Source organism: Danio rerio, chromosome 3 (genome assembly GCF_049306965.1).
Source record: "Danio rerio strain Tuebingen ecotype United States chromosome 3, GRCz12tu, whole genome shotgun sequence".
Taxonomy (NCBI): Eukaryota; Metazoa; Chordata; class Actinopteri; order Cypriniformes; family Danionidae; genus Danio; species Danio rerio.
The window spans coordinates 41,655,986-41,800,164 of NC_133178.1; the positions used below are offsets into that span (position 1 = coordinate 41,655,986).

The 144,179-nt window shown below is 36.7% G+C and overlaps 1 protein-coding gene and 1 long non-coding RNA gene across 3 annotated transcripts in view; both read right to left on the minus strand.

Annotated features, from left to right (window-relative positions):
* Positions 1-12,146, minus strand: part of elfn1a (extracellular leucine-rich repeat and fibronectin type III domain containing 1a) — a 191,628-nt gene extending 179,482 nt beyond the window's left edge. For both annotated transcript variants that reach the window (XM_005164194.6, XM_005164193.6), the window contains exon 1: positions 11,946-12,146. The gene's annotated coding sequence lies outside the window, so the exon portion shown is untranslated. The remainder of the gene's footprint in view (positions 1-11,945) is intronic.
* Positions 12,147-44,483: 32,337 nt separating this feature from the next.
* Positions 44,484-104,816, minus strand: LOC141381265 (uncharacterized). The gene is made up of 3 exons (XR_012401174.1): positions 102,313-104,816; positions 101,854-102,250; positions 44,484-44,824 (listed from the first exon to the last, which is right to left on the minus strand). It is a non-coding gene; the product is annotated as an uncharacterized lncRNA (long non-coding RNA).
* Between the last annotated feature and the right edge of the window lie 39,363 nt (positions 104,817-144,179).

Consider the following 144,179-nt stretch of genomic DNA (forward strand, 5'->3'; position numbering starts at 1 on the left):
ATCGGTAGGTTAATCAGAATTTGTTTCCACAAATAATTTACGAATGATTCTGCATCAACTACATTAAAGAGAATTGCTTTATTTACTTACTGGAATTTAATATTAACTGAGCTGCGGCAGCACCCCTGACTCGTTTATGTAGAGTACGTGAGATGAACTGGGAAAGCAAGCAGTGGGCCAAACCATTATGAGGAAAGGAAGGGGGAACTCAACTGCTTCTAAATGCATTTGTTGCGTATTATTTTTACTACTTACACAATTATGTTAGGTAGACATACATATATTTTTCACAATAGTTCTCTCCAATTGTTCACTACAATTATGATCACCAGGAAGAGTGCATTATCAGGTAACACTTTAAAATAATGATCCATTAGTTAAAGCTAGTTAATGTGTTTACTGACATGAACAAACCATAAACATTACATGTATTCAAGTGTTTACTGATTTTTTAACATTAGTTAATGAAAATAAAGATGCTCATTGTTCATGATAACTCACAGTTCACCAATTGTGATTACAAACTTTGTTATATGTTGAACTATGATTAATAAATTTTGTAGAAGATTGGTTATACTTAGATCACATTATTAAATAACTAAAATTAACAACATTTATGAATGGACTATTATTTTACAGTTACCAATTGTTATTATTATTATTATTATTATTATTATTATTATTATTATTGTTGACTTATTATTACCTACAGCTCCTTGAACAACACTCTTTTATCACCTATTAAACATATTTAAGATTTTGCATTATTAAAATGATTAATTTAATAAACATTTTATATTAAATTACTAATCCTAAAGCCAAGATTACTTGTAGACTTTTTTTTTATTATTTATCAAAGTCCAGGGTTTTAATCGAAAGCAAATCCAATGTTTTACAAGAAATTAAAAGTCACCTACATCTTGGCTTTTCATTTTTCAGTGAACTGCCCCTGTAAAAACCAACTTGTTATTGAAAATTACAAATTATATTATTACTTCTTAAAATCAACAAAATCACTGTCAAATAATCATTCCTTATGATTATAATTCATATATTCAGCTTGTTTTAAACCATTCATCTGAGTACTGGGTTTGAAGTTGATGTCTTTTCTAGCGGATATTAAAAAAACACTATTCGCAAGCAGAAAACCAGCATGTAGTTCGTTCAAAGAACGATTTGAGTCAAAGCAGAAAGCACTGATCTCGATGTGAGTATTAATGTCCTTGTATGACTCAGCGAGGGACCAGCTGAGGACAGAAGGCTTTCCTTCCAGCCAAAAGTCTTATTAAGAACTGCACACTACAAGACTTGAGCTTTTTATTAAGAAGCCACCCACAAATACACTGTTGCTTTGTATTTGGACTGCTGCACAACAAGTATTATATTGGCTTTGGAATAGAGTCATAGCACAGGCCTTGTGTCCCATGCAAACTAATTACAGTGATTGCAATATGGACATTTCATTCAATGAGAAGCAATTTTTACAGTGTGTGTGAAGCATATGCAAGCGTCAGCTGTTGCTTGACAAGCAGAGTGATCAAGAATATCGATCCTGTTAAATACAGTGACACTACCGACTGAATGTTAGCCATTATTCTAATCGTATCTTGGAACATTTCAGATTGTTATGATGTCATAATTATTTAATGATTCGGAGGGTGGAAATACTCCAGTTATTTGAATTGAGCAGATTTTTTGGCATTTGTGCTTTTGTGAGTATATGTTTATTTAAGTACAAATAAAGCTAGGTATTCTACTCCACCTTTTTTTTTTTAAATCAAAGCTTGTTAGTGAGTCTGCCCATGCTTTAAACTGAAAGTAAAACTTTTGACCTGAGTTTCAGACTAAAGATATCTGAGTGTAAACAGGCCAATACAAGCTTTGATATCTGAACCAGTAAAAGTCTTTAGAAGCTTTACAGAGCAGAATATTGTACATTAAAAAGTAACTAGTACTCTGAGTAATCACTTTTTTTTTTCACTTTTACTCAAGTACTTTATTTTACATAATACTTTCAATTATACAGTAAGTGGGTATTTGATTTCAGATTGTGTGTTTAATTCTAAACAAATTGATAATTAAAATAACTATATATATATATATATATATATATATATATATATATATATATATATATATATATATATATATATATATGTATATATATATATGTATATATATATATGTGTATATATATATATATATATATATATATATATATATATATATATATATATATATTATTTTGATATTCTTTCCTTAATACTGTGCAACAAAAGAAAAAAAGATCCAGCTTTCGTATTACAATAAAAATGTAAATAAACCTTTGTTAAAATCTATTTAGTACAACAGACTGTTTTACACATCAGTTAGTTTGATCAAGTCTAAAACATAATAATTATGTTATGTATTAAAATAATTCAATAAAATCAATCCTTGTTAAAGTTACAAATGGTACAATTTCATATGCCTAAGTGCAGTTTTAAAGTGACAGGCATCAAAAACACATGCAAATGGTAAATTATAATACAAACTCAACATTAAATATTCCGCATTGTGACTATTGCATATGATCACACTGCGATATCAATGCTGAAATGATATATTCAGCAGCCGTAGTAATTACTATTGTCAATTTGTGTGCACCAATAACTACTGAAACTGAATGAGCTCAGCAAATAAAAATAATTGTGGAGTACATATACAAATATACAATATGTTATATTAGAAAACGGTTATTTTAAACATTTTTTGTGAATTGAAGTCTTCTTTTATGATTTGTAAGTTGTATTGGATAAAAGTAAATAAATGTAAAATATTATTACATATCATTACTGTTTGGACTTTGTGCAGCTTTATATACTTAAATAAATACAAAATCAAGCAAACAAACACATGCATACCTACCTAGTGCAAATATTTATACACCTATTCATACACCTTCATTTTGTTCAAACAACATCTTGAAATAAGCACAGCTTGTCTTTTTTACGTCACACAAATGTCACATTTTATTGATGTACCAATAGTTTATGATTATGCTGACCTCATAACCCCTAAATGCACCACAGTCTGATTGATATCTGCACTGCATGCATATCCAACAAAAAAAAGAGAGAGAATTTAATTGAACTGAGAGTGAGAGAGCAGGAGAAAGAGAGAGAGAGAGAGAGAGGGAGTCACTGGCCGCACAAAAACTCAATCAATAAAAGCAGCAGTGAAGTGAGCATTGACAAACCTGTTATGTATCACCAGCTTTAATGGATTCTCATGCATAGGATATTCATCTTGTCCGGCTCCAGGCCAGCAGGTATACAGTCATTCTACTCTGTATCTCGACCTCTAATTACTTCACAGGGAGGATGAAGAAGACGAGGTAATGTTGCATAGCCCTGATACCTTGCAGTGTGGAGACTGATCACTGCTGGAGCTGCCCATACAGTAGTAATAGCCGGCAGTAAACTGCATGGCCATTTCTGGCAATGGATAATCATGCACTCTAAAAAATGAACAATATGCATTTAAAGATGTATCTTAACTTGGGCTTTGTGTGTGGATCAATGACTTGTATGGGATAAAGGCTTCAGATGTAATGTGTGGGGAAAAATCTGGTAAAAAGAATGTAACAATGAATGTGTTTTGCATATTTGTATGCATGTAGGACAGCACGATGGCGCAGTGAAGGACATAATCATCTCACAGCAAAAAGGTCACTGGTTCGAGCCCTGGCTGGGTCAGTTGGAATTTCTGTGAGGAGTTTGCATGTTCTCCCCGTGTTCGCATAGGTAACCTTTAGCTGGTCTGGTTTCCCCCATAAGTCCAAAGACATGCGCTATAGGGGAATTGGGTGAGCTAAATTGACCATAGAGTACAGTATGTGTGTGAATGAGAGTGTATGGGTGTTTACCAGTGATGTGTTGCAGCTGGAAGGGCATTTGCAGTGTAAAAACATATGCTGGATAAGTCTGCAGTTCATTCCACTGTGGCAACCCCTGATTTATAAAGTGACCAAGCTGAAAAGAAAATGGATAAAATTAAAATAAATTAAATTAAATTAAATTAAATTTAATTTAATTTAATTTAATTTAATTTAATTTAATTTAATTTAATTTAATTTAATTTAATTTAATTTAATTTAATTTAATTAAATTTAATTAAATTTAATTAAATTTAATTAAATTTAATTTATTTTAATTTTTCATAAGCCGTTTAGTATGCACTAATTTACATGTTTGTAAACAATAAATAATAAATAAACCATATTTAAGCTGTTTTTGAGAGGGTATTTAATAATGTGCTAGTGTAGATGCTTGTTTGGGTGTAATAGTATAATTTGCTGTTGTTTACTATCCCCTAAAACATATTTATAACATATTTATCAAATATATTATTTCTTTCATGTACTTTATTTAAGCTGGTTTTTACCAGCTTAAATTTTTGGACACCCTGTGAAGTTTTTAAATACTTTTTCTAATGTGTTCCAAGTTATATTGAACAGAGTAGAAAAATGTCACTGTATTTGCTCTTGTATATTTTATATATATATATATATATATATATATATATATATATATATATATATATATATATATATATATATATATATATATATATATATATATATATATATATATATATATATATATATATTTATTTTTATTTTTTATTTTTTTTTTTTTTTAAGTTAGGTCAATATCATTAGCCGCCTTAATAAATTATTATTTATTTTTAATATTTATTTATTTACAGTGGCTGCATCCAAAACCGCCTATTACTCAGTAGGTACTGCATACTACTCAACTTTTAGAAAAAGTATGTTCTATACAGAATGAATGTGAGCAAGTTGCGTTGCTTCACTTCCGTTCATGAATTGTCTCTTATTATATGGTATGGAAGTATTCAGTTTCGGATGCAGTCAGTATACCAAACAAACTACTTTTGTCAAATAATTTGTATAATTTACCTTCTAACATTTTCTTATTGCATTTAAAACTGAATAGCATTTGGTAAAATAACTAGTAAATTTGTATGTACATAACATATTATCATCACGGCAAAGACAAAAGACAAACTAGATTTTTAAACTATCATAATTATTACAAAACAATTACAAAATTATTTTCATTGAACAGCATTTAGGCACTTAAAAAATATATGAAAAACAGTTACAGTTTTTTAGAGGGATAATAATTTTGCCTTTAATCGTATATATTTTGCCTTCAACTGCACAAACAAATATATTTTTTAAGTTGTTCCACATAAAAACTATGCATAAATCCAATTGCACATAACTTTCAGTATCTAACTGTACCACCAACTAACTCTTGTGCTTCTCAGCCACTTTCCTGGAGGACCACCAGCTCTGCACATGTACATGTCTCCTTAGCCAAACACACCTGATTTAAATTATCACCTCATTTGTAGATATTAATTGACCTGCAATGGGTGTGAAAGATAAATGAAACATCTAAAACATGCAGTGTTGATGGTCCTCCAGGACTGTGGTTAAGAAACACTGAACTACCAAACTAACTAACTAACTAACTATAAGCTCAGTTCAGACACTGTACCACCAGATGCAAAACACTGGATCCTCTAAATCAACTTGTTCTTACTGTACTAGCTTTAAGGGTATTGCATTGAACACATCTGCAGCTGACAGTGACACCGTTGGCGTTAGATCTGCAGTCTCCAAAAGTAAACTGAGGCCCCTGCAGTGTTGCTGGTGAGGTTAGAATGGGCCACGACACTCGCTAATCGTCAGCCACGCGCTTAATGACTCACACAAGCTGCTGATTCAAGGTGAAGCTGTTAATGCCATTTGTGTGCTTTCCGAGAGATACAATCGCCACAACTGTGCAATCTTTGCTTTGCTAAATTGAAATAAAACAGCACTCAAGGGCAAAGGCTGTAAGGACATCGGCTTTGTAATTCTAACCTTATCTGCAAGTTCCAGTCACTTATTTAACACGCCGTTGAGGCCCGCCAGATGCTCACCGAAACCTCCATTTTCTCCTTTTCTGAGAACTCGCTTTAGATTTTAATTACTTGTCAATTTCAAGCCGTCCCAAGGCTGTCAGTCAATCTCTCCCAGCGCGTACCAGTGCATTGCTGCCAAGAGGTATTATGTTCGGGATACAATAAAACTTTAAGGAAGACACTGCTGGCAAAAACATAGGTTTTTTTTTTTTTTTTTTTTTTTTTTTTGGGGCCTTTTTTTGGGGGGCCTTTTTTTTCATGCAGTGATCAGTTAGGAGCTTTTGGTCTTTTAGGATTTCATAAAGCATTTCATCAAGTATGTTTTTTTCTTTCAGTGTATTGGAAAGAAAATATTCAAAATACACTCTTAAGTTTGTTGTTGTTGTTGTTATTTTTGTTTTGTTTTGTTCTTTCTCTTAATGCCTGATGTTCCTACTGGAGCATCAGTAAGGGTTTGATGGATCTCAAAATCATGCAGTCACTGCTAAAAAGGGTTCAAATATGCAAAAGATGCAAGAAACCCTAGAATCTGCAAGATTGTTTTAAAACAACAGGCAGTTTACTGTTCAGAACAAACAAGGGACTCATGAACAACCATCACAAAGCAAAAAATAAGTTGTAGACCATCAATAAGCCACAAATAGTATTAGAAACAAAGGGTTCACAAACTTTTTAATTGAGTTATTTTGGGTAATTTTTTAGCTAGATGTTTGTGTCTTGTGGGCTATATGTCATTTTTAAACATAAAATATATTATGAAAATCCTTCCCATTTTAACAGATTCTTTAAGGGTTTCATAAACTTTAACATAACACTATACTATTATATATAATTTATCTAATTATATACATTATATTCTACAAAAACTGAAAAAGTATTATTAATATTATTATTATTATTATTATTATTATTATTATTATTATTATTATTATTATTATTATTGTCATTATTATTATTTTTATTAGTATTATTTTTATTATTTTTTGTGTCTGTTTATGGTATTTCTATATATTATTTTTGTTATATATTATGGAAAAATAAACCCTCTGCAAGAACATTTGACTGATGTCAAAAAATACTGAACCTGGCTTTATCCAATGTGTAAATGTATACGCTAGATATGTATGCAAATCAATGCATATTTAATGCATTGAATATAACCTAATTTGCATATTTATACATATCATTTTACAAAATGTGTAATAAAAAAACTGCTATTTAATCATAAAATTGCAAATCCATCAGAAGGGTAATCATTATTATTATTATTATTATTATTATTATTTATAATAATTATTAAATAATACACAATTAAATCTATATTTTTTGAGCAATCACTTTGGATTTTAATTACTTACAGGGATAAATCATTGTGTTCAACAGAAGATAGAAGCTCAAACAGGTTTGGAACAGGTAAAGGTTGAGTAAATGATAACAGAATTTTCAGGTTTAGGTAAACTAACCCTTTAACATTTCAAACCATCCTTAAACTCACAGTCTAACCATGCCAACATGCATCGGTACATTGCTGCCAAGAGGTATTATGTTCAGGATACAAAAACCAACCTAGTCTCAAATCTTCATGCCACTATCTATCGAAGCCTCTGGAGCATTCAGGTATAGTAAAAAGCTTTGTTTGCTGCAAGACATATCCAGCTGCTAATGTGTGTTGAAGCGCAAGGGACATGGCCACAGGCTTACAACATCTCCATCAATTTAAAATCAAAAGGATGCCGTCTCGGTGTGTAAACAAGCAACATCCATCAAAAGTACATCCTTCATATGGCAGTGAATCAAAGGCCAGTGAGGCACTCAAGTCCAGCAGCCTGTTGAAGAGTTCAGGACCACGGACAGATCCTGCTTCCCCATTCAGACTCAGCTCTAAGAGACTGATGGAGGAATAGAGAAATAGGGCTCTTATTGTCTCACCTAGTTGGGTAAAGTTCCAGCATGATGCCGATGTGGGGTTATTGTAAGAAATTCATTTTATCTGTAATTTAAAATGTCTAAAGCAAACTGTGGCCCATGCAGCTTAAATAAAAATGGTGCTTTTGAATGAAGATAAGAGTTTGATCAAAGGTGTACAAGACCTAAAAGGCTTCAATGCTTCATGTTTTCTTTGTAAATTTCTGACTAAAAACTGGATAAAAGGTGGATTGGATTATTTGTTGGCAAAAATTGATCGCACTGGATCAGCATGTCATCTGGCAGAGAGTTTCGTCCACACACTGCCTGTACTGTTGAAAATATCACCACTGTCGAAGACATGGTACTAAGCCAAGAGAACGCACCATGCACCCATCACTGTCCGACAGATTGCACAATAGTCTACTAATTAATGACTCTGATATGTAAATGTTGCTTTATTTTTGTGCATGCTAATTTAGTTCGCAAGCAATACAATTTAAGCATTTTTTCAATAGTTGGGTTATTATTGTTGAATGAAATAAATACTAAACTTATTTAATTGACAGTGTAATCTTTTTTTTTCAAAACATTAGTTCTTATCTATATTGCTTACAATATTTACTTTTCCTTTATCAATTCTATCATTTTACAAAATTTCGATAATATTTTGGTATAAAAACAACAATAAATTTACAGATTTTATTAAAATTTGCTTCATTTTTGTAATAATGAAGCCATGGCAAGTAAAAAACTAAGCAAATACAAAAATAGTGAAGCTGTATGTGTGCGCATGTGCTTGCATATATTCATGTGCATGTCTGCTTGTGTGTATGTGCACATGTGTGTGCATGCGTGCAAGTGTGTGTGTTAACAGCTAATATATAACAAATATAACTCCTAATCAAATGTATCATATATGTATCATTTATTATGCATAATATAATAACATATTTAAATATCTACTAAAATACATCTGCCTTGCTCTGGTTGGATACTTTTTATCATACTACAAAACATATATGGATATATCCACAAGACAACTCTTATATTCCACAATGATAAATCAATAATCGCAAACATCTCATAGCTTTGATTGCATCCAATGTCTATGTAAATATTGTCTTTAATTTCCCCCCTTTATGACGGTACTCATCTCTCCGACTGATGGCTTCACAGCTGTCCTTCTCCATTACCAGCACACACTACACTGATGACTACTGCTGTAAAAGCCTTGCGCCTCACATAACACCAACAACTGCACTTGTGTTTTATGACTCCATGTATTAACTGAACACATTGGGCGGCCACATAATTCATCATTCGTTACGCTTTATGTGAGCCCTGCAGGCACAAATGCTTTTCATAACGCCAGATAATATGATATTATAATAAGCATTGTTTTTCCAACACTGCACATATACATATGGTCTGTCCATCCATCCATCCATCCATCTATACATCTCTCTCACTTTCTCTGTCTTTCTCTGTATCCGCTGCACGACTGCTCTCTCCTCCACAAAGAGCCTGGCTCAGACACCTTGCATACAAAACAGCTGACTCAATCTTCAAGCTGCATAATCAAGATAAGAGAGATGGAGAGAGAGAAGAGAGATGCACGCATCTAACAAATGATGGTTTAGTTTTGTGAAACACTCTTCTCTTAAAAGTGCGTTATGGTTAGGCACAAGACGAAAGTCGAGAATGATTTAGGTTCGCTGTTTAACAACTGATTAAGTGATTTTCAGTCCATCAGAAGTTTAAGGAGTGCAATTTGCCTGTATGCTATATATGTTCAGGCTGTAAAGCAACGGTATGCTTTTTAATGAATGATTTTAGCAATATAAACATGCACTAAGATCCTAATTAAGAGAGTTCGGGCTTATTAGGATTCTGGATTTAACTCAGGAGTGCCTTAATGTCCCCAATAAGATTTTTATTTATTATTATTTTTTAAATATTGTATAATGTAGTTTGTTTGATTTTTTCATGTTTTTTACTTATAGTACCAAGTTGTTAAAATAGTATTTATTTATTTATTTATTTAAGGGTTTCCCTGTTTTAGCTTCACACACACACACACACACACACACACACACACACACATATATATATATATATATATATATATATATATATATATATATATATATATATATATATATATATATATATATATATATATTGCTTTTTACTGACAGTAATGCATTTTTAAAATAGTATTTGTTATTATTTTTTTATTTATTTATTTAGTATTTTTATAGGACCCTGTTTTACTTTAAAAAAAATATGTCGTCAATTTAACATTTACAACTATGATGATATTTTAAAAACAGGCAACATAAACTCTCATGATGAAAAGAATATACAAAAGCTGTCACTGTGGGAAAAGTTAGCTTTTCTAAATAAAACCCCTTTCTACCCCTATTACCATTAATTGGTGAATGTTTATATCTTACAGGTACATATCAGCATCTAATGCGTAGCAAATAATATCTAAGTGTTATTACCACAGTGATGGCTCTTTTGTACTTTTTCTGATAATACGTTCTAGTCAAAACAAAACATCTCTTTAGGACGCTGCTATTTACATTCCTCCTGGATATCTTTTAAAATCCTAAAAAAAAATCCATTCAAGAGAACTTTGATTGTCATTTATGTCATAAAATAAAGAAAACAAACAAAAAAGATTGTCCTGCCAAGTGTATTTGAATCTTTTGAGGAGCATGGGTGCTTTAGTTACAAGCTGAGACAGCGTCGCTCTGTTTGCTGATCCAGTTCTTACTGGAATACACTGCTTTGACAGTAACACAACGAGCTGAGCTCTTTTCTTGAATCGTGTCGCTCGGATGACCTACTATGCTGAGGATCATTCTGAGGGTGAGTCTCAAACTTTAACTGTACAGTTTTGTCAAGTCAAGAAATCAATTGTGTTTACTGTACACACATTCCCCAGTTTAAAGCATACAACACATACAACAACCATTTACACTGACACCAAGTGATTTTTTCCCATGTGTTCTCTATATTTAAACTCCCTTTTGTGAACTGTTGATTTAAAGAAAAAGTTTTTCTAAAGCATAAATGCTGGTTCACATATTCCTGAATCCCATGGAATTATTCCTCCGTCATGCATTCAATCTTAACTCAATTATGATGTCTCTGAATAATTTATAAGTCTTCTAGCTTCAAATGATTTCTTAATTTAGCAATCTGAACGTGAACTCCACATAGGGACAGCCATGCACCGCTTTTATCCAACACTACACATAACGGGTAAAAACAAATAGTCTTTGTGAAAATAGCCTTCAGTAAGCAACACACTTTCAGTGGACACCACTTTGGAAATGAACACAGGTTTCGGATGGGAAAACTTTCCCAGCTTTGTTTTTGTAATCGCACACACGATCTGCTAAGATAAGCTTATTTGACGTGCACATATCGCACAAATGGCTACTCGGTAAAATCTAGTGACTGAAGACTGAAAGAGGCTATCAGCTGTCAGTTTTATGGCTGAAGGCGAACTCTAGCGGCAAACCAACCCAGGCTGCTGTCCAGGGTCCTGAAACCTTTGGCGATATTCTGGAGATAAGCGAATAAAAACATAAGATTGTCAAACATCAACATCGCTAAGTGAGACGCTTCAGAGTTCAGCAAACCTAAACTAGCGCGTTTACTTGGTTAATGTAGCTTATGAATCCCCATAATATCGCAGAAATGCATCGCGTGTCAAATTACCCCATGAATAATGTCAAATGATTCCAAAAGAACGCGCTCACAAGTCGCGTACACATTAAAGCGTCGATACAATTCAGCATTAATGTAAAACGAAGCGAATTAACGCTCGTTCTTACGAGCGCAGTCAAACTCTACCCATAGACGATGCATTTCTAAGTTCGACAAGTCGCAACGAGGCATTTGTTGCAATTTCGCGAATGTACAAGAGCTACATGGATAACTTACATTTCTCAGAATACACTTGCGCTCATTCCGTTTCTCGTCCGACAAACCCAACATTTGAAGCGACGTAGATGCGACATTCCAAAGCATTTCTCACTTACCTCTTTCGCAGAGCGAAGCAAGAGTCTCTCCGTAACCAAACCGGGGTCCCTATGTCACCATGTACCCCCTTGACATTTTCTAAGAGGCAGTAGATACCGGACGGGGGCAAAAAAAGCACAAGGTTCCTCTTGGCCTCGGAATACAAAGAGCTGCAGCTCCTCACTGCGTCAAGCGCGATCCTCAAAGATCCATTAAAGAGCGAGTGATTAATTCAAGGCAGAGCCTTTATGTATTCCGCACAGACAGAGACATGGCAGAGTAGTTTTGTCTGTCATAACGCGAGCGACAGCGCCTTATAACTATTTCCAGTCATTTATTAGTTGAGTTGAGGAGCGGGACTAGAGCACTGCTCATCCACAAGTCCAGTTAGGGCAAAGTTAAATCTCATAATAAGATTGTAGGTTACTGCGAGGCTATAAATGGTGTGGGTTCGACACTGAAGGCAAGAGGGATGTGTGCCACGTGAGAGAACTGTACAGTGCAAAATGTGACATGTTAACACATCACTTTTACACAGCAAGCAACTAAACTCGGAGTTACTTGCGAATTTTAATTCGACTTGAAGAAGCACAGGAAAACAATGACGCCGCTGGTCGACGGAGGAATATGTGGATTATTTAATTATATGCGAAGTTAGAGCTATCGCAATACCTGTTGTGCGTGCTATTGCTTTTTTATAACGTGGTTTAGTTAAGGGTTACAGCTGACAATGTATAGAACCGGAATTTAAATATGCTACAGCTATTTCAACATCGCTAATGTTGTATCGAATGACTGATCATGCTTGATTATTTAATACAACGCAGTGCAATAGCCAACTGAATAGTGGATTAAAAGTAGTTTAACCTTTGTAGGACACAAATTAAACAAATGACTGTTAGAGGACGTTGTAATGCATAATAAAACAATACGATCAGTGCAGATTGATTATTGATGAAAATGAAAACACAGCATTATAATACTATTCTCCAATGAACGACTCGGTTGAGCTGATTCTTTTAGTGAATCAAAAACGCCCAAAAACAGTTAGAGGGTTCGGGTGTTCCCCTAAATCGTAAGCCAGTGGAGTTAAACTCTGTTAATAACGACGGAGTTTACAATTAAGGAAACGATCCCTGTAGCAGAATATGAGCAAAAACTATTTTATTTCCGACATGAACTGTTATTGTATTCCGTTTGGTGACATCAATTATGCTGCCTTGAAACGTCCTTAATCACACTTAATTTTGATGGTCCGTTTGTTGAATTTAAGTTACAATGCATCTCTATGCCTCATTAGATTTTAAGTAGACTGTTAGGTTGGGGTTAGGGTTAGTTTAAGTTGATATGTACTTGCAAAGTTTCTTATAATCAGTAAAATGTCAGTTGAAGGAGCAGTATCAGCAGAAAATAAGAAGGCAGTCTACTAATACTCAAATGGACCATCAAAATAATTTGTTTCCCATGGTTTTATTAGTAAGTGCATCAGCCAAGTTTTTTGGAGACATTGATTACCATTTGTGCAACTACAGCTTTGCTACAAATATTTTGATATAGTCAGCGTAGCAATATCATGGCAATTTTTTGTTTACCATACAAAACATTTGCTTGATAATTTTTTTTGATTGATTGATCGATTGATTGTGTTTTTACACTGTAAAACCCAACAGTCAGGGTTAATTAATGAAATTAAATGAGTGTAGTTAACTCAACATTGACTGAAAGTTAATTCTACTAATTTCAAAAGAGTTTTGAACTCAGTGTTGTAGGTAATGAGTTATTTAATGGCTCATTACTTCAACATAAATAAAGTAAGTTCACAGAACTCATATAGAGTAACTTGAATGGTTTGTAGTAATTGGTTTCCTCAAACAGTTTGTTGCCTTAACTTACTGCATTTTACAGTACTCAATGTGTTTATGTTCTCTTCATTTAAAGGGTTTTACTGTGCTCTAAATTGCTTCATTTACTCAAAATGTATTAAGTTCACAGCACCCATTAGAATTAGTTTTTGAACTTAAACGGTTTGTTGCAATAGGTTTCCTCAAATCGTTTGAGTTAACTAATTGGTTTTTACATTGTAATAAAACCATTGTTAGTTTTTATACAGGCTTTCTACTCATAACAAACACAATTACAACTTTGCCATGTTCAAGTGATTAGTTGTTCAAAAGGCAGCATGTTTGTTCTTGCCATAATTGTGCTAATGATTCTGGTTTTGATGCAAAGAGATTATGCTTTTAGTGAATAAAATACATACAACATATTATAAATTTCGATTCATTGGTGTTTTCCAATTATTTACACTTACAAACTACATTATAGGATGATAATTTCTGCTCTGACAACTTTAAGGTTGAAAAGGTAAATAACATGGCTTTTATTGGCATTTTTAGTAGTTGCTAATTCAGAAAACAGTAAATTTAGGTTCATTTATAAACATTTTGGATACAAGTCATAAGAACGTTCTTGAGTCCTGTCTGGCTCGAACTGCATTAGCTGAAAATATTTAAAACACTGAAATCTTACAACTGTGAAATCATGACATTTAGGTAATAAGTCAAGGCAAGGTTTAACCTTCTAGATATTATTTTGGCATGGATTGTTCCATAAAAAAAAAAAAAAAACTATTAACATTCCTCCATTACACTGTAAAAGAAATCGTAATTTTAAAACGTAAAAAAAAAAAAAAAAAAAAAAAAAACTACTTTAAATTACAGAAATTTACCAGAAATTTTAATTAAAGGATTTTTTTACAATCTAAAGTCCATTATTTAACTGTAAATTTCTGTAACTTATCACCAATTGTTTTACTTTTATTCCAGTACCCTAGATGCTGGGGGGCAAAAAAATAATAATAATAATTACAGATTTTTTTACAGTGTACACAAACAGTTCTTTATAGTAAACAAAATTATATTTAGATCATTAAAATATTTAAATGATGTTCTTTTGAAGAATTTTTTATTAAAATGTGCAGTAACCAATAACCAATAAATGTGTAGTGTATGAAGAATCAAAGAATAAATACATTCCTTAATCCAATTCCCATTCTTTATCCACACATTCCGCACCACCAGAACTCCTAAAATACATGAATCATACAGAGAAGAAATGGAAAAAAAGAAAGAAAGTGAAACAAGGCTGGCATCATTCCGTATTGACTTTCTGCACTCTTGAGAACAGCACCTATCCGCCACATCCTCAGAATGCACTCAGTCACAATTTAAGCCTGGTAAACCTTTTGAGGCACGACTGACAGCCATTCTTCATACTTTGTAACCCTGGCTCTCTGGAGGCTGTGCTTAAAGAAGGAGCGCAGACAGGAGCTGCTGTGGGCTCTGCTGCCTGAGTGTCTGGCGCAGGATGGATGCATTGTGGAGGCTGAAGTTCCCCGGCTCTCTGCAGCACTCATAAAGAAGCACGCAGGCACTGAGTGGGCATCCATCTGTAGAGAGGCGCTGGTGATCTGGTGCATTACCCATAGAGTGGCCAGGCTGCTATGTGTGTGTGTGCGTGTGTGTGAGGATCAGCGGTCTGCACAGCTGCAGGTCTGGGGCTGTCAGCACTGACTGCTCATTAGAGTGGGCAGGCTGATGTGACGTGGCCAGGTTAAATGCTCGCTATTCCTGCTATAGGTAGCAGTCAGTCGTGCCCAATCAACGGGGGTGAGACAAGGGGTGAAAGCTGATCCCTTTGTAAGTTTTATGCAGCACTGCACTGTAAATGCTGCAAAGAGTCTGTCTTTATTACAAATTAGACTGCATTTCTTGACAAACACATTTTCTTTTCCTATTTAAACATACACCATAGCCATATTTATATTTGGAGGGTTGACAATTCTGTAATTTGCATCTTTTCTAATGAATTCCAGGTAATTATTGAAGATAACGTGAGTTGGTAAACACCTTCTGCTTGATTTGCTAGTATATTGTGGGTTAATTTGATACCATTACTGTATACTATACTGTTTTTGTGTAGGCCTATTGAACTTGTCAAGTGCAGCTCAATGACATGAAGAAAAAGACTGTACAGCTTAAAAAATAATAAGAATCATAAGTGTAAATGAGTGATGAATATATTAAATTGTTGTAAGATTTAATTAGATCATGGAGAGCTGATATGTAAACAAATGTAATGCCCAAGCAGCTTAGTGAGTGTGGATGGCATTTTTTATATTAGCAATTGAAATAGCTTAAACAAGCATAAATAATTGTAAGCAGAAGTGATTAATAATTGTAATAAATAAATAGGATTTAATAAAAAGAAATGTCTTTAAGAAATTTAACATCTTTTGTTTGATTTATGAATACTATAAACATTATAAACAAAACTTTTTTTTTTCTTCAACTGTAAAATTTTACAATTTCCAGTAACATGTATTAGATTATATTACTGGGTCACACTTTATTTTGTTGGTCCATTTGTTGAATTTGAGTAACATTGCATCTAGATGCCAACTAATTCTCAAATAGATTATAAGTAGACTGTTAAGCTGGGGTTAGAGTTACGGTTAGTGTAAGTTGAAATCTACCTGCAAAGTTTCTTATAGTCAGTTGAATGTCTGTTGAAGGAGCAGTATCAACAGATATTAATCAGACAGTCTACTAATACTCAAATGGACCATCAAAATAAAGTGTTTCCTATTGCTGTTTTTTAGATGAACAAGTAATCTGTGGAGGTTGGGAATTAATATCTCATCTCAGCCCTTAAAATAAAAAAAGTCTTGAAACACAACTGCTCACACTGAAAACGTTCCTCTATATACATTTCTGGAGAGTGGCAAATATGTCCCAGGAGATTCATTTTTGCAGTTTTTGTTTTTGCGAATCAACCAGAGGCCGTTGTGCGCTTTTAAAAGTTTCTCTGGCGAGGGCCATTTGCACCTGCTGTTCTCGCGTAAATCCACCAGAGGCTGCTGTCGACTGACTTACTAAATGACTGACTGACTGACTGACTGACTGCCTGACCCACCCTCTTCCTTCCCTAAACCCAACCAATAGGGAAATTACCAACCTACGTCACACATCACGTCACACAGGTTCAACCGAACACAGTTGCAAAAAAAAAAAAGGACTGGTAGCAATAGCAAGCATGTCGTGATGTGCAGTGGTGATGTTCCATACTGTCCATATGAAAGTATCGACATCTTACCGCCCCGTAGCATTCGTTTTAAAGATGAAATGAAGCCATACATACTTCTGGCTAATAATTTGTGATCTCCAGTAATGTATGTAGGGCTATATTTTCAGAATGAGATGTTGCAACCAACAGTGTCAGATCTGTACATTAGGTCTTAAAGTGACTTCATAGTCTCTTTCAAGAGCCATACCTTTAGTTTTCAAATTTAGTGTAAAAATAATTTTTAAAAAATTATGTAGGAAGAAAGGTAAAATAAAGTTTACTCTGACATTGCGCACATTCACGTTATAGCTGGAGCCAGACCTGATATGTATGCACATTATGTGAAAAATATCATGAATATTTAATTGCCTCCTTATTTTCCTAGGTCATTGTAAATACGGATTAATCTATATCCAAAATTAAAACAAAATGCATTTATTTTGGTACATTAATGCAATATATAAATATATCATACCTCTTATTGTTAGTTATAGAATGTTTGTAATTCAGTGGCTTCATTCTATAATCAGTCAGCACTGATACACTGCACTTTACATTGTAGATTCAATTTAGATACTGATTAAAATAGTGTGGCAATCTATGGCAGAATGTGTAAGACAATGTTTCATCACAATTAGCAGAAGAATGTAGGAGATCTATAAAGGGAACCAATATTTCTGGCATTATGTGAGAGACTGAAACGAAGAAATGCTGGAAATCTTAATCAATACTTATTAAATTTACGTGACCCTGGATTATAAAACTATATCATAATCATAAAGGTCAATTTTCATAATTAATTTTCCTTCAGCTCAGTCCCTTATTTATCAAGGGTCTATACAGCAGAATAAACAGCCAACTTATCCAGCATATGTTTTACACAGCGGATGGCCTTCAAGATGCAAACCTAGTACTGGGAAACAGCCAAGCACTCTTGCAATTACACACTCATACACTCTGACCAATTTAGCTTATCCTATTCACTTATAGCCCATGCATTTGGACTTTGGGGGAAACTAGAGCACCAAAGTGAACACGGGAGAACATGCAAAGTCCACTCAGAAATGCCATCTGGTCCAGTCGGGACTTGAACCTGCAACCTTCTTTGAGTGAAAAATGATTACCCCCCCTGAATTATTAGCCCCTTTTTTATTCTTTTCCCCAATTTTTGTTTTTGTTTTTTTTTTATTTATTTTTTATTTGACATTGATCACTAACAAAACAAATACACTTAAAGGCCTTCTTCTACAATTCAATCCCTCCACCCATTTTTAAAATCATTAGTAGTATTGATATCATCATTCATTAACCAAATTTCAAGCTGGAATAACACTCATGCACTGTAATTTTTTTTATTTATTTTTTTTATTTTTTTAAGTAAATTTAATAGTTTTTTTTTTTTTTTTTTTTTTTTTTTTTTTACAAATTTAATTGTACCTTCATTTCAGTTTTAACAACATATGCTCATTCTGAAAATGTAGTCATTTCTGTATTCGTAGTCATTACATATTTCAAATTATGTAGCCAGAAGTACATATGGCTGCATTTCATTTTTAAAACAAATGCTGCAGGGCGGTATGACGCCGTTACTTTTTGTTCTAACCAGCTGACCGATTACCTCTGTATGAACGGCTTTCTCGCTGTTACCAGTTTGTCCAGTAGCTCGCCATGTATGTCAGCAGACTAGAGATGCAGAGAGGATTTGATTTAGAGTCCAGCAAAGAACAGTTCCAGAAAGCAAGTATAACAAAAACAGAATCCAAAAAATAAAATAAACAAGTAAATAACAGGGTTAGAATGTTTTCTAATCTCAAAATGTGGTAAAAATCAGACAAGGGCTTTTCTTTTTCTGGATTGCTTTTTAAAACTTTTCGGTTGGGTTTAGGGAACTGTGCAGGCGGGTCAATCGATGGATTTTTAAAACATTATTGGTTGAGTTTAGGGAAGAAGGAAGGTGGGTCAGTTAATCAGTAAGTCAGTCAGTCATTCTGTCAGTCATTCTGTCAGTCATTTAGTCAGTCAGTCTACTGCAGCCTCTGGTGGATTTAGGCAAAAAGAGCAGGAGCAAATAGCAGTCGCAAGAGAAATCGAAAAAGCGTACACAGCGGCCTCTGTTGGATTTGAGAAAACAAAAACTGCAATAAATCTTTGCTCCTTGGACATATTTGTCACTCTCCAGAAATGTATATAGGGGTACGTTTTCCGAATGAACCTGGATTGAATTTTGAACAATGTCATGTTTATGCTACATAAACATTTGCATCCCATATCTATCACAATTTTAAAACAATTTAATCAAAATAACTGTGTAAACATTGGGATAGTTGACAAAAAAAATAAAAATTAATAAATAATAATAATAATAATAATAATAATTGTAATCTTATTGAATTTATTCTTCTTCAATTAAACTCAAAAGAAGATATTTTGATTCTTTTTTAGATTAGATTTAGATATAGATTTTTTTTTTTTCCTATTTTGGAAGTCAATTATTACTGTTTTCAACTTTCTTTAAAATATTTTCTTTAGTGTTCAACTGAAGAAAAAAACTAAAAGATTTGAAACCACCCGAGGCTGAGAAAATCGTGAGTAAATTTTCATTTTTTGGGTTCTTACTGGTATTCATCAAAGATTCTCAGCAACTCTTCAGCTTGAATCTCAGAAATTTCACTGTGATTATTTTTTAAGGCAAAATGTCTGAACAGATGAATCCGACTGATTAAACGTGATCCCGATGCGTTGGGAAGAAGATGCGTCTGGACACTCTGCAAATTGCCCATTCACCTACAATCAGTCTACATAGCATGAATATGGGGTTTTATTATATTTGCGCTGAGCTGTCTAAACTGAGGCTAAATATTTTAAGTAGCTGTCAATATTATGGAGAGCGGACTCTAATATACGTAAATGGGTTTTGGGGGAGAGGAGAAGACAGGCTGTGAGGTGAGTTATTGGTTGTGATTTATTCAAATCCTCCATTTATTTGCTAAGCCTATTAGATAGCGAGGAGAAAGAGGAGGCTAGTTATAATTCTGAAGAGGAAACGTTTAGTGGCAGTCGATATAATGGAGCATCTGCCACCCCTGAACATGGCAGATTCATCTTAACATCTGGACGGTGGGACAGATGCCTGCAGCACTACTCCATTTGGACGGGCAATGTCAAGAAGATGAGACACTATTATGTCCAGGTTTTTTTTAGATGCATGATTTAAGTGCTGTAGTAGCATTTGTTTAAGTGGCTCGACATTTTTCCTTCACAGCAGATGTGGATGACTGCCGTTAGGGGCGTGAAGTACTCATTGATTACAGATTTTCATGCCATATGGACTCTCCGTGATGCTTCTTTTTTTGTAGGGCAATTGCTTTCCATGCGTCAGTACTGAAAAATGGGATGTTCAGTTTGAATGATATTAAGAAATTAAATTATTATTATTATGAAATCACATTCCTTTTTTTATTATTATGTGGCTTTAAAATTTGGATTATACAAATGCATGTGCAGAGGATTACTGTGTTTAAAATATGAGAAAGTATATCAGATGATTTATGAGGAAAATTTATTTTGTAAGGAAACAAATCTCACAATTTAGAGAAAAAATATACTATTTAAAGTTTCAAAGTTCATAACTTGAACTAAATTAGCCATAGTGTATGAGTGCATGTGTAAATTTAAGTGTGTATAGGTGTTTCCCAGTACTGGGTTGCAGTTGGAAGGGCATCTGCAACAAAAAAACAAACCAACGTTGGAATAGTTGGTGGTGCATTCCACTGTGGCGACCACTTAAAAATAATTGACTAAGCCGAAGGAAAATGAATAAAGATCATAACAATAAACATTTACAATTCATAATTCTGATGTTTTTTCTTCTCCAGTTGGAATTTTATGTGTCATTTCCAACTTTCCAAAGAACTGTGAAAAGAAAGTCATAATAGTTTTATATAATGTCGAGTTTCAAACTTCTGTTTTTCTTTTTTTTTAAACAGTTTTACAATAACATTACTAACAACTTTGTCAGATAGTTTGTTTTCCCCACAGTTGCAAGTTTATATCTTATTTTAAATATTTTTGCAAGTAATTAATTGTTAATAAAAACATGTCATATCTGAAATTATATTGTAAATATCTCAGATTTTTTTCCCTGTTTGAATGTAAAGTTTATATGTCATTTTTAGTGTTATCCATCATTTGGTAATGATCTCATAAAATTTTAACCAAAGACATTGGCCTCGGGCAATGCAGTGATGCAGTAGGTAGTGCAAGAAGGTTGCTGGGTCGCTGGTTCGAGCTTTGCCGTTTCTGTGTGGAGTTTTCATGTTCTCCTTGCATTTGCATGGGTTTTCTCCGGGTGCTCCGGTTTCCCTAAATTGCCCGTAGTGTATGAGTGTGTGTGTGTGTGGATGGATGTTTCCCAGAGATGGGTTGCGGTTGGAAGGGCATCAGATGCGTAAAAAACGTGCTGGATAAATTGGCGGTTTATTCCGCTGTGGCGACCCCGGATAAATAAGGGACTAAAATGAATGAACGAATGAATGAATGACATTGGGCTCTATTTTAATGATCTAGGCGCAAAGTTTAAAGAGCATGGCACAAAAGCATGTGTGTCTGAATCCATTTTTGCTTTTTTAGGGACATAAAATACAGTTTTTGCCTTGGTGTATGATCTAATAGAGTTGTGGTTTTTATCCTAATGAGTTCTGGGTGTGCATTAAACCAATTAGAGTCTCGTCTCCCATTCCCCTTATAAGTCAGTTGCATTGCGTCATGGTGCATTTGCTATTTACATGACGACTTTGTAAGTGGAAAGACTGAACGCTTCACTAGCAAGAAAACAGTTAAACAAACCACCCGCAGCGCAAGGATACAGAACAAGCCTCCTCCATTCAGCCTCTTTACTTTCTATTTACTGTTCTTTTACTCTTTCTTTTACTCCTTTAATTTTCTGGATAAGAAAACAATGGAAACTCACTCCACTGAAGACATCCGTTACCCTACATATAAAATTTAGTTTGTTAAGTGCAAAGATTTGTTTCAAAGCAATGTGTAAGCATTTTGGACCTGCATAGGCACATAACTAGTGTGCTCTGCGCTAGACTTTAGACCAGCTTTCAGTGGGTCAATGGCGTGGTCTATTTCAGTTTCTCAAATAGCAACTCACCAATGATGCGCCTTAAAACCCCTCTATTTTAGACCAGCATGCCCATGAGTCCACAAAGTGATGTAAAAATAGATTTGCTATTTAAACAACATGGTGCAAAACATGAAAATTAGGTTTGCGTTGGTCTGAAAATAGCAACAAATTGCGTCAAAAACGTGTTGCTCCTTATTGCGCCGGGTGTATAATAGGCCTATCATTTTTTTGTCTTTTCCATCACTGGGAAAGTACCTCATAAACTTTTAGCTAAAGACATAAACTCTGATAGAATTTGCATTTAAGATCAAGCACATCTTGCAATTTATGACCTTTAAGATATTTTTTTTTTATCCAAGCAAAAGGTAAATAGCATAATATAGCATACATTCTGAGATTTTAACCAATAATTATGAACTAAATCAGTATAAATTATATAAATAAATGTTTGAATTTATAATTCTGAGTTCATTACAATTCAGAATGTTCTCAAGCTTGAAAAAGTTAGAGAGATTACAAAATCACAGTAAATAGTCAACTTTTTCTTTCATTCATTCATTCATTCATTCATTCATTCATTCATTCATTCATTCATTCATTCATTCACTTACTTATTCATTCAAACATACATCCTATGTAGAAAACCAGTTTCCACAGGACACAGCAGGAGTGTCACTTCCTCCACCATCTAAATTGGTCCATGCATGTGAAGAAAGGTGAACAGTTTGATAAGTGTTTTGTCTTGCTCCTCCCTCCAGATTTTAATGTCTCATGAATAATGCAACAATATGACAGTCTGCATAAATGTTAAGCGGTAATGCAACTTGGTGAATATGTAACGTTTCACTCATCCAGCATTCCTCGACATCAGCAGAATTGTAAAAGCACAGCAAGAACGATGTAACAGCCTTAAAGTTTTTTTTTTTTAATATCACAGCTTTTACTAACAAGTACAAGCACAAGCCAGTGGAAAGAATAACTCTGGGTGATCATGACTGCGAAACCTTGAAGTGACAGCTTGATCTTTGAGAGCTCCATTTTGATCTAACAATAGGAAAGAAAGCTTAGCAGCCTTTCGAGGTGTGCGATGTGCCGTCATTTACATAAACATGCTGTATTCACTGGCTGAGGTAACAGCAGTTCATTACGTAGGTGTTAGATTTGCATAGACGTGAATATGCAGTGACATTGGACGAGGCTGAACAGTCTGTGCCTCCTTTGAGACGGTTAAGTACACATCTTTTCGCTAAATTGGTGAAGTGTATTTTTGCAGCTTGCAACTGATTCATTTCTATCTTTAATAAAAATCAATAAGTCAGAAGTGCAACTTTTTTTGTGTTTTTCTTTTGTGTGTGTGGTAGAAAAAAAAAGGTAGTTTCTAGAAGCTGGTTACTGGAAATGGGAGCTGGTTGATCATTTAAAGGAATACAGTAGTTAAAAATGATGTCATGTCACTCTTGACCAGAGTTAGGTGTTTCACAGTATAGTGTTACTGTATTATAATTACATTTTTGGGCAAGCAGTAATGTAACAAATTAAATAAAAAAAAATTGTGTAATCTGATAACACTGTGAAAAAAAAAAAATTTTTTTTTTTAGGGGTGGGGGGGTTTGGGGGGGTGGGATTGGGAGATTCTCGGCAGCTGGGGTGCCGGAAAAAATGTAAAATAATGGCTGTTAAATTACAGACATTTACCATAAAATAATGAATGTTTAACTATAAAAAATTTCCTTAAATAAAAATTGTAAATTACCATTTGTTATTTTATTTTATGTTTTTTATGGCACCCTACAATGTAAAAAGATCCAGATTTTCACCTCATGTTTCTGTAATTTTTGCAGTAAATTACATTAGTATCACTTTACATGATTTAGGTGTAAAAATTCACAGTAATGTTTTTTTTAGTTTTTTTTTTTTTTTTTGTAAAATTAATCAAATTAGCATGATCACAGCAAATTACTGTAAAAAGACCTATATTTTTTGCATGTTAGTTACAGGAATTCAAACTCTTTATGTCACTCAACAGACATTAAAAATTACTTTTATGCTAGTATTGGAACTTATTTTTGATATTTAGAAATAACAGAATGTTATTTGCTGTTAATTGTTATCTTAGCCAGAAACGTAATAAACTGGAACAAAAGAGCAATTGATTCATAAAACCAAACACTGTTAAACACATAAAATGATGTTGAAAATGATTTCAAAGTCAGGGTAAATGGCAGAATGACTAGCCAACGAGAAAAAAAAGCCTGCTTTATGGTAAAATATAGCTAATTTTACAAGATAATACTGTGAAATCGCAGTCAGTAATGAACTTTACAATCTACTGTAAAGTTACACTATTTGGCTGTAGTTTCACAGTGATGTAATGCAACAGAATCACAGTAACCTACTGTGAACTACCTCACAGTAATTTGCTGTGAATTTACATACAGTGTTTTACTGTGAAAGTAATGCAAATATCAGCCAGTAATTTACTGCGAATTTAAGGTCACATTTTTACAGTGTAGTTGCCTGGGGAAAAAAACGTAAAAACAATATTTCCTTTATTTTTAAATCAAGTTTTTCTGCAACTTCAGTTAATAAGCATTCACTTTTACATTTCTGGAGAAGGCAAGCTGAAATTGTGCTGAAATAGCTGCTGACAAGAGCGGCTACTTCTTCAAGAGGAAATACAAAAAATTATTTCACTGAGCATAAAAAAAATATTACTGTAAAAGTCGGTCTCTAAAGAACTTTTTACTGCTTTTTAATTCGACTAGCAACTTGTTAAAGCACTTGAACAAAAACCATTCTACGACAATCGCCAAGGCAGTCACCGACACATAAAAACACGGCTGCAGCCTGACTCACCATAAACAGGCTAAATTGGATTGTTTTGTGCAGAATCGGGACTGAAAGTAAATTCTGAAAATGTGAAGAGAAGCGTAGCTGTTTATAGGGCTGCTCACAAATAGTGTCTTAGTGCGCAAGCTCGCTATTTCCTTCAGGAGGCGCTGCTTCACGACATGCTCACATATTCCAGATTTCAGGTATTCCACATTTGAGCACAGGTCTCCACAACCGCAGACATAGCATGTGTTTTTACTTTTATGAATGTCCATTGTTACAGGCATTTAAGTTTCAAAAGGAGAACAACAACAACAAAAAGACAACCAGATCTGGAACAAGTAAATTCAGTAAATGATGAAAGAATTTTAAGTTTTGGGCAAACTATCTCTTTAAATCTTTTGAAATTGTCAAGCTGCTGTGTTAAACACATTGTAATGTTTTTCAGTGAATATTAAATTACTGGAAGAGTTGCAGTTTTTGTATTTTTTTATGTATTTATATGTTTAAAAGTAACTTGCCAGTAATGTAATTAGTAATCTGATTACTCTTTTACATGAAGTAATTAATAATGTAATCACATTACAATTTCCCAGTAGTAATCAGTAATTTGTAATCGATAACTTTTTTAAAGTAATTTACCCAACACTGCTCTTGACTATTTGTAAATATTTTTGAGTTTTTAATGTTGAAAACAAAAGAAGAAGAAAGTTGGAAACCTGTAACCATTGATTTCCATTAGTTCCTTCTACTATGGATGTCAGTTGTTATATGTATTCAACTTTCTTCAAAATATATATTATTTTTTCTTCAACAGAAGAAAGAAACTCATAAAGGTTTGGAATCACTTGAGGGTGAACAACTTTTTACTATATTTAAATTTTTGGGTGAACCATTCCTTTATGTGTAGACACTACAGGCAAAATGGATGTTTTTCCATGCATGTCATGGTAACATTTTAGGCTTTCTGACTTTACATAAAGAGTATTTTTAGTTTAATGGAAAGAAAACATTCAAAATATGCTTTTATCTGTTTATTGTATCACATTTTATCAGCTTGTATCTGTAGATTTTAATTACAGTATTTTATATGTAGTTTTCTTTTATTCATATTTATCCATAAGTTCATTAGTTTGATTGGTTATATATTGGGGTCACCACACCGCCAACTACTCTGGCATAAGTTTTACCCCTCAGATGCCCTTGCAGGTGCAACCCAGTTGGAAATATCATTCATTCATTCATTCATTCATTCATTCATTCATTTATTCATTCATTTTCTTTTCAGCTTAGTCCCTTTGGCTTAAGGTCGCCACAGCAGAATGAACCACCAACTTATCCAGCATACTTATCCTGCAGTTTTCTGCAGCGTATGCCCTTGTAGCTGCAACCCATCACTGGGAAACACCCTTACACTACTTCTCACACATATTCAAATACAGACAATTTAGCTTACATAATTCACCTGTACCGAAGGTCTTTGGGCTTGTGGGGGAAACACCTGGAGAAAACCCATGCAAACACGGGGAAAACATGCAAACTCCACACAGAATTCATACATATTTAAAAAAAATTCAAGTTTATAAATAAAACTGAAAATACTTTCTGCCGATTTTTTTAAATAATGGGGAAAAGGAGACAAAAAAAAAAAAATCATACAAACAATTTAGTTCAATGTTCAAAATTTTGCACAAGAAATATATCCAAAAGCAAGAATTGAGTTAAAGAAAATTTATACCTGCTTATATAAACCTCATTTTACAAAGCATTTAATGTATAAAATAAAAGATTCATTTAAAATAGTTTAATTAAAAATTAAAAGTTAATAAACTGGGGCAGGATAGTTATATAGTGATTTGGATTAGTAATATGCTAATAAATGAATTGGCACAAATTTAAAGGTAATTTTCTTGGTATTCATTTTTATAATTTCTGTAATTTTTTATTTGTTTATAATTTTTATTTGTTTAAAGTTTTAATTTATGTCTTTAAACCTTCAGATTTTAAAATAGTTTAATCTCGACAAAATACTGTTGTATTCCTTTTTTTTTTTTTTCAAATATTTCCCAGATGATGTTTAACAGAGAAATACATTTTTCACACTATTTGCTATATTTTTTTCTTCTGGAGAATGTCTTGTTTGCTTTATTTATATTTCTTTAATTAAAAAATATATTTTAATGTTAATATTATTAGCCTTCCTAAGCTATATATATATATATATATATATATATATATATATATATATATATATATATATATATATATATATATATATATATATATATATATATATATATATATATATATATATATATAAGCTTTTGTATTTGCTTATACAATGACTTGCTTAAATACTTGAACTTGCCCAATTAACCTAATTAACCTTGTTAAGCCTGTAAATTGCCCTTTAAGCTGAATATGAATGTCTTGAAAAATATCTAGTAAAATATTATGTACTGGCAAAGATAAAAGAAACCAACTATTAGAAATTAGTTAATAAAACTATTATGTTTAGAAATATGCTGGAAAAAATAGTATTGGTGGGGTATATGTCTTGCATTAAACCTTTGAGAAATAATATCTCTTCTGCAAGCACTACAGCACTTTACCTAAAGCTATTTCCAATCATGCACACTTTTATAAATAAAAAATAAAAGCTTTTGTATTTTCTATATGTTTCCCTTTTCTGCTCTTTCACTCCTGCTCTGCACTTGGCTATGTAGGTCTACAAGTATTCCTGGCTCTTGTATGATAAATTGCTTGTGATAGTCCTCATTTGTAAGTCGCTTTGGATAAAAGCATCTGCTAAATGACTTAATGTAAACGTAATGTAAATGTAATGAGTTTAAATCCCTAGTCCTAAGTATGAGCAATTGTATTAAAGCTGTATGCTGTAGCAAGCTCTTGCATTTATTTATCGTGAACTGACTGTATAAGCGATGCAATTTAAAGATGGCATAATTATTTTTATTGTAAATGTCATTTTAAGTAAAAACAATTCACAATGCAAAACACAACAAAATTAATAATAATAGTAATAATAATAATGGTAATAATAATAATGGTGTGACGCGGTGGCGCAGTGGGTAGTACTGTCGCCTCACAGAAAGAAGGTCACTGGTTCGAGCCTCGGCTGGGTCAGTTGGCGTTTCTGTGTAAAGTTTGCATGTTCTCCCCGCTTTCGCGTGGGTTTCCTCTGGGTACTTCGGTTTCCCCACAGTCCAAAGACATGAGGTACCGCTGAATTGGGTAGGCTAAATTGTCTATAGTTTTTGAGTGTGAGTGAGTGTGTATAGATGTTTCCCATAGATGGGTTGCAGCTGGAAGGGCATCCACTGCATAGAACATGTGCTGGATAGGTTGGTGGTTCATTCCGCTGTGGCGACCCCGGATTAATCAAGGGACTAAGCCGAAAAGAAGTTTGTTTGTCTGTTTGTTTGTTTGTTTGTTTGTTTGTTTGTTTGTTTGTTTTCTTTAAGAAACTCTCTGTCATAATCCAGGATTCAACCAATCTGTGGGGGTTCCTCTCGAAAAGAGTACTTTGTGAAGTATGTCTGCATTATCACAAAACACAATCTTCTGCACTTCAAAGGCACTTGACTTCCCTGGGATCTGCTCCAGATATCAATGGAAATCTTTTTTCGTGAATCCCAGAGCTTCTATGTTTTTTTTTTTTTTTTTTTTTTTTTGCATTCCAGGATCTACTGATGTTGATTCCCAGGCTATTGTAGTTGGTTAGCTTGTCGTTTTCCTTCTCCACTGAATTGGAGTCCACTGGGATTGCAACATCAAGCAACCACATCTTGTCCTTTTTGTTTTGGACAGTAATGCCTTGTCGGACACTTCAACACTAAGTTCCTTGCAAATTGTCCAGTTGATTCAATTGGAAAGCTTGTTATGTCTCTCCTTATATAGTCTGAAAGAAATTGCCAGAAATTGTTGAACAGCCAGAAATTCTGACTGATTGTGTTTTCTCAAAACACATGCTCCACATATTCTACTTGTTGAGGATCTTGCATTGGTGCTGCCACCTGTTGCAGTAAGTAATTGAAAATGGGCAGCAGTATCCAGGCTTTCCATCTCTCTTTCAGAACAAAACTACGGTACCAACCTTTTCTGGTTTTCATGTCTACATATGACTCATTGCAATATTCAAGGAACTTGCTGTGTAAAGCCTTCTTCTTCAAAGAATTGATCCAAGCTCATTTGATATTCTCTTTCAGTGTTCGACCTTCATGCAGAGAATTCCCACTTGGCTTCCCACCCATGATTTCAATGCTCTCTGGATGATCCTCATGTCTGGGAAGGATAGTGTTTGTGAATCTCATTTGCTGTCTTCATCAGGGAGTACTTGTTGTTATACTGTCTTCATACTTCTTTAATATCTTCAAAGGGTTTTCATTTTCTTGCTCAATGATGACTGTGAAGACCATAGTGCAACAAGCTTTTGGACACCATTGCTTTTCTTTATATTGACCTAAATTTAAAGCCAGCCATGTTTTGCATGTCCAAGGTGGACCAATCAGGGAGATGGTGTGTCACCTTGGAAGAGTCCTCGCTTGATGTCAATTGATTCCGTCCTGATTCTGCCATTCTGGTGGAAAAGGTGCATCTCTGTCTTCCATTGCTTTATTGACAACGCTTCAGCAAACTGATTGATGGTTTGACTCACTCAATAGCTCATCGGGGTTCTCAGGGTCCATGAGTAAGTGACACTCTCAAATACCTTTTTGTAGTCAATCCGGGCCATATTCAAGTTCTTCTTGCATTTTCTGGCACTGTCTTTAAGGCGGCACACAAGACTTGGGCCAGATGTCAAATTAAGTATTTGGCCAAGATATTATAAAATGTATATGTGGGCCACATAAGTTTGGCCTGTTTTGACCCACATTTAAAATACATATAAATTATTTTTGAGTAAAGGAAAAAAATTCTACCAATCATGTCACTTCGAGAAAAAGCATGACCAAAGTGCACCTAAAGCGCAATCCTTCGTGGGTTTTTCAATTTCAATGCTGTCATGACACACCAACATACCTGGCCCAGTTCTGGTCCAGTTATGGTTTATAAACTTGGCTGACACTTGGCCTAGATATGGTCCTTGTTTGGCCTTTGTCTGGAAGCCAGACTTGGTCCAGTCATGTACCGCAATTCACTGCAGCATGTGGGCCAAGCAAAAGCTAATTTTGTGGGCCAGAGCTGGGCCAGAAAAATTTTGCTATGTGGGATCCCACAACGCAAAATGACACTCAGCTCTAAACGTCTTTGAAATCTTTGTCCTTGTACAAAAGGGAAGTGCTAAATTGGATATTGGGTCTCACAGAACTTCATCAATTTCCCTTGTGGAATGTTAGTTTAGGGCATTGAAACTCTTAAGTTAGAAGTTTTGCATCTTTTCTGGATTGTGAGATTTCTATTTCTGAAAGGAACAATTATTAAGAACTGAAAGGATAGTGAGGAACCATCAGCTTTGTGGAGGAAATGTGGTTGAAAAAATCTTAAAGGGCATCCATCATGCATAATCAACTTTGAAAGCTATTTATAGAGAGATGTGTGTGGGTTTAATGCGTCCACAGTCATATTAGAGTGATATAAACTAATGATAATATTTTAATACCTGATAGTATATCAAATAGGATAGAATTCCCAGCAATTCTGAGACCCACCACACCATGATGTAGCAATGCAGTTTCCCTCTCCAGTCAATATTGATTGACAGGCGCGTATTACAACATCTCATTATTAACACATATAAACATGTACACAAGACAGGATTTGCAAAGAAACTGGGATTAAAAGAGATGTTACAACTCTATGTGATAAAACTGCACAAGAAGTAGTAAGTGGTACACTTTGTTTTGTAAAGCATTTTGAACTATAGTTTTTGAGCTACATAATTTCTAACCGCAGGAATCATAGCAGCTATATTAAGTACACAATTATAAACAAGCATGCTCCAATCACACAATAAAAGTCCAAGTTTGTTGATCTAACACCTCATTCACATGGGGCTTCAGCGTCAACGCTTGACCGAGGGCTTGTCTAAAGTTGGGGCTGACGCGATCGTCATAGCAGTGCTAGCCAATGTTATTGGTCAGCAATAGACCACTGTCTGAGCTAATGTATTTGAATACAGCGATCTGATTAGCTGACACTTCCTTCCCTGCTTGAAAAGTTGAGAAAGTCCCTACTTCTGCAGCGTGCAATGCCACAGAAGCGGCAACGATGGATCCACTATGCAGTTGTGACATCACCCATTCAAAGTGAATGTTAAGCGTTGAAGGTGTGGATGGGGCGTTAAATCAGGCTTATTTTGGAAATTAACTTTATTACTATTAGTTATAATGGATTGCTATTCAGCAGCATGTTTACCAGTTTGGTTGGCGATTTGGCAAATTTGCTGCGAATAGATGAGCACAACGTGTTGAAAATACGCATTTGTAACAACATTTGTATATGGCTCATTTATTATTGTAGCTAGGAAGGATGAATAAAATCAACAACAACTACATCGAATATCCATTGGGCAACTTCCTGGTTCAGTCTTAGGGCGTACTCACTATACAGTTGCCTTGAACCGGGCCAAATAATGCCTGTCCCCTCTCCCGTCTTCCCCAATGGCCCGCACTCACATTACATTCGGGCCTGGGTATGCCTACGTCATCGATGATGCACTGTTCAGTAGAGAAGCACTGTTGCTTAGCACAGTGAACATTTCTTTACTTATATCGCTTTAGTCATTTGAAATGCAGTGACAAGCAGTCAAATATTTTGCCGAACAGATCCTCCACTTTTGATGCCCATAAACAATCATAAAGTCCTCATGCTGCAGGTATTAGGAGGTTTGCTGAAGGTGCATCTGTTGTGCAGCAAGGAGTTTGCGTCTTTAATCATCTACGACAGTTTGCGTTCATTGAACAATAAGAATGATCAATAAATCCATATGAAACAGTCTCGTAGTCTGAAGTCACGTCTCGCCTTCAGTTTCGGGCTCAATCACGCTTTGGTCTCACACTACAAGTATATCGTGCCAAAGCCCAAGTGATTCGCGCTCTGGCACATCTCTTCCAACTGGGCCAGGGCCGGCCAAGTGAACTGTGCCTGAGCTTAATTCAGAGCCCTCACACTCTTCAAACGATACAGAAAACGGGCCTGGGCATGGTTCGGTAGCATAGTGTGAGTACACCCTTACTGTAGCATTTGTAACAGGCTCTCAGCTCTTCTGGTGATTCTTTCATGAGGCTAAAGGTCTGAAGAGTGATTGGGGAGAACCAGCTAATTTTCATTTAAAAGAACATCCGCAAATCTGCTACATGCCCCTCAAAAATGACATTTTCATCTGTGTATAATAAATAATCTGATGGATATTTTGACCTGATAGTGAACTTCATCCATTGCCCTTGTGGGACATTGGTTTAAGGCATTGAAACTTTTTTATAACCAGTTTTAACAAATTATTATGTGTTTTAATGTTTTTAATTAATTGTATTATTTGTTGTTGTTTTTATTTTCTTATTCTTATTTTTTCTTTTTCTTTTTTTTATTCCTGTTTATGTAAAGCAATTTGTATTGCCATTGAGTATGAAATGTGCTATATAAATAAACGTGCCTTGCCTTGCCTACAGACACATTTTGGAGACACAAAGGACTTATCTAAAATCTTGTAAAAAGGCCAAAATTGGAGCTCTTTAAATTATTGATATTGTCAGTCTCTTAAATGTCTGATGAAATCAAATCATGAAAAAAAAAAAAAAAATAGTAGAACTCACAGCCATGTTTAATAGTGAACGTAAGAGCATTTCCACATGCACAATCTAAAGCAGGTGTGTCCAAACTTGGTCCTGGAGGGCCGGGGTCCTTGAGAGTTTATCTCAAACTTGCTTCAACACACCTGCCAGGACATTTCTAGTATATCTAGTAAGAGCTTGATAGCTGGTTTAGGTGTGTTTGAGTAGGGTTGGAGAAAAAAACTCCAGGACACCAGTCCTCCAAGTTTGGACACCCCTGATCTAAAGGGAACTCAATGGATTGGGACTAAACATATGTATAAAGATTGGAAACTGGAGCAAAGGTAGAAGGTCATTTGGTCTGATCAATTTAAAACCTCACCAATCAGGCGGAAACTTCATCCTATGCTGTTTCTTTAACCTGCAAGTCTTTATTTTAGAAAGTATATAGATCATACAGTACTGTATGCTTCTCATGCTCTATGAGAAGTCATTCATGTCTGGTGCACTCAGAAGACAATCGCCTGTGACATGTCATTTGGATTTTGATTGTCAGGATGTTTTAGGGTTAGTTAGTTAGTTAATAATATTTATACAATATAGTTATAATGATATTTATACATCATCAAACTAGTGTTACTTTCTCTGCTTCAGTAATGTCCAGCGGCAGAGCAACAGCTCGTAAGGATGAGACGGACAAAAGTAATTAATGCATGCCCTTCTTTTACTTATTTTCATCTTGTCAGGTTCACAGTGCAAACAGCTCCCGGTAGGAATAACTTGAGTGAACATAAAACAAAGCCGAATAAAACTTTCTTCCTCTGCTTCAGCTGCACAGCACACACCGAGCTCACATCATCCAGCATGCGTGTCGAACTACACAACCCACAATACACTTCGCTATGGACTACAACTCCCCTAAATATTCTATTTCCCCTCCCCTGAAACACTAGCGTGCAACTTAAGCAAAACGGATACTAAAATTATTTTACATTTGGTTTTGTAGTTCAGGCCTAAATAAATGTTTGTTGCAGTTTTTAATCGTTTAAGTTAATTTGATCGACTTTATATAAGCCAGTAGATATTATTAACGTGTTTATTGGGTAAAATTGCTACTTTTTTTGTTACTTTTGTTATTCATTGTGTTTAGGTCATTATCAATGCACTATCACTTTAATTGAGCTTAAGCAGCGCGGCAAAAATAGACCCAACGACAAAACTATTGCGACACTAATGCTGCAGTGATGCTCACGCCTCGCGCTGATGCGCTGCTGCTGCGCTGCTGCTGCGTGCGAAATGAAAGCTCTTATGTGTTAACATGGTTTCACCCACAGTCCGAAGACATACGGTACAGGTGAATCAAATAAGCCAAATTTGCCGTAGTGTATGTGTGTGAATGTAAAAATGTGGGGGTGTTTCCTGGTGTTGGGTTGCAGCTGGAAGGGCATCTGCTGCGTAAAACATATGATGGATAAGTTGTTGGTTCATTCTTCTGTGGCTACCCCTGATTAATAAGGGAATAAGCCGAAAAAAAGAAAAGAAAAAAGAAACTACATCTGTGTAGGAAAAATTATTGTAACAATGCAGAACCTTGTTTAAACAATGCTGTGCCAAATGCATACTATAATTCAAGCTAATAACAATCAATCAGTTAAGAGTGTGTAATTTTTTTGTTTGTTTGTTTTTTTGTTTGTTTTAGATGTGAAATACTGAATATAATATCTTAATTAACCAATATCAACTTAATAGATTAAACAAATATTGATGAAAAAATACTGTTCATTGCTTGTTCATAATACCTAACACATTATTATAGTCTTATTTTAAATTGTTATCATGAATGATAAACGTTTTCTTGCCTCACAACAATGGTTAGGAGTGCTCCCACGACGGTGCAAACAGTTGAATTTCTAACTTCACATTTTTATGTATTTCTGAAATGGCACAACCCCAAAGGAATAAATTCATCATCCAACCACCACTATTCCAGCGAGAAATCACTTCTATAAACATATAAAACATCCTCTGATTTTAAGTTTACCAGTAGTCCCATCCAGAAGGCCAAGCAACTTTCAGGCATCTAGTTGAGTCATGCAACACAACATTCAAAAAGCTCCAAAACCGGCTCTGATGCAGACTAGCCACAGTATTGTCTTCTCTTGTATACACACACACACACACACACACACGCTGTCTTGAAAACAGATCTACAGACTCGCAATACGCACTGTGACCCCGCAGTGGACGCTGTGGCCCTGACTGCTGGGATAAACACACCACCTACTCTAAAAGCTTTACAAAAGAGTTACATCTTCTCCGGCAGCAGTGACATGTCTGTTTTCTCTACAGACTCCTGAATAGAGGGCTCTTATTTGACGCAGAGTGCGATGGCTGACGTCTGTACTTTCTCTGGTTACTCTATCCATCCGCTTCCCAATCCGGGGAGTCGGTCCCTAAGGGCCGCGCACTACTCCACTGCTGTAAATAGTGTTTGCCTTAGATTGATACACTTACAAGGAACAAGCGTACAGGGTTATTTGGACAGCGGACGCATGGCATGCATAATTAAAATTGGCTAAGTGCCTGTGCGCTGGGTTTGGGTCAATCCTGCCAGCTTGTTCCTCGTCCATCAGCTAAAGAAAGAAATAAGAAATTTCCGGCTTCCCTTTATATCTTTGAAAATTTGAGTACAAACATAGCCTGCTGGATGTAAGTTTGGAGTTATTTGCGTCTTTTATGTAACTTAAAATCAATGTTTTTTTTATTTGAATACGCCGTTCAATATATTTAAAAAGGAATGTATAGTCATGACCATGATCATATTCATTCAGAAATATGATAATTCACTGAACAAAAGGCATTTGCTTTTATCACAAGTGTTGAGAAACATGAAGCTGATTATTAATCTCATAAATACTGCAAAAGTTTAGAGTAAGAACTTTTTTCAGTTATTATTATAATTTTTTTACATTTATCATTTATGTAAGCATTAAATAAACGTATTATTATAAAACATTAAACCATGCAGTAAATCAGAAATCTATTTAAAAAAGTTAAATATTAAAAAAAAATGTAATATATAATTATATATTTTTATATAATAAAATATAGTATATATATATATATATATATATATATATATATATATATATATATATATATATATATATGCACATATACTGCTATGCAAATTTCTAATCAGCCAATCACATGGTCATGACAATCTGTTGCAGTTCAAGCCGAGCATCAGAATGGGGAAGAAAGGTGATTTAAATGTCGTTAAATGTTGTATGGTTGTTGGTGCCAGACTGGCTGTTCTGAGTATTTCAGAAACTGCTGATCTACTGTGATTTTCACACACAACCATCTCTAGGGTTTACAGAGAATGGCCCAAAAAACAACAGCAACATGAAAGCATGAATCTATCCTGCCTTAAATCAACAGTTCAGGCTGGTGATAGTGTAAAGGTGTGGGGGATATTTTATTGGCACACTTTGGGCCCATTAGTAACAATTGAGAGCATTGTGTCAGCATCACAGCCTACCTGAGTATTGCTGCCGAGCATGTTCATTCCTTTATGACCACACTGTACCCATCTTCTGATGGCTATTTCCAATGTCTAATTTCCAAGCTATGTCCGAAACCGTATCAGTAAGGTGTACCTAATAAAGTGGCCAGTGTGTGTGTGTGCGTGTGTGTGTGTGTGTATATATATATATATATATATATATATATATATATATATATATATAAAAATTAGAATGGTTTCTGACAGATCATGTTACATTTAAGTTTGATTTAAAGAACCTGTAAAACATGAATTCAGATAAAAATGTTGTTTTTTTAAAAAGTGTTATTTTTAATTGTAATAATGTATTAAAGTATTAAAATTTCTACGTTACTTTTGACACAGACAAAAAAAGAATCATAAATTGAGCCAAAAAATGACCCTTTTTCCAACTTTTTACCCCTAATATCAGATGTACTTCTCTTACTCATTTATATTCACAGCCAGATGAAAAGCTTTTCTTTCTTTTTTTTTAATCATCTCCCTGATTGTGAGTCTCCATTCTCTGCATTGTCACTTTTGTGTCCACTGACGCCCCTGGGGAATGATTTGACGACTGGCTACTCTTAGCTGAATAGCTTATCAGGTTGTGATAGCATTTTCTGGAATCACTCCGTCTGTCTGGTCAGCAGTCGCCAGCATTATTCTCCGCACAATGGAGCATTAGAGGCCTCCAGAAGACAGGACGCACTCTGAAAGAAGGGTCTGGACTCTGTTTCGGGGTATATGCGAGGCTCAAATGCATTTAAATTCAATGCATGCGAGGGAATAAGGCATTCATTTGCCAGGCTGGCAGCAGGCCTGCTAAACCACAGGCGCCTTTGACTTCATGCCAGAGCGCTCACTTATGCAGTCAACAATCCTTTCACCTCTCCACTGGCATTCATCTACCTGCAGAGGAAAGATGCCCATCTATCTGAAGCTGTGGCTTGCTGTAATTTACTATCGCTGCCATCCTAAGACTAATTTATCAATCAGTATGGATAATATAAGCATTCAGGGCAATAAGGCCTCCTCTATATCATGGCTGTATTGTGATGACCTGATTTCATTGTTCATTAAACTTCCCCCATGCTGTTGTGCTGTTCAATTAGGCTGAAGAAATCAAGCTGGAATGGGCTGAGTGTTTGAGAGTAAGCGCAGCACATGCTTGGGTGCCTGTGCGTATGTGTTTACCAGTTCAGGAGAGCAACAATCTAAACAGTGGTGCTCACTTTTTGATTCTTTTTGTCTAAATGTCTAAATGCATCAATAAGATTCATTTTTTTAACAGAAAAATTTCTTGCTCAACCTTTTTATTGGTTGTATATGGAAGTCCATTTCCATCATGGGATGAAAAAAAAAAAACGTTTTTAAGTTTTTAAATAAGTTTATTTTTGTTTTGTTTTGTTTATCAAATTATAGAGTGCAATATTCACAGCCTTTGCAATGTTGCAGAGTTGACAGTGCATGTCAAAGCACAAACCAAGCATGAAGACAAAGGAATTGTTTGTGGACCTCCGAGACAGGGTTGTCTCAAGGCACAAGGCAGGGGAAGGATACAGAAAAACATACTGCTGCTCTGAAAGTTAAAATGAGCACAGTGACCTCCATGATCCCTAGGAGGAAGATGTTTGAAACCTGCAAGACTCTTCCTAGAGCTGCTCGGCTATCTAAGCTGAGTGATTGTGGGAGAAGCGCCTTAGTCAGGGAGGTGATCAATAATCCGATGGTCACTCTGTCTGAGCTCCAGCGCTCTTCTGTTAGGAAAGGACTTTACTGAAGGACAACTATCTGTGCAACAACCCACCAATCAGGCCTGTATGGTAGAGTGGCCAGACGGAAGCCACTCCTCGCTTGGAATTTGCCAAAAGGTATCTGAAGGTCTCTCAGACCATAAGTAACAAAATTCTCTGGTCTGATGAGACAAAAAATTAACTCTTTGGAGTGAATGCCAGGTGTTACGTTTGGAGAAAACCTGGCACCGCTCATCACCAGGCTAATGTAATCCCTATAGTAAAGCATGGTGGTGGCAGCATCATGCTGTGGGAATGTTTTTCAGCAGCAGGAACTGGAAGACTAGTCAGGATAGACCAATGTACAGAGAGACCCAGAATGAAGATCTGCTTCAGAGTGGTCTTGAGCTCAGACTGGAAAACTGGTTCAACGACCCAAAGCACGCAGCCAAAATGTCAATGGAGTGGCTTCACAACAACTCAGTGAATGTCCTTGAGTGGCCCAGCTAGAGCCCAGACCTAAATCTTATTGAACATCTCTAGAGAGATCTGAAAATAGCTGTACACCGTCGCTTCACTTCCAACCTAATAGAGCTTAAGAGGTACTGCAAAGAGGAATGGGCAAAAATTCCCAAAGACAGGTGTGCCAAACATGTGGCATCATATTCAAACTTGAGGCTGTAATTGCTGCCAAAGGTGCATCAACAAAGTATTGAGCAAAGGCTGTGAATACTTATATACATGGGAATTTTCAGGAGTTTTTTATTTTTTTTAAATAATTTGCAACAATTTCAAAAAATCTTTTTCACATTGTCATTATGGGCTTTTTTGTGTAGGAAATAAATGTATTTAATCCATTTTGGAATAAGGCTGTAACATATAACGTGGAAAAACTGAAGCGCTATATAAATACTTTCAGTATGCACTGCATTCGTTTTAACAGTAACTTTACACAAAACTGCTTATAAATTGGCATTTACACGTGGATAATAAATGTGACAATGTGAATAAATGTGAAAAATGCAAGAAAAAAAGTCAAAGAATTGAGGCATAGCATAGCCCATAAAGTTACAGTTGCAAACAATGAAATTACGATTGAAAGAAAAAAGCCACAATTATGACGAATGGAGACATAATTAAATAACCACACAGCAGAATTGCAAGAAATAAAGTAAAAAAAAAAAAAGTCAAGGTAGCCTAAAACTCTAGACAGGAATACAGCCAAATTTGTGAGAAATAAACTCTGAATGGCAAATAATAAATTCAGAATTGCAGAATAAACATAAACTCACAGCTGAATAAAATCAATAAAACTTTTATTTTAGCCATTTAAGAGTTGTAAGAGTTGCAGGTACTTTTTGTTTATGGTTACTGTGTAGCATATATAGTGAAACATGTCAATGGTTGGGTTTAAATGCAGCCAAATCTAAGGTTTTGAAAGTACAAATGATTAATTATTATATGATTTACCTTAATTAATCATTTAAATGCATATCTCACAACATCACATATTTTATATAAATAATTCTGTGTTACAATTAATCTTATGTGCTTCATGTTTATTGGATTACTTTAGTATAACCTATGTTACCCCATTGGTACTTTGTTTTGGTGTTTCTGACTCTATGCAAAGTCTGTTCACACATTCAGCATGTTTTATTGATGCCAACTTACACTCTGTTGAATTTCTTTATTTTATTACCTGTCAAAATGTTGAATTGAGAGAGAAAGCACCATGTTATACTGTATATACATAACCCATAGCATTATTAAAGCCTTCGATATAGTTTCTTAAAGTGTGTATATCAATTCAATATATCAATATGTTGATCATTTGTTATGAAATTCTTATTGATTTAGCTGTAAAAAATGCGTTAGCATTATAGGTTACATGGTTAGTCTCAGCTAGACGATGAAGCCTTTTTTAGTTTGTTTTTTGTTTTGTTTTTTTGTATTTATCAATTTTGTGAGTGAATTTAACATTAGCAATCCAGAATTTTCCTAGGGTGCTATTTTGCTTGTGTTTCACACATACATACATGCAAACAGTACATTCATTACATTACAGGTATAAATAAAAAGTAGTTTGCAAAATTTAATTATGAACCTAAACGGGACAAGTGGAAAGAGATTGAAAAATAATACTTGGTCAATTAATGTTTAGCACAATCAGTATATTTGTCGTTTTGAATTTATTAATTAGTCGGCTGATTTAATGTTGGTGCCTTTTTTAAATATGTCAGTCTGTGTATCTCAACTGGAGATCTGCTGGCACTGTAAATCAAGGGCCCAAAGTATTACTTGTGTTTACTCCAACACAGGCTCATTGGGGAGACTTGCCCAGGGCTACGTTTTTAGGAACCGTGAAATACGTGCTTTGGCATATGCCCGGCTGCATTTTGTTTGTAAAACAAACACTTTTCTGGCATGATAAGTTTGTTCAATAGCTTGATGCTGTAAAGTGTCGGACTTGGGATCCAGAATATCACAAACATATTTTAGATTGTCAAAAACATAGACAGTAGCCTCTATTAATTACAAAATAAATAATTAAATAAATAAATAAATTAATTAATTAATTAATTAATTAATTTTAATTAATTAAAAATTAATTAATTAAAATTTAATTAATTAATTAAATAGCAGACTGTGACTGTTTACATGGACATTAGTAATAAATATATTTGCCTTCATCTGAATAAGACAATAAGATGAATAAGGGTTAATTATTATAATTATTAAGAGTTTGTTTTTGAATGTTCTTTCATTATCTCATTTTGCATGTTTTAGCACATAATTTGAATAATATATATATATATATATATATATATATATATATATATATATATATATATATATATATATATATATATATATATATATATATATAGCCAAAAAAAAAAAAGACTTTCTCCGGAAGAAAAAAAAAATTATTAGACATACTGTGAAAATTTCTTGCTCTATAAAACATAATTTGGGAAATATTTAAAAAGAAAAAAAATCAAAGGGGGGCTAATAATTCTGACTTCAACTTTATAGTATTTATATTTATATTTAAAGTGTTTCCTCGCACCCCCAAAACACAACAAAGTGGCTCAATAATATTAAGTTCAGGTGACTGTACAGGCCATGGGAACTTTCTAATTCAAAAATATAAATAACTGTCATCAATCTTGCTGTGTGCATTGCTGCATTATCATCCAATACAATTTTTGATGCACTGCATGTGCATCCTCCAAAATGGTTTGATAGACCTTAGCAGTAAATGATATTGCAGCCCAAACCATTACTGATCCACCCCCATGCTTTACTCTGGGCATAAAACAGTATGGGTGGTAAACTCCTTTGGGGCTTCTCCACACTGTAACTCTTCCAGATGTGGGAAAGACAGTGAAGGTGGACTCATCAGAGAACAATACATGTTTCATATTGTCCACATCCCAAGATTTTCTGAATCCAACACTTGGCATTGGCAGGATTGACAAAAGATGTGGCTATAGCAGCCCTGCCATGTATATTGACCCTGTGGAGCTCCTGAGAAACAGTTTTGGTTGCAACAGGACAGTTAAGGTGCACATTTAATTCTAAAGTGAGCTGGGCAGCTGTGGTTTTATGTTTTTTGCATACAATTCGAGTTAGCTTGCAAGCACTTCCTCTTGCATCCACAGTTACTCCTGTCAGATGTGATTTTTCACATCTGGTGGTATGCTGACATTACCCTGGATACCATGGCTCTTGATACATCACAAAGACTTGCTGTCTTGGTCACAGATACGCACCATCAATTTATCATGTTGAACTCTAATATGTCACCATTAATGTTGTGTGTATTGCAGAATTTTATGTAAAACTGTGCTATTACTCTCGTAATTAAACATTCACGCTCTGCTCTAACTGGTGGAATGTGCAATCACTAAAGATTGGCAACCGAGCTTGTCAAATTCATCCATGAAATCTCCAACCCTAAATTGGCCAGTGTTTTAATTTTATTGTCCAACCCCTGTATATATATTCAGAGGGTTTTTTTTTTTTTTTTTTTGTAATTGGAAAAATACTTCAATATGTATGTTTTATCATGTGTGGAAGTGTGCATCTGTGCATAGAACAGTTTTCCTCTGCTTCACACTGCCTGCTTTTTTCTTTCTTCCGTTGGCATAGGTTTAGGACACTCTCACCGGGTCGCCCACTAGTCTGCAGCTGTCTGTGAAGAGCTTGCCAGCATGTTTTCCTCCGTCTCTCTCTCTCTTTTTCTCGCTCTCTAATTCTCCATCTTTCCAGCCCTCCCCAGCGCTGAGGCGGTTTCCAAAACCTCCGTGACACCACGCAGACTCTGTGAGCACAAACACAGACACATCCACCCACATCCCGCCGTCAAAGTGATCCCCTGCTCACGACGCTGAGGGGAAAACAGATTGAAAACTGAGTGTGTGTGTGTGTGTGTGTGGAGGGAGGAGCAAAAAGAGTGAAAAATACCTGACTCATTCCCTCCTCTGCCTTTTTTTCCTATCAATTAAATATGCCTTGCAGCCAGAGATGGAGCAGATAATGGACTCCTCTGATGATACTAACTCGGCTGCTTTCTAAAGTCAAGGCAGAATTGTTGGCCTCTCTGTGTTTGACTAGTGGGATGTTTCAGAAGTGTTGCATAACTTTTTGCATCGAGGATGGAGTTTTTTCTTGTAGTGCTTCTGTGACATCTTTGTAAAACTGTATCTGGACATGAAAAGCATTTCAAAAGAGTAGTTCGGGCATTTTACTCACCTTCGTGTTGTTGAAACTTGTATGCTTCTGTGTTGCTTTCAATGCAACAAGAGCCATTTACTGTAGGTCTACGAAGATGGTAAAAATAAATAAATAACAAGTAAGAGTTTTGAAAAGCTCATTCACTATTCAAAGTGCTCTGAAGTTGTACAGTAGTTTGTGTGAAGAATAGTCAAATATTCACTAACAGAGCACATTCCTTCGGTTATGCACTTGGAATTCTGACTAACAGGCTATGAGTATCCAGCAGTTGGCAGACCGAACCAAGCTCCTGCAGCACAGATAGAATACATGCAATTTGTGCATGTATTTATAAACGTAACAATCTGTAGTGTATTTATTTATGGTAGCTTGAGAAAGCCAACATACTGTTATACTACATAAACTTATTATTATGTTGGATTGAGAAAGCCAACATTCTGTTGTTACTTAAACTTACTATTCAAGAGTTAACACTTAGCTGATGATTGACTATTAAGCTTGTTTGGCATGCTATCCCAGGAGAGAGCCCTGCACTCATGAGATCCTCAAGCCTGAGGCTTCCTCCCATTTGACGGGGGAGAGGGGAGTTTGAGCTCAGGTAGGTCTCGAGAACTACCCTGCTTGATAATGGTAAATGCAAGTTATGAATAACTATGGTGAGGAATATTGCTGATTAATCGCTTGTCTATGGTGTTGATTTTGTTCGGTCAATTTACTTATATTACATGTTTTTTGGTCTGTAGGAGGAAACCAGAGAGTTCGGAGAAGACCCACTCAAACACAGGGAAAACATGTAAATGCCACACAGAAATGTCAACTTGGCCAGGTAAAGATTTGAGCTGGTGACATACTTGCTGTGAGGCAACGGTCCTAACTACTAGGCCTCCGTGCTGCCCTGTCAAGGAAAGTGGAGGAGCAGGGGTGGAAGGAGGGCTTTTTTTAAAACAAAGTCGGCTAAGGTTTGATACTCTGGTTATTTATAATGATTTAGTTCTCGTTCTCGCGCGAATAGCCGCCGGATAAAAAAAAAAAAAAAAAAAGCAAAAGCCCCCGTCTTCGATTTCGACCACGTTTTCGGATCCCGCCGCGTTCTCGCCCTTATTTTCCGGATTCCGTTTTTCGTCTTACCTGATTTCCGGAACCCGCCGTTCCCTGGACTAGATCCTGGTCGTCGTCCACCGTGGCCGGCTCCGGCTCATCCTCCTCCTCCGGGGCCTCCGCTCCGCCAACGCAACGCTGTGAAAGCCCTCCACTCGGAGGCGAGCCGTCGGCCGGCGAGCGGGAAGAGGAGGGGCGGAAATCTCAAAAAAAAAAAATTTAAAATCCCATTGACTTAACATTAAACCAAACTTTGACACATCAAAACTTTGAGAAAGAAATTCTTAGAAACATGTGATATTCCACCGCCTATGTGCTTCCTGCCAACTACCTCTGAGTCCCAGCACAGTTGACGTTGGCTTTCTCAAGCCAACATCAAAGTTTGTCAACGAACTTTAGGTTCTAGTTCTTCTTCCATCTTCTTCTGAGACTGAGTTCTATATGCATCTCCTCCTAAAATATTCAAGCTACAAAAACCAAACTAACTCCAAACCTCCAATCTGCTCTGAATTACGGTTTTCCGAAAAACTGACCTGAAAATTTCAGAAAAGTCCCATTGACTTAACATTGGTCCAACATTTGTGACCTCATAACTTTGCGCCAGACCATCATACAGACTTAAGCCTGGTTTATACTTCTGCGTCAAGTGACCGGCGTAACCCACGGCGCATGCAACGCCCGTAGCTGTGCATTTATACTTCTGCGCGCTGTCTCTGTTGGTCTGCATTAACACTTCCGAAACGCTAGTTGGTAGTGAGGTGTAAATGTTCCTCTGTGTCGAGTTTCTTCGCTGCTGTTTAGCTTTTCCTGAACACTTCCTGGATGTACAAGTGGCTCAAACTCGCTCATTTTGAGGCAGGAACCGGCAGACATGCAACAACTTTAATGATAAGGTAAACACAAAACAAAACTTTTCATCCGGAGCTCCTTCACAGGACTCCACACTTGTAAACAATCGCTCCATTGTTTTCACAACATTCGCTCGGCTCTCGGTCCCGCCCAGACTCGTCAGCGCTACCAAGCCGACCAATCACAGAGCTTGCGCTACGCATTGTTGCGACGTGTAGTTACATTTTTTGAGAGGTGCACGTCAGTGACGCCGACGGCCACGGCGAAGGGCTATGGGTCAACACCGTAGCATACGCCGGTGTTTGACACAGAAGTATAAATCAGTCTTTAAGGTTGGGCTCATTAAACTCAGACTACCAGTCTTCCAATGCCTGTTGACCTGTCAAATTGCTAGCCACACTCTACACACTTATAGCATCCTAGCAACTGTCCCATAAATTTTCATAGTAAAAAACAGCCATTGACTACATTGGACATACTGACAACATACTAATTCATACTAGCAATATAATAATTCACACTAGAACTATGCTCATTCAAACTTGACCAATGCTTATATATGTTAGCAACTGCTTAGTAACATGCTTACATGTACTTAACTATATATGCCAGCTGTTTCAAACTTCTCAAAATCTACTTCAGTTATTTAAACTTTAAACCTACTTTAAACTTTTAGATTATGCTTTCTCAAGCCACCATAACGTTTGTCTACAAACATTTCTAGTTGTTGTTTAAGACCATTTGGTGATTTCAGTCACTATACAGCAGGCATCCTCTCATTTATGACATGCAGTCTAAACAGCTTCTTAGTCATTGCATGAAACAATATTCTTCACTTTCAGAAAAAAAGCTACTCAAGCTGTCTCTGGGGTGGTACCTTTTCGAAAGGTACAAATGTGTACCTAAAAGGTCCATATTAATACATCAAGGGTACATATTAGTACCTAAAAAGTACAAAAGTGTTCCTTCTAAAATTTTTAGGTACTAATATATACTTTTGAAGCAGCAATATGGACCCTTTAATTACAAATGTGTACCTTTTGAAAAGGAACCACCCCAGTTACAGCCTGTGTGCCTTTATTTCTGAGATTGTTGGATACTTTTAGTCCTTCTACACTGTACATATTGGCTGCATTCATAATGTGCCGTGTCTTGAGGTCAGTTTGTCTGGTATGATTTTTCTATGTGTGATTTGATTTAACAGAAATAGCAGAACTGATAGCTAATTGCCATAGACAAGAAAAAACAACACAAAAAGTAGTGATGGCAGGTTGAAGAAAATTAAAAGAGTAACAGAATTAAATTGTACTCATTTAAAAGTAAAGAAAGAAGTAGGCTATGTTTCCGTTCTGTTAAACATCTTCACCTTTCTTTGGTCTATGAGATAAATAAACTTATACCAGCTTTAAATGAAAAAAAATAAATAAATAGATAAAGTTTGGTAAAATTGTTCTTTCGATTTCCATCTGCAGAACAGAGCAATTATTTTAAGTAACTTTACCAAATCCCTGAAGGTTAAAGTGATAGTTTTAAGGTCGGAAACCAGGTACCTACTAAGCAGACAACTAATGCTAAGGTGTGATCATCTGTTCCTCTTGACTACACCTACGGAGGCAATTGCCTGACCACTAGCACTATAATTATACTGTATGTTCCCCTCTGTGAACACTGCACTACCTCCATTTCCTCAGCACAGCCATTAAGCAATCTGTACATACACCTACGCACGCACCGATGAGTGTGAAGACACATCTCATACAATGCTCTTGAAGCACACTGAATAGAGTGCAATAATTTTGTTTTAGACCGTTAATTATTTGAGAAAAGCTACTGTACGACTGACTGCGGCAAAAGTTTAATCAAAACCAAATGTGGTTGCCTATATTGTGTGTCTTCTTGAAGTGATTACTCTGGTGTGTAACCACTCTTTAATAAACCAAAAGTAAATTAACTTTTTTTTTTTTTTTTGGAAAAATCAAATCTTGATTTCTTGTTTAGTAAAAACCTATTTTGTTTATTGTTACATAAAGAATACTATAGTAATGTACACTACCTATGGAGACCTGAAAGGGACATGATAGGAAAAAAAAAGAGAGTGATACTGTAAGTAAGCATATTTTTGAAAGTTTTTGCATTTTGCATCTCGCAAATATGTTTTTCATTCACTGATTTAGAGGTTGCATATGAGGGATGCTGATCGACGCACAGCTTTAATAAAAAGAATTTGAATTCAGAATTTTTTTTTTTATTTCATCATGCTTTTAAGATTAAAAATATGCGAGAAATATGGGAAAATACCTATGAATAGGATATAATGGTAAAATACGGGACAATCCCGGCAAAAACAGGAGGGTTTTCATGTATGAAGTGAAGGGTTTGTCAAACAACAGTTTTGCGAGGGAATGCAAAAGATCTTTGCAAGGGAACACAAAAACTTTCCAAATTATGTTTACCTATCACTCGTTTTTTTTGTTTGTTTTTTTTCACCCATTTTTTTTTTCTCCACCATCACGTCCCTTCTGGGTCTCCTTAACTAGCTGAAAAAACTCTTGTCGCCTATTAAAGTTTTAGGAACAACAAATAATAACGACTTCTAATGAAACATTTGGTATCACAAGTGGCTTATTTGAAAGGCAAAGACCTCTTGATTATGATTATTTTATCAAAATAAAACACGATCTTGCTTTGATTTGTAATTATTTAATTAGGACAGTAAGGTTTGCCTTTGCTTAGACAAAAATCTTGTCACTTAACAGAAATAATGTATAGAATATAAAGTCATAGTGCAGTGGAAAAGGGATTAATATTGTGAATGATTCCCATGAGCTTGCAGGACTGCATCCATACATCTCTGCAATGACTCAAATCACTTAATAAAGTCATCTGGAATGGCAAAGAAAGCCTTCTTGCAGGACTCCAGAGTTCATCAAGATTCTTTGAATTCATCTTTAAGGCCTCCTCCATCTTACAACAGACACGCTCAATATTGTTCATGTCTGATGACTGTGCTGGCCAATGCTGGGTCACCTTGACCTTCTTTGCTTTCAGGAACTTTGATGTGGAGGCTAAAATATGAAAAGGAGCACTATCCTGCTGAAGAATTTGAGTCAACAAAAAGTCAAGTTGCTACTGGTATCAACAACAAGACTTTTGTCAGGTAGTGTATAACAAATACTACAGTGTTTTGAAACCATACTATATAGAGTACTTTAAATTAGTCTGTTGCACTAGTTCTGCAAGTATTGTTGTAATACAACAACAATATTCGTACAAACTAATTCATTTTGCGTTGTGTTTTCTTTTTAATGTGTGAATAAGTAGCTCTTTAATCACTCCTTATGTAAACATAAGCACCGTTTTTACAGTGTTTTCGCCCTTTTAGCTTTTCTGTGTTAAAGGGAAAGTGCAATGCATTTAGCATTCATATCCTTCCATTAGACAAAAAAATAAATAAATAAATAAATAAAAATGAAATCATCAATTTAAGTGAAAACAAAAAATTAAACAAATGTGAAAAATGAAAATATAAATATTATCTCAACATAAAAACCAACTTCAATTGTGATTTTTAAAGTTAGGATGATTTAAGAATAATTAGAGCTTAGCAGACACTCACCTCTTGTATGTGCATAGAAAGGGAAGAGGAGAGTGCAAAACAGGAAATTAAAAAATGTACGCTTTCTTGGAATTTCAAAGGAGAAGACGCACACAATACTAACACCTCAGGTATACTTAATTAACACTTTAGGTAAAAAAACACATTATCTGTAATTCTATACATGAAGTGAACAATAATTTCCATACCTGTTACGTTTAGGGTATACAGTATATTACAATACACCACAGTTTACTGTAGAAAAAAAAACGAAATTAGCCTACACTACAGTATTTATTGCTGTTTATCAGCTCACTATAATTAAAACTACAGTATACTGTAGCACACAGTGGTGAACTGGCCATCTGGCAATTCTGGCAAATGGCAGAAAGGCTGGACCATTTTTTTTAAATGTGGGGCGGTCAGTTTATTTTGTATTTATTTATTTATTTTTAATATTTATTGTTTTTGAACTCTGAATACATAGCTAGTCCTTAAAGTAAAACTGAATGTATAAATTTGTTATAAACAGTTTTTTTTTTTTTTTTTTTTTGTTCCAGTCACATAAATTGAAATTTTTAAATATCTCTTACATATGGTACTGCTTAAATTATTTCATCATCTTTACACCAATGTAAGTGGTAATTGTGCATGTCCATGGGTGGGGCTGTGTCAGTGTTGTAATGTGGGCTGGTGTGGCTATCGTGCCAGAGCTGAATTTTTGTCCCAGTCCGCCTCTGGTAGCATACATTACCTAAGAGTTGTAAACACTATAAAAAACACAGTATAATACCAACATAGGCTCATTCTGAAAACGTACCCCTATATACATTTCTGAAGATCACAAATTATGTAGCCAGAGCTACGTATGGCTGCGTTTCATCTATAAAACAAACGCTATGGTGCGGAATGACCTGTTCCTTTTCTTGCTTACCAGCTGACTGCTTATCTCTTTGAGATGCAGAGCGGAGTTAATAAAAATAACAGGGTTTGAGTTCGGTGAAGAACGGTTCCAGAACGGTTGTGGCTGGAAGGGCATCCACTGCATAAAAATATATGATGGATAAATTGGCAGTTGATTCCACTGTAGAGACCCAGGATTAATAAAGGGACTAAGCCGAGAAAAAAAAAAATGAATGAATGAATGAAACGCAGCCCCTCTGAAATGTGCATTTATTAACTTAAATTGTTCATTTTTTAATAAAATCATTTTGACATTAATGAGAGTGAACCCTTCCCTTACAGAAGATTAAAGATTTTATTATTATTTTTTTTATTATTATTTATTAATCTGTAAACCTAGTGCGTTTTAAAATGTTTTTCACTTTGCTTTTTTCATCAAGATAATAATCATTTTACATTTTAATCTATTATGGCCTTTGGTTTTCATGTAGACTGAGAATCACAATAAAAGTCTATGAAAGGGGTGCATTTTACGGCAGGGGTGCGTTTCTCGGCACAACACCTGTTGCACAACCTGTTTTTTGTTTTTTTACTACTTTGTTTACAACCGGGATTCATACTGTGAGCGGGAACCTGAGCAGCGCATCATCGTCAAGCAGGAGCGATGCAAGAGGTGCACGGGTATGTTTTCTGCACGCATGCGTCAGTTTGTTTTTGACTACATTGCTTTCACCAGCGTTGGATTGGTTGCACATATGGAGAATAACAATTTATAAAACAATAACAGTCTTTAAAACCATCTTTATTTTGACAAAAAAAAAAAAATTTAGGGGCAGGATTTTTATGTGTGAGAAAATGGATGTGTGTCATGAGAGGGTGAGAATACTGTCAGTTGTGTGACTGTCATGCCAAATTTGAGCTTTTTTAACACATAACGAGCATTATTCTGGCATGATTTTACATGTTACAACATGTTTAGGCTCTTCTAAGGATGAACATGTATCAGCTTATTTTAACAGACTAATATCTGTAAATATTTTACCAGAAAGGTACCAACTTCTAGATTCTTGAAGATGAGTTATAAATCATTAGGAGGTAAATTTGGTGTTCACCCAAACAAACTCTGACTAGCCTATACACAGAGAAAAGTAAAAGCTTTACGCCTTAGCTTTACCTAAATTCTCTTAGCTTTAAGATCCAACTGAATTCTTCAGATCTGGAGTGTCAGAGAATCGCCTCATGGTTTTCTTCCACATCCTCCCACTCTCTCTCTCTCTCTCCATCTCCGAGTCAGTCTCCATCTTTCTCAAGACTCCATGAAAATCTTCTCCCTCAGCCAGAACCTCATCAGCTCTGAGGCTCTCTTATGGACACGGCACTTGGCACGTCTTTCACAGCCACACAGGCAGCGCAGGACCAGTGAATTCACCCCTTTCGAATCTCTGCGTCCTTTCAGAGGGAATTGAGCCCCTGCTTGACGTCTTTGAGAGATGTGAAGTCGCATAAATGCTTCAGTAGTCTCAGCCAAGTGCTCTCAGGAATGCATGAGTTATTTCCAGCCCAGTCAGCCTCACACATCTTAATGCATTTGCAGACCCTATACATGCATATATTTCATTAAAACAGGAGGCACTTTGCTGGATCTCCTTAGATTCTGACCCGCACTGGGCTCACTATTCATGTGGCTCACGGTCAGATCACATGATTGCAAGGTATGCTGGGCAAAAGGATTGTTCCAACCCCATACACTATAATGTCTCTTTTACAAGAGGTCTTTTTTAGGTGAAAGGGGGCTGATGGTGTATACAGATGAGCTTGGCTTCACATTTCCACTCCTTATCTGCATCACTTGACATTTTGGTGTTTGCCCACCTGGAATTTAAGCCATCGGTGGTGTGAAATTATTTGTGGACACTGTGTTGTACATTAGAGGCGAGACCTGTCAAGAAGCTAAAGGTGTTTGAAACTTTTTGAAATATCTGCTGTCGGATGAATAACTGAATCTGTGATTCGTGAGGCGGACATTTTGACTGTTTTTATGTATATGTTAAAACAGTGTGCTTATATGTCAGTGTGTGTATATTTAATTCTAAATTAATTTTATTAAAATTACAAATCATGAGTATTTCTATCTTGAATGGCCATGTCAAATTGCCCACATTAACTTTAGCTACTTTTCCATGCTTTTGAATGACTTTGCTGTATAGCATTTTTTTCTGCTAACAAAAACATCACTTGTTTGATAACAAGAACAAACCTTTACTTCAAAATATGTCTTTCAAACTTTCAAAAACAACATTTTCACTGTGGTGAAAATAAACTGCTATCTGGGAGAGTCTAGTACAGGGGTGGGCAAACTCGGTCCTGGAGGGCCAGTATCCTGAATAGTTTAGCTTCAACACTAATCAAACACACCTGAGCATGCTAATCAGTGTATTCAAGATCACTAGAAATCTATAAGCAGGTGTGTTGGATTAGAGTTGGAGCTAAACTGTGCAGGACACCGGCCCTCCAGGACCGAGTTTGCCCACCCCTGGTCTAGTAACTCGTACACAATCATAGGCTATAGTTGAAAAAAAAAAAGATGGTCTTTTAATCAGGTCATAAAATGTAATAACAGACAGTTAAAGCTTAATTCAAAAATCTCAATAGAAACATAGAATGTAAATATGAAGGGACAAAAAAATAATTCAGTACAGTCTTAAATGAATGGTCAGTATAACCATTGGCATGGCAAGTCTAGTAGTTACAGAATTCTGTTAGTTCCAGAGATAATGAAGGTTAACAATTGATGTTGGGAGGAGACTGAAGTCATTGCATTAAGGTATAGAGATGTGGTTCTCAAAGTGAATGTGTATCTTGGCTCTAAGGGATAACAAAAAATAAGGTCAAGAGTCTTGGTGTGATTCTGGATTCAGATCTGAGTTTCAGTAGTCATCTTAAAGCAGTAGGTAAATCAGCATCCTATCATCTCATACATTGCAAGAATTAGAGGCTTTGTTTCCAGTAAGCACTTAGAGAAACTCGCTCATGCTTTTGTCAGCAGCAGGGTGGATTACTGTAATAGACTCCTTACTGGCCTCCCCAAAAAGACAGTCAGACAGTTGCAGCTCATCCAGAACGCTGCGTCCAGGATTGCGACCAGACCCAGAAAATCAGAGCACATCACACCTGTCCTCAATTTTTTACACTAGCTCTCAGTTACATTGAGAATGGATTTTAAAGTGTTATTACTTGTCTATAAATCACTAAATGGCTTATACCTCAATGCATTACATACATGCTCACTGAATACAAACCTAACAGATCCCTCAGATCTTCAGGATCAAGTAAACTAGAAATTCCAAGAGTTCAGACAAAGCAGGGTGAATCCACCTTCAACTACTATGCCCTGCGCTGCTGGAATCAGCTTCCAGAAATGATCAGATGTGCTCCAACATTAGGCATGTTCAAATCTAGACTGGAAACACATCTGTTTAGCTGTGCCTTTACTGAATGAGCACTGTGCTACGTCCGACAGATCGCACTATTATGTCTTTCTTTTCTTTTTCATTCTTTTATGACCTGTTTTAACACATTTTAATCTGTTTTAATCATTTTTATTCTTTGTTGTTTTTATTTTCTTGTTTCTTTTATTCTTGTTTATGTAAAGCACTTTGAATTGCCATTGTGTATGAAACTTGCCTTGCCTTGTTGTTGGACTGCCTTGCTTTATTTTGGGACATGCCCTTCCAGCTACAACCCATTACTGGGAAACACCCATGCACACTCTTTCACACACATACACTACGGACAATCTAGCTTAATCAATTCACCTGTACCGCATGTATTTGGACTGTGGGGGAAACCAGAGCACCCGGAGAAAACTGGCACCAACATGGAGAGTACATCCAACTGGCCCTGCTGGGGCTTGAACAACCTTCTTGCTGTGAAGCGACACTGCTAACCACTGAGCCACCATGCTACCACTAAACAAACCTATTTAAAGAAAAAAAAAAAGCTTCAATTATACTGGAAATGCACTTTACTATTTTTTTATTTTTTATTATTATTATTATTTAGCTTGTATTCAGCACAGACCCAAAAAGGAATTGTATTATGTATATTATTGCTACTAATGTCACAGCAGAGATTTTGAAGAAAATTTACACCAGGTAATTTTGATTAAACACTATAAAAATGTGTTGAATGACTATGATTTGTCCTTTATTCTTTTTCAGCTATACAGTTGAAGTCAGAATTATTAGCCCCCTTTGAATATTTTTTTTTCCTTTTTAAATATTTCCCAAATTTTCACAGTATGTCTGATAATATTTTTTCTTCCGGAGAAAGTCTTAGTTGTTTTATTTCGGCTAGAATAAAAGCAATTTTTTATTAGTTTTAAATCATTTTAAGGTCAAAATTATTAGCCCCTTCAAGCAATTTTTTTGTTTTACAGAACAAACAACTATCTTTAGAAATGTGTTGAAAAAAATACTCTCTTTGTTAAATAGAACTTGGGGGAAAAATAAACAGGGGGGCTAAAAATTCTGACTTCAACTGTATATTCATAATACTAGCATATACGCTGTAAAACAAATTACCTTGAGACTTGTAGTCTTTGTTTAAAATTGTTTTATTTTCATAAGCTTTTTCAGGAAACACTAATGCTGTTAAAGCTTGCTCATGATCTTAATTTTTTACCAATCTATAACTACACTATTTTTAACTACCTTACCCTTATTGCAAATTCTTTGTTTCTATGTTTATTCTGTATTATACATTAAAATTTAACAAGTTATATGAGCATAGTTTTAAGATACAGTAAGTTTATTCAAATCAGCATCTACTCTTCTACTTATAAAAAAAAATAAAAAATACACATCATCTTGACCCAGATAACAGAGTTTGCTGTACTTAATATATTACTAGGCTACATGGCTTTTAAAGGGCTGAGTGATTGGATTGCAACATTTCTGTGAAGGAGTCCTGCAGCGCAAACAACAAAACAAAGCCAAGAAACCTCTGCTAAGTTTTCTCCTGGTAGCCTACATTCGAAAACTTCTTTGATGTTTATGCTAACAGTTAACAGAGATTTCATGTGGCGTGTTTAATACAGTATGATGCACAAATCAAAGGTAGTTTATTTGTCTCCTGCAAGGAGAAGAAACAGAATACCGGTTTCATGAAGAATGACTCGTAAGTCACTCAAACATGGGCGAAATACAAACAATTAACTGTAAATAATGACAAAACGGCAAGTGTTTGCTGTGCAAGATAATGAGGTATCTTGCGGTGTAAAATTAGCAAGAAAAGGTCATTCTCTGCATGTGGTGTTTCTTTTCCATCCAAATGGAAAATCAATTCATATCATACTACATCTAAAACTTGGACTGATACTGCTCCCAACAGGACTATATTTTCTTAGATTGTTTTTTATACTTCACTATGATTCAGTTTAAGATTGATATTTATACAAATGTTTATGTTAAACACTTTTTTGATTAAATGTCAAAAGTAAATCTGTATTTACATAAATGTAGTCACAGTCACTACTGGCTTGCTTGGTGGAGCTGCGCATTGATTGATTTGCGTTTCAGTGTTTGGACTTCCAGCAGTGAAATTTAAACCACACTGAACGGAACTAAACTGAATTTCAACTCTGAAAACTGAACTTCAATTTACTAAAACTAAAAAATCTACATAGTAAAAGTGCGATAGAAATAAAGATTAATTGAACTGAACTTTTCAGAGAAGTTATGTTCCCATTCTTATGGGTACTATTTGTTAATTTATCTGACTATGTGAGAACTCACTGGCATACTGCAGAATCAGAGTCCAATACTGAATCTAATGCCTCGTTTCCACTGACTGGTACAGTACGGTACGGGTCGGGTCGGTACGGGTCACCTTTATCAGGCTTGCATTTCCACCACAAAGGGTACCCTTTTAGTGGGCGTGGTGTGTCATGCTCGCTCGGATAAATGTCTACAGTAAAGCTGTACGGGTCGTTCACATATCATAATGAGCAGCACTTCTCACAAAACAGATGCTTTATACACATAAATACTTGTTTATAAATGTTTAGTACTAACTTTTCTATGAACATGATTTGATTATAACTGCAGTTCAATGACAGTGCGAAATAAGCTGCTGTATTGTCTGTAATTATATAAAATAAATACATAAATGCAACATGTATGAACACATACAGCCTCTTACAGACTATATTATTAATTACATAAACAGTACACACAGCAAACATTTAGTACTTATTTGAGTTCAAAAACACACACAATATAGCCCACAGTCAGCGCAAACCTCTCATCTGTGTCCGTAATCTTCACCAGCACTTGTAAGCTCTATTAGAGAGTCATTTTGTCATTCCCAGTTCATAATAATCCAAAGAAGATAAACATGGCAGTTTGTTCATGATTCAGGTTGCTAAAACAATTTTGCTCCTCTGTTTTGCTCCTGTGCTTCTTTTTTTTCCACGTTTCACTCCAATAATCACACACACGTTATTATCATCAGCTCAAGAAGTTCGTTATTACAAATATAGAAGTGATCGCAAGCTCCCGGAAGAAAGCAAATACCGTTCGCACTTTTAGACGGGCTTGTAAAAAAACAACAAGACAAGGCAGATTTTTCTTCTTGCCTGTGTGTCTGTTCATAGAGATGACGACAAGGTTTGTTTGAGCCCGGGTCATCCCATTATTATATGCATACAATATTTTCAAGTAATGTCTCGGCTTGGCGATTCCTTTGTTTACATTTTGTGTAGCTCCACGAGCTCGTGACGTATCTCTGTAACCAATCAGCGTTCAGCTGCACGTGTAGCTCCACCTTTTGGTACCCTTTCTCCCGTTTGGTACCCTTTCGAAAGGGTGCCGAAAAAGTGGTACGGTGCGGTTTGGTTTGGTACGCTTTTGACAGTGGAAACGGCCATAAAAGCGTACCAAACTGTACCGTACCGTACCGTACCGTACCGTACCACTTAGTGAAAATGGGCCATAAAATCTTGGGCAGGTGTCACATTGTCAGGTCTTAGTCATTTAGTACTACCTTTAGGGGTTATACCATAGAAGATCCCATCACAGATAACAGAGAAAACTGATTTAACTCTTTCTGCTAAAACTTCCTCAGCACATTGCAATCAAACAACAATGGTGCTTTAAAAGCCTTCCAAAGTAAACCTAACATATTGCTTTGAGCTAGATTTTGTTACCTTGCTATAATTTAACCCAATTCGGGTATAATGTTATTATCGTTGGCCATGGAAATAATATAAACAAGATTGGTAAAATACAATGTCTTCTACTAGCAGGACAAATGGTAGATACTAAGTGCGTTCAACTTCATGTTCGACCGATCAAAATCTGTCTATAAGCGGTGCATGCCTTCAAGAAATGTTGTCCAAATTGACGCTGCATTGATGTCACACCATATGTGGCATCAAAATACCGTGACAACGCTCTAGAGCCGCCTTTCAACTGCACAAGACATTCAGACATGACTGTCTGAATGCGCCCCCTTTGTGGCAGTTGCGCAGAATTTCAGTTTTGTTGTGCACCATGTGAAGCTGATTCTCGCAGTGGTGTCCGAAATAAAGAAATGCAAAAACAAGAGCCCTTATTTTCTGTGCGTTTACCATGAATGAATGAATGAATGAGTTTTTACCAAAGTGGTTCGAACTGTAGTTCTGCCAAGTGACTAAAAAGTTATCAGCATAATAGTAAAAAACTGTACATTAGTCAAACCCTTCTTCTGCAATATTATACCAAAAACAGAAATATGGCCAGCATTAATAGCTAAAAATGTGGCAGAGCATTGAATATTATGTGATTGTGTTGTATTATGATGTGGAGCAATAAAGTGTTGATGTTAAATCAAAAGTAATTCACAAATACTTGATAATGAAATGGTTTCATGACAAAACTTGCTATGGTTCCAACTGAATTTGTTACAAATAACTGTCTAAAATGATAAAATATGAAATGATAAAAACGTATGATCTTAATTGTACCCCGCTTAAAAGTAAAAATAAAATTACCAGAGGTAGAAGGAGAGATAGGAGGAGGGGAAGACAAAGAGAGTAAGTAGGCCTCAAAGAGGCAGAGAGGATAGTCTTCAGAGTAGGAGAGGAGCAGAGCAGGAAAGCGATCACTATTTTGTCTCTTTCTTGACTATGTGGCCAAAGCCCAAATACTGAGACATTTAAATTGAGCAATCAACATGTGACCACATCGTAAAAACCCCAAAGTCCACATACCAGGCCCTGATCTAATTTAGTATTTGCCTTTGGAATCAGTATGGACCTTCTTTGGAGAAAAAGACATGTTTGCCATGTAAACTAATGCTTATGATAATTTAGACTCTTACAAATTAATACTAAAAACTCATCATATACAGCTAAAAACTGCTTCTCGACTGGAGGAGCTGCGATGATGACACAGATATTACAAGATTAGCTACATTTACCACTTGACAACAACCATGTGAGTTTCATGCTTATTATTAGACAAATTCCATCTCAAAAATTTCAAAACAAGCAATTAATTTTTAAACCTTCTCTATCTTGTACACATCATACTTAATAAAAGACTACAAATATTTATGCATCTTTTGTTTATAAAGGCTAGATTGTTTGCATACGTTTATTTTCATCCTTTTTTATAGTCTGTTCGCTGCATTTAGCTCCATGAACGCTTTAAATTGTATATTTTAGGAAATACCCTAAATATTAACTTAAATAAGTCTTACAGACTTGTAATAAAACAGTTATCATAATTGATCCTGCCACCCTATAAAGGCTTCTTAATAAATTATGTTAAATAACTATTATTGAACTTCAGTGAACTTTTATTAAATAATTTAAAAACTATTTATATAATTATAAAATATTTTATTTCCTGTTTATTAAGTTGTTTATGCACAATTGTTTTTAAAAAGTGACATTGATGTACCTTGCTCTTTCTGGGAAATTTCAAGATAAAGTGTAGCTCACTTATTTTGGGAACGTTCTTTTGTTCAGTCTTCTTGGATCAAAGTGCGTTTGTTTAAAATTCTTTCATCATCCAAAATAATCTTAATCATTGTTTAAGATTTAATCAAAACACCTTTTTTGAGGTTTACACTAGTATTGTAACATGATGTGGACACTGACAACAGGGTTGTGGATCCAAATGTAGGGTTTAAGAGAGGTCGGGTAAGCAATGGTCAACACAGGGGCAAACAGATGTACACGGCAATCCAGATTCATAGTAAAAATAACAGGCAGATGGTCAAAAGGCAGGCAGCATAACAGGAATAAACAAACAAAACAAGGGTCAAACATGGCAAGGCAAAACAAAGAAAACGCATCGTAATGTTCACAGCTCAGTTCAACAAGACCTTAGCAACCTCTGTGTGTTTGTGTGTATGGACTTTATAGTCCATATAATCAGTTCATGAGCGGCTTCAGCTGTGTGTGTTTGCAATCAGACAGGATCTAGGCCAGGTGTGTGAGCAGTGTATGACTGGATATTGTAGTTCTTTTGCTGGCAGATTTGTAGTTCACTGCATGAGCTAGATTACTGGAGACTGTGACAAATATATATTGGAAAGTTTTATATCTATAAATGTAAATAAATGTAAACCCTTCTTAGCATATTCAAATGAGAACAGCTAGTGTATTAGGCTAAATAGTAATGTTTAGTAGCCTAAAGAGAGATGTTTCAACTCCTAGAATTTGTGCTTATTGCTTTGTATTTAGTAGGCTTATTCGTTGATATTTATTTCCTTTTAATGTTTATATTACCATTTTGTTTTCCCCTTATTTCTCTCATGTGTTTTTATATAGGCTACTTGAGATTAATTCATAATTCCCTCATTTAAAAAAAAAAAAAAGGAAATTAGTTAGTTTGTTGATCACACCATGTGATCGGTCATCATGACTGCCGCAACTATGAGCCCTGAAGTGTCTGGCTTGACAGCTCCATTTTCTATTCCACCCTGCCTGCGCTCGGCTAATCTCGTTCATCACCAGCTGCACCCGTGATGCAAGTTGAACACAGCTGAATAGACAGCTTTTAATCTGATTCAGTCTAATTCAAATGAGTCGATTTTAATGAATTGACTGTTCAAGATTTGATTCATTGAAAGTAGTTAATAAATCCCTGATTGATCTTTTAATGTAGGTTGATCCCCTACAACTAATATATTAATTTTAGATGAGCTTTTTCGTTAAGTCTCTTGTGAATTAAGCACATTTGTGTACATTTGTATGTTGGTTCTTTATATTTACAGCATTTATTTACAAAGTTTACTGTACCATTGTTTGATTTCTTGACATTTTAACATCTTAAAATGTCTAAAATTTCTAAATATTTTAGCTGATGGTGTAAAAGTTAAAACAATAAATGCATAAGCATGTTATCTGAAGTAAACTCCATAGAAATATACTCTAGATATTGCATACGGACCCTGAGCATACGTCAAAAGCCCTGCCACATTTGTACAGTGCTCCCAGGACAAATGTCATTCAACCGCACTATAAGTTAGTGTTACTACGTGAAAATGCTGGACTTTAGCACTATCTACGGGTGTGGTAACGAGCAAACAAAGAAAACAAAGCACAAAGGCAGAACATTTCATAGGTAAGATTTAGTTTTTTACGTTTTTGTAATGCTATGAATTTTTGTGCTAAACAGGTAATGATATTGATGATAATAAAGTCATTTACTGCATTCAACATAAGGCAAAGTAGCACCAACTCGCACTAAATACTCAGCTTAAGCTAGTTTTGTTAAATAAATCAGCAAACAATGCAAAAGAAATATGATAACGAGATGTTGCTGTGCCAGAAATTTGTATTATTGTTGGCTAAGTGGAGTCATTCATAACGGAGATTCATTCACAAACAAATTGCTCCCTCTCAGCGTCAGTATGAGTAGTGAAAGCAGGAGAGGAGGTGTATTTCAGGACACGGATTAGATCAAATTTAACAGGAAGGGGGATAGTACATTTCCATACACACAAACACAAGCTTTTTTGTCAGGAATACCCCATGCGACCACTTATCTATCAATGTAGAAAAGTGAGGTAAAATTGTGATTTTCGTAATAAAAAAATTGCATATTGACTTTCGGGAAAACTCCCGATCATAGATATACTGTATGTGTATATCTCTGGCTCTGGATGGCCACAATCCTCCACTGCAGCTTGGTCCCACATTCATTTCAAAAGAGCGCTACCCTGTACTAAAATGGCAGCTCTACTGACGCATTTCTTCCAATAGACAACAACAGGGTAGGCAACATCTAATGTATATATCCACAGGTAAACTCCTGAAAATTACAGTTACACAGAATACCTGCTTTCTGCTTTAACCTTAAAGCTCATGTCATACATTTTCACTGGTTTGTTCTTCTATTATAAGCAAAGTTTTGAAATTGAGTGGCACTTTTTCTCAGTGCATTAGCAGATGAAATCCAGAATTCTGCTACTTTCTGAACAGTAAACACATCCTTCTCATGATGCAATGCTAATACAATCGTATCCAAACAACCCTTTCCATTGAATGTTGACAATGCACTGCATAGAGACCCAGTAAGTGACCCAGGTGATGTTCTAACCTCAGACAGCATTAGACATTTCTGTAGGAGTTTGTTGAGTGGTATTTTTTAAGCATCCTAGATATGCCGACTGTTTCAGGCCACACACCAATTGTTTCCAGCACAAAAGCAAAGCAGACATGGTTGTGTGTTTCAGGTGCAGTTACTCAATCTTTGGCTGTTTTCTGTCTGGAAAATGGTGTAATTCGGTGACACAGTGAATCACTTATTAAGATCAGCTTGTCAATCAGAAAATCTTGGAATGCAACAACTTTATTACTTGCCAGACATATACTGTATTATCCAACAAAATCATGTTGATTATATGTAAATGCAAATAATTCAAATAATGTTTTAAACTTTCTTATGCATTTACTAACATGAAGCATCGTCACTGTTTAATATCAACATTGAAAATAATATTAAATGTTGTTTAAGCATTAAATCAAAATATCAGATGTCTGCAACCCAGCATCATTATGATTTGTACCCCTATATACATTTCTGAAGATTGTGAAATACGTCCAAGGAGTTTTTTTTTTTTTTTTTTTTTTTCTGCGAATCCACCAGAGGAAATTGTGTACGCTTTTTCATTCATTCATTCATTCATTCATTCATTCATTCATTCATTCATTCATTCATTCATTCATTCATTCATTTTCTTTTCGGCTTTGTCCCTTTATTATTCTGGGGTTGCCACAGTGGAGTGAGCTGCGAACTTATCCAGCATATGTTTTACGCAGCGGACAATTTTAGCATACCCAATTCACCTTTACCACATCTTTGGACATTGTTTACAGTGAATGGAAACCGGAGCACCCGGAGAAAACCCATGCAAACTTCACACAGAAATGCCAACTGAGCCAGCGACCTTCGTTCCTGTGAGGCGATTGTGCTACCCACTGCACCAGTGTCGTCTAACGCTTTTTCAGATCTCAATTTTTTCTCACGAGTGACATTTATGCCCGCTCTTCTCACATAAATCCACAAGAGGCCGCTGTCGACTGATTGACTGACCGACCAATTAATCCACCACTCATCCCCTTCCTTGACCAACCATTTTTTACCACATTCTCATCCTGTTATTTACTTCATTATTTTTATATTTTGCTTTTGGTTTTACCTGCTTTCTGGAACCAGTCTTTGCTGGACTCAAACCATGTTATCATGTTCAACTCATCTCTAGGGTTCTCACTCCTAGCTCGTCATATATTGACGCTTGGTCAGGAACCCTAAGTGTCAGGATTTTGATGAACAGGGTACCCCTTCAGCTTTATATTTAGACATGCAGGGATTCCCTATAGAATCTCAGACGTCTTTTCTGCTATTAGCAGTTTGCCCAGTAGCTCGCTGCTACTGGGCAAACTGGTAATAGCAGAAAAGCCGTCCACACGGAGGTAAGCGGTCAGCTGGTAGTGCGGAAAAAAAAAATTTGGCAGCATTGTACCGGCCAAGCGCGTTCATTTAAAAGATGAATGTCATCCATACGTAGCTCTGGCTACATAATTTGCGCTCTCCAAAAATGTAAAAAGGAGTATGATTTCACAGTGAGCCAGTGTTGGCTTTCTGAAGGATCGCTTTCCAGTGTTAAGCTTGTTAACATTAGTTGATAAAATTAATGCGGTCTCACAATTGCCGCATTTCCACTGTCGGACCAGTACAAGCCAGGGTTTTTATTGGGCCGGGCCTGGCCAATACCCCGAGAGCATAAGAAGTGAGGCCGAAATCATGAACGTCCCCCGAATCAAATGTCACACAACCCACCTAGTTCAGCTAAAATCAGGCAGATAAAGCACACCATTGCATCATCACGAAACCATTAAAATGAAGACAACTGACACACTGTCTATACGCATTACGCACATGCAGGCCTTTGTATTTTCATTCAATATATTTGTTAAAATTACCGACTGACTGTTGGCATCGCACATTGAGTGGACTCGCCAAAATCAGAAGGATTAACCAGCATACCATCCATAATAAAAAACCACAGAAATGTTCCAGTAATAACTCAGTGTAACATGTACTTTATAACATCCTCGTTTTGATAAACGTCACCAACATTCAGCTCAAATGCTCCGGAGACCTATAACATAGTCTATTAATTTTTCCCTAGGCTATATGCACGTAATAGTTAATTCCCCTTTATTTAAGAGAATAAATTAAGGATTTTGCACATTATTCGGTTATCTTGAGTAAAGGAAACCAGAAAAGCTTATTATTTTATGCAACACTCTTACTTTTAAAAGAAAAACATAAGGGCGATCTTAAGCAAAAAGACCCCTAGTCTATAAGGTGGTTTATAGAATAGCCTTTCTTAAACTGACTAGCAAAATGTTTTTATTTCCATTATTTTTCTTTCTTTCATTTTTTTTTGCCACATGTACTTGTGTGGAATCGGAAAACTAGTGTAATGGTGGCACGCCATCTTTACCAGACTCTGGCAAACGCTGCCACTCCTTCTACTCTGCCTGGAAGCCCCAGCTGGACCTCTTTTGGCCCAAGGTATTCGGTCGGACCGAAAAAGGCGATCCGCTGGTCCAGAGGAAGCCTAGCTTTGGCCTGATCAGGCCCCGGAAGTGACATTGTAAGTGGAACTGACCCTGGCTCGCCCTGGCACGCTTGCTTTAAGCGGCAAAATTGGAAACGAGGCTAACAAACGTTCATTCATTCATTAATTAATTTTCTTTTTGGCTTAGTTCCTTTATTAATCTGGGGTCGCCACTGCAGAATGAACCGGCAACTTATCCAGCATATGTTTTACACAGCGGATGGCCTTCCAGCTGCAACCCATCACTATGAAACATCCATACACACTCATTCACACTCATACACTATGGTCAACTTTAGCATACCCAATTCACCTGTACCGCATGTCTTTGGACTTGTAGGGTAAAGCGGAGCACCCTATGTGGATACCTACGTCAACATGGGGAGAACATGCAAACTCCGCACAAAAATGCCAACTGACCCAGCCAAGGCTCAAACCTTGCTGTGAGGTGAATGTGCTACCCACTGTGCCACCGCATTGCCCACTAATTAATATTATTTTCCTTAATTATAATTCCCATAACAAAGACAAATAAATGTAATGCTGTCAAATGTAATTCTGTCATTGTTTGTTTATGTTAATAAATAAACCAATTGACAACTAAAGTAATCTTATTACCATTTAAAAGTTTATTGAAATTGCAATAATATCTAAATAAAAAGGTACTATGTTTTCAGACCTGTTTATTTTCCGTTTCAGTAAAACATCGGCATTTCACAATGCCAATGTTTTAAGAGTTATGAAACCAGTAATTGGTGTGCGTTTAATTTTCTAATGACAAGGAATGAAAACATTTGTTATTCAAACTCTGTGTATTTTAAGAGTTCACACTTAGCTGAAGATTCATTATAAAGCTTGTTTGGCATGCTATCCCAGGAGAGAGCCCTGAGCTCATGAGATCCTTGAGCCCGGGGCTCCCTCCCATTTTAAGGCGGGAGAGGAGTTTGAGCTCAGGTAGATCTCGAGAACTCCCCTGCTGTAGTAACCAAAGAACAGTAAGTGATTGCTCTTGGAGATAACTATATACTAGGAGCATGTCTATGGTGCTGATTTGGATTAGTCAATTAACTTAATTTGCATGTTTTTGGACGGTGGGAGGAAACCGGGGAACCCAGGGGAAACCCAAGTGAGCACGGGATGAAAGTGCAAACTCCACACAGAAATGTCTGCTGGTTTGGTAAAGCCTGAAACTAGAGACATTCTTGCTGTGAGGCAACAGTGCTACACACTGGGCCACCGTGTCACCCATCTAGGAAGAAGGAGTAGGGGTGGAAGGGGGGACTCTTCAAAACAAAGTAGTTTAGGAGTCGTCTGATTTGAGCATTGTGAATTGGATAATGCAGATCCGTCCACTAGCAATCATAAGCACGTGATTCTCTCGAAATTAGTTTATACATAAACTTCACAAAAAATTATGTCAAAGCCATGTTAAAGAAACAAATGAATCCAGAAACGTCAGAGAAAAAACAATTTAATACTTAATATAAATATTTAACATTAATTTAATATCAAAGGCAAGTAAAAAAAAATGGAAAAGTTTTATTATTATCTTTAATAGTAGTAGTGATAGACTTTGAAAAAAAAATAATATATAATGTCTTACTTTTTGTTTTTATTCTAGTCCAAATATCTAAAAATAAAGAAGCATTTTCAAGACAAAACATTGTCTTGTTTTCTGTGTGGAGTTTGCATGTTCTCCCCATGTTCGTGTGGGTTTCCTCTGGGTGCTCCAGTTTCCCCCAAAGTCCAAAGGTTTGTGGTATAGGTGAATTGGGTAAGCTAAATTGGCCATAGTGTATGTGTGTGAATGAGTGTGTGTGGATGTTTCCAGGTGATGGATTGCAGCTGGAAGGGCATCCGCTGCATAAAACATATGCTGGATAAGTTGGCGGTTCATTCCACTGTGGCAACCCCAGATTAATATATATAAATTCAAATCACCACCAATCTCGAAATCAATCCATACAAGGCATTGAGCACAAGCTTATATTTACAAGCTGATAACATTTTCATTATTTGTCTGAACCAAATAAGTAGAACCCAGATCTCTTGTTCATCAAAGACCTGCAACAGTACACACACTGCAGAACTTTCCATTTACTGTAAACAATGCAGTCTACATAATGACAACTTAATGGCCTGGTCGTTCTTATCGATCTTCCCTTTTGGATGAGATTCAAAAGGCCACAACCTCCCGGGCAGAAAGCAGGCCGAGGCTGTGAGGGAAATCTGGAAAGATATAAACATTGTTTGATCTGATGCCAAATAAACAGCACAGATCGGTTCATCTTCAGCAGGTGGTGAGAATAAGACACATTCGGACGCTCATCAAGACCCTCTGTGCCCTGAAACACCTCTGCCTTCATCTGACGATAAAGATCTGAAAATTCAAAGCAGACATGACAAAAGTGTGTCGTCTTCAGTGAATAAAGCGTGAAGGAACGCAGGGCTTTTCATGCGAGTGACTCAGCAGCTGCATGAAGAAACAGTCAATTAAAACTCCTCGAGAACAGGATGTTTTTATGCTTCTCTTCGCACCATCAGAAGCGTCTGTTTGTTAAATTGCGTGACCTTTAGGAAGAGCAAGCGATGAGGCGTCTTGAATGAAAGCCACTTCAGATCAGATTGATGAGATTCGGGTTTTGATGTTTCGTGATCTATAGTCAATAGATAAACGATATGACATCCGTGAGCTTTGGTTATTAAGAGAGGTTCCAGTGCTGTTGAAAAAGAAACATATAAAAGGTTGTTTAAATCAAGGGTTCATGGTTTAGCCTATTAGCATGGTGCTGTTATTGAGATAACTACATCTGATTGAAAAAAAAAACACTTAAGATATATAATTTCTTCAATAGCTGAGCATATCCTTTATAGAAAATAAGCATGCTTGCTTGCAGGATTGGCAACTTTGGATTCGCTTCCTGACTTATTAAGATTGTAAAGTCTTCATGCACCTGTCAGTGTTGAGATGGCTTTTCGTAAGCTGTTTCCGTTTTATGAAAGTATCTAATGTCAAGAAAACACACTTTTGAGCTTTGCTTTTGTCAAACTCTATCAATTTTGTCAGTAGATTTTAATTACAATGCAATGTAATTTCTCATAACATTTTTTACACCTCTGGTTTTTCTCTTGCTTTAAAATTAAAATACAAGTGAACTGGTTACTACGTTGATTAAGAATTAAGAAACAATCTTCATCTGTTTGCAGCGCATGTGTTGCAAATTCTCACAACACAACTCAAGAAAAATATCCACGTAACACAACAACAACAAAAAAGTTTCAAGCAGTGTTAATTTTGACAGCAAATTTAGATTTTTAGTCAGTCTTTTGACTAAAATTCTATTGTAGTTTTAGTCATATCTTAGTCTTCAATATGATTTTAGTTTTAATAGACTAACTTTCACATAATTTTAGTTGACTAAATCTACTCTAGATTGCAAAAGTACACACTCGAGTAAATAAAAAAAATATCAAGTTTACCTTGCGGCTGGTTTGCTGACATGCTGATGTCGCTTCAAATTTGTTGTTTTTATAAGCTATTTCCTCCCCATGCGGTTTATGGTCTTCTTGATGTCAAACAGGAATCTTGTTTTTCTCTCAGTTGTTGCCATTTCATTATAGTTTAATCAGACTATGAGTGATGATGTAATTGGCTGTGAACTACTTACTTTTTAAATGTGCATGTGTGTGTGTCATGCATCACATACCAAGATTAATTCTGATTGGATATATTTCAAAAAATGTTCTTCAATCACATTATCATCTGGTTTTTATTAGTCAATAAAAAGTCAGTATGTTTTTATCATAGATTTCATCATCATCACTTCATATTCCTTTAGTTTCCGTCTTGTTTCATTTGTAGAAACCTGTTCATCACAAAAATGTCAACTAAATTAACACCGGTTTCAAGGGGACCCAAAAACATGATGGACAATACTGAGTTACTACCTGAGGAATACCGTGACTGTTGCTCAGTGAAGTTGTTGTTTGTCTTTTAAAGTTTTTTTTGTGTTTTTTTTTTTGTTTTTGTAGTTTATTTTAATATCCTGATTGCATGATTCTAGTCTTTTGTAAATTATTAGCCTAAATAAACTGATGATTAAATGTGACACGTTTTAATTGTATGCAGCGCATTTAATAAATGCAGCATGTTTCATCAGCTGTTTGTGTTGTGATAAATTGCAGCATGCTTTTTTCAGTTGTTTGTGATGTGAGAGTTTGTAACACGTGTGCTGTCAAACTGATGAAGATCGTGTTCTAATTTGCTCATGTTTTCTTAAATTGCAGCACGTTAAGCTCTCTCGGCCACCATAGGTTGCTCTTCATTTTACAAAATGTACTTAAAGTGTACTTATGTATACTTTCTTAAAAACAATGGATTATAAGGTAATATTGTGGATTAGTGTTTGGTTCAGGGGTAGATTTAAAGATACCCAATAGTTATTAGCCAGCTCATGTAACACTATGATAAGTCAAAGTCCCCTTAAGGCAAGTAATTTTACTCAGTGACTACAAATCCCCTCTCGGGTATGCAAGTGCAGATGTTATCTTTCTGAATGGTCCATCAAATTCTCCAAACCTATTTTACAGAGGTTGTCAAACAAGTGGGGAGGGGAATTCTTCAAGACAAAGATAATGCTGCAGTCACACTAGAATTCTGTAGTATGGTGCTGAGAAAAGGGGCGGGATTAAAATTTTGTCCATAGAGGTCATGTTTTGATCCTCGATTGGTCTTACGCAATCGTGTGATGCAATTTTGCAGGTCAGAGTTCACCAAGCGTGAACTTTCTAATGCATCGAACTGAGACACTTGCCGCACGACCTTGCGTTTCCGGTCTGATGCATTCGCGTGCATATGAATGGAAGTCTATGGGGAGAAAAGTGCATTGTGACCTTAACTGAGGCGAGAAACTCTGGTTAAGGCTGATTTATACTTCTGCGTCAAGTGCACGCATATGCTACGGCGCAGCCTATGCATGGACGCATAGCCCTCGCCGACGGCGTCGCTGATGCACACCTCTCAAAAAATGTAACTACACGTCGCAATGATGCTTAGCACAAGCTCTGTGATTGGTCAGCTAAGTGGTGCTGAAGAGTGTGGGCAGGACCGAGAGCTGCGCAGGGTCATTGGAGTGCCTCAAAATGAGAGAGTTTGAGCCACTTGTACATTAAGAAATCCTTCAGAAAAAACTTAACACCAGCAAAGAAACTCGACACAGAGAAACATAAACACCTGACTGCCAACTAGTGTTTCGGAAGTGTTATTGCAGAGCAACAGAAACATTGCACAGAAGTATGAATGCACAGCTACTCACATTGCATGTGCTGTGGGTCACGCCGATCACTTGATGCAGAAGTATTAACCAGGCTTTATTTACAGTGAGTTAGGATTTAACTGATTGGTGCATCATGTGTTAGCTAATGCAGGACCAGCCATGATCAATCATAAGCATGTGATCCACAAAAAATTTGTTTATAAATAAACCACACAAAGTATACTGTAATGTGACGGGACACTGACAAAGGATGTGCAGATCTAATTGCAGGGTTTATTAAAAGAATGATCAGGCAAGCAATAGTCAATACAGGAACAAACAGATGTATATGAGCAATCCAGAGTCATGGTAGATAAATAGGCAGTTGGTCAAAAGGCATACAGTATACAACATAAATAAACAAACAAAACAAGAGTCAAATACCGAAAGGCAAGGCCTACCATTATAAAACCTAGTTGTAATGTCACACACTAGACTGTGCTCTCTTTATAGCCCATTTGATTAGTCCTGAACAGCTTCAGTGGGGTGTGTTTGCAATTAAAGGTGAACCAGAACAAATGTGAGAGTACAGGTATGATGGAATTTGTAGTTCATTTGGTGGCATTTTTGTAGTACCCCAGCGATCTGTACAGACTGGATCACTGGTGACCGTGACTGTTACAATAGATTAATAGAGATTCGTTTAGAACTGTTTTTGTTGTCAGAATAGGGGGAAAGTTTATGTTTAAAGTGTAAGTCACTTCTTTATTGGCTGTTATAAAATCATTAGGCTCACATTCATGAAAACAGCTCCCTTGCGCTTGATAAATATAAAAATAAACAGTATAGATTATACTATATGTTAATTAACAAACACAGTTAATTAACAATTTTTCAAGAAAAAGTCAATACCTTCAAATATGTATTGTGGCCAGTCTTGTATATACAATGTTAAGCTTTCTTCTTCCAAAAAAACAAACAAAAAAAAAAAAAACTCCATATAACAATGAAGTTCAAAGGGCTTTTGGTAGGAAACCAAAAAGGTTTTTTTTTCTGTGTTCTAGTGCACAAAATCGTTTCCAGGAATACTTACAGTTTATTTTTTTATGTTGTTGTAACTGCCAACAGCAACACAGATTGACCCTGATCTCATTTTTATTCTTAGCAGTACTCAAAAATAATCCAATTTAAATAATTCAGTTGATCTCTTTGGCCAGTATTAACATGGGTTCTTTTGGAAAATGGAAATACTAAATAGCAGCACTTGTTTGAAATAAACACTAATAGCACACGTGTTTATGTGTGTGTGTGTGTGTGTGTGTGTGTGTGTGCGTGTGCGTGTGTGTGTGTGTGTGTGTGTGTGTGTGTGTGTGTGTGAATTCATGTGGTTTTAAATGGTTTTAAAATACATAATTTAAATAATTACATAACCTCTTACAATGTTGATGTGGTTTATGAGAACATGCCTTGTGTCCTCATAATTCAAAATACTAAAAAACATACAGCTGAAGTCAGAATTATTATCCCCCCTTTGAATTGTTATTATTTTTTTATATATTTCCCAGATTATGTTTAACAGAGCAGGAAAATTTTTACCTGAAAATTTTTTTTAAAAAATTTTTGTATTTTTTACTTTAAAGAAAGTCTTATTTGTTTTATTTTGGCTAGAATAAAAACAGTAATAATTTTTTATAACACATTTTAAGGTCAATATTATTAGCCCCTTTAAGCTATATTTTTTTCAATAGTCTACAGAACATCATTATACAATAACTTACTTAATTACCCTAACCTGCCTAGTTAACTTAAACCTTTAAATGTCAATTTAAGCTGTGTAGAAGTGTCTTGAAAAATATCCAGTAAAATATTATTTACTATCATCATGGCAAAGATAAAAAAAAATCAGTTATTAGAGATGAGTTATTAAAACTATTATGTCTAGAAATGTGTTAAAAAAATCTGCTCTCCGTTAAACGGAAATTGAGGGAAAATATAAACATGGGGCTAATAATTCAGGGTGTGTGTGTGTGTGTGTGTGTGTGTGTGTGTGTGTGTGTGTGTGCGCGTACTTTTATATAGGGAGGTTAGTCACTCCAGACAATCCAATATCAGGACAATGTTAAACATTACAATTTTGTTAGAACATTAAAGAATGTTTTTAGTCATTAAACATTGCTTTGTTCCTTGCACAATATTAAGAATCTGGTACACACAGATTTACTTCAAAACACTGCAATGTCCCCTCAAAATCCATAGCTATTTATGGTGTTTTATCTGTATTATTTTGTTCCTCAAAGTGCCATAGACCTTACATTAATAACAAAGGAACACAGTTTTAGCAAAAAATATTCTTTTTCACAGAAGAAAAATGTCAAACATCTTGGATGGCCTGAGGATGAGTTGATTAAGGACAGGTTTTCATTTTGGGGTGAACTATTCCTTTAAGAATTGCTTTTCAAAATGCTAATGAACAGAGAAGCAAAGCTAATTACTAGATCTAAGCTGAAATGTTAATCCCCTAATTAAGCAAACAGCACGTTAAAGCCGTGGTTTTTCATTTAAAACTAACACATTTACCTATTTAGCTTGAACGGTTTAATGAATGATTTCTAGCATATTGTCCGAACTAAAGGATACAGATGGCCATAGGCTGCCAATGAATTAGCAAAACTGTACACAAGCACTAATTAAATGTGTATCAGTTAGACCCAGTGTCACTTGGCAAACTGATCCGACCTTTAGAAGAGCACTTCAGATCTGCATTGCTGCTCTGAGATGCGTACATTTTAATTGATAGGGACAAACTCCACTGCTGGGCATGGCTGTATAATGTCATGCTGCGAAGGCTTTCTTCTCACCCGTTGGCATGATTGTATCTTTGATTTGTCTGCGTATGAATGTGCCGTGGCGCTGTGACATGGATCACCTCCTGTGTGCTGTTGGGGAGGTGCTCTTTCACTCTGGCCTTCAGCAAATATTTGCATAACCAGACAAGGCGAGTGATTAACATAAAATGGAGAATGTGGGCTGCATGAACTGGTGTTTGCCTTCAAATAAGTGACAAAATGTATCTATATAATCAAAATGGTTGAAACACCAGGGACCTGCTGCGCAAACTTTGCATACGTCCATGCATAAATACATTGGAAAACATGCATTAACTAATGCTAAACTCTGCATTCAATTCACTGCTGTGACACAACAACAACGCAGTAGAAACACATGCAAAGAATGCTTAAGGCTTTAGGTACTGTTATTCTTTTATTACCATTAATGACAACTATTACCTTAGTTATCTTATTTATTTCACATAATGCATCTCCCTGATAGTGTTGTTGGACCTCAGTGCAGAATTTGGTACTGTTGCTTATTACATTCTCCCTGATGGGCTTGAAATTACAACAAGCTTCATTTGGAAAATGTGCCCAGGGCAGGTACATATGGCTGCACTTTGTGTGTAAAACGAATGCTACAGGGTGGTACCACTAACTGTTTACCTTCATAAGACTTTACAGCATGATTGGTTTGCTCGGTAGCTCACTACATATGGTACCAAACTTGAAATCCAGAGCAGATCAAATCAGGGTTCGAATCATGTGAAAGATGTTTCCAGAAACCAGGTAAATAAAACAAAAACAAAAAACAGTGTGAAATAGTGGCAGAATCATGTGGCTGTGATGTGAATCATGTGCTTTGCCTGAATGGCTTAGCTTCATAGTATTCTTAAAAAGATAGTAATTTGGACAGCATTTACACTTGTGCTTATCTGTTTTTCTTTATCCCGAGATTCACACAATCTTGGATCCAGCCCGTATCCAGATGATTGTCATTGTCTTCAATGAGTCAAGAGCACTAGACTGATTACATTGAAAAACTGCTACAGAAATAAAGATGACTTGACAAATAATCAGTAATATGCAGATCCAATTCACACTAAATATTTATTTTTCTTTATGTATTCACGTACTTTACAAATGCATGCTGTTGGACTGAAACCCTTACAAAGTTTTATATTTGAGGGTATTCTTTTGTAGTGCAAAATGTTTCTTTTTAGCTGTTTACTGCTAAAGTAATGAGTGTTTTGCTGCAGAGACCACGCAGATGGGCTTTTGGAGAGTATAAAGTGAAGTGGGCTGGAGACTGTATACAGTATTTATCAGGATAGACTGGTGAGGGCAACGGTTCAGACACTGCACTCTATCGCTTCCTTCATCCACCACACACCTTAATACAAAGCTTTGGAGCGAAGTACAAAGTCCATTTACTGAAGCTAACTAGATGGAGTGAGGCTGTTCAAGCATTCCCATCACTAAACTAGGATCTAAACTGATTTTATCCATATTGCATCAAGTTGTGTCTGAGGTAGACTCCGGATGATTGACATAAGATGAGGATGAATTAGGAGACAGATCAGATAAGTATATGCGCTGTTGTTCTGAGTCAGATTTTTTATGTCATTTTCAATGATTCTGGTTTGCAAATCCAGCTGAATCAGTTCTTTGTTTTTCTGACAATAACATATTCTGATATAGTCGCAAATGGTATAGTTAATTGCACTGTTAAATGTTGATTCTGAAGATTATGATTGGTTGACAAATGTTCTATGCTGTTTAATAATTTACTCAATAAGCTTCTCCAAAAAGCCAACAACAGAAAAGCAAACAATACTTTTAAAAATAAAGGTGCATTATTGATGTTCTGTGATGAGCCTTTGCTATCTATTGATCTCTTCAGTCCACAAAATGTTTATAGCGGAAAGAAGTTTATTTTAGATTCTAATATTTGTTTTCAAACTGCTGCTTCACTGGCATCTGGTACCTTTATTATTAATAATAAAAAAGACACTAAGCTGACACATGAATGAAAACAACAGAAAATAAATGATTTTATGGACAAAACCTGCCAAATGTCTTAAAAATGAAACAGCTAAACAATGTCGTGTAAAGACATGTTTACAACCAAAACAGAATAAGAAAATATGGGAAAATGAATTATATGCGCAAGTCAGAACATGAACCATAATTTATTACTATTTATTTTTTTATTATTATTTTAATTATTAATATTATTATTAGCAGTAGTAGTAGTAGTGGTGGTAGTGGTGGCTTGGTATTAGTATAATTTTATTTTGTTGTTATTTTAGTGTTTTTGTCATTATTCTTTTTTTTACATATATTCAGCTTTGTAGGTTTCATTTAATTTTGGGTTTTTTTCTTGATAATTCCCATTTAAATAACCGTTTCAATGTTCCAGTTTAAGCCTATTTAAACTTACTTGTGTAAACTTACACTCATCGGCCACTTTATTAGGTAAACCTTTTGAGTATCGGGTTGGATTCCCTTTTGTCTTTAGAGCTGTCTTAATCCTTCGTGGCATAGATTCAACAAGATATTGAAAATTTTCCTCAGAGATTTTGGTTTATGTTGAGATGAATCACGCAGATGATGCAGATTTGTCGGCTGTATGATGTGAATCCATGATGTGAATCTCTCGTTTCACCACATCCCAAAGGTGCTCTATTGGATTGAGTTCTGGTATCTGTGGAGGCCATTTGAGTACAGTGAACTCATTGTCATGTTCAAGAAACCAGTCTGAGATGATTTGTGCTTTGACATGGCACATTATTCTGCTGGAAGTAGCCATCAGAAGATGGGTACACTGTGGTCATAAAAGAATGGACATGGTCAGCAACAACACTCAGGTAGGCTGTGGCGTTGACACAATGTGCAGTTGGTACTAATGGGCCCAAAGTGTGGCAAGAAAGTATTCCCCACACCATTACGCCACCACCAGCCCGAACTGTTGATACAAGGCAGGATGGATCCATGCTTTTATGTTGTTGACACCAAATTCTGACCCTACCTGCCTTATGTTGCAGCAGAAAACTCATCAGACCAGGGAGCTTTTTTTTTTTTGTCCAAGTTTGGTGAGCCTGTGAGAATTGTAGCCTCAGTTTCCTATTCTTAACTCACATGAGTGTCACCCGGTGTGGTTTTCTGCTGCTGAAGCCCATCCGCCTCAAGATTTGATGTGTTGTGCATTTAGAGATGTACTGAGTGGTTATTTGAGTTACTGTTGCCTTTCTATCAGCTTGAACCTGTCTGGCTATTCTCCTCTGACCTCTGACATTTGCGCCCAACTGCAGCTCACTGGATATTTTCTCTTTTTTGGACCATTCTCTGTAAACCCTTCATCTAGTTACTTACAGATAATTTACGTAAGTGTTGTATGGCTTAAACTTAGTTCAATTAGTTGTCAGTGAAATATTTCAAATGAATCTGTTAGTTAAAGGTATCATTTATTTTATTTAAGGGGTATATTTATTTATTTATTTATTTATTTATTTATTTATTTATTATGTCTAACTATCTATCTATTTATTTAATTAATTAATTATTTAATTTGACACCACAGATGTCTGATTTGTAGAAAAATCACCTTAACCGTTTCAACTGGTTCACATAACCGCACAAGTCATAACTGTCTATAAGTAACTGAGACATGAGCATACCGTTTTACAAACATACACTTTTGCAAATTTCTAGCTGCTTCCATTTTAATACCACCTTTACACATAATGTACTTCGTTGTCTCGTATCGTCTGCTGTGAGTGACTCATGTGGCCCAGCAGAATTCATCACCACCACAAATAAAAATTGCCCATTAAACTATCCCTCTTCTCGCACATCACTTGTCACCCTCAGTCTATTCTTTGTGCAATCCAGGTGTGTGTCATTCCAGGGACAGATTATACACCATATGTACAAGAAAGCATGCATGTGGATAAAGTCTCACACATGTAGCCGCAGGAGGCCCTGGAGACGAGGACATGTCCATCGAGAGCGGCTCTTGTCCCGTCTGGGGTCCGCGTGGCTCTCATGTGTGAAGAATGCAGCATATGGAAGCAGCGGCGTGTAAAAGAGAAAAAAAAAGCCTACCAGGCACCTGAGCAAAGATGACACATTGAGTACAACTCTGTTTGCACCATGGAAACATGGGAGTGGATCAAGCTTTCATTATTTTTTTATAGCTACATCAGCCCACCCTTGTTCCTACAGACGTCATTCTGCTTCATGCGTGTTTAGAAAGCGAAAACAATGATGGCAAGGCATGTTTTATGATCAAAACAAGGTGAGCCAGCGTAAAGAAATCTTTTGAAAGACTAAAGTTCTTTCGGTCAAGGTGGTTTGTACCTATTTAACTTTGATTTGGCGGTTCAGAGTGATTCAATGTGATTTTTTGGTTTATTGATACTCCTGAGGAGATTATTTTTTAGGAATCTAGCTGCTAGACCTACATGTAGAGGCTGAAAAATGCCCGTTCAGCGGAGATCACACAACAAATGGGAACAGATCAGTTGAGTCATTCTGTTTTTTCCTACCTGTGTGACCTTCTATTCCTGAAATCTGAAGACTCGCAATGGTCATGCTTTTCAGTGCCGCTACAATGAAAAAGTCTTTACAATGAATGCAAAAGAATCACATACTGCGCAGAAAATGTTAGCTATTGTTTTTATTACTGAAAAGCTGCTATTGCTCTCCTCAAAGCATTCAAGAGTTTATGATGGAATTACTCAACTTAGGCTCATTCTGATTATGTACCTCTACACTTTTAAAAAATGCAGGGTTCCACACAATTCACTCATGTTGTCAGAACACAAATTGAATAAGTTTTCCCATTGAAATCTCAAGAATTGTTATTTCAGCTCAGTTGGAACAAGCAAAAATACATTGAGTGTGTATACATTTCTGAAGAGAGCAAAATACGTCCCAGGAGCTACATTTTTTGCAGTTTTTGTTTTCGCAAATCCACCAGAGGTCGCTGTGTGTTTTTCAGATCTCAAATTTCTCTTACGAGTGCCATTCGCGCCTGCTGTTCTCATGTAAATCCACCACAGTCGACTGACTAATTTACTGCCTGACTGACCAACCCCATCCTCCCACTCTCCAACCGATAGTGTTTTCAAAAGCACCGATTGAACTGCTCTTAAATTATTCAAATATCATTCTTTAGCTGTGAGCAATGCCTTAAACTAGCGTTTAACATGAGTTTATAGAATTAGAAAATATAGAAAACAGCTGCAGTGAAAATACAAATAGTCACTGAAAATGTATTACAAAATCAACATGTAATGTCGTTAGGGTAATCATATGGGAGGATTGGCATATAAGCACAGGGAAGAGATGTGTACCCACAAAAGACATTGCTCAGTCTAAAATGTATGTATGTGTGAGTGAGTGAGGGTAGTGTGTATGGAAATGTTTTCAGTTTGTTTGTTGAACATAGTCCGGATACTCTGGCGGTCACTTTTGACCGGGAGCACCACAGGTGTAACAAGGTTGATTAAAACACTCAAAATTCAATGAAAGTGATCATCACTATTACATGTCCAAGTACATAATGTGGAGGATAACATAAGGCCTTGAGGCAATCAGATGTAAAACACAAAATTTATGAGGGTTTTAAGTTGTAAATCGGTCAGATTTCACGCAAACACTACAGGAAGCTTAACAGTAATACAAACATCTTTACCGAAGCCTCTCTACTTGATGGTTGGTCATGTCCACCATGTTTGTAGTTTATTTACATTTTTTACCCACATTTGTAGTTCTAATCAAATTTCGCACAATGTATTGCGGGCAGAGTTGGGTGTGACACGTTCCACAGTATTGCGTGATTGTATTCTAATTACATTTTTTAACTTTCTATATAGCCGTGCTGCTGTGTTCGCACATGTTTAAAATCCTCCAGATTGCTAGCAGGGCTAACGGTTGTAATAGACAAGGCAAGAGACGTGCTGCACTGCTATCCACTGTTTCTGATTGAGGTAGAGAGAAGTCCTCCTCATTTATATTGTTTATATAAACATGATGATCTTTATGATAATAGAACAAATTGTGGTTAAGTGTATATGAAATTACAAATAACAAATATAGCAGGGCATTAAATAGCTTACTGTTTATTTCTTAGCATTTTAACTTTGTAAACTATAAAGTCATGCCTCTCACATATTGTGTCTCATTTTGTGAGCTGTATTCGCTGCACTCTTTTTCCCCTGCACTGCCGGCCACACCTACTCTCCCCTCTGCCCACAGAGCTCCACGCCCATCTCGGAGCATTTTTTGACAAATTTCTGAGGTAGACTTGACCTAAAAGAGGGGGGTTTCATGGCCCTTTAACTGGAAATACTGAAATAAATGCAGTCTATGTCCAGTCTCTAATGAATTTTCGACTACTTTTAACTCAACCAGCAACTGTTCAAGGACTAGAACAGAAAGCATTACACAGCAACACTCGTCACCAAGGTGGACACCAGCACCCAAAAGCACTGGGGTCCCACTTACCCTAAACAGGGTAAATTGAATTTTTGTGCAGGATCAGGAGCGAGGGTATCATCTAAATGTGAAGCATAGCTTCTTAGGGGGCTGTTCACATATCATGTCTTTTGCACGTGCAAGTTTGTTATTTCCAATGAAAAAGTGCAGCTTGTGCACACATTTTGAGCACATATTGCGTGCCCTTGCATTTTCCAGGCGCCCCAGTTGAAAACCGCAAGTCACACGACAATAACTGACCAATCAGCTTCATGTTTTGTATGGAATATACACATTTCGGTAGACTAATTACTCTGATAAACACTGAACACCCAAACATTGCAATGTTTTTGCATACTATGGATGTCAGTGGTTGCAGGCATCCACTTTTTTTCATGTCTTCTTTTGTGTTAAAAAAAAAAGAAAAAGACAAACAGGTTTGGAACAAGTGAATGATGAGAGAATTTTAAGTTTTGGGTGAACTCTTTAAGTCTTTTGAAATTGTCAAGCTGCTGTGATCAACCCTTTGCAATGTTTCTCAGTGAAAATTAAATTGTAAGAGCTGCAGTTTGTTTTGTATTTTATAGGTATATTTTATATGTTTTAAAAGTAACTTCACAGTAAAGTAATTAGTAATCTGATTACTTTTTACAATACGTAATTACTAATATAATCAGATTACAGTTTCCCAGTAGTAGTCAGTAATTTGTAATCTATTATTTTTTAAAAGGAAATAGGAAACCATCCGAGATGCTCTTTTCAACATACTATGATTTAGATTTTATGATTATGATTTTACTATTTAGGAGGAATAGTATGCGAATTAGGATGCAGCTTATCTGTTGACGTTAACCTGAGGGCATCTATAAATGTTTCCTTATTTAACCAGATAAAAACCCATTGAGATCAAGATCTCATTTACAAGGGTGACCTGGCCGAGAGGTCTGCAACACACGATTTATATAAAAAATAAAAATAAAAAATAAAAATAAAATAAAAATGTAATAATATTAATAATAAATATACAATTTATATAATATAAAAATACAGTTTAGTTTTCCAGCTTTATACCAGTTTTCTATAGCAACTGTATATCAATATCTTTAACCCCACCCACTTTACCATTAGTTTGCTATAAGAGAATGATATGCAAAAGAAAGCCTCTTCTCCTACGCGATATTCTGTTTCCGTTAAAAAAACATTAACTTCTGGACTATATGAACTTTAGGCTTTGTGATTTGGTGCATTATATTTCAGGAAGTAGCATCACAAGACTTATAGATATTGATACTGTGTTCCTAAATAGAAGGACATGGACTGCAATAAAACAGTTTGGCTGTGGCATTTAAACAGTGCCAAATTGACACTAAGGGCCCCAAAGTGTTGCAAGAAAATCTCCCCCACACCATTTCACCGCCAATTGCGTGAACTGTTGATTCAAGGTAGGATGGATCAATGCTTTTATCTTGTTTACACAAAAATTTGATCCTACCGTCCAAATGTCACAGCACAAATTGAGACTCATCACTCCAGGCAACCTTTTTTCCTGTGTACTACAGAACCAGTCGGCTTAAACCAGTCTGGTCATTCTCCTCTGACCACTGACATCTGGCTATCTCTTCAGTAAACCCTAGAGAGGGTTGTGAGGAAAATCTTAGTAGATGAGGAGTTTCTCAAACACTCAGACCAAACGATCAAACACCAAAAGCAATGTCACATTCAAAGTCAGTCTTCATTATTATGGTGCTCAATTTGAACTTTAGCAGATCCTCTTGACCACGTCTGCATGCCTATGCATTGAGTTACTGTGTATGTATATGTAAATACAGCAGATGATTAGCAGTTTTGAATGTGAATATGCCTGTTTGTGCTATGAGAATGACAACAAAAGGAAATAAAAGATAACAATCTATTCGCAATGTCCTTACAAATAATACTGTAATAAAAGACTATTTATTTGTATATGACAATGATTTTGATTATGGAAATGAAAGCTTTAGCGAAGGTTCTACCAGGAAGACTGAGATGTCACGTCATTCATAATAATTATCTCGTCAGCCTATAACAACCAAGCAAGCCATGTATAAAAGCTCATCTAAACAATCTGTTTCGCTGTATTCAGGTGACGTTGCGGAAGTTTCCCTCCATCCTCCCCATCACCACCACCACCAGGTTGGCCTCGTCTCCACTCAGGGGGTTGGCTTCGCCCTGCCTTCATCTTCAGGCAGGATCTGCCAGCTCATCCAGAGTTCTGCACTATAGACGGGGCTTACGCCAAAGAACTTTATGAAAGGACTGTAACGAACTCTCATTCATGCAAACAATTCACAATAAATGTTCAAACGTTTGTCTGCCTCCTAGAGTCTTTCTGGTAGAACTATCAAATGAGGAATACTGTTCCTTTCACTACACACTATCTGACGTAGTCTTGTCGTCTACCCGAGTTTTAGGAACAACAAATAATAACTGGACTTCTATGAAAGGTAAAGGTCTCTACATTACGTATATTTTACCAAAATAAAATATACGTCATCAAGATGGCGCCGAGCATGGCCGCCGTGTTGCGAGCTCCCTAAGCTTTTTACTCATCATAGCACACGTGCTGCTGATGATGTGACAATAAAAATTAATTGATTTGATTATGTCTTGGTGCAAAAGTCATGGTGCAGTAGAAAAGAATCAATATTGTGTATAACTCCCATGAGCTTGGATTACTGCATTCATACATTTCTGCAATGACTCAAATAACTTATTAATAAAGTTATCTGGAATGGCAAAGAAAGCGTTCTTGAAGGACTCCTGGGGTTCATCTAGATTCTTTGGATTCATCTTTAATGCCTCCTCCTTCACCTTACCCCAGACATGCTTAATGATGTCCATATCTAGTGACTGGGCTGGCCAATATTGGAGCAACTTGACCGTCTTTGCTTTCAGGAACTTTGATGTGGAGGCATTGAAGAAGAATCTAAAGAAGCTTGATGAACTCTGGGAGTCCTGCAAGAATGCTTTCTTTGATGTATGGATGCAGTCTTTTAAGCTCATGGGAGTCATCCACAATATTAATTATTTTTCCACTGCGCCATGATCTCACTGTCTTTATTAAATAATTAAAAATCAAGTCATGATCATATTTTATTTTGGTAAGATAAGCACAATCTTCTTTTCTTCTCTTTCTTTCCAATCTGAACTTTAGATTGAGTTTGTGCTGTAAATCCATAGTCATGTGGTCATGGAGTTTGAAAATGCTAAATTCTATAAAAGAGGTGATTGCTCCATATTTTAAATTTCTGTGAACTTTTGAACTATTGGTATTTACCAGTATTTTCTTTTGTTTGGGACATATTGAGCAGCACATTAATGGATTTGATCTTCAGTTTTTGGACTTTCAGCAGTGAAACTTAAACCCAACTGAACTGAACTAAACTGAACTTCAACTATAAAAACTAGACTGACTCAGTTTCATGCTTTGACACAATCATTATAAAAGTGCAACAGAAATAAAGATTAATGGAACTGAATTGGTCTCGTGACATAAAATCGTAGGTCAGAATTCAACAAACTTGAATTTTGAAATGCAGCAACATGCAAGTCATAAAACACGAGCTTTATTTTCGACCTCAGCATTCACGTGTGTATGAATGAAAGTCAATGGGGTGAATAATGTAGTGTGATCATGGCTTAATACTATTATGCAGTATCTGAAATTTGCTGTCTTTTACTTGATTAAATTGCGCTACATGCAAGGCATGCACTATAGGTTACAATGATCACTCAAACCAGAAGTATAATTCAGTCTTATTAATGAGCACTAACTTGTAAGTGTAAACTATAATTGTGCCTTTCCCCATGAAGGCAAGTAGGTTAGTTAGCATTCCTATAAATATTTATATGCTTATCGGTTGTGCTGTTCTTGACTGTTTGACACTATTTTGAGAGTAAATAAGTAGGATAGTGAATTCTGCATACAGCCATTTTTTGGCAAGCTTTATACTCACTGAAAAAGTTTGTAAATTATTACAGTTTACATAAATTTTTTGTGTTTAAGTTTTTGCCCATGTGACAATGTAATAAGCAGGATTGTTTATATCTAGCTGGTCGTATTAACATAATAAAGCCCTGTTGTTGTTGTTGTTTTTTTTTTTTTTTTTTTTTGGAGACTTTATTTGGCAAGAACTACCTTGATGAAGGCTACAAAACCTATTAAAAAACATGTTTTTTATAGCACATAATTTGTAGTATATAATATATATTCTGTAATTTTAAAAACTTGTACAGTACCTTGCCAAAAGAAGAGCTGAAAAAGAGATGAGGCAAAATTGGATGACTGCATTAGAAAATGCAATTTATTGGAATTTTTCGCTTTAATACCATTAGTCAGGTTTAGGTTAAGGTTTTACGTAGGTGGTATGTCATTTTCCAATGCAAAGCATTAACCTATTAGTGACATTCATTTGATTTCTAAACTGAAGTAATGCATAAACTGTACATAAACCAACAAACAAAAAGTCACATTTACAGTATCTATTTCTGAGAAAACTAAACACAATTTTAAACACCACTTAATATATAGTTTATATAGAAACTACTTTAAAATGAGGAAAAAACTACAGACACATACACACACACAAACACACACACACACACACACACGTATATAAAAAAATAACACGTATATATAAAAAATATATTTTTTTAAGTTAAACCAGAAGTAAAGAAAAAGGAACATAACCATTTTTGGAAAAAAAAAAATGTTTGATTGTAAATCATACTTGTGTAAATTTGTTAAATGCCAGAATAATGAGAGAATTTTATGTTTTGAGATTTTTTGTATTATTAATTTCTAGACAGTCAAAAAGTTTACATACATTTCCTTGGTATTTTATTAACTTTTAAACTGTATAACTTTGGTCAAATGTTTTGGGTATCCTTCCACAAGCTTCTCACAATAGTTTGAAGGAATTTTGGCCCATTCCTCCTAACAGAATTATTGTAACCAAGTCAGATTTGTTGGCTGTCTTGCTCGCATAAGCTTTTTCAACTCTGCCCACAAATTTTCTATAGGATTGAGATCAGGGCTTTGTGATGGCCACTCCAAAACATTCACTCTGTTGTCCTTAAAGCACATTTTAACTAATTTGGCAGTATGCTTAGGGTCATGGTCTGTTTGGAAGACCCATTTGTGGTCAAGTTTTAATTTCCTAGCTGATGTCTTGAGATGTTGCTTCAGTATTTCTACATAATGTTCTTTCTTCATGATGCCATCTATGCTGTGAAGTGGACCGGTCCCTCCTGCAGCAAAACAGCCCCACAACATGATGCTGCCGCCCCCATATTTCACAGTTTGGATGGTGTTCCTCGGCTTGTAAGCATTCCCATTTGTGAAGTTTATTCATAAACTAATTTCGAGAGGATCACATGCTTATGATTTATCGCGGCCAGTCTCGCATTTGCTAATCACTATCTTCCAATCATATGAGCCCTAAGCTACTATAAATAGCCACAGTTTTCAGTTCACTTTATCTTCGTTTGGAAGAAGCAGCTTCACGGTAGCTAGCTCCGTTGAAGAACCAAGTCTAAACCAGCATGGACAACCAAAGCAGCAACAAGCTACAATCTTCAGGATCTTCGTTTGAAAGAACGCTCTGCTCCGCTCATCAACTAAAAAAGCTACAAGCTACAAAAGCTTTAATCTACAAGCTTCAATCTACAAGCTTCAAGCTACAATCTACAATATACAATCTAAAAGCTTCAATCTACAAGCTACAATATACAAGCTACAGCAACAACAACACCTATTATTACTACCATTTCAAACAACTACAACTCCAACAATTTCATCAACAGCTTAAACAACAACACCAAAACCTTCCACTTCAAAGAGCCTCCACAACGCATCTGCTGTGTCTTCAACCTTATTTCCCAGCAAGATATCAGCCAAAACTCCAAAGCTATTGCAATAATACTGAAACCTCACCTTCTCCTAGCAGTACACATGCGATCCATCGTTTAACAGATTGTTTGCTGGAATGTGTTCAGCAGAGCAGCAGCTCCAGCCATAAACAATGTTGAATTTGATCAACAAAATGGCTGCCAGGCTTTTTGCACCTTTTGCATGGCCTGACTGAAACTCCTTAAGCCAATAGCTGTAAAGAGAAGTGTCACCATCCAATGAGCTAAAAGATTGGAGATGGTCCCGCTCTCTCTCTTGACTCTGTTACAAAGACCTTATGAATGAATAGGCCAGACACGCTTGTAAATTTAGTTGAGTTAAGATTTAAAAAAAATAAAAAAAAATAATAATAATAATTATATATATATATATATATATATATATATATATATATATATATATATATATATATATATATATATATATATATATTAATTAATTAATTTAAAAAAATAAATAAAAATAAAATAAAAATAAATAAAACAAAAAATAAAAAACTCCATTAGACATTTAACTTCTGAAAAGATTATAACCCAACCAGTAAATATTAGCAAGCTATTGAAAAACATTATGCCATCAAGCACAGAAGTCCAATTGTAATACGCCTGTGACTCATGTGTTGATATACAATGGGTCATATAAGATTATATAGCAAGTCAGTTGGATGTGAAAACGGCAAAGAAACAAACTTCCCACTTGACTGTTATAAATAAAAATTTAAACTTCACTATCACTTCACATGCTCAGTCTTCAAGAGGTACCAGTTTTCCAGGACCACCAGACAAGCCACATCCCATATCCTCAGCTCTCCATCCATCTGTCATCCCGTGGGGAGACGAACACCCACCCCTACCATCCTTGCACAATGTATCAATGAAGGTATCAGACCATAATTGCAACCTCCAAACCTGAAACCTCTATTATCTTATTAAAAAGAAATCGACAACAACTTCATGATTAGACCATTCAATGCTCCTCCATTTAATATCTCGCGCATTAGCCCCATTGGTGTCGCTACTCAAAAATTTTCTGGCAAAAACGCCTTATAGTCGACCTTTCGTCCCAACACAATTGCAACTTTCCTAGCATTAACAGCACTATCCCATTGGACGAATATTCGCTTAACTACCACGACATTGATCAAGCAATCTCTCTCTCTCTCTCTCTCTCTCTCTCTCATAAAGATAGCCAGTCGTAACACCTGGCTAGCCAAAGTAGACATTTCCTCTACCTTTAAAATCATGCCAATCCACCCAGACTTCTGGCACCTTTTTGGCATTTATTGGCGCAATCAATTCTATTTTTCGGATGCAAAAGCAGCCCAAAAAAATATTTGACATGATGTCAGAAGCTTTATGCTGGATTCTGTCTAATATTTACGGAATTCCATACCTCATTCACCTTCTAGACGATTTATTATTTCCCCCTGTCATCTCCTCCAGCCAAACACCTAGCGATCACCCAGCAGGTTTTCGCTGATCTCGGAAGGACCCAGTACTTCAATCGAATTTCTGGGTATTAATCTAGACTTGCATAAATTCCAAGCATCCCTTCCTAAAGAGAAAATCAATCGAATAATTTCTCTATCCCAAATTTTCCTTGAAAAACAGATGTGCACACAACGAGAACTACTACCAATTCTCTGCCATCTAAATTTCGCTATGCGCATCATTCCTTTCATTTCCCACCTCCTTCAATTATCCACCACAGTTCATGGTTTAGAAGAAACAATTTTTCTCTCTAAACCCAGTTGCGATGAACTCTGCTTATGGATCTCTTTCCTTAAGCAATGGAACGGCTGTTCCTTTTTCTACAGTGACTTGATAGCATCCCCTATTGACATTAACTTATACACATACGCTGCCCCTCCAATAGGTTACAGTGGCTACTATAAAGGACACTGGTTTGCCTCAACATAGCCACCCCAATTGTAATTCAATTCCAAAAGAACAATGTTTTTCAGCCCTCTTCGAACTCTACCCTATCATCGCAGCAGCCATCTTGGGGGACGAATGGTCTACATCTAGCATTCTCTTTCACTGCGATAACGAAGCTACAGTGCATTGCATTAACAAAGGGCGCTCCCACTCCCAATCGCTTATGCCATTTTTAAGACACCTTATCTGGATATCTGCTAAAAAACAATTTATCATGATTGCTGAACATGTACCTGGTTGCAAAAACCAAATCGCTGACTCTCTCTCTCGTTTCTCTTTGAAGATATTCTGGCAACTGGCCCCGGAAGCAGACCCTCACCCAATGCCTGTCCCTCCTTATTCAGAAACGATATTGCCATAAACCACCCACTTCATAATCTTCATCAAACTTCTCTATCTCTTATCCTACAAGCAATAGCTCCCAGAACCCTCAATGCATACCTCACAGCATGGAATTCGTTCAAACAATTCCATACCATGCTAGACAACCCATTACACTCAAAATCCTTACCTCATGCATCTACACCCTCCGTAAAGGTTACATTTCCTCCCATACAGCCCGCACCTTAGATGCCATGTTCAATCTAGCATTTATTGGGTTTCTTAGATGTTCTGAATTAACAGTTAAATCCAAATTTAACCCTCTACTCCACCCCACCATCTCAGATCTAGCTTTGCAAGACAAGGAAACTATCTCTTTCCTTGTCAAACAAAGCAAAACAGATCAATTCCAGAGAGGACACTCTATCCTTATTTTCAATATACCTTCACCTACACGCCCATTCCAAACCCTCCTAGCCTAACTTAACCTACAAAAATCTCAAGAGGCTAACCACTGGCCCCGCTTTTTACTGATGACGCTAACCGTTCAGTATCTCGATTCTGGTTTCAAAAACACCTTAAAGAAATCCTTCGCCTATCAGGCTTTCCCCCAGCGCCCTTTTCCAGCCACTCATTCAGGATTGGCGCAGCCACTACAGCAACCTCTAACGGGCTCTCCCACCATCAGATCCAGACCCTTGGTCGCTGGTCTTCTGAAGCTTTCAAATCTTACATCCGCCTCAGTAAATACCACCTCAAGAAAGCCCAACAGGCTTTAACCAACCCCCAAGCACCTCCTCACTCGGCTCCAACCCCCAAAGGTGTCTAACAGAGCCTCGACTCTTGCAAGAGTCATCCAAACCAAACCCCGCAGAAGCCCAATTGTCCACCCATGGCACCCTTACATGTTTGCCAAGGACTCCCTCAAGGGCCGTTGCAGTTAGCATCTTCCACAATCACCCATAGCTATTTACAGATGCAAACATTTGTATCCACATGTTCTTTGCGCATTTACTGTTTGTACATATGTATAATATTTGTGCTTGTTCCCTTCTTCCAACTTTTCCAAATCTTTTATCCTTATAACCCTACTTTTCAGCTTCTTGTTCCTTTCTTCTCTACACTCCACTCCCAACTAAATTATTCTACACTCTACCTCTAACGATCTTTTTTCTCCTGTCTAGACTCAACAGACACCCACAGGGGGCCCCCTCGAGCTCCGAATCTCGCAGGATTCGGCCATAGTCCTTTCTTCTTCATGCTGCTACCTATCATCTTCCGCCTAGACTCTATCTCTAAGCTCCAACCCCCGCAGGGGTCTGCTCAAGCTCCAATTCCAGCAGGAATTACCCAGAATCTTAAAACTTATTCACTCTACTTTCAACTAGTTCTCTTCTTATTGACTCACCCTCTAGCTCTGACCCCCGCAGGGGTCGCTCCGAGCCCCAACTCTCGCAAGAGTTACCCAGAACCCTATTTTTTACACACTGCTACCTATCTCCTCCCATCTACACTCTACCTCCAAGCTCTGACCTCCGCAGAGGTCGCTCCGAGCTCCAACTCTCGCAAGAGTTACCCAAAATCCTCTCTTCCACTCACTGCTACCTATCTCCTTTTTTTTTTTAATGTGTATTTATATAGCGCATTTATTGTGTATGGCCATACACCCAAAGCGCTTTACAATCATGAGGGGGGTCTCTCCACACTACCACCAGTGTGCAGCATCCACTTGGATGATGCGACGGCAGCCACAGGACAACGGCGCCAGTGCGCTCACCACACACCAGCTATAGGTGGAGTGGAGAGACAGTGATCGAGCCAATTCGGTGGAAGGGGATGATTGGGAGGCCATGATCGTAAGGGCCGATAGAGGGACTTTGGCCAGGACACCGGGGTTACACCCCTGCTCTTTCACGAGAAGTGCCATGGGATTTTTAATGACCGCAGAGAGTCAGGACCTCGGTTTAACGTCTCATCCGAAAGACGGCGCCCACTGACAGTATAGTGTCCCCTTCACTTTTACTGGGGCATTAGGACTCACACAGACCACAGGTTGAGCGCCCCCTGCTGGCCTCACTAACACCACTTCCAACAGCAACCTAGTGTTCCCTAGTGGTCTCCCATCCAGGTACTGACCAGGCTCAGCCCTGCTTAGCTTCAGTGAGTAACCGGTCTTGGGCTGCAGGGTGATATGGCTGTGGCATATCTCCTCCTATCTACACTCTACCCCCAAGCTCTGACTCCCGCAGGGGTCGCTCTGAGCCCCAACTCTAGCAAGAGTTACCCAGAATCCTCTCTTCTACACACTACTACCTATCTCTTCCCATCTGCACTCTAACCCCAAGCTCTGACCCCCGCAGGGGTTGCTCCGAGCTCCAACTCTCGCAAGAGTTACTTAGAATCCTCTCTCCTACACTCTGCTATCTACCTTCTCCCGTTAAGCTCTACCCCCCCTCATCGAGCTCCAACTCCCACAGGAGTTACCCAGAGTCCTCTTTTTATACTCTGCTTCAAACCACCTTCTTCTCCCTTTTATTCACAACCCTGAAAACTATGACCCCCGCAGGGGTCCCTTCAAGCTCTAACTCCCGCAGGAGTTACCAGAATCCTCTCCTCTAAAGTCTACTTCTAACTACCTTTCCTCTCCGGTTTAGACATTTCCCAAAGCTCAGACCCCCGCAGTGGTCCTTCCGAGCTCCAACTCCCGCAGGAGTTACCAGAATCTTCTCTTATACACTCTATTTACTTTCCCCTTTAGAAAAAGAAGCCTTTTTCACCCATCTCTCCACATTAAGTCAAGCCCCCCTCTTATAGCTTTGATCTCTTCACCCTTCATAATCCTATCTACTTAATGCCCATGCATTAAACTTTCTTTCCTTCCATTATATCCAGCAGCCGAATATAGCTCTATTTTCCTTGCTTTTTGGGGTTTTTTTTCCTTAAATAAACGGCTGCTGTCCCGAGCGATTAATTACTGCATTTTGGGGAGTTCTGAGATCCACCGAGCTCAGGCTCTCCTCTTGCTCTGCCAACTGGAGGAAGCCCCAGGCTCGAGGAACCCTTGAGCTCGGGGCTCTCTCCCAGGACAGCATGCCAAACAAGCTTTTGTAAATCATCAGCTAAGTGTGAACTCTTGAAGTGAAGTTTATTCATAAACTAATTTCGAGAGGATCACGTGCTTATGATTTATCACGGCCAGTCTCGCATTTGCTAATCACTATCTTCCAATCATATGAGCCCTAAGCTACTATAAATAGCCACAGTTTTCAGTTCACTTTATCTTCGTTTGGAAGAAACCCCCCTCCTCCCCTATTCTTCTCCTTTACCTGTGATTGGGCGGCACGGCGGCCCAGTGGTCAGCACTGCAAGTCCCACAGCAAGAACACTGCCGGCCCTGGTTCCACAGGACCGGTGGGTGTTTCTGTGAGGAGTTTGTATGTCCTCTCCGTGTCCGCGTGGGTTTTCCCTGGGTTCTCCGCTTTCCTCCCACCATCTAAAGACATTCAACATGCATAACAATCAAGCTTGTCTAATCCCTTGTGTTCCCTTAGCTACCGCAGCAGGGGAGTTCTGAGATCCACCGAGCTCAGGCTCCCCTCTTGCTCTGCCAACGGGAGGAAGCCCGGGCTCGAGGAACCCTTGAGCTCGGGGCTCTCTCCCGGGACAGCATGCCAAACAAGCTTTTGTAAATCATCAGCTAAGTGTCAACTCTTGAAGTCCTCCAAATGTAACACTGGTCATTATGGCCAAACAGTTCAATCTTAGTTACATCAGACCACAGGACATGTCTCCAAAATGTATACTTTTCCCCAGTAATTCAGCCAATTGTAATCTGGCTTTTGTTGTTGTTGTTGTTGTTGTTGTTGTTGTTGTTGTTGATTCTGGCTTGTTGTTTTACTCATGTTGTCATACAAGTAAACAGTGTGTTTGAGGTTTTCCTTAAACACTTTTCTACAGTTGTGCCTCCAATCAACTCAAAAGTTGTCATTTAGCCAAACAGAAACTTCCAAAACCTTGACACCATCATCTGAGCATTTTCAGAGGCATAATAATCTTGTTGTATGTAAACTTGACTTTCAAGAAAATTTATAACAATTTCTCAAAAAATATCTGCCTCATTATTCTGCTATTTAGCATAACAGAAACCAAACTTACCTAAAAGAGAAGAAAAAAAATTTAAACACTTTATTTTGATGGTCCATTTGAATATTAGACCGTCTGCTTAATATCTGCTCCTTCAACAGACATTTAACTGACTAGAATTATTGTTATTATTATTATTTTATTATTCTTTTATTATTATTATTATTATTATTATTATTATTATTATTATTTATACAAAATATCCAATAAAAGCAGTACTATTTCTCAAGATGTGTCGGAAGCAACTGATTCAAAATTCAAAGCCATACATCCACTGACATCTTTAAACATCCACGCTGTTGGGGTTCATATTCTTTGAACTCTATCAGCTGAAATATTTATCCACTCAATTTACACAGTTTTTTATTCATGTATGTTTGTTGAATCAGCTCTCTGTGCCCCTGTCGTAAATTACTGGAGTTCAGCAAAAAGGCTACAGTAAATACCAAGGGTTCATTAAAAGTCTGCAATATGCTGTGGATTTATGAAACATGTGGCCTTTTGGCTTGTGATGATGCAAGTGTGGAAACCACGCAGGTTTTATCTTTTTGAGTTCATGAAAAAATAATAAGAGGAGGCATTTCACTCGACAGACATATTGCTCAGTGTCAGGGGATATTTGGGTCAAGCCTTCTGGTGTCTGATGAATAGAAAGAGGCCAAGAGGTGGTCAATCCTGTTCAGATATGCCCATCAGTTCTGAACAATTCAGACACCCTCGGGCCACCAGTGCGGAATAGGTTTGATCACAGAAAGCCTGAAGCCATTGTTCAATCTGTGTGCACGTTTTCTCAGCACTGTTGAGAAGCTGGACGTGTGTTAGTCTCTTAATAAATATTTCATTCATTTGAGGCAAAAATGTGTTCTGAAATATATAATAATCAGAGTCTACAAGGAGGTTTGGGTAGTTCTTGTGGAGAATTCACACACCTGTTCATCTTTTGTTGTGGAAGTGCATCATTTAAAATCTTTGCTCATGGATAGGTAGTTTTAAGTTAATCACAAGAATATCATTGCACCAGCTGTTGGTAACACATCAATTAAAGGTGATGTAGATAAACGTTCAATGCACTTACTAATTACATAACAGTATGTATAATTACACGTAACTAAACCTATCCCGCATTTTAATTCTAACTATGTAGTTAATATATTTAGTTAATATTAAAGTGTAAGCAAAAAGTCTATAAAACTATTTTTGTTAGAATATATATATATATATATATATATATATATATATATATATATATATATATATATATATATATATATATATATATAAGAAAAAAGTTTGTGCACCCCTGGACTATAGTGGCACCATCAACTATTACTCCTAATGACATATACTGTCATTAATGATTTGTGATGTTTGCATCCAGATGGAGTAGTTAGCATGCACCAACAGGGACTAATGGGGCAATGCTAATCAGCCAAATCTTGACCCCTTGATGGAGGAAGTGTCACTATAAAGTCCTCAGAGGAAGTCCCAGAATTTTCCACATTATGCTTTATTCATTCTCTGTATTGGGAAGAAAAAAATGACCTTCACTTTTTTCATTCTCTGCATATGTATTAACAGAATGCATATTCAAATGAAAGCAATAGCGTGGTCATTATTCTGCTGTCCGTTTCCTGACTATTAAAATGCATTGCATCAACTATGACTTCATGTTTAGTTTGTTGCAAGCTGCTACACAGCAGACCACTGTTACAATCCTTAATGACAATGTGAAGTAGCTTGTTCAAATAAATTAAAGCAGGGTCATGCACAGGAAAGCTGGCTTTCATTATGTCCCTGACATCTCGGTCACTACAAAGACGTTCTTTGTGATTAAAACTCCCATGGCGAAGGTAACAAAGCACAAGTGCTATTCGTTTCAAATGTGCATTAATCTTAGAATATTGTGCAGATGTCCATGAAACATTAGCGTTCATTAATATGCAAATGCATATATCACATGTGCTGCGGGGTATAAGTGCATATAAAGTCAGAATTATTAGCCCCCTTTAAATTTTTTTCTTCTTTTTTAAATATTTTCCAAATGATGTTTAACAGAGCAAGGAAATTTTCACAGTATGTCTGACAATATTTTTTCTTGTGGAGAAAGTCTTATTTGTTTTATTTCAGCTAAAATAAAAGCAGTTTAAAATTTTTTAAACACAATTTTAGGGACAAAATTATTAGCCGCTTCAAGCTATATTTTTTCTCGATAATCTACAGAACAAACCACTGTTATACAATAACTTGCCTAATTACCCCTTACCTACCTAGGTAACCCAGTTAACCCAGTTAAGCCTTTAAATGTCACTTTAAGCTGTGTAGAAGTGTCTTGAAAAATATCTGTTAAAATATTATTTACTGTCACCATGGCAAAGATAAAATAAATCAGTTAGTAGAGATGAGTTATTAAAACTATTATGTTCAGAAATGTGTTGAAAAAATGTGCTCCCCGTTAAACAGAAATTGGGGAAAAAATAAACCAGCGGTCTAAAAATTCAGGGGGGCTAATAATTCTGACTGTATATAATGACAGTGATTTAGTGTCTCCACCCATACCAAGTAATAAATGATGGTTTAAATGCTTTTTCATTGTTTCAACACGCCTCAGTCAACTTTTTTTCTGTCAATACAGTTATTGTTCGTACTTTGACAGCCACAAACATCATTGTCATTCCACATTCGGCAGCTGTGCTGTTACACCCAAGGATTTGCAGATAGTGTGATCTGTGTAAACAACTCAGTGTAAATTTACATCCAATAATCCAAATGAATGTGAGGTACTGTCAAATCCCTTCTAAAGGAACTGAATCAATGTTAAGCCTCTGCAGATAAATATATACAAATAAACTAATTCTCATTGGCTGCTTTATTAGATGCACACTCTCAGAAATAAAGGTACACAAGCTGTAACTGGGGTGATATCGTTTCAAAAGGCACACATTTGTATACTTAAAGGGTCATTATTTGTACCTCAAATGTATATTTAAGTACCTAAAAGTTTTAAGAGGAACACTTTTGAACTTTTTAGTACCAATATGTACCCTTAAGATATTAATATGAATCTTTAAGGTGAAAAATTTTATTTTCAGAGAAGGTACCACACCTGTGACAGCTTGTGTACCTTTATTTCTGAAAGTGCACCTGTTGTTAACTGCTTGTTAAAGCAAATATCTACATCTGCATTTAGGCACATATGGACTCTGTCCTAAAATCACCCCATACCCTCATTCACTATTCCCTACATAAGTCCACTAATATAGTGCACTTAAAGGAGTGAATAAAAATGAGTTAGTGAGTTCGATTACTAAGTGTGCTGGAAGGGATGCCGTTTGGTTTGTGCATTGTTTCTAAATCCGTTCTTGGTTGAACCTTGTGACAGTTATTTACCACAGACCTGTTTATTAGTAATGAAACTAAATTTTTTGATTTCTCTTGTGTACACGAACATTAATTTAACATCAATCAATCCATCCATTTTCGATCGGCTTAGTCTCTGATTTATCAGGAGTCGCCACAGCGGAATGAACCACCAACTACTCCTGGCATATGTTGCAACACAGGCTCATTGTGAGTATATGGCCCCGTATACATTTCTGGAGAGAGTAAATTATGTACCCAGAGATAGGTGTGGCTGCATTTCCTCTTTAAAATGAACGCTACTGGGCGGTATTACGCTGCGGACGGCTTCTGGGTTTTTTTTTACTAGCTGACCGCTTACCTTCGTGTGGACGGCTTTTCTGCTGTTACTAGTTTGCCCAGTAATTTGCCACGTATGTTGTCAAACTTGAGCCGTAGAAAAGAGCTGACCATAATGACAGGATTTGAGTCCAGCAAAGACCAGTTCTAGAAAGCAGGTAAAACAAAAACTAAAGGCAAAAACTAAAATAAACAAATAATGTAAATAACAGGCTGAGAATGTGGTAAAATCTGAAAACATGGTAAAAATCAGGCAGCTGCCAGGGCTTTTCTTTTTCTGGATTGCTTTTGAAAACACTGTCATTTTGGTTTAGGGAAGGCAGTGGGAGGGTCAATCGATGCTTTTGAAAAAACTATTGGTTGGATTTAAGGGGGTTGGTGGATCAGTCTGTCAGTCAATAGCAACCTCTGGTGGACTTACGTGAGAACAGCTAGTGTGAATGGCACTGCAGAGAGAAATTTGACAGAGAGATCTGCAAAAGTGTACACAGCGGCCTCTGGGGAATTTGTGAAAACAAAAACTAAAAAAAAACGTAGGTCTTGTGACATATTTTGCGATCTCTAGAAATGTTTACAGGTTTGCGGATCCATAATGAGTTTGAGTTGCATATGTTTTACACAGTGGATTCCCTTCCAGATGCGACCCTGGGAAAGTTAGTTTAACATTCATTCATTAATTTTCTTTTTGGCTTAGTTCCTTTATTTATACAGGGTTATTAATTTATTAATACTGCATGTCTTTGGACTTTGGGGGAAATCGGAGCACTCGGAGAAAACCCACGCAAAAGCATGGAGAACATGCAAACTCCACACAAAAATACCAACTAAATAAATAAATGGTATATCTTCTGTTATTTGTCTTCTGTATTTATCTAAATTAGTCTAATCCTCTTTAATTTAACTATTCCTTGAATAATTTATATTTTTAAAATAATCCACGAAAGGTTGCCAGATTTTATAGAATTTGTCCTCTTTCTTTTTAGAGAGAATCTGATTTTCTCTTGTTCCAAATGTTTCATTACATCCCTCATTAGATGTATATACTGTGTGTAGGAGCAGCTTTCTGTTTCCAGTTCAAAATTAAATATTAATTTATTTCGAAACCTAAACCAGAAGGATTCTGCTGTGGATACCTTCTTGTGGTCAGATACAGAAAATCATTCTGCAAGCAAATTTTCACAGTGCATTATATATCTAGCCATTTAGTGTTAACGGTTTGTACACTTATTTATATGGTGCATTGTGGGATTGATTGAGTTCGCTTCAGAATGTCGACTATGGTTTTGGACAGCAGTACAAATGGCTGATCTGTCAAATAGTGCACTGTTGAAGGGAATAGGGGTGATTTTAGATATAGCCATAGTCAAGACAATCTGCTGAAATGGTGTAAGGGTTTGGAGGAGATTTTATACCTCAATATTATTGTTGTCTATGTCCATCTCTTTATTACCACAAAATACTTGTCTTGTGATGGCTACTTTCCTCAGGATAATGACCAATGCAACAAATAATCTCAAACTTTATTCACTATAACCAAATGGCTTCCGAAAATCACCAAACTTCAATTCAATAGAGAAACATGGGTTGTGCTGGATTAGGAGATTTACATCATGGATCTGCAGCTGACAAATCTGAAGCAACTGTGTGATGCTGTCAGGTCAATATGGACTAAAATCTTTGAGTTTTCCAGCACCCCATTGAATCAGGGCCAGGACGATTTAGGGTTGTTCTGAAGGGAAAAGTGGTCAAACCTGATACAACTAAAAATGGTCATTGTATTTTATTGTATTTTCATTCGCAGGACAATTAAAGATTTTTAAAGATAACAAATTGTTTTCTGATATGTCAATATAGTAGGTATGTGGCTTGGGTAAGCTCAAAAAATTCTCCAGAATTCTCCATACTCATTCATAACCACAGAAATTACCCTTACAATAAAACACTTTGTATTGACCATATTTGGAACACTCATGAATATCAATGAGGTCTGCTCTGAAGTCTGCAGCTTGTCAGTGGCAGTGCCTGCTTACTCCCTATATATACAGTTGTAGTGTAAATGATTAGCCCCCCTTTGTATTTTTTTTTCTTTTTTAAATATTTCTAATACTAATAATGTTTAAGAGGGCAAGGACATTTTCACAGTATGTCAGATAATATTTTTTTCTTCTGAAGAAAGTCTTATTTGTTTTATTTCGGCTAGAATGAAAGCAGTTTTACATTTTTAACACCATTTTAAGACAAAATTATTAGCCCCTTTAAGCTATATTTTTGATAGTCTACAGAACAAACCATTATTATACAATAACGTGCCTAATTACCCTAAAATGGCTAAATAACTGAATAAATTTTCTTTCCAGAAATTGGGAAAAAAAATAAACAGGGGGGCTAATAATTCTGACTTATATATATATATATTGAACATTTGGTAAGTGGCCAATCAAGATCAGCCTGAAGCATGCATATTAATGTTTATTAATCATTAATAAGCAGCAATTATATAATCTGTGTTTTGTTTTGCTTGGCCTGTTTTTTTACCAAGACTTTACACTCACAGGATTTAAATGAGAACGAGAAAACATTTTTTTTTTTTTTTTTTTTTTTGTGAGGCACAAGGTAAGTCATTTCCACATACTGAGCTCCTATTATTCAATATGCCTATAGGTATATCCAGATCTTCATTATATAACACTTTTAATAAAATCAGTGGAAGAATTCTTTCCCAATCTTTCCTAAACAATTTCTCAAACTAATTAAAAAATTGCAATAGTTCAGTACAGACCAGATTTAGACCAGAGATGCCCAAAGGAGGGCCCACAGTGCAAAGATGGCCCATGGTAACCTTTGGTTAGGCCCAGCATGCCATCTGAAAAGAGATGGAGAATGTTATGGAGTTGGTTGGGGTGAACGCCTTTGACAGAGATTGTCTTTTCGAATTGTAATGTATACCCTTTTGTTTCTTTTTTTAACTGAGGATCTACAAAAAAATCGAACTAAAATTAAAGGCTTCGTATAAATCAGATGTTTAAAATTTCAATATTCTCACTTGACAGATAGAGGACAATGCACAAGTCATCTGTAAGCAAATTAAGGCAAAGACAGAAGCAGCTCAACTGTATTCAGTAATGAGCTCCATTGTTTTATAAATGGTGTGGTTTATGTTTTACTATAATAAGTTCATTATAAAATGTTAATGTAATATAATTTATTTTAAAGCAACTTTTTTCTAGTTATTTTTAAATAATAAGCAAACAAATGAGCAAATGTTATGTAATACGGTTTGGTATATTTAATTTCGGCCCACAACCCTCAGTCAAGTTTGGTTTTTCGGCCGTTTATAAGAAACGGTTTGGGCACCCCTGCTTTAGACAATTTCCAAGAGCATGGCTAAATTGAAGAGAAAAAACGACAAAATTTGCATACTTGATGGATTATAATCTCTGAAAACGTTGTAGGCTATATGCAAATTTGAATGAAAGTCTTAATGAATGAAGCTGCTTGTGAAAATGAGGTCCATTCTGTTCAGCTCAAACGCCTTGAGTCTATATTTGTTTACAGTTTCAATTGATCATGGCAGCAGTAATTCATCAAGCGATGATCATATTATGAAGAAGAGCATTAAGCAATGGAAAACTTAGACTCGCAGCGTATACAATTTCACTTTCAACATGTTAAAGAAGAGTTGCTTGGATGGTGGACTGATCCTACACAGTCCCATTGAAGAACTGTATGTCGAATCAGTAGTTTGCATTGCATACTTCACAGCCTTAAGCAACCCACACAGATTGGGCATCATGCACCCAGCACAGATTTTGTAGATGTGTTCACATTGTTACCTCGTTTGCATAATTTCTTTAGTGAATCAGGAGGTAAAACTACCCAGACAGCACGTGCACATAAATGGCGCCATCAGCAGCCATGATTCCCTCTTATTGAATTCCCTCCTCCGTCTTGCACTTGGAGAAATAAGGACTGCTTTCGCACAGATCATTATTATGTGGGACTCCAGCAGCAAAGGGCCAGCGGTTCGGCGTATGCCCATAATGACTTTATCGGGTGCCTTCATCTGCATACAATCATACGGTGCAGCCAGCCATTAAAAGGTGCAGGGATTAAGACAACCTGCAAGACTGATGAGCAGTCGACATCCGTTTGAACATCCAGGCGGGAAATTATCAGTCAATCGCCGGCGCTGAGAATGTGTCGCCGCTGTCTACTTATCAAAGACAACCTCTCAAATGCAGATGAAATCAATGCACTGCCATAATGCTAAGGTGATTTATTACAGGCAATATTTTGGCTTTTTTGCATAGCTTGAGCACAATCTGCTAGCAATTAAGTGGATGGATGGATGGATGGATGGATGGATGGATGGATGGATGGATGGATGGATGGATGGATGGATGGATGGATGGATGGATGGATGGATGGATGGATAGATAGATAGATAGATAGATAGATAGATAGATAGATAGATAGATAGATAGATAGATAGATAGATAGATAGATAGATAGATAGATAGATAGATAAATAGATAGACAATTCACATTAAACACTTACAAATGGATGGATGGATGGATGGATGGATGGATGGATGGATGGATGGATGGATGGATGGATGGATGGATGGATGGATGGATGGATGGAAGGATGGAAGAATAAATGGATGAATGTCAGCCTCTGAATGTATTGCTTAGAAATGCAAGCACAAAAGTTCTCATTATTTTATCTAGAAACAGATGGTACGGAGCCAATTAGTTAATGAATTTACATTATTAGTATTTGGGATTTTGCCGCTGGCCTCGGTGCAATCTCTAACAATGCTTCTTGTGTTCTGCTACTTGGCAAATGATGTTCTTACCAAGCAGGACGTCTGTACATGCATCATAAGCCTGCATCTGGGGGAGGATGATATTCTCCCAGCAGCCTGTTTTCCCAAAGCCTTTATACCCAATTTCTTTCATAAAAGGAGAGATTTTTTTTGTAAATAAGTTACACAAAAGAATTATTAGTTGTTGGTTTTTGGCAGCAGGTGAATCCAGTGAAATCCTTGTTATTTGTAAAATTATTTGAAGAAGAAAAAAGTTTCTTAATTGAATTCAGAATGCTTAGTGCCAGTATTATTATTAAGAAAAAACATGTTAAATATGAACTTAACATTATTTATCTCTTTCACCTTGACAAAATCGACGAGAAAATTGACAGCTCTGAGAAAACTGCTGTTAAGAAAGCATTTAATCAAAGCGATATGAAAAAGTTTGCATAAGATCTGCAATTCACCGGCATCACATGGACAGATGAGTTTATTATAATTGTACTATTATGATGGATTTTAAGCTGATTATGTTGTATATTAATGTATGTATGTAATGTATGTTTGGTTACTGTAACTGAGGGAGGCTTTCACAGAGGAGCGTATCAAAATGCAGATTGATTAAACAGAATGGTTAACACAGCAGCAATCAAGTTCATACAGATAATACAGACGTTGTCGTTGATGAACAGGCAAATGGTCGAAACCGTAGAAAGGTAGGATAAACAAGGAACAAGGTTATAGGAATAAATTACATAAAACTTAAGAAGGATCAAAGAACATGGCTAGAGATAGAAATTAATCGCTTTGTAAAGTTGCAGGTTCGTTTCACTAGCAAAACAAACAAATAACACTGCAATGTGTGTGTGGGCAAATGTGGTGTATAAATAGTCTCTGTAATAAGTCCTGAGCAGCTTCAGTTGTGAGTGTTTGCAATCAGACAGGATCAGGAACTGGTGTGTGTGTGCGATGCATGCTGTGATTTGTAGTCCATTTTGTGGCAGAGTAGTTCCCCAGCAATCTGCAGTAGCTACATCATGGTGATTATAACAGTTACAAGCTGTTCACACAACAGAAATAGAATATTTTAAATGTTATAAGAAAGTAATTTTAATAACTTGCATGTACATTACTTTAAAAGGCACCTATTTTACCACTTTTTCAAGATTTAAGATAAGTCTTTTGTGTCTCCAAAATGTGTCTATAAAGTTTCAGCTCAAAACACCCATCAGATCATTTATTATGCCTTTCAGAATGCTGAATTTTCTGCTCTGAACACACTGTAGCTGATTTTGTGGCCTGTGCCTTTAATGCTGGTTCTCCAGGCATTCTCATATAATGTTTGGGAGAAATACTACAGTAAGATCTTATGCAATGATTATTTGATGTATTTGCTGTGGAGTTAAATCAAACCTTTCTGCAATGATTAGTAACACACAATGTTGTTAAAAAGTTCACACACACACACACACACACACACACACACACAGCGCACATTTAACTTTGCACTGTTTTTGTACAGCAAATGTCACAGGATACAGGTCTTCTTTTATAATTGAGCTGCATGCGACTGTTGTGATAACAGATGATCACAGCAAGCTCAACAGATCTTTTAATCCCAGTTACTTTGCACACACCCTGTCTTGTGGATATGATTATATGTGTTACTACTGAGACATGTTAATACGCGGCAGTCAATCAATTTGATGGGCGGGGAAACCGCAATCCTATGTCACATTGCGGTGGAAGGGATTTGGATCCTAAAAAGACACTTATTGGGCTTCTATCACTCCAATATGACTGTGGAAACACTACACCTAAACACAATTCTGTCCAAACAGCTTACAAAAGATGATATTCATCACAAGTGCCCTATAAAATAATACATTAATTTAGCTTTATTGTACATTAGAGTTCAGGGCACATACCTAATGTGAGGTCATGTATTTACTAGCATGAACAAACATTGAAAATGCTTGTATATAATTTATTTATTATAGCTCAGTCTTTACTAATGCATTATTAAATCAAATGCTGTGCTTAATGCTAACATGTCCACTGTGAGATAACAAGAACAACTGTATTTTACTTAACTTACATTAAAGAGCCCATATTATGGGTTTTTGAAAATTCCCCTCCATGTAGTGTGTAACACAGCTCTAAGTGAAGTGAAGTATCCAGCTAAGGCTTAAATCTGTAAGAATACAGTGTTTAAAACGGTTGATTCATCAATTAAAGAGTCGACTCATAGTGCTTCAAACGAGTCGCCTTGATATCGAGTCATTAGGTGTTTCGCCATGACGTGCGAACGAAACCAAGTTATTCACGTGCACGCGCAAACCCGGGAGATTTCAAACCTGAGGCGCCGCCCTCTGACGCAGAAACCCAGACACACACACACACCCACAAACACATGCACACAAACATGCCGGTCGATTGAAGTCACACTGCAGATGGATATTATATTGAGTCTCTACCCAAAGATGAAACATCAGCATTATAACCAAGCAGTTGGAAACTACTGGAAACTACATGCTACAAAGAATACTTCATCTGCGTTTGTTAAAGGAAGGATCAGTAAAGAGTAAGTTAACTTACTGCTGGTCATGTCAGGATCGGTTTCTTCCTCCATTTCTCAAGTGTAAGTACGTGCGATTAAAGTTGTTGGCTCTAGCTTGCAAATGTATTTAGTTGTGAATTGTTACTTGTAACCGCGTGTACTGTATCAGGTTAACTGGCTATATTCTCTTATCGCGTGCAAAGTCACGTTAAAAACGAGACGCGTGCTGCTTCGTTTATGGAGCTCCGTGGTAGAGGTCTGCATTCCCGCGGCTGTCCCCGCGCCAGATTTCTGCGGCGCGGGAATAAATTTCCGAATAAATCGCGGGAGCAGTCGGTAACGGGTTTAATTTGGGACGGGAGAGGGCTGTCTAGCAATATCACGGATATTGCCATGCAAATGAGAAAGAGAGAGTTTTGCCTGTGTGTCTGCTTGGTGCTTGTGTGTATATGTGTGTGTGTGTGTGTGTGTGTGTGTGTGTGTGTCTGTGTGTAACCACTATATAGTGAGCACGCTAGCATTAGTCGGCAGGAGAAGCACTTTAGCAGCATCTAGACCAGCAGCCTGTAAGTACATTTAAGATTTGTTTCAGTTGTTGTGTATGGTTTGAGGACTTGTTTCCAGCTGTTTGTGTAAAGTTGTAGGACATTTAAACTTGCTTTCAGTTGTGTATAATACTAGAAGTTGTTTAGCCACTGTTTCCTTGGTTACTATAAGAGCTTGTGGAGCGAACGCAGATGCGGTTTCGCGTCGTCCGCCTCAGTTTCGGCCCTTGTTTTGACTCTCGAGGCGTGTCCAGCTGAATTCAATCAGCTAGTGCTTTGGGGTTATATAAACAACTAGTTCACCGCGGCAGCGGTCGCGGCAGCCTCGTGTGAAGACCGCCTCGTGTGAAGACCGACGAGGGTAAAGACCATCGACTCTACCTGCGCGACTAAGACCGACGAGGGTAAAGACCATCGACTCTACCTGCGCGACTAAGACCGACGAGGGTAAAGACCATCGACTCTACCTGCGCGACTCCACCGAGCAAAGACACCGACAAAGCACTTGAGTACTTTACTTTCTTGTTTTACTTTATCTTTTGTTGTCAGTGCACTTTTATTATGTGTTTTCTAATTCCTGTTGTTACTAACACTCGCAAAACACGGGAGGTACGCTGCAGGCGTAATCCTCACAACCTTCGTTCAATACATGTATCTACTATTTCACAACTCTCTCTCTCCGTGGGCCTCTGGAATTGTCAATCAGCTGTTAACAAGGCTGATTTTATTACCTCCATAGCTACATATTCTGACTATAATCTCATGGCTCTAACTGAGACCTGGTTGAGGCCGGAGGACACTGCTACACATGCTACTCTTTCTGCTAATTTCTCTTTTTCCCACACTCCTCGTCAGACAGGGAGAGGGGGTGGGACTGGACTACTAATTTCCAAAGAATGGAAATTTACTCTGATACCGTCCCTGCCAACAATCAGCTCCTTTGAATTCCATGCAGTCACCATTATCCACCCCTTCTACATAAATGTGGTTGTCATCTACCGCCCACCAGGTAAATTAGGTCACTTCCTAGATGAACTGGATGTTCTTCTCTCATCTTTTTCTAATTTTGCCACTCCCTTATTGGTGCTAGGTGACTTCAACATTTACGTTGACAAACCGCAAGCTGCAGACTTTCAGACTTTGCTTGCCTCTTTTGACCTAAAAAGAGCACCTACTTCTGCTACCCACAAATCAGGTAATCAGCTAGACCTTATTTACACACGACACTGCTTCACTGATCAAACAATAGTAACTCCACTACAAATATCTGATCATTTCCTTCTGTCTCTCAACATCCACATTACTCCTGAGCCGCCACACACTCCAACACTGGTTACCTTTCGCAGAAACCTACGATCTCTCTCACCCAATAGACTATCCACCATTGTTTCAGACTCTCTTCCTCCATCTCGCAAACTCACTGCACTTGATTCGAACAGTGCCACTAATACACTCTGCTCCACACTAGCATCATGTCTAGACCGATTATGTCCTCTTGCATCCAGGCCAGCCCGTGCCAGTCCTCCTGCACCCTGGCTCTCGAATGCTCTCCGTGAGCATCGCTCAAAACTTCGGGCTGCGGAGAGAATTTGGCGGAAAACTACAAATCCTGCACATCTCTTAACATACCAAACTCTTCTGTCCTCTTTCTCAGCTGAGGTTACTTCTGCAAAGCAGACGTATTACCGTCTGAAAATCAACAATGCCACTAATCCTCGCCTACTTTTTAAAACATTTTCCTCCCTCCTCTATCCTCCTCCTCCACCCGCATCCTCCACACTTACTACTGATGACTTTGCTACATTCTTCTGCACCAAAACTGCAAAAATCAGTGCTCAATTTGCTGCACCTACAACAAACACGCAAGATACAACACCAACACCACACACACTCACCTCTTTTTCTCAGCTCTCTGAGTCTGAGGTGTCCAAACTTGTGCTATCTAGCCATGCAACCACCTGTCCACTCGATCCCATTCCCTCTCATCTCTTGCAAGCCATCTCTCCTGCAGTCATACCAACACTGACTCACATAATTAACACATCTCTTGACTCTGGCTTATTCCCCACTACATTTAAGCAGGCTAGGGTAACCCCACTGCTAAAGAAACCCAACCTGGACCATACGCTACTTGAAAACTACAAACCAGTATCCCTGCTTCCATTCATGGCCAAGATTCTGGAGAAAGTAGTGTTCAATCAAGTCCTGGACTTTCTTACTCAAAACAATCTCATGGACAACAAGCAATCCGGCTTTAAGAAAGGCCACTCAACTGAGACTGCCCTGCTCTCGGTCGTGGAGGATCTCAGACTGGCTAAAGCAGACTCTAAATCATCAGTCCTCATTTTGCTGGACTTGTCAGCTGCTTTTGACACTGTCAACCACCAGATCCTGCTATCTACGCTTGAGTCACTGGGCGTTGCGGGCACTGTTATACAATGGTTCAGATCTTACCTCTCTGACAGGTCATTCAGGGTGTCTTGGAGGGGAGAGGTGTCCAACCTACAGCATCTAAACACTGGGGTACCTCAAGGCTCTGTTCTTGGGCCACTTCTCTTCTCCATCTACACATCATCTCTAGGACCAGTCATCCAGAGACATGGATTCTCCTACCACTGCTATGCTGATGATACCCAGCTATACCTCTCTTTTCATCCTGATGATCCCTCGGTTCCAGCTCGTATCTCAGCCTGCCTGTTGGATATTTCACACTGGATGAAAGATCATCATCTTCAGCTGAACCTCGCAAAAACGGAAATGCTTGTAGTTTCTGCCAACCCGACTCTACACCATAACTTTTCAATCCAGATGGATGGGGCAACCATTACTGCATCCAAAATGGTGAAAAGCCTTGGAGTAACGATTGATGACCAACTAAACTTCTCTGACCACATTTCTAGAACTGCTCGATCGTGCAGATTTGCACTCTATAACATCAGAAAGATCCGACCCTTCTTATCTGAACATGCAGCTCAACTCCTTGTTCAAGCTCTTGTTCTCTCCAAACTGGATTACTGCAACTCTCTACTAGCTGGGCTTCCAGCTAACTCTATCAAGCCTCTTCAACTGCTCCAGAATGCAGCAGCACGAGTTGTCTTCAATGAACCTAAACGAGCACATGTCACTCCGCTGCTAGTCCGTTTGCACTGGCTGCCAGTTGCTGCTCGCATCAAATTCAAAACTCTGATGTTTGCCTACAAAGTGACTTCTGGCCTAGCACCTTCTTATCTGCACTCACTTCTGCAGATCTATGTGCCCTCCAGAAACTTGCGTTCTGTGAATGAACGTCGCCTCGTGGTTCCATCCCAAAGAGGGAAAAAATCACTTTCGCGAACGCTCACGCTCAATCTGCCCAGTTGGTGGAATGAACTCCCTAACTGCATCAGAACAGCAGAGTCACTCGCTATTTTCAAGAAACGACTAAAAACTCAACTATTTAGTCTCCACTTCACTTCCTAATCTGCAATTGCCTCTTTGAATATCACACTAACTGTACAAAAAAAAAAAAAAAAACACTACTAACACTTCCCTTCTTAGACTTTACAGACCTGAAACTTGCCTTTAGTACTTATTCATTGTTGCTCTTAGTTGTGTAAATTGCTTCCTTGTCCTCATTTGTAAGTCGCTTTGGATAAAAGCGTCTGCTAAATGACTAAATGTAAATGTAAATGTAAATGTGTGTGTGTGTGTGTGTGTGTGTGTGTGTGTGTGTGTGTGTGTGTGTGTGTGTGTGTGTGTTAGTGCTCACGCGCGCGTATGAGAGAGAGAGAGAGAGAGCTTTGTGTGCTTGGTGATGTGTGTGTGTTTATACAGACAGCTTGGCTGTCTGGACTGTATAGCTGGGTGATTTTTGGTTGTGTTCTCCCCCGCTCTTTAGCGGGATCGGGCGTGGCGGGCAGAAAACGGGGCGGGTTCTCAGGCTAAAACCTGGCAGGTGCGGGCGGGAGCGTTGTTGTCCGGAGGTGTGTGTGTGTTTTTGTGTGTGTGTGGCAGCTAAAATCCACGCCTACACTATCGAGCGTGTATGAACTGTGATTACTTTTTATATTGCTGATTAGCTATTGGGCATTTCACTCTCTGACTGAAGGCAGTCGACCAATCGCGACAGACTGTCATCGGTCCAATCAGCGCAGATTAGCTTCGCGCTAAGGAGGGGTTTGAGAACAAATGAATCACTGGACGATTCATACGGGAGTCGCTGGGATATTTAGGTAAAAATAAATGCAGATAATAAGACCATGAAAGTGTTTTTTGACCTTGTATGCATATTAGACTGTTGTTGGAGACCCTTACAACCAAGATATGACCCTATTTCATGTATAATATGGGCTCTTTAACAAACATGAATAGACTGTTATAAATGTATTGTTTGTTCTTTATTCATGTTTGTAAATGCATTAACTACATATAATAATAATAATAATAATAATACATTTAATTTGTAATGTGCTTTTCTTATACTCAAAGCGCTACAGACAAAATACTAGAACACAGAGCAAGCAAAACAGCACAACAATAAACGATGCAATAAAACAATAAAAATATGAACCATAAGATCGAAATAAAAAGTTAAACAAAATGATCATCAAGTTAAAACTAATGCTAAAAAGGTGAGTCTTAATACGTTTCTTAAAACAGTCCAGAGAGGCAGCATTCCTAATGCTGATGGGGAGTGCATTCCAAAGCTTAGGCACACTGTGTGAAAAAGCCCTCCCACCCATGGACTTGAGATTACACCGTGGCTGATGCAATGTAAGTTCCGATGCAGAACGAAGGCTGCGGGCTGGGGTGGCGAGGGTCACCAGGTCGCAGATGTAACTGGGTGCTAACCCTTGCACTGCTTTGAAAGTTAAAATCAAGGTCTTAAAATCAATCAGTGATTTAACAGGAAGCCAGTGTAATTGTTGTAGCACAGGAGTAATATAGTGGCGTGATGATGTGTGTGTTAGAACCTGTGCAGCAGAATTTTGTATATATTGTAGTCTTCTGAGAGAACTTGTAGGTAAACCCCCAAAAAGTGAATTACAAAAATCTAGACGTGATGTGATGAAGGCATGGATAAGCCTCTCTGCATCAGGTTGTAAGAGAAATGGTCTGATCCGTGCAATATTGTGGAGATGAAAGAAGGCAGTTTTTGTTAAGTGTTTGAAGTAGGAGTTAAAACTGAGCTGTGCATCAAAGAGCACCCCAAGATTACGCACCAGGGTAGAAGGAGACAGTTGAACATTATCAACCTAAAGTGTAAAATCCTTGTACTAGCTAACCTTAGTAATTAATAAGACCTCAATTTTGGAACTGTTTAATTTAAGGAAGATTTTACTCAACCAGAACTTAATTTTCAAAAGACAGGCAAATAAAAACTGACGTAGCAGTGTTAGGATTGGGGCGAACACTTATATAGATTTGAGTGTCATCAGCGTAGCAGTGGTACACCAAGCCATATCCTATATTTAAAGTGGTCGAAGATGGCTCATACAGCACATTACATATACACTAATATGTTTTATTTGTTGTGGCTCATCATAACCAATGCATTGCTATACATTTGCTAATGTGTTCTGATTTGTTTGTACTGTGTTGCTATGCTGTTGCTAGGATGCTGTTCTGTAAGCCAATTTGGAAAAAAAGGCTCACCTGTGTATATTCCCTCATTGGCCCTCGTTTCTGTAGTTTCAGTCTATCCTGGATTACCTGTTTTATAATTCATCAGGTGAAAATGGCAAGTCATTTTCTGCGTAGAAATATAATAGCACATTTCTCAACAAGCCACTTGATTAGAGGTATCATTTCATGTCAGCATAAACGGTGCAGGATAAATGACACTGCAGTTTATTTCTAAATGTTAGACTATTGTTAAAATTTCTACCTATGAGCATTAGTTATAGTGATTCATGCTTTAGCCACGAGGTCCAAACACCCATTCATCATTTGAGATGACTGGGCCACAATCATGTGTAAAACATCAGGGGTGGATTGAAGCGTCCATGTCACACTTGCATTAAGTGTTCATTTTGATCATGGATTATGATTATTAGAATGATTCGTCAATTATTCAGCAGAGTTTGATGGATTGTTCAGCTTTTGTAGTGAATATATCAAACTTCATTTTATTTCTAAGCAAAGAGCAATATGGATTTTTGTAAATACATTCAGACTTTTTTTTTGTAAAATTACTTATATTAAGTCAAGTGAAATCAACAGAAACCAGCCATTTTACACAAACAACCATCTAGAATACTTTAGCAATGCAACAACCTAGAACATCTTATCGATTGCCTAGAAACCACCTAGCAACCGTCCAGAACACAACTACATACTTAGGGTGCTTTTGCACTTGGTTCAATTGCCTAGTCAGAACTGAAGTTTGATTGTCCCACCTTGCCAGCTTCTCGACTGATTTGTGTTCACACGTTTTTTTTTTTTTTGTTCTTTTTTATAATTATAATAATAATTCCTTACTTTTTATATAGTGCTTTTCTTGACACTCAAAGTGCTTTATACATTTTTAGGGAATCTTCTCATCTACCACCAATGTGCAGCATCCACCGGGATGACGCGATAGCAGCCATATTATGCCAGACCGCACCCCACACTCCAGCTGATTGGTGGAGAGGAGACAGAGTGATGAAGCAAATTATGATATGGGGATAGTTAGGAGGCTATGATGGACAGAGGCCAGTAGGCAAATTTGGCCAGGATGCAGGGGTTAAACCCCTACTATTGTTCGAAGGACATGCTGGAATTTTTAACAACCACACAGAGTCAGAACTTAAACTGTTAAACTGGTAAACTGTTGCTCAGTTTAACATCTCACATGAGCAGTATATACTCCCCTTCACTTTACTGGGGCGTTAGGACCCATACAGACTGCAGGATGAGCGCCCCCTGCTGGCTTCACTAACACCAGTTCTGGCAGCAACCTAGCTTTCACATGTGGTCTCCCATCCAGGTACTGACCAGGCACAGCCCTGCTTAGCTTCAGTGGGTGAACATGTGAGAGTTGCAGAAAGCTAGCTGCCGCTGTGAGAGCTAGTTAATAAACCCTGGTACACTTGTGTCATTGAACTATTGTTGTGTGTACAGCTGTTGCTAGGTGATGGACAGCCACAAAAGGCAAGGCCCAAAATGGAATGGAAAGATGTATGCACATCACAATCTTTCTTCTTTTACTGAATCTTTTGGTTTTGGTAACATACAGAGAGCCACTTGTTTCTATCTGCCACATAAATAATTTATAAAATGTTCAGAACGTAATGCGATGTCTGCAGAAGTTAGGAGGAGACAAGCAGACATTATCACTTTGTTTGCACTGGGTCAGTCCCACTTGCCGCCAAGGTAGCATTAGGTGATACACAGACATACACACGAATAACAAAACGTTATGAAATCTAAAGTTTGTTGTGCAGTTTGCGATTCACTTCTGTTAATTGGCACGACTGCACAAAAAAAGTTTGAAGTGAACTGGACCGTATCCCAAACCACTTCTTTTCATCAGTTCATGGGTGAGTTCAGAAGACGTTGTTCACACTAGCTAAATGTACTGTACTCTTAAATTTATTTCAACTTTCAAACTGTTTATACTTCCAGGTTTTCTACTAGCAACAAAGCTTGTCTAGTCATACATTAATTGTTATAAATGTTAACAAATCATTTCAGCCAACATCCAAGTGGGCACATTAAGACTAGGGGTGCTCCAATCAGGATTTTTGCAGCCAGTGCAGAGAACCGATTTCTTGGTGATCAGCTGATACTGAGTACCGATTCTGATGCTTCAAGCTTTATAATGCACAAAGCAAATTTTCCCTCTAAGTATGATACTTACTGTAAGTGGAACTCTCTTCTAACCCAAGAGAATAATTTAGGGATGTTGCATATAATGCCTTAAACATGTCTCTTATAACCATTTAGGTGTGAACATGTCATGGCCAGAAGCAGCTTTACAAAACATAATAGATAGCACAAACAAAATAATAATTATTATTATTATTATTATTATAGGAAAAATGAATAACAATACAATTTAGAAACAACATGTCTGAATCAAGAAAAAAACTGAGCATATTTAATGTATAATACGTTAAAATTGAAACTTATAAATCCATTATTTCTTTACTAAATGTCAACAGACCTAAACTTTTGTTTATTGCAATAAGTAAAATTCTTATATTTAAAAAGCCCTAAATACATGCAAGACCATTTAAATATTTTGCTCATCTCCAACTAACGCAGACATTTGCGATCAGTTCATGAGATGGGCCTGATTAGCGATTAGCATACAATTGAATAGTTAAATGTAATTATCGGCCAATACCAATCTCCGATCGGAGCATCCCTATTTAAGACATTAAAAAAGCACTTCAAAAAAGCAAATCAATTTAATATCCACACGTTTGCCCTTTTGACCACCAAAATAGTGGCACAAAAAAAGTATATTAGATGTCAATTCAAAGTAATTTTGATGTGTTTTGACAGCCAGATTTTACCATATAGCAACCAAAGGTAAAGCCCTAGTAGTGTCTACCAATCTACAGTAGTCAACATTCAAAGTGAATCAAAAATGTTTTTTCAAAATTGCCCTGGGATGAGAATGCGTGCCATTCAGTAGTTTTAGGACAACTTTGATGAAAGGTGATGATCCACGTCTTTTGCTCCTGAGCTGGGATAGAACCAGGGATTGGGAGTCAGTTGATGTAACAAGGAGGCTAAAGACCAATGCTCCTAGCGTCTGTCACTAGAGCACCTTTTGAGGTCAAAGGAGTGATTTACCTGCATAGCACTTTGCTAGCTGGCCTCCGTTACACATAGATCACTAGAAGCTTTGATTTAATGAAAAATGACACAAAACCAGCAACCTGAAACATGCTCTTCCTCTGCTGCTGCACATTAGTTATGTAACCGACAATATATTGTCTGTCGAATAACAAATGTGCAGCAGCAACAGCAAGAAGAGCATGTTTCAGGTTGCTGTTTGTGTTGATAGCTGAATAAATAGATTTTCTGAGTGCCCAGCACTGTTATTCTTTCTTTCTTTCTTTCTTTCTTTCTTTCTTTCTTTCTTTCTTTCTTTCTTTCTTTATTTCTTTCTTTTTAAGTGCTGTATTAAAATTCTCCCTATGTAGGCATCTGACCTGGAGAAAAAACTTTGGCTGCAGTTTGTCAGCTCACCTCTGTCTGAATAAAACTACATGAAGATTTCAAATTAAATAGATTAATTTTTGTCTTCTATCACAGTGATTTTTAACTGGGGTATGTGCTTCAGAGGATTTAATAATGGGTCATTTAAAAAGATTTGGATTTGGTTTTGTAGGTCTAACAAAGCAAACATTACAATTGGCAAACTATGAAAGCTTTTCTTGACACATTTGGATTCACTCAAGGTGTGCTGTACTTGTCCTGATGGTGCAAAAAATAGAAAAGGTAATTAATTTTCTTCTCGGCTTAGTCCCTTTATTAGTCCGGGGTCGCCACAGCGGAATAAACCAGCAACTTACCCAGCATATGTTTTACACAGCGGATGCCCTTTCAACTGCAACCCATCTTTGGGAAACATCCAAAGACACTCATTCACACACATACTCTAAAGACAAATTAGCCTACCCAATTCACCTGTACCACATGTATTTGGATTGTGGGGTAACTGGAGCACACGGAGGAAACCCACGCGAATGCAACTCCAAATAAAAACGCCAACTGAACCAGCCAAGGCTCGAACCAGAAATTTTCTTGCTGTGAGGAGACAGCACTACCTACTGCGCCACTGCGTTGCTCAGAATTGCAAAAAGGTTTCATTAATTTGTTGCACTAGGAATCTTCAATAAAACAAATATATCAAAAATATCTGTATCAGTTGACTTTATTTGGGAAAAGTTCATTAATATATAAAAATGCATAATAGCCAGTGACGGGAATAACGGCATCATAAATTAACAGCATTACTAACGACTCTACTTTATTCAATAATGAGTAATTAAATTACAACACCATTGCTGTTACTGACAATACAACGCATGTTAGTATAATTGAGATCACTGAAGTAGTTTTCATGTGAACAGCGTCTCTCTCTCTCAGCCATAGGCCTTATCTTTATCTGGGGTGTGTGTGTTCGGGGTTGGGGCGGGACACATAACCAACCAGTTTTGATGATTGGTGTGTCTGCGAACATGGTGTAACGGAGAACGTGATGATTGGGTTAGATTGGTTTAGATTAGCTTAGTTAGTGGCACACGCCAACAACCAGGAGTCAGAACGATGAAAAATCCAACAAGTTTGAAGGTAGTGTTTGCAAAATGAAAATATAAGCACTAATTTCCCCTCGTTGAGGTAAAGGGCATGAATGTTTATTTGTCGAGCAAGTTACGCCCAGGAAAAGAGAGTCTTGGTGACAAGTAATTTTAATCTAATGAAGCACCTCACAGTCACATGCCGCCACAAAATGAGTGGCTACGCATGTGATAACGTGAGCTCTGCTACCAAAGGAGACGAAGCCACAATGTCAAAGCAAATAAAACTTATTTTTTCTCCCCCGCAGACACTTATTACTCAGGCAGAATTATACAAAATAATATATAGATATATAGTTGAGGGCATGCTGCTGTTGTCTCTCACATTGTCCCACAGCAACAGTGTAATTTAGTGTACAATGTTTATATTTATGTTATAGTCATTTGACAAATTAGATTTTTTTTATAAAGCAACAAAATAGATATACTTTCCTGGTAATTGGTTATTTTTTTATAATTATTTAACTCAGTTACTTTTTGTGAGAAGTAACTAGTAACTAGTAATCTACTGCATCTGTTCAGTATTTCTGAGAATTTTGGCAAGGTGATTGACTCCCACCACACATTAATTACAAAGAAGAACACATCTCAAATGAAAGGCTCTAGCAACCATCACTATGGTTACTACTAATGTTTGAGGGAAGCACATTTACTTAGAGCTGTGATCAAAACTCACTGGAACTACCTGTGCAGTGAAACATTTCATTGTAGACCTGCCAGCCAATCAGAATCAAGAATTTCAACAGACTATGGAAAAAAAAAATCTAATTATCGTTAGACAGTTTTACGTATATTAACAATCTTTTTATTTATATTAATGCCAGCTGGTGGCCCCCTGTAACACCTGCAATACAGGTTGACAATCACTGTTCTCAAGCAGCGGTTCTCAATCCTGTTCCCTTGTAAATGTGTCTCACCTAGCGAAACAAAGATATCGAAATGTGTTCATTAAGCCTTGCTCACACTGTGCGATTGTGGTTTGACATGCTAACAAAAAGTTGATTAATAATCATTGCAATCACATTTTTCCGCCAATAGAATACTCTGAGAGCTTAATGGAGCACCAAACCAGATGACGCAATTTGCTCAACAACGTCCATCAGCCATAGGGAAATGTTGACAGTTTTTTCTGCTTTTATCAGGCTGTTATGAGCACAAATAAAGATCTCCTATTTTGCCCCTTTTTACAATATGTAAAACTTTAGATGTAAAAGTTTCAGCTCACAATAACCATCAGATCATGTATTTTAATTTGCTGAATATGTCAATTTTTATGTCAGGGGGAATTTTTAGCTGTGCCTGTGCCTTTAAATGCAAATGAGCAAAACCCCCCAATATTCAGGCTTGCTGCTACTGAAGGATACCCAGCATTGGATATCAGATAAACACAGCAAAAATGACGGACAGCAACTCAGCTAGAATGAAGCAAATATCACAAATACCACAGTAAAACTGAACCAGTAAGTTTCCCAATAGTTAATTGATGTACTGCTGTTTATTCAGTCTGTGCAACGATGAATGAGCCACACACAAAAGCAGTTACACAGTTCGCTGTGCACACAAACACACATGTTTAACATGCTGCATAGTCTTTTCACATGACATATGTGACAGAAGTAATTCTATGCCGCTGTATGGAGATCCATTATGTTATTGTACAAATAAGCAAGATTTAAAATCCATAAACTGGGATTCCTGGTGTATGATTGAAGCGTCGTTGTTTATAGTTGTCATGACACTATGCAGCTGTGGTAAATCAAATGGTTGTAAACTACATGTAATTTTACAGTATTTACTTAATTTAAATGTACAACCTACTTTTGTTTGGGGTGCAGCTGGATCACAGACAATTTTAAAAGATCTTAAATCCCAGTTTCTGTGCAAATCCTATCTTTTGCACATGATAGTATGCATTTCTAAGACATGATAATACAAACCTGTCATTCAAAATCGATGGATGGGAAAAACTGCAGTGCTACGTCACAGTGTGGATGGCCCCAAAATTGCTGGGATTTGGATCTTGATTTATGTTAGAAATTAAAAAACAGGACTTGATGTGTTTATAGCACACTATAGTACATACAGTTGAAGTCAGAATTAATAGCCCCCCTGAATTATTAGCCCCACCATTAGCCCTCTGCCATTTTATTCCAGAAACCATGTGCTTTTCACCATACACAGATCATCTGCTCGTGGTCTTCTTACATAAAACTTTGTCATGTTTGGTGTCATTTGAAAGTTGATGTAGTAACGGAATCAAGAGACATCTATGTATTTTAATATACAATCTATTTACTATTGTTCAGTCATAGTCTAAGGAGAGTACAGTATGTCAATGTACTTCTCCCCCACTTTATCTCCTCAACTATGCTTTCATGTTTAGCTGGTTTTGGGGGTTGATATTTCACACATGGTTGACTAATGGTTGCTCAGGGTATAAGCAGGAAATTTAACTATTGATTGGGAAGAATGGCTTAGCCTCATATGCTAACATGCATATGTCTTTGTTACACAGAAGTTCATATGTTACAGCTAAGGTTTTCTATACAGTATGTTAGTTTGTTTCATTCTACTGTCTGTATATTTAAATATGTAACTTAATTAAAAACTTTGCCTGCTTTAAGGCATTGAGATTCATTCTCTTTATCAATGATCATAACAACTTTAATGGAGTCAGATTAATTACAATCGAGTCAGATGAATATTTGATTTAAACGTGCCACCCTTCAACTGCTTTCTGTTTTTAATTATTGTTTCAGAATAGCAGCATAAGCTTCAAGCCTTACAGATGTAAGGATCATGTTACAACAACATGTAGTCTAACAAGCCAAGTCAAGGACTATTAAAACTACATAGTGTAAGAGTGCAGCTTTAGAGTAGCTAGGACACCTGACCAATAAGAAACCACATGGATGCATTTTAAAACAGGATGCCATGTTGTGTACTCAACTTTGAAAGATGAATCTTTAAACACACTTATTTCTAGAGACTAAAGAAAATGAATTATTGTTAAGCCATGATTGCAGAACAATTTCTGAAGATGCCTGTAATGAAATTGCAGCAATTTTAAAAGAACAATGTCAGAATGTACAAACGCTACATTTCAATTTAACAGATGTGAGTCACGCATCAAAACAATTATACAAAAGAACTCATGATTTAGAAAACGAATAAATAAATAAATCAAGGATGTTAAGAGGGAAGAATTAACGGCATCCAAATAATGAATAAACCCACTGCTGTTTTCCACTCAATGCTTCAAAAGTTCAAAAAGGTTTCCAACAAGAAAAAAAAATACCAAGCTGACGATCGATTCCATATACAAATCTCATTCATGTGTCATTTTCGCTGAATTTTAATCATGACTTCTGGGGCTAATAAAGTTTCATAGCTGTGGGTGAACACATTCTTCATCTAAGATTAATACTTCAATTCTTTATATTCTCCACATTCATCCAGCAATTGACATCAGCACAGACGCAGACTTATGAAATGTCTGAAGGTAAATAAGTTGTGCTTGTCATCATGACGTTGGTTGTTTTTTTAAAGCGGTGTTACTTAAGACGTTAAAATGCATTACGCAACCAGACTACACACACACACAAAAAAAAAGGAAAGAAAGCACAGTAGGTTGCTGCTTCTGATTGTTGAGGCTTAAAATGAAACACGTTTTAGATACAGTCAGCCACACTCAAAGAGTAAGCTAGATATATTTTAAAAACAATGTTGTGTCGAAAGGTATTTCTTGTGAGCTGTATAAATATCATCAAAATACATTTTTAATGGATGCCTGAGATGAATGATTCGGAAGTCGTGAAAAGGATCATACATCTTTCATTACCAATTAATTTGATATCTAAATAATAGCTCGTGGCGGAAACCCTTGTCAATCTTGGAAGCTGACTCATTGGTTTGGGTTCACATATTTCACATAAATCCCATTTGTACTTTGATTATGTGTCACCATAAAGTAAGATTGCTGTATCATGACAGACCAGCAATTGATTGCTGCCATAATGGTTAAATTAAGAAAAGGACCTTCTAACCTCACCACACACACAAAAAAGATCATCTTATTACTGGCACTTTAAAATTCAATGGACATTTACGCTCTTTTGAGAGGGTCATAAGGTGAATGTGACTGTGAATATGAAGCATTCTGAATGATAATTTTATGAGTGAAATATGGACTTGAATAAATGAAGACGATAAGCGAGTGTGCTTTTTTAGGACAACTAGGAGGAGTACTCAGAGTAAGTAAATTTCCCATGCAGAAAATCATTAAGATTACCCTGAAAGAGCATAACATGAATCACCAAACAGAACAAAATGGATTTATTGAGATATATAGTTGCGATCAAAATTGAAAAACGATTTATAAGCACTCAATATTGTAAGACATATTGCAATCTTCATTGTTCAATTTTTGAAGAAAATGTAGTTAAAGCTATACTATGCTAGTAGAACTTTCTTTTTCCTTTTTGTATCAAATATGATACAATTTAGAGGACAAGAATGATTGGGCCAAAAATAAAGATTACAACTAAAAGCTTTAAAGGTTATAGCGGTCATAAATTAGTATTAAGTGTACAGGCCCTCGCTTTGAATGACTTCAGCACATCTGCAGCCACAGGACATCATTATGATTGGCCACATCACCTGTCAATCAAACAGCAGATGAGGGGTGAATTGTAGCAGCAGTTTAAATCAACTGATCACTAAGATGCTTTGCATTTAGCAAAAAAATTAAAATTTCCATCTCTTTTACTTTAGTTCAGTGAATCTCAAACTTTTTTCACCAAGTACCACCTCAGAAAAAAATTGTCTCTCCAAGTACCACCATAATAAGCAGTATTGAAATACAGTATAGCGTAGTAGGCACAGTAAAAAAAGCTATCGCTCGCTACAGTTCAAAAAGTGGCAGATTAATTCCTATCATTAAGAATATATATATATATTTTTTTTATCAGCCACTTTAAACATTATAAATACTTAGAACATTAACACTGTACTGTGAATATATGTAAAAAAAAACAAAAAAAAAAACAAACAAACAATAAAACAAACATGTTTTTTTGAAAAATGTTGCCTGGACCTATTAAATATATGTCATCACATTGATATATAAATATTTTGTTTTGGGATTTTTTTTTTAAATATATGTAGCATGTACAAATAACATATTTGATTCCTCCACGTACCACTAGAAGGAAACTCCCATACCATTAGTGTTATAGGTACCACAGTTTGGGAACCTGCTCTAGCTAGTATGACTTTAAATATGTTGTTTCCTAAATGTGATCACCACTCAACCTCAAGTCAATTCCTTGACCATGCTTTGGCATGCCTCATAAAATTGGCATGTAAAGGCCCTGGTATACTTTATATGTAATTTGAAGAACAAATTAAATTGACATAATTTCAAACAAAATCTGTCCAAAATGAAAAAAGTTTTGAGATCGAGGCAGCCAACCAAACTTTTTGAGGGAGATCATTTTGGCTAATAAACTATTTTGAGCAAATATTGGTCCATGACAATTGTACAATTGATGGGTGAGTTCTGGAACCTTGCCTTCTTTGACATGCGATTGATTTGTATCTAGTATTCACGGAGGTCAGACAACCTCCAACACAACAACATCAAGTTAACAACATGAATAAACTGAAGGGTCAAGTAGAAGAGTTGGTGCAGATGTATCCGCACCTGTATGATCACTTACAAAGAGATTTTAAAGCCTCGGAGGAGGTCACACACCAGATGAGAAGCCCACCTCATATATTTAACTACACATACAACATATCATAGGTCTATCTCCACATGTGTATTGTAAGTTCTGTGAACCAGAGTGTCCATATACCTTTTTACATATGATGAGGAAATGTCCGGAGGTGCAAATACTTTGGGATTATGTGCTAAACATTTTATTTTAAGTTACAACAATGTGTTTCCCCAAAAATCCTGCAGTGTTATTGGTGAATTTTAACTCACAATTTCCCTTAAATTCAAAGGTATGTACATTTTGGTTAGCTTCTTTAACTGCTACAAAGAAAATGTTTGTAGAGAGGTGGAAACTCCTCATGATCTCTCTGTTAAACACTGGTTAAATTCAATATTAGAAATACTGTACTTAGAACTGTCATCAGCAAAACCATGCTAAACTGGACACTTTGATGAGGTGGAAAATCTATATATGCGACATAAAGAAAATCTTTGACACTTAACCGTAGTCTGATGCTGAGTGTCAAATGTACAGGAATTTAATTAATTGATTGGTCTAATGTGTGTTTCTCAACCATAATCCTGGAGCCCACTAACACTACATGTTTTGAAAAGTCTCCTCTGTCTTCACACCCATTACAGGTCTTTAAGTCTCATCTAATGAGCTAAATCACATGTGTTTGGTTAAGGATACATGAAAAATGTGAGCTGGTGGTCCTCCAGCAACGTGGTTGAGAAACACTGGTCTAAACTACAGTTATCCTGTGATTTCTGATGTGCTTATGATATGAGGAACTCACTGGCCACTATATTAGGTACACCTGTCCAACTGCTTGTTAACGCTAATTTTTTAATATTAGGGTTTACAGAAAATAGTCAGAAAAAGAGAAAATATCCAGTGAGCGGCAGTTTTGTGGGCGCAAATGCCTTTTTTTTGCCAGAGGTCAGAGGAGAATGAACAGACTGGTTTGAGCTGATAGAAAGTCAACCATAACTCAAATAATCACTTGATATAACTGAGGTATGCAGAAGAGCATCGCTGAGTGCACAACACGTCCAACCTTGAGGCGGATGGCCAACATCAGCTGAAGATCACACTGGGTGCCACTCATGTCAGCTAAAAACAGGAAACTGAGGCTACATATTGCACAGGCTCACCAAAATTGGACAATAGAAGATTGGAAAAAAGTTGCCTGGTCTGATGAGTCTCGATTTCTGCTGCGAGGTTCGGATGGTAGGGTCAGTATTCGATTGTTTGTGTATAATGGTGTGGAGGATATTTTCTTGGCACAAGTCGGGCCCATTAGTGCCAACTGAGTATCGTGTCAACGCCACAGCCTACCTAAGTATCATTGCTGACCATGTTCATTCCTTTATAACCACAGTATACCCATCTTCTGATGGCTACTTCCAGCAGAATAACGCACCATGGTATAAAGCATGAATCATCTCAGACTAGTTTCTTGAACATGACAATGAGTTCACTGTACTCAAATGGCCTCCACAGACACCAGAACTCAATCGAATAGAGCACTTTTGGGATGTGGTGGAACAGGAGATTTACATCATGGATGTGCAGCCGACAAATCAGCAGCAATACTTTTAAACACGCATTTGACAAGCTTCTATATTCTAGTGAATATAAATGGAATGAGCTTAAATGAAATGCACTAAGTCTTGTTTAGTTTCCCCTTCACTCACTCTCACATACGTGCAACACATCACAGACATAGTAGTGTGCATTTGAAAATTAAAAGACATGCAGAAAAAGCCATTTTAAGCTTTAATTCCAGGAGTTCATTTACTTTCAACCATTAAACATGAAATCCTCACTTTGAACCATGTGCTGCTTTGAGATTATAGGCATGCTTTGGTATTTTAAAAGAAGAAGCTTCCAAAAACTATGCTTTGAACTTTCACCTCTGATTGTGTTCAGTGGAAATCCTCCAACCATTCTGAAAATTTAATTCGTGACACAACGTTGTTAACACTCGCAGTTCACAAACAGACAGAATGAAGAGGCTCTACGGCTCCTTGAAAAATGATCAAATTGCCTTATAAACCACTAAATGTTGAAATAAAAACATGATGTAGCTTCGGTTGCTTCTCCTTTCCTTTGCACAATTCGTTGAACCACTCGTCTGTGTAAAAGAAAAAAGTCTACTGAGGAAATGCAAGATTGCCTCTCAGTAAATCTTGTCATCTCTCGTTCTTTGGCAGATCTATAATGTTCCCCCTGATTTGGTGCAGCATCAATCCCAATTAAGGGGAGACTGAGGAACACAGAGTGGCGTGTAAACCGTATACATCAGCGGGAGCGTCTTCGGTTACGGGATCTTCAGATGCATTAAGCTTTCACTTGTGTTCTCGATAGTGTCCCACATAATGGATTCAGACTGTTGGAACTGTCAATATTTACTTGGTCATAATGAATGAAATGTTTCTTTGGGATGTAATGCATTTTCTTACAGATGCTAATTGGTGGTAATGTACAATCCTTTTGTCTGCTGTAAACTGAGAGGCTCGCTTTACACTGCAAAAAATGCTTTTCTTACTTAGATATTTTGTCTTGTTTCTAGTCTAAATATCTAAATATTCTTATATCAAGAAGCATTTTCTAGGCAAGCAAAACATATTTTCTTTTATTTTTTGAAATAATATGCCATTATTAAGGGAGATTTTCTTTAAAATAAGCTAAATAATCTGCCAATGGGGTAAGCAAAATAATCTTGTTTTTCCTTTTAACATAAGATTATATTGCTTACTCCATTGGCAGATTATTTAGCTTGTTTTAAGGAAAAACTCACTTAATTTTGGCATATTATATCTTAAAACAAGACAGTATGTTTTGCTTGTCTAGAAAATTCTTCTTGATTTAAGAGTTTTTAGATATTTGGACTAGAAACAAGACAGAAAAATCTAAGTAAGAAAAGCATTTTTTGCAGTGTACCATTTCTGCTGGTTGTAATGTTTGTTTTTATTTGAAACTTGGAGCCAAAGATTTGGGACTTAAATTTCATCTGAAGTACAATCAGGCCAGTTGAAATCTTTAAATAATCAATACCAACATTTAAAAAATACTATAGTATTTATAGTAAGCATATTTAAACCATAGTTGCTGTGAGGATGAGAAATATAAACAAATTACTAAATACTATAGTTTTCTGCTGCTACAGAATATTATATTACAATGCACCACATTTTACTGTTGCATAAAGTAAAGTTTACTTAAGTATTTATTACAGTTTATCAGTTCACTGTGGTTAATTTCAAATTTGTTGTTGAATTTATTAACAAATCATTGTAAATACTATACTACAGTATAAATAGTATAATACATTTTACTATAATATAGTTTACTATAAATTACTGCAATATTTTTTCTTGTTTTCAAATATTTATTGAAACAGGTAAATGGGTAAATATAATATTGTAAAAAGAAATATGGATAATTTCTTATTACTATTTTCATTCATTCATTTTTCTTCGGCTTAGTCCCTTTATTCCTCAGGAGTCACCACAGCGAAATAAACCGCCAAATTATTTAGCATATGTTTTACACAGCTGATGCCCTTCCAGCTGCAGTACTGGGAAACACCCATACATTATCACATGCACATACATACACTATGGCCAATTTAGTTTATTCAATTCACCTGTAGCACATGTCTAAGGACTGTGGGGGGAACCGGGGCACCCGAGGGACACCCACGCCAACATGGAGAGAACATGCAAACTACACACAGAAATGCCAACTGACCCAGCTGGGACTCGAACAAGCAACCTCCTTGCTGTGAGGAGACAACGCTTTAGAGAGTAAATAAAAAACATTTTTGGTACAAAATATGGTAGCAAAAAATTAAGTTTTAAGGACTGAATTCAAAAGAAACTGCATTTTGAATTCAGAAACTTTCCTCGAGCTGCATGGCTTCACCACCACATAAACAGACATTAAAAATACATCATCACATAAAATATGCCATAATATGGTCAATTACTAAACTTTAATAATTGCTCATGGTTACCTATAAGCATCTGCTGGGCATTTTTACAAATGCTTTCAGTATTTTCTTTTAAACTTAACAAGGACATCAACATACTATGTAAAGTTTTTAAAATTAAATTCAGGAGTAGCACATAGATGGTAAACGCAACAAATTCAGCAACCACACTAATCATCCTAACAGAATCATAGAGAATTCCCATAATTAACCACTGTCATTCTACCTCAGTCATATTATCAACTTTGCATCCCTCCTCCACCCCAACTCCACACCTTTAACCAGATCCATACCAAGCATGGGGAGGGGGAGCTTTCTTGGATCAGGCTAGATGTCGAGCTTGTTTTCCTCCCTGTCTCTCTTGACGGATAGAACGCCCCAAGCTCAAATGTCTTTCTGGTCTCAGAGCCCCCTCCCTAGACATCACGCCAAATATGCTTGTTTTGATCTGTTTTCTATGTGTGGGTGCAAACCAGACTGTACAAGATATGGATGCACTATCCGTGACGCCACCCAAAGATTTTTAAGGAACATAAAAGAAGCTACAAGTAAGCGTGGCCAGTCATCGCCATTTTGTTCACGCATCAACGCACTGACCGGGGAATGGCACCAAAGAATGGCAAAGAGCAAGAGTGTGAGCAGAGCTACAGAGTCCTGCTAGCATTTCGTACTCTGACCACATGTGCTTGGTTGTATACTATATCAATTAAGTGTTTAGCTTTTTAAAAACTCTGTTGTAACACATTGAGCCACTAAGCATCGTTCTTATGATGTTTTTTCTAAAGGAGGACAACTGCAAGTTACTTCCAAACACTTTATATGGTCTGTGTTAGTAAATACAGGGCTATTTATGAAATCCAGGCATAACACTGTATGACAACGTTTCAGATGACTGTTCTAGAGCCTACAGCTAATCAATCTGACATATTCTGAAGTGAATTAGAGTTCGAAAGAAAAAAATAAATGATAAATTATCTTAAATAAAACAAATACATTTATAGAGATTGTATAAGTGAATAATTTCACTCACCTGGGAAATGAAGGCCACAAGAATGGTTTGTGAGCACAGTTAAGTGCACACAACATGCCATATCATCTGATAATAGTAAGAGATAATTTCAAAAAGCAAGTGACTGTGTTAAGCCGCATAAAACAACACCAAAAATAGAATGCACATGCCGAGTTCAGCGGCTAATCAGCCGGAATCAGCTGCGAGACCTTGCTGTCACTCAAGTGGCCACACCCTTAATTATGCAGACTTAATATAACTTAATATAAACAAAATCGATGACTTTAGAACAGCCAACAATTATCATGAAGGGTAATATTACCTATGTGAACTAAAATTGTTCTTTGAACCAGGCTGTAAACCTTTTTTTCCTGATGTAAGGTTTTCCATTTTAACAGTGGGGTCAATATAAATATTTGCTTTAAAAGAGAGAGTGGGAGGTTGCCGCTTGATGAAATAAACTCTTGTTAATAGCGACACCAGAGGCAATTAGGTGAAGTGCAGCCAGTAGGTAACGACTGGATGTCATCATGTTCTCAGAGTTTTTGCAGTGACATACTGATTACAAAAACAGCTTTTTAATAATGTTTAGATTGATGTGTACATTTTATTTACTTGTAAATATTATTTATATTTTTAGTTTTCTTATTACTTTTTTTGACACATTACAGAATAGCTCTTGGCATTTTCTTTAACATTGTTTAAATATTAATGGGCTATATGCACACAGATTATTAATTTTCAGCCAAGGAGCACCAAGGGCTTCTGGTGAACTGTCTTTCCTTTAGAAAATTGTCACGTTTAAGATCTGATTTCTTGAAAAATCAGCAATCTTCACTGCCTGTTAGATATGATATGAAGTGGGTCTCTGATCAGACAAGAAGCACTGCATTCAATTCCATTTCCCCTCTCCATGTCTGTAAAGCATGACACATTATTTTACCCCAGTATTTTCAATGAAATTTCTACACTAGCCTGTTGCTACTGACGGCGCTAGTGGTTACAACCATATTTCATCTCGTTTTACACTTGAACAACTAAATGAATGCTAAAGTCTATTTAACTGAATGTATTGTAATTAATTTACAATAGCAATGGTGTAAAAACAACCGTGTGAAATTGAAAATACTCACATTAAGCTTTCACCAGAAGTTTATCATTGGCTATAAAACTCTAGCTGTGCATAGAACCGATTCCATGTGTCACAGAATGGAATAAACACTCTGGTAAGCTTTTGTAAACATTACATCCTTTTGATTTTTCCAGCAAAAACTTCCAGAGTCCTTCACAAAAAATAAAAATAAAGAAATAAAATGAATAAAATGAAAATGTGTCAAATTAGGTGGCTTTTATAAACAACATAGAGAGTCTGAAAAGATCTAATTATTTACTGTTCAAGCTATTCTTAAACTGTCAACAATTTGTGATCAGTGCATAAAAGTTCCTTTTGTATTTATAATAAAATATACATTTCATATAACTGACATAATGTCAATTAATGATCCAAAAATGTATAAACTGCAATGGTTCAAAAATGTTAAACTGTACATATACTGTACGTATATCACTGTATAGCATGGGATCTTATCATTACCCAACTGGTATGATTATTGTGTAAGTATTTATATTTTTAACAATGTTCATCATCTTTATCTTTAAACTTATTATAACTGTGCTATTTTTACAATGAGTGCTGTAATTAAAAGGTTAGGCACAGATAAAATAGTGATTGTATTAATCTCACATTTTCGGAGGGGCATTTTCAAAAGACTGATGATAATTTCTCTCTATTGGCAGATGAGAAGGGCATGTGAAACGGTGGAATGATGCTGTGTACAATTAGATTCTGCTCCAGTGTTGCACAGAGAAAACAAAATGTCATCATTGCCAAGCTCTGTAATTATTTGCTTACAGGCCTGTGATTAGGATCTGACTGCAAGCAATGATTATGGAATTTACAGAACATATAAGTTGATGTCTGTTATAGTAAGATCCGGTTTCTTGAATTTGCCAGACAAAAGCATTTTAAAGAATGCATATAAATTATAACCGTGTCTTTAAAGTTGTTTTTTTTTTGTTTTTTTTCAGGAGGTAGTGTGAGATGTGGTGTGAAGTGGGCCCTTATCCAAGTATCTGTTACAATGATTAAATGGTCTGTATTTGGATAAAACTGGATTTGCATTTCAAGGTAAGTGCTTTGAAACTAAGAAACTTATTTATAGTTGTTTTAATGCATCATTTATGTGACAACAGCATTTTGGGATCCTGAAACCTCGAAGTTGTGTCACATTGTAGAGCCGGAACATAGTGTTCCTTTAGAAAGTGACACTGTCAGCTGGCCTGGTATGCAAAATGCACCGTTTTTTGTTTTTTTCCTGGTACAAGCAAACAGGGATTGTTCTCCCAATATTTTCTTTTATAAGTCCATTATAAAGTCTACACTACCTGACAAAAGATTTGTTGCCTATCCAAGTTTTAGGAACAAAAAATAATAACTGGACTTCTAGTTGATCATTTGGTGTCAGAAGTGACTTATATGAAAGGCAAAGCCCTCTAGATTATGCTTATTTTAATTTTATTTCAAAATAAAATGATCATGACTTGATTTTTAACTATTAAAAAATTGACAGTAATGTCTGACTTTGCTTAGACAAAAGTCTTGCCACTTGACAGAAATAATGAACAGCATAGAATATAAAGTCATGGAGTGGAAAAAGAATTAATATTGTGTATGACTCCTATGAGCTTGGATGACTGCATCCATACATTTCTGCAGTGACTCAAATAATTTATTAATAAAGTCATCTGGAATGGCAAAGAAAGCCTTCTTGCAGGACTCCCAGAGTTCATCAAGATTCAAGATTCATCTTCCATGCCTCCTCCTTTATCTAACCCTTGACATACTCAATAATGTTCATGTCTGGTGACAGGGCTAGCCAATCCTGGAGCACATGGACCTTCTCTGCTTTCAGGAATGTTGATGTTGAGGCTGAAGTATGAGAAGGAGCGCCAACCTGCTGAAGAATTTGTCCTCTCCTGTGGTTAGTAATGTAATGGGCAGTACAACTGTCTCGATACCTCAGGCTGTTAATGTCGCCATCCACTCTGCAGATCTCTCCCACGCCCCATACTGAATGTTACCCCGAATCATGATTTTTCCTTCACTAAACTTGACTAATTTCTGCGAGAATCTTGTGTTTATGCAGGTTCCAGTTGGTCTTCTGCAGTATTTGTGATGATTGGGATGCAGTTCAACAGATGATTCATTGGAAAAATCAACCTTCTGCCACTTTTATTATTTGTTACTCTTACAACTGGGATCGGCGACAAGATTTTTGTCAGGCAGTGTACACTACTTCTTCTAATAAGTTAATATCGTAATTTAGGCAGGTCAAAGCAGAAATAAAGTCTACTAGTCTGATCTATGAAAAAAACATAACTAGTTTATGTATTGTCTGAAAGAGTGGCAAATTTGTATAATTTCATGTAATTTTATTTATAGGAAAACAATACATTTTAAAGGAAGGCATGCCCCCAACCTCCACCCCTAATGTAACCATTGGGGATAAACATATCATACTAAAATATACAAATGAAATCGTACAAATTTATATGAATTAGCCACTATGTCATTCATTAATTTTCCTTCAGCTTAGTCCCTTTATTCATCAGGAATCCCCACAGTGGAATGAACCGCCAACTTGCCCCTTCAGCTGCAACCCAGTACTGGGAAACACCCATACACTTTCTCACTCACACTCATACACTATGGCCAATTTAGTTTATCCAATTCACCTATAGTGCATGTCTTTGGACTGTGGGGGAAACCGGAGCACCAGGAGGAAACCCTTACCAACACGAGGAGAACATGCAAACTCCACACAGAAATGCCTACTGACCCAGCCGGGTCTTGAACCAGCATTTTTCTTGCTGTGAGGCAACAGTGTTAACCACTAAGGCACCATGCAGCCCAGCTACTACATCAAAAAATTATAATTTTCTAAAAGAATGGTGGACCAAGCAACTAGCACCATAAAAAAAATCAACTGTGTTGTCACCTCACATTGAACCATGTCTGGACCAAATGTCACACACCAAACAAACGAAATCTGACTGAAACGAGAGCTGAGCCTTAACAATAGGACTTGTCTTTTTGCCCTGTGGGGCGCAGTAGTCTGTTTTCTAGTTCTGTAACGGAAAACTGAATTTTTGACACCCACAGACAAATCATAAACAAAGCAGCATTTTGTATCATTATCACAGTTACTGTCACTCACAACGGAGAGATTCGCTAGTGTAAATATTCAATTCATCTTTATTAATATAGAGCTATGACAATGAAGATTGTGTCAAAGCAGCTTTGCATAGAAGTTCTAGTAAATTAAAATTGTGTCAGTTCAGTTTTTAGAGTTGATGTTCAGTTTAGTTTAGTTCAGTGTGGGTCCATTTTCACTGCTGAAAGTCCAAACACTGAAGAGCAAATCCATCAATGCGCAGCTCCACAAGTACCAAACCAAGCAAGCCAGTGGCGACAGTAGTGAGGAACAAACTTCACCAATTGATGAAAGTGAAGGGAAACAAAAAACAACTTGAGAGAAACCAGGCTCAGTTGAGCACGACCATTTTTCCTCTGGCCAAACTTCCTGTGCAAAGCTGCAGTCTAGGCGCCAGAGGCTAGAGGACGTTGGACGTCCATAGTGGAGAAACTACAGGTGTGAGTAGGTTACCAGTGGGTGTTCAGGCTGCCCACAGGATCATTACAGAGACACATCTGACACTGGGTCTTTCAGGAATCAGTCTCATGCTCTCCACTCCTCCATGACCACCACGGTCCAGGATTATGGATACCAGAAGTCCTCTATGGCTGGCATCATCTCTTCATCCGTGTTGTCCTTGAGATCCTCAAATGCTGGCATCACAGGTCTTGGATCAAATAAAATTTGATAACCTAATAATGCAAATCATTTGCAAATATTTCAGAAATGTACTGAAATTATCAAGCGTAAATCATTTTATTCCTTGATGTCTTGAATTGTTTACTTGCTACATTACTTAACAACGTCACACAGAAAAACTCTGATTTGTTGCTGAATAACCAGTCAGAGCGCTGTCTTCAGCCGACTGTCTGCAAGCTGAATCTTTGAAAATAAGCTCCATCGTTAACCCTACAAGAGGTGACATGTGGATCACACCAAACCACTAGTTGGTGTGTCCTGGCCTTGTTGGCCGATCTGTCCTGTTTTAGTGTTTAGGTTGCCACTCACTCAAACAATTGTATAAAAATTCTGAAAAACATCTTGGAAAAACGCTAATGATGAAATTTAAGTGACAATTCTCCTGGTGTGTACAAGCTTTTTCTTTTTCTGAGTGGACTAGCCTTGCCACTGGTCCCCACAATGTTATATTCAACTCTTGTTCATTTATGGGACAAAAAGAATGTAATCTTTTATGTTCCCAAGAAGAAAGAACATCACACAGGTTTAAAATGGGATTGTGGATGTTGAATAAAAGATAAAAGAGTTTTCATTTTTGACTTCCAATGTTCCATTTAAGTCCTTGCCGATGATTTTGATGTCGCTAAACCTTACCGAATGCATATAGAATAGCGGCGAATGGTTTTCACGAAAAACCATGGGCTTGGAGGATTAGCTTGTTTGGTCGGCACTTCACTGAAGATGTCCAGCTCTGACACGTCCAGTTCCTCTGAGGGTACTTTCATGTTTTTTAAGTAGCCATTCTACCTGGGGTTCTCCCTCATGAGTAGAGCCGGCTCATCTAATCCTCTCAGCCAGACCAAAAAGCAGCACTTTGTGACACTTCGAGTTTAGATCAGATTGTCCTACAAGGACAATTTTCCATGGCATCCCTCACTACCAGCGGCTGGATCAGCAAGGGAGCCATGCCTCTTCCACAGTCACTTCAAAAGCAGAGATGCCTCAATCCGACACTGATTTGTTGAAAAGAATGTGAAGTGCATTTGCATAGACGCTGCGTTACAAGCAGGTGCGTGGGAGAAAATAATAATCATGAGGAGAGCAGGCGGGAGGAGGGGGTCTATTAAAGAAAACATCCACCACATTCCTCCTTTCAACGTGAGTTTTCAACTTTTCAGCCCTGCATTTTGATAAAAAGAAATGTTGAGCATGAACGGCGAACAACTGAAAAGTAACTCCAGTGCCAGACTTGTTTTCAGCTGATACAACATATTAAATAACAGACAGCACACTTGCTTATACTTTTCACAAAAAGTAATAAAGTATATTAAAAAGAATGAAAAACCAAACAAAAATGTGAATTCATCAAGGCATGAGGTGCAATAAATATGGCAACAAACTACGCAAGTTGATGTTTGGACAAGCTTTCCAACCTCCTAGTCTTATTTTGAAGTATACTTCCCCTTTTCTTAAAACTGGTTGGTGTTATGACTTCACATGCATGTCTATATTATAATAGCAATAATAATATTATTAGGCTATATTATTATTGCTATTATTATTTGCACTATGCAGTTAAATTGATGTGGGATTATTTTTTTCAATAATCCCACATCAATTTAACTGCATAGTGCAAATAATAATAGCAATAATAATATAGCCTAATAATATTATTATTGCTATTATAATATAGACATGCATGTTTTCATTTATATTATTCCATTTTTATTTGCACGTTTATTATTAGACTGGTGTCACATACTATTCTTCTGTCTTTATATGTGAAGCTGAGGTTACTCAGTTGAGTTTTCTCCTCCATTGCACATTCTTATTTCTAAGTTTTTTGAATGTGCAATTGTTTTAAGACAAAGCTGTTTAGTTTCTTATGAGTATATATACAGTAGCAGTGAAATTTACTTGTGATGTGATGGGGCACCGCCTGAAATCTTGCCTAGGGCACCAAATGACGCATGTTAGTAATGTGTGATACCACTGGTTTCCAATTCTATCTGATACAAAGTAAAATGAAGGTGAGTATTGGCGAGCACCGTGTCTGTTTGACGTATTATCTGAACAATACCACAACCGGATCGAAAAGAAAAACATTGATGAGAATTTGCTAATTCCCTTCAAAGGCCAGGTGAGTAAAATAAGTACATTTTCTACCCCACTACAGGCTTCTTTATTAGCATGTAGCTAATTACAAAAGATAAACAACATGACCACTGCAAATCTTTAAGTCATTTCTCGCGTGTGTTTGCTTTTGAGATGTAGTTTGTTTTGCAAAGTCATGCAGTGTGAAGCCTCCTGTCGCCAATCCATCTTGCAGTGTGAACACAGCACGGACCGAACGTTGCCCCAGATAGTCATGCAGTGTAAAAACATCTGTGATACAACTACTTTGAAAATCCTGAACTCTGCATTATTCAAACAAGCACACACATACATACACACACACAATCAGTATCTTTCTAGTCATACAGTAGGTGAACCAGATGGTTGCCACCCAGCTACAGGAGCACAAATAAGTGCCAGAACCAGTGATCTTCTTGCTGTGAGTAGACTGTAACCACCAAGCCACCATGCCACCTGACTACATCCTTTCAAAATAAAATTAAAAACTTAAAATACTTCATTTTTTTTAGAAAACACACTACAGCATTACCTCTTTTGTTTCCATTTCTGATATATAGTTAATTTAAGAATCTAGATCTCTCTAAAACTGTCCTTTTTGAGAATGATTGCAAGGTTTCCTTATTGTTCATTCAGAGGTTGCCACAGCAGAATGAACTCCCAAATATTCCAGCATAAGTTTTATGCATTAGATGGCCCTCCAGCCGTAAACCAGTATTGGGAAACACCCATACACACTCATATACACATACTCATACTATGGCTAATTTAGTTTATTCAATTCAGTCTTTGCAAACCCACGCCAACACAGGGAGAACATGCAAACTCCATACAGAAATACCAACTGACCCTGCCGGAACTCGAACCAGTGACCTTCTTGCTGTGAGGCTAACCACTAAGCCACCATGACGCCCCCATTGTTGTCTTATTGTGTCTTAATAAAATATCAGTCAGTCTACAGCAGTGGTTTTTAATATCCTGTATGCTGGTTTTATGAAATTTTGAAGTGCAAGATCTGAATGTGGTATGTTTTGTTTCTAAAAAATAAAATAAGCTGGAAAAAGATAATCAAACGCTACATTTATTTTTTTCAAAGCATGCACATATTGGGTTTTGTTCTTTTGGCACTGATATTTGCAATGTGCTCTCATGTCTCAATGCGTTTTTGCATTGCTCATTACCCCAATTACAGGAATTGGATCATTACATGTACCAAGATGCAACAGAATGATGCTGTGAATGTTAATTTGAGATCCACTTTTATTGTGATCAGCCCAGAGGGTCTATACTGCAATTTCTAGAGCATCTCATCTGAGATAAGTAAGAGGGCCAATGCTGCCATTCCTTGAGTTTTCCTTTAGGTTTATGTATGAGTGTCAGTGTTGCCGTTCAAAGGTCAGTTTCGCTGGTCAGTGCTGCCAATTGAGGGTATGAGGGTCAATCCTTTCGTTTCTGGAGCGTTTAGTCATTTTTAAGAATTAATAATACGATTTCTGGAATGCTTCATCACATTTCTGGAGCGTTCTGTCTGGTTCAGGTATGAGGGTCAAGGGCCTGATGGTTAGAAAGTCAGAGTTGTGATTCTAAGGCTGTGAGTAGGGATTAGATATGGGGAGTGAATAACAAGTGTTCTTTTATATCCTCGATACCTTCAGGCACCAAACCCCCAACTGCTCCCTGGGATAGATTTCAATATAGGGTTGGTGTAAATTAAAAGATGATTTGGATTACTTTATTTTGATGGTCCGTTTGTTGAATTTAAGTTACATTGTCTCTACATGCCAACTAATACTTATTAGATTGTAAGTAGACTGTTAGGTTATGATTAGGGTTAGTGTAAGTTGACATGTACTTGCAAAGTTTCCTATAGTCATTTAAGTGTCTGTTGAAGGAGCAGTATCAACATATTAAGCAGACTAATACTCAATGGACCATAAAAAATAAAGTGTTACCGGTCTTTACAATATAAAAGTCATTATGCTTATGGAATGTCTCAATAGCTTTGTGGGTGTGTGTGTGTGTGTGTGTGTGTGTGTGTGTGTGTGTGTGTGTGTGTGTGTGTGTGTGTGTGTGTGTGTGTGTGTGTGTGTGTGTGTGTGCGTGTGTGTGTGTGTGTGTGTTTGTGTGTGTGTGTGTGTGTGTGTGTGTGTTCTGAGTAAATGTTGGTCAAAGTGGTTTTAAAATCAACCAACAAACAAAATCTATGCTTGCATATGTAAACAAAATAAACTTAATTACAATCAAATGCAAGAGACAGAAGATGATTATTTAAATGAGATTTAAAAGCACCATGGAGGGAGCATGACCTGATTTATACAGTAAAGGCAAACCATTCCACAGACGAGGGACTGCAAACGAAAAAGCTCTGTCTCCTTTTGATTTTAATCAAGATTTGGAAACAACCAGCTGAAACTGTAGAGCCTAGACAATAGGTCTCAAACTACAAATGACAGTTTTGCTCCAACCCTAATCAAACACCAAGAAAATCAAGGTGTTCAAGACTACTAAAGACATGTCAAAAACTTTCAAGCCTTTAAAAAGTTGATGACCGTTAAACATGGCATTGTGAAAAGGGTCTATTAGTGTCATTTCTTAAGTGTTTCAGATTAGGTAGCCTACATATAATTGTATAACCCAATTGTCTGTGGCTTGTCTAATGATTTGGATAACATTTTAAAAGTCATCAGTGAAGGAAACAAATAAAAAGGTGAAAAAATCTCCTCAATTTTACTGGACACCAAGAGAAAAGGCAATGGCAGATTTTCGTGCCTTCTCTCTTCACACCCGCTCATGTGAAGTGCTGATTTTCAGCTCATTTTAATAACACGTTACTTCAGCGTTTCACAGAGTGAACATCGATGTTGACAACTTAATGTGCTTCCCATAATTCTCCTAAATTGTTCTTCTGGATTGCAGCCCAAGAAACCCGCTGAGGATCATTAATGTGCGTATTACATTAAAACTGGGCTTTAACCCTTTGGCACTGGTAAAGGTTATGCAACAGCTAATCATTCTGAGTGCTGAGGGTGGAGGTTATGTTGGATGTTTTCTTCCCTGAAATAACCAATGAACGTCAACTGAGGGTCATGCGACAATGTAGATCCTCCTTCTAGTGCTTTTAATTGACTCGCCATGTTTGAACGTATGTCAGTCTTGTTATCTGAAATACAAATGTCACCGAGCAAGACTGCAAAAGAATCTTAATATCCACAGATAGTGACGAGCATTCAATCTGTCAAACCAGGCGCCAATGAATTGACACCTCCGGTCAAAACGCACATTGATTAATGCTGCACAGAGATTACAGCCCTGAATAATGCATGTTGTCTTTAGATACGTTACAAGTGCCATTGAGAGTGTTAAACAGCAGGCCGCCATTTGTGTGGGCTGGTAAATCTTTGTCAATATCACAAATCTCTCTCCCTATGTCAAATAATCCTCTGTTTTCGACTCTGTCCACATGGTTGGTGGAAAAATATGCAGCTATTATTAAAAAGAAACTGGAAAAAAATCTGAGAGACGCATTAACAGATGTCTGAAAAAACCCTTCTGTTTTTGTTTATCATCAAGTAAAAACTAAAAACTACTAATTATTTTTGTTAAAATGTTACACAAAAAATGTAATTATTTTTTTATTTAATGTTATCAACAACAAAAAAAGATAGTATGTTGATAGTTATAACTTAAAAATTTGTATTATTTTGTTTGAAACCCACAGGCTTTTCCATTTACAATTTATTATTAGAGATTTATTCATGAAACGTATGACAAACGCATGAGTGGTCATAATTATTGTCTTTCTGACACCCAAATTAATCAAGTGATTATTAAAACATCAAGGTAGGTTCAACCCCGATGCATAATAATTCCCACAATGGATCAAAAATAACGTGCAATAAATATTTCAGACGTTTGATATCAGTTATGTGGGGCTTTTCAAGTCTTTTGAAATGAAGACTGAGCCGATTATTGCATAACCGAATGCTTATCTAGGGAATAATTCATAGAGAAATACGCCTAGTTGGGTGAAATGGCACTGACAGCCCCACTCGAAGACAGGTATCATATTTGTTTATGCAGACAAAAAAAATAAAACATCTTTGTGTGATCAGTAAATGGAAAATACGGCGCAATGATCACAGCATGACTGGAATTTCAATCCCTCAAGGATGTTTACATGCCTGGGCTTTTAAGACACCAAGCAATTGGCTAATGGAAAATGTGTTAATTCAATCCTGACAATGTTTGAGGGAAGTTGCAACTATTAATTTGCTTCACTTCTTTCAGCCTGAATTTGATTTACAGGATTTTTGGACTGTAGCATGAAATCCCTCCCGCGAATAAACCGAAACATTGATTTATTTGATGCATGCGGATTTGTACCCCCATGTCCCGACATTTAGAATCTGGCACTCGGAATACAAGCAGAAAATCTGGAAGATTATGGCATGTCGTGATTTGTAAAAAAGCGAGGGAAGAGAAAGAGATGCTTCAATGCACAGGCTCCAACTTGTCTCTTTTATTTGTAGTGACAAGTCACCTCATGCTAACACATCAGTCTCCCGAGCCCTCAGAAAGATAGAAAGAAAGAAAAGAAAGAATTAGAGAAAGGAAAGAAAAACTCTCTTACCGAGGGGCAAGTTTTATTAGAAGGTGGAGAGCAGATATAAGTTACCATTACGGGCCCTATGAAAACATTCTGGTGAGGACGAAAGTGAAGAGATAAGGAAGGGTGTTGGTTTTGAAATCGAAAGGGAAAAGCAAGGGTGGAGCAGGGGATGGGTGGACGGTGTCGCAAATGAAAGTCCATCCTTTCTTTCTCTGTTGGTCAGGGTCAGAGGTACTGCTGACCATTGCGAGCCCCATGACAACATTCTGGTAAGGACAAAAGTGAAGAGATGGGGGGAAGGAGTGATGTCCATGACGAAAGGGAAGAGCGAGGGTGAAGCAGGGGATGGGTGGACGGTGTCACGAACGAAAGTCCATCCTCTCTGTCTTTGCTAGTCAGGATCAGAGGTGCCACTGGCTATTATGGGCCCTTATGACAACATTCTGGTGAGGATAGTTTAGGGAGGGTTGTTGATGTCGATAACGAAAGGGAAGAGCGAGGGAAAAGTGGGGGATACGTGGCAGGTGTCACGGTTGAAAGTGAAGGGGGGGTTGGCTGGGGAGTGGTATTGGGATGGGGATGGGTTGGCCCTTAGGATTGTCCTAACTTCCCCCTCCCAGCGTCACCCATGGTCAGGGTAGATACCTTAGCTGCCTAAATCTTGTAGATTATTAGATAAGTTTAAGGGTCTAAAGCTATTTCAGAGTTGAAAGATCCAATATCACAGCTTCTAGCCTCAGACCCTGATTCCACTTTTGCTCTTCCTTGGCACCATGTTCCTGTGGTCCTTCAATTTCGCTGTCCCTATGGCACTAGCTTGATCAGTTTCCTACCTACTGTTCCTTTCAGTAGCACCCTACACTCTGGGCTGTATTTGGGAATATTGTCTTGCTGGAATGTCCACCCTAGTTTTACCTTCATTCTATTGGTAATATAGGTGTTGGGACTAAAGCAGCTAATATTAATTTACACTGACGAGGGGCAGGGTTGGTTTCTAACTACTGAGAGATTTCAGCTGCTGTCTGGGCTTTCCATGTTTTTTAAACCTCCCTTTTTTCATGTGTTCAATTCTTTTCTTTTGTGTCATTTCATTTCATTAGAACTTAAAGGCTAATTTCTAAACTAATGTTTTGTTTTCTTTGTATCTATGGATTACTTTTGCTGTTATTGACCAATAGCTTAAAGTTTCAAGTCAACAGTACATTTAGAAATATGTTTTGACGTGAAAAATGGTGACGTGTTCAATACTTACATTATTTTACCCACTGTAAATACAGTATAAGCATGTTTAACTTAACTGCAAGGACTTATTTGCTTATTTTGATTTGAACTATGCCCTTTAAATTAAGATAATCTGTATTATGTTCTGTACCACTTTGGGTTTTATTTACCCAAAAACTCTTTCCTGCGTATGCTATTAATAGTCCTAACAGTTGAATAGACTACAGACTGAATAAATACAGTAAATTAAATCTGCTCAGCTGGCACAGGCTTTATGTGCTCTGCCTCCGCACACATCCCAAACACGCTCCATATTCGGGATGGCTTCACAAGATTGTGCCCGCTCTCAGTTTCACTCAGCCCTCTTATACAAAATGAATAGTGACCTATCAAGCAAGTTTTTCCAAGAGGCTCCCAGTGCTGTACTCTTCCGCCTCCTCTTACTCCGGCTGCTCTCTGTCTGAACTACACAACCGAGATAAACGGTCTGCTCAATAACAAAAAAACTCTCTTTTTTTTTCCAAATTATAAAATGAAATGTGCCTCTTTGGCTAATATACATGCACAGTATTTTGCTAAACCTTTCCCGTCCTGTCCATTGCCTATACCCTCTCCTGATGGCAAATTCATTAAACCGTACATTAAACCTTTCGTTCAAAACTGCTGATTCATTTTATTGACTTTCTGCATACAGAATGCTTATACTTCCATACTAATGTACCCCAAAATATGAATATGTCTCAATTCACAACAAAGATAAACACGTATGAACATATTCATACTATATAGAGCATACTTTTTAAGAGTTTTAAGGAACATGTATGTACATTTATTCATTTAAAAAATGCTTTTTAAGTGACTTAAAGCATCTTTTAACAGCAAATGTGGCATACATTTTTAAAAATATGTATTATGTTAAATGTGGCATAGTGTCATCACACTGAATCCTAAACAGACACAAACACAGAGATTTACAAATGAAAATGAAAGCACTTAAGATCACCAGAAAGGCAACAACATGTAGTCTTGGTTAGTTTATTTTTTTATTTTTTTTTTCTAACAAACAAGCAGATGATGCAGATGGATAGCGAATAAGTAGGTAGTGTTATTCTTGGAGGATTAAGGCCCAAACCCAAGTCAATGGTATACCCCATACACCTGTCTAATCCAACCCTGTTGCCTTCCCATACCTCTTGGCCAACGAAACAGAGTGTGAAGTACAGTTCACGTCATCATGCTGTCACTATAGCAAACATTGTGAGCACTGCAGGGGCAAGCGTTTTCACTTCATTCATATGGAAGTTGAGTGTAATGTGCTGAGTAAGCATTGATGCAAATTTTTTGTATGAATGAACTGAACCTTGACGTCCATTTGACATGCACACATTCCACCCTTTTGAATAACAGCTCAAAAGTATGATTCATCAGAAAGCTTCGATTTCAAATGACAGATGTAAATGGCGAAAAAATGTTATACTGGATTTCATATCCCTGCAACGCATCAAAACAATATTAATTTTAATCTAACATTGGCGTTAATAACATATTTAAAAATGAATGTTTTTGATGCTAATGTTGGATGTCAATTTGATATTGTATTGATATCAAACATCAATCATTTGGCATCAGCCAATTTGCATTTTTTTTTACACTTTTTTAATGTTTTTTTTTTTTTATGTCATTTTAACTTCAAGGTGCCATCTAGGAAGTAATCTATGTTTGAAAAAATAAAAATTCTTAAAATTTAGGATGTGTAAAAGTCTAAAAACATCATTGACCAACTAAAATTGCAAGTTTAGTGGTTACCAACATATTTCAGCAGTATCGTTGTTCCAAGGAACAGTGTCAAAAACTGGTGTGGTTGGAGGTAACTTCTTCACTGGTTAGAAGCATAGTTTCCTCATAATGTGACATACGGATTTCATATGGATAGAACGAATGTTATCATAATAACCAGCTAACATGCAGTACACATGTATATCTTTCATTCCATACATGTACACATTTCTTTCTGCATTTTTTAGTTTGTAGATGTTTCGAAGAGTATATGTTGGCAGCAATCCAGAGTAACATCAGAAAACCTGCATAATAAACAAATATAACAAAGAATAAAACACCAAAAGCAGTCCTTGGACATCATTTTGGTGTTAACAGCAGTAATTATTTTGATCTCAAATTAATTATTAGCACAACATACATTATTACACCACTACTTATGTGACATCCGAATGGTTTAAATGAGGAAATAGTTGTAACTACTTAGTTTATTCCAAAACAATCATTAATTAATTTCCCGGCATAGGTCCTTATTTAAAATATAATTAATGTAATACATTTTTCATCAACTATGTTAACTATAGTTTAAATTATTGTAATGGCATTATGATGTTTGGCACTTATTTCTGATGAAATGCTAAAAATTAGATTATTATTAGATTTTGAGAAAATGATTACAGCCAAAACGTTATCACACGCATAATATAATGACAATGACCATTTTATTCATGTAGCATATTTGAACAACCTTCGTTAACCAATGTGCTTTCCAACAAGTAAACAGAAAGGAGACAGACAACAACGAACAGGTTAAGAATAACAATCACACCTTCTTCTGCCTTTGAGAACAAAAACGTATTTCGCCTAGACTTAAAAATGATGATGGAAGGTGCTTGTAGTATTTACAGTGGTTAAGCATTCCAAAAGCTTGGGGCAGATTCTGATTAGAGGACTGGAGGAATCTGATAAGCTGGTATAAAAGTTAGTAACTCACTAACTGGAGTCTTAATGTTTAGAAATATACTTATTACATAATGCACATTTATTATGAGCTGTAGTTTTGGAACGCAGATATTGTCTTTACGAATTAATCTTTAAATAATATTATAAAATTATTAATTTCTTGTACAAATCAAGGTAATTATTATTTCACTGGCACATTGCTTAAACAACAATTATGGTATTTTTTGTAGAGGATAAATGTTGCACACCATTATTATCATTGTTCATGTTGGTCATAATTCAATCTATATTTCTAATACTCTTATACTGACCTAATAGTATTTTCTCTTTGTTGCCTCTACATTGTAAAAAAAAATGTATTATCAATTAGTCCTGACAACATATGTTTTAGGTCATTGTAACTTATTAAACTAAGTCAATCATGTTGTAACTTAATTTTAAAAGTTACAGAGGCTGTTTTAAGTCAGTTTAACATAATATAAGTTCAATGGACTCATACGGTTAATTTAATTTAACTTTAAAAATTTAAGGCAAACATGATTTTTTTAAATGTGTAGTCTAAACCATCACACTAAATTACAACTTTTATATATTTCTATTATATATATATATATATATATAACAAAAGTAACCCTTGATATATTTAGAGCCGCAGTGGCAAAAATGCCAATATTTGGAGTTGTTGTTTTGGGTCACACACAATTTTCTGTGTGCTTTCTCAATATATGAGTGAAATGGAATTCCATGATTATGACAAAACTGTTACTGGCTCTGAGTTTGGGGCTCTTATAGAAAAGTGATGAACGACACATGAGAAATAAAAGTCTGCACTATGTCATCCCTATAATTTATCACATACACAAAAAAAAGCGAAAGAAACATCAGGGATTTGCAGCCGAGGTTTACCAGATAAATGCAGCATTAGTCACACAACAATATGTGGGTGTTTCTTCAACTGCAGGCACTTTAATGTCCCAGGGGTTGATTCTTATTCAAACTAACAGATTTCCTTGCTTTTCTTACTGGTATATGAGTGTCAAGTTAAAACAACCTTGGAATCTCTCAAACAAAACTTTAATTATGCTACTTTTCCTGGAAATATGTACTGTTCGTTTTATGAATTATACCCTTACTCCAATCTTAGACTTTAAAACTTAAACGTATATGTCAAATCTGTAATACAAGTATGAATAAACAAAGTTTAAAAAAATAATAACTCTGGAATTCAATCATACACTACCTCACAAAAGTCTTATCGCCTATCCAAATTTTAGGAAAAACAAATAATAATTTGACTTCTAATTGATCATTTGGTATCAGAAGTGGCTCATATGAATGGCAAAGGCTTCTAGACTATGCTTATTTTACCAAAATAAAATTTGATCATGTCTTAATTTTTAATTATTTAATTAAGACAGTAAGGTTTGACTTTGCTTAGACAAAAGTTTTGTCACTTGACAGAAATAATGTACAGTATAGAATATAAGGTCATGGTGCCGTAGAAAAAGGATTTATATTGTGTATGACTCCCATGAGCTTGGAGGACTGCATCCATAAATCTCTGCAAAGACTTAAATCACTTATTAATAAAGTCATTAATAAGTAGAAAGCGTTCCTGCAGGACTCCCAGAGTTCATCAAGACTCTTTGAGTTCATCTTCAAAGCCTCCTCCTTCATTTTACCCCAGACATGCTCAATAACGTTCTTGTCTGGTGACTAGACTTTCCAATCCTGGAGCACCTTGACCTTCTTTGCTTTCAGAAACTTTGATATGGAGGCTGAAGTATGAGAAGGAGCGCTATCCTGCTGAAGAATTTGCCCTCTCCTGTGATTTGTAATGACTATTGATGTTGCCATCCACTCTGCAGATTTCTAATGCCCCCATAATGAATGTTACCCCAAACCATGATTTATCAAACATGACTGATTTCTATGAGAATCTTGGGTCCATGCGGGTTCCAATAGGTCTTCCGCAGTGTTGGTGATAATTGGGATGCAAAAATTTACCTTCTGCCACTTTTCCAAATGATAAATTAGAAATCAAGTTATTATTTATTCCTTTGACATCTGGGATCAATGAAAAGACTTTTGTCAGGTAGTGTAAATTTCTCTGCTCTTCATGTTATCTATACTAGCAATATAAATACAATTCTCCACAGGAAGTTGCACATTGGTAGTCTAATGATATTATTGGTTTAATTCATTGCACTTCAATGGTTATGGTTAATAATGTAATTTAAATAAGTGTAGGCAGTCCTCAATCTAAATCACAAAGCATTGATATACTACAAATGACTTTTAAAAAATTAACTTAACAGAAGCTTCAAACTGCACATTCTTTTTTTTTTTTTTTTTTTTTTTTTTTTTTTGCATAAAATAATCCTTTATTTTAACACCTGCTCTTCCATCAGCAAGGCAAAGTATGATGGTAGGGGAAAATCATATTAATTAAGTTACTTGAATGCTCACAATGAAATATGTTCACAATAAAACATGAATCATGCTCACAATGATAAGTTAATAGTGTCAAATTTCAGGTCATTTTAACCTTCAGTGGATTGTTCACCTAAAACGGTAAATGCTGTCATCATTCACCCACTCTTCACTTGATTTTTTTTCTCCTGTTGAACACAGAAGGAGATATTTTGAACATTTCTGGACACCTGTAACCAGTGACATTCAAATATTATTTGTTTTTCCTACTATGGATGCCAATGGTAACTGATTATTATTATTTTTTTATATCTTCTTTTGTGAAAAGGAAACTCAAAAATGTCTGTAACCGCTTGAGGGTGAGTAAATAGAGTGTAAACGTACATGTTTGGGTGAACTATCCCTTTAAGCAATCATGCTGGAATAAGAAAGCATATTTCTAATGGAATTGCTGGATGTCATAAGCAACTATTCACAATGCAAATGTGATTGAAAAAAAAAAAAACTAAATGTTAATAAACACAATAAATCATTGGAGAAGCAGTAGAAATATTCTTGACTTCCAAAAAATAAAAGAAAGGAGAAAACACTGAGCTTAAATCCTGTTGACACCATTTTCCCTTATAAAAATTAACCATGTTTTTTTTAAACAAACAGTTAAAACCAAAAATTCACTATGGTTTTACCATAATTTAACCATGTAGTTTGTAGCTATTCTGCGCTTGTAAATAATCAGTTTGTTCATTCTTGAAATAAAACCTATTTTTGTTTGTTCCCAGTAAACACACAAAACTCATAAGACATTAATATTAGGTTAGACTTAGGTCACCAGTGTCTAAGGACAATATTATTTTGACAACAAATAATGATGTACAATTACGTTGATATTTGGTTGATTTTATGTTGTGTTGGAATCTAGTTGAGCCAACATCTTAAACAAACATCATATTGACATCAAATACTGACATTTATTCATCAGGTGTGACAACCAAAATTCCACAACTGATGTCCACACAACGTCAAGCTGTAAGATCATGAGACATTGATATTTGGTTGATTTAAGTTTGCGTTGGAACGTAACTAAAATGCAACATCTGTCCGACGTTGGACATTGACATCAACCTGATGTTGGGTTCTGGTTCAGTCATATGCTAAGAAGGTGTGGCATCAAACCCCATCCCCTAACCCAATCATCATTGGGGGATAAGCAAATTGTACTAAATTGTATGAATGTGTCTGTACAATTTTCATAAGAATTAGCCAGTAAATCAAAAGGTTACGAATTGCCGTGAGATAGCGTTGGATATACCTGTTAAGACCTCTTAGATGTGGCATGTATTTTTTAATATCTGCATTGTTCATCTTTAGGAGATAAGGGCATATTTATCTGCACTCTGAAAGCAAAAGACAGAGATTGAAAAGTCCTAACAGCAATGCGCAGACTACATTTCGAGCCAGAAAACAACAGCTTTTTGTGCCTTTCTGCAAGTGTTGTCTAAAGCCAAACTTGATTCTTTAGCCAGAGGCCACAGGGGTTCTCAGCAGGGAGAGAAGCCAGTAAACAGAAATAATACAAGACTGATAGTGGAGGCAGAACATTTATAGCAAAACCATCATGTTCTGCTGAAAAGATGTATTGCATTTTAAAGGGCTCAGATTATACCTCTTTATACACAATGTAAAATAAGTCTTTGTGGTCTCCAAAATGTGTCTATGATGTTTCAGCTCAAAATACCTGCCAGATAATTTATTATATCCTGTTAAAGAAATGACAAGTTTTGGGACGGGAGGGACCTGTTTAAGCTGTTTGCACCTGTGACTTTAAATGCTATTGAGCTGGTTCTCCGCACACTGTTCGGGCATATCTGCTTCAGAAGAATACCCATCGTCAGATGTCAGATCAACATAGCAAACAAAGACAACAACTTAGACACTGATAAATCAGAGATCACAAATACCACATTAAGACCTAACCAGGAAGTTTCTGATTTGTTTATTAAGCCTTTCTGCAAATATGAATGAGCTACACAATTACACTACAATTTTTATTGTGTACTATTAATACACACACACACAGGTTTATATTGCACTGTTTTTGCATTAATTCTACTTCATATAAGTAAATAGGCCTATATGCCATACACTTTCGGAAATACATGTACAAAACCTGTCAATGGTGGTACTTTTTTTACTTTTATACCATACAAATGCACATTGGTACTTTAAAAGGGACAAATTAGTACCTTTAGAGTACACTTTTGCACCTTTAAAGTACTATGAGATCCACATTTGTAATTTTTGCTATTAATATTTACCTTTAAAAATACATATGTACACTGCCTGACAAAAGTCTTGTCGTCGATCCCAGTTGTAAGAGCAACAAATAATAACTTGATTTCAAGTTGATAATTTGGAATAGTGGCAGATTTTTCTGATGAATCATCTGTTGAACTGCGTCCCAATCATCACAAATACTGCAGAAGATCTATTGGATACCACATGGACCCAAGATTCTCACAGAAATCAGTCAAGTTTAGTGAAGGAAAAGTCATGGTTGGGGGTTACATTCAGTATGGGAGGCATGTGAGAGAAATGCAGAGTGGATGGCAACATTAACAGCCTGAGGTATCAAGGCGTGTGCTGCCCATTACATTACAAAGCACAGAGGAGAGCAAATTCTTTAGCCTTCACATCAAAGTTCCTGCTTTGAAATACAGTATGACAAATACAGAAAGTTTAAGATTTTCTTCTTGAGGTGCAGCTTAATAACAGATAGTCTGGTTATACATCCTTTTAATGACAGTTTCTTTGCAAATTTTTGTTGTGAATATACTACATAATAGGATAATATGCGCATGTCAATCATTATTGTCATGGTCATCCTCTTTGCACGGTGTGGTTGGCAAAATTGGTTGGATTTAGATCCTGGATTAATTTTAGGATTAAAAGAAAATAATAATAAATAAATAAATAACTTGATGTGTTTATACCACTCTCATATGGCTGTTTACACACTATACAACACACATTTCTGCCTAAACAGCTTGCAAAAGTTGATTTTACATGAAAGGCGCCATTTTTTTAAAAATGGAATGAAAGCCAACATCAAAATTTCATTGACTTTTTACATATCTATCTAAAGTAGCGTGTTATGATAAACTGCCAATTGCAGTTTTGTTCGTTCAAGCAACATCACCACATTCAAGCAACCTTCGAGAGGAGGTAAATTAGT